The sequence below is a fragment of the Nicotiana tabacum genome, chromosome 10 (assembly GCF_000715075.1).
Source record: "Nicotiana tabacum cultivar K326 chromosome 10, ASM71507v2, whole genome shotgun sequence".
In the NCBI taxonomy this organism is placed as follows: domain Eukaryota; kingdom Viridiplantae; phylum Streptophyta; class Magnoliopsida; order Solanales; family Solanaceae; genus Nicotiana; species Nicotiana tabacum.
The window spans coordinates 137695654-137839832 of NC_134089.1; positions in this window are offsets into that span (position 1 = coordinate 137695654).

Consider the following 144179-nt stretch of genomic DNA (forward strand, 5'->3'; position numbering starts at 1 on the left):
CCAACAAAACACAAAGAACCTAGCACCTCCCCAAAACACACAAAACTAGTATCCACAAAATCCTCCCACACCGAATCAATACGCAACTCCACTCCAAAATCTCTATCCACCGCCAATACCAACTCCGCCACAACATCACCATCAACCAATTCAATATCCACCAACCACCACTTACCACACTCCCCAAAACACACCACAACCCATTCCCGATCCCCAAAACTCCATAAATGACCATCATTACACCCAAGTCCCTGGCACCCATCAAAACAACCCTAAATACATAGAAACCGTACCTCACTCCATCCAACCCATATCCTATACACTGGAATCCTTTGAAAAGGACCTGCTCATTAAAAACATGGCTAAAGAACTCAAGAAGTTGACAAGCCGAGTTCAAGGTGTCGAAGGCAGCAAAGGAATAGAAAGGTTGAACTATGAAGACCTATGCATACAACCAGACGTAGAACTGCCAAAGGGATACAAACCTCCCAAGTTTGATATGTTTGACGACCCATGTGATACCAGAGTCCATCTGAGGACCTATTGCGACAAACTCGTCGGGGTCGGGAAAGACGAAAAGATCCGAATGAAACTCTTTATGAGGAGTCTTACTGGGGATGCTTTGTCCTGGTACATCAGACAGGATCCCAAGAAATGGTCCAATTGGGTAAGTATAGCGTCGGATTTCATGGACCGATTCAGGTTCAATACAGAAAATACACCAGATGTTTTCTACATTCAGAATCTTAAGAAGAAATCTACTGAGACTTTTCGTGAGTATGCTACTCATTAGAGGTCGGAAACGGCCAATATCAGGACATCTTTGGACGAGGAACAAATGAACAAGTTCTTCGTTAGAGCACATGATCCGCAACATTATGAAAGGTTGATAGTTATCGGAAATCATAAATTCTCTGATATCATAAAACTTGGAGAAACAATCGAAGAAGGAATCAAGAGCGGGATGGTAACGAATTTTGAGGCACTATAGACCATACAAATAAGGCATTACAATCAGGTGGCATATTGAAGAAGAGAGATGTTGGGGTAATAATGGTGGCCCAGGGCTCAAAATCTCCATTTACCTATCAAATGCCTCCACCCACATATCAAACACCTCCACCCACATACCAAGCACCACCGCCCACATATCAGCCCTCATCTCCAAGATATTCCTAACCAGCCACTATCCATTACACCTATAATTCCTAACCATCACATTTCCAATCACCTCCAGCTCCCCAAAACTTTCCAAGACCAAGACCTAACTTCGACCGCAAGCCACCCAGACAATACACCGCCATTGCTGAGCCCATTGACCAATTGTATGAAAGGTTGAAAGCCATGGGTTACGTTACTCCTGTTCCCAATGTGGCATTAGAAAACCCATCCCAATGGGTCCATCCAAACAAAACTTGTGCATACCATTCCGGTATGAAGGGGCACACCACTACTGAGTGCCGAACATTGAAGGATAAGATCCAGACGCTAATTGACAACAAGGTCATACAAGCAAAGGAAGCCGCACCTAATGTCCATGACAACCCCCTCCCTGATCATAAAGGTAGTGGAGTACATGTGATAGAGATGAACGAAGAGTGGGACCCTAAGGGGTCGATTGGGATTATTCGAGAAGGTGATGACTTTAAAGTTGCAGTCACACTTACTCCTATTATGGTACAGACTCAGTCACCAATCGAGGTTGGGATAACTGCATCAGTTCCATTCGAGGTAGAGGTGGCTCCGCCTGTGGCCACCCCTGCTCTATTTGAAGTAGAAGTGGTCACACCTTTCACTGTGACTATATCAACCACACCTCCATTCAACTCAAAAGCAATACCTTGGGATTACGTTGCCGAGGCTCGGCGAAAAGGGAAGGCCAACGTAAAAGAATCTGATGCTGCATAAGGAATGACTAGGACTGAAAGAGTCTATACACCTGAACACTTGGGAGGATTAAGCAAGGATGCCACTACTAGGCAGCCCATCATTCAGACAGGGCCAGATGGCCTGTGGAGGAAAGTACAAGCAAAGGAGTATTCCGTCGTTGACCATATGAACAAAACCCCAGCTCAGATATCTATCCTATCATTGTCGCAAAATTTAGAGGCGCATAAGAACGTTTTAATGAAAGTGCTGAGCGAAGCATATGTACCCAATAACATCACTGGTGGAGAAATGGCCAATATGGTAGGGCATGTACTGCAAAGTCATAAGATTATCTTCCACGAAGATGAGCTACCGCCTGAGGGATTGAATCACAACTGAGCATTGTATATTACAGTGCAATTTGAAGACAAATTCATTGCCAGGGTCTTGGTTAACGGAGGTTCAAGCCTCAATATTTGTCTGCTGGACACTATAAAAAGGTTGGACAAAGGTTTTCATGAAATACGGGTAGGAAACATGAACGTGAAAGCTTTCGATGGGTCCCAAAGGGCCACAATTGGGGAAATCAACCTTTGCTTGCAGTTAGGGCCAACTTGGTTTGACGTCGAGTTTCAGGTGCTCGACATACCAGCCTCATATAATCTTTTATTGGGCCGACCATGGATCCATGCCATTGGAGTCGTGTCTTCCACACTATATCAAGCCGTGAAGTTTGATAGGAATCATCAGGAGGTGATCATTCACGGAGATAGGAGTAACCCCATTTATACCAGTCAAACCATCCCAACTATTAGACATAGAAGAAGGCTAGAAGGGGAAACCTATCATCACATTGAATGGGTCAATGCCGTCGAGAAGGATAAATGGTGGAGCAGTAAAATAGAAAGCATATTGGCCTGGTCTAGATATGAACCCAGCAAAGGGTTGGGAAAGAACCTCCAAGGTATCACTAAACCGATACAGCTGAAAAATCATGGTACCACATTTAGGCTCGGATACTAGTACACATGGTAAGAGTATATAAATTGGTTGCCTCCATAGCGTGGACCGTACTACCCTCTCGAGAAACCAGTGCCACTCTTGGAACATGCTTTTCACCAAGCTGATACGATATAGGGGACTGCAGAAGAGGAAGCACTAGTTGGGTTGAAGAATTTGTTCTTGGAGGATGAGGACATGGACTGCTGTGCCATAATTGAGGAGGATAAGAAAGAAGGCCTCACCATTCAGACTGTAAAGAGAGGAGCTGTTCTCAGGAATTAGACCGCTACACTATCAAAAGCCCGCCGAGTCCCTGGCGTTATTATTACTTTTCCTGATGAACCAGTGACTGTGACATGTAATGAGGCAACAGAACATGAGAATAGTGATTCAGATGAAGAAGAAGAGATTCCCGAGGAAATTATCAGGGAGGTTGAAAATTTTGAGAATAAGCCTAAGTCTAATCTGGATGAAACCGAAGCAATAAATTTGGGAAACGCTGAGACCGTCAAAGAGACTTGCATCAGTATTCGCTTGTCACTAATAGAGAAGGAAGAGTACATTCATTTCCTAAAAGAGTATGAGGACATTTTCGCATGGTCGTATGATGATATGACCGATTTGAGCACGTCCATAGTGGCTCACAAGTTGCCTACTAATCCCATGTGTCCCCCAGTAAAGCAGAAACTCAGAAGGTTCAAACCAAACATGAGTTTGAAAATCAAGGAAGAAGTTACCAAACAGATCAAAGCCAAATTTCTCAGGGTGGTTGAATACCCAACTTGGTTAGCTAACATTGTGCCAGTTCCGAAGAAGGATGGGAATGTCAGAGTATGTGTTGACTATCAGAATTTAAACAGAGCAAGTCCCAAGGATGACTTCCCACTGCCAAATATACATATCCTAATCGCTAATTGTGCCAAACATGAACTCCAATCATTTGTAGATTGCTTCGCGAGTTATCACTAGATCTAGATGGATGAAGAAAATGCAGAGAAAACAGCTTTTATCATACCTTGGGGGGTATATTACTACAAGATGATGCCATTTGGTCTGAAGAATGTTGGGGATACTTACATGAGAGCCATGACAACCATCTTCCATGATATGATACACAAGGAGATAGAGGTGTATGTGGACGATGTCATTATCAAATCCAAGAGGCTCGCAGATTACATAGCGGACTTGAGAAGTTTTTTGATGGGCTAAGGAGGTACAACTTGAAACTAAACCCCGCAAAATGTGCATTTGGGGTTTCTGCAAGAAAATTATTGGGATTCATCGTTAGTCGTCGAGGGATTAAGCTGGATCCATCTATAGTCAAAGCTATTCAGGAGTTACCAACTAAGAGCAAAAAGGACGTGATGAGCTTCCTAGGACGTCTCAATTATATCAGTCACTTCATAGCATAGTCCACAATCATATGTGAGCCCATCTTCAAGATGCTGCGGAAGGATACTGAAACAAGCTGGACCGAGGATTGTCATAAAGCTTTTGACAAGATCAAGGAATACCTGTCCACACCACCAGTTCTAATCCCACCAGAACCAGGACGACCTTTGTTACTCTATCTATCTGTATTGGACGGCGCCTTCGAATGTGTCTTGGGACATATGACGAGATAGGAAGGAAGGAGCAGGCCATATACTACCTGAGTAAGAAGTTCACACCTTACGAAGCACGGTACTCTCTACTAGAATGCACTTGCTATGCTTTGACCTGGACAACTTAGAAATTGAGGCATTACTTCTGTGCGTACACTACATACCTCATATCTAGGATGGACCCTCTGAAGTACATATTCCAGAAACCCATGCTGACTTGAAAGTTATCCAAATGGCAAATACTATTAAGTGAGTTCAATATTGTCTACGTAACCCAAAAGACGGTCAAAGTACAAGCATTGGTAGATCACTTTGCTGAAAATCCGGTGGGATGAGCATATGAAACTTTAAAAACATATTTTCCTGATGAAGAATTGTCGTTCGTAGGGGAAGACATTACCGAAGTATACGACGGTTGGAGGATGTTCTTTGATGGAGCTACAAATTTCAAATGAGTGGGCATCAGAGCAGTATTGGTATTAGAAACAGGTCAACATTATCCGGTATCTACTAAACTCAGATTTCCCTGCACTAACAACATGGCGGAATATGAAGCCTGCATACTAGGGCTCAACATGGCAATCGACATGAACATTCAGGAGTTGTTGGTAATCGGTGATTCAGATTTGCTTGTACACCAGGTACAAGGAGATTGGCCACCAAGAATTCCAAGATATTGCCATATCTGCACCATGTGTAGGAATTGAGAAAGAGGTTCGTAAAGATAGAATTCTGACATGTGCCCAGAATTAAGAATGAGTTTGCTGATGCATTAGCCACCTTGTCATCTATGATACAACATCCAGATAAGAATTATATTGATCCCATTCTGGTGGAAATCCATAATCAACCAGCATATTGTGCTCATGTTGAAGAAGAAACAGATGGAAAGCCTTGGTTCCATGACATCAAGGAGTATATCCTCAAGTGCTTTCAATGCCAGGTGCATGCCGATATGATAAAAGTGCCACCAAACAAGCACAATGCAACAAGCTCACCTTGGCCATTCACCGCCTGAGGAATGGATGTTATTGGTCCGATTGAGCCCACCACTTCAAATGGACACAAATTTATTCTGGTAGCCATTGATTACTTCATAAAATGGATAGAGGCTTCATCTTAAAAAGTTGTAACCAATAAAGTCGTCGCAGATTTTGTCATAGATCGTATTGTTTGCCGATTCGGAGTTCCCGAGTCCATTGTTACTAATAATGCCGCCAACCTCATTAGTGATCTAATGAAAGTCATGTGTGAAACTTTTAAAATCAAGCACAAGAATTTCACAGCCTACAGACGTCAGATGAATGGAGCCGTAGAAGTCGCCAATAAAAATATCAAGAAGATACTAAGTAAGATGGTAGAGAACCACAAACAATGGCATGAGAAACTACCTTTTGCTTTATGGGGATACCGCACTACAGTTCACACATCAACATGGGCAACTCCCTATATGTTGGTTTATGGTACCGAGGCTGTCATCCTAGCCGAGGTAGAGATTCCTTCTTTAAGAATCATACAGGAAGCTAAACTCAGCGATGTAGAGTGGATAATGAGTCGCTATGAACAATTGTCCCTTATCTATGGAAAGAACATGAACACAGTGTGTCACGACCAACTTTATCAGAATAGAATGTCCAGAGCTTTCAACAAAAGGGTCAAACCAAGGCAATTTGCACCAGGTCAGTTGGTGCTTAAGAAGATCTTCCCACATCAAGATGAAGCCAAAGGAAAATTCTCTCCCAACTAGCAAGGTCCTTACATGGTTCACAGGGTGCTGACAGGATGAGCACTCATACTCGTAGAAATAGATGGAGAAATCTGGCCAAAACCAATCAATTCAGACATAGTCAAGAGATACTGTGGCTAGATTATTTACATTTCCTCATCTGATGTAATTGAACTACGCTTGACCTGATTCCCATTTAAGAGGAGATACGTAGGCAGCCTTATGGGTTCGGTCATATCATAATAGAATTTCCATTTTTTCCAAGATCAGAAACTAGGGCAGAATTTTGAGGAGGGTCCTCAAATTCTGGAGCAAGTCTAGCCAACGCTAACATGTGTCAGACGATTAGTAATCAGTTAAGAAACTGGGACAGAATTTTAAGAAGGATTCTCAAAATTCCGAAGAAGGTTTAGCAAGACCCATTATCCGCAAACAGTCAAAAGTACATCTACCAAACTGGGGCAGAATTTTCGGGAGGACCCTCAAAATTCCAATATAAGAGAGCTGCAATGCCTTTGAGATATGTTACAGTCACTGGTTCATAAAAAATTACTTATATTAATAGATTTCTAAAACAACTCTATTTTTATCAATAACTGTATATTTTCGAAAACTCTATTTCCGTAAAAGTAAAGCATCACCCAGGGGAGCTCGAAAAGGCTTTCAGAATGGAGCAAAGCAAAGCCAGCTGATAGAGGCACGGACCAATCTCCCCCCACAAACTTACAATTTTTCTTTGAACGCAGGCATATTTCACATAGCAATAACATTCTTAGATATTTATACACAAAGCAGAATTCACTATCAATCCATACATCAAACACTGAATATATCTCCAGCTAAGACATACACTACTCCTATTTACTACTCTCTATTTGCATAAGGCTAATCCTTGCCTCCCCATTCGCACGAGGCTAATCCTTGCCTCCCCATTTGCATGAGGATAATCCTTGCCTACGTATTTGCATAAGTCTAAATCCTTGCCTCCATATTTGGATGAGGCTAATCCTTGCCTCCCCATCTGCATGGACTAAGCATTGTCCCCCTTCGCACAAATAGTGCTCTATTTCTAGTACTATCTACTTGCTTTTCAATCGGGCTATGCTCTGCCCTTCATTTCACAGGACTAAGCCTTGTCTTGTTAACATCATATTACTGCATATCATGGGCTGAAATATCGCCAATCTATCCAAAGGCTCCATAGTCTAAAAGGCATCATCCTCATAGCCGGAAGACACCATGCCATGGCCTGATGATACCTCAAATTTGTATATCATTATTCAAAGGCGTCATGGTTCGGAGGCACCATTGTCATGGCCCAAGAACATCATTTCATGGCCTGCGAATCCCTCACTAAACAATTAATGGCCCAAGACATCATTTCCCAAGGACGTCATCTTTAACCGTCCGAAGACAACCTTCATGGTCCAAAGGGAATTTGCATCATGTTTAAATTTTCGCAAATACATTTGTATCATCTTTTATCTGCAGGTAGCCATTAAGCAACCACTATCCTAGCAGGAGCGATCTCACTCTGGTTCCTTCAATTGTCACAAACCATAACCGCTCACCATAGCCGCTTCGGCTTCTCGTGTCCATTCTTGCAATGACTTCATCGGTATATTCCACCGATGAATCCGAAACTACACATGGCTGGATTCCTGTAAGACCAGGGATATGTAGGTAACTCGAAGACTAGAGTCCGGCCTCTTTCTTTCAAAAACATTCCATCCGATCAAAATTGGCCATCATTTCTTTACCCGAAAACTGTTTCATCCTTCCCGGGTAAAGAGGGGCAACTGTTGATACCCAATATTTTCCTATATATTTTTAATACATATATATAATTTCAAAATAGCAAATATACATATATAAGTATGCATAAGCATTTTTTAATTTTTCTATAATTTTAAAGGCTTCAAATTGATTTATTTCTTCTCTTTTTTACTCATAAAATTTCCAATAATTATCCTTCAAATTATTTTATGGTAATTTAGCCATCTAAATTCTATATTTATGCCAAAATATTGCTTAAATATTTTTAGTACAGTTTTTATAATTACATTTATATTTTTAAGCTAATTTGTATATATTTGCAATATTAGCCCTATTAATGCCTAATTACGTTGTTGATGCATAAAATGATCTTTTACATTTTTAAAATGTTAAATAAATATTTTAAACCATTTTAGTACACGGAATTATTTTTCAGAAATCATTTATTATTTGTTATAAATTATATAGTGTTAAAGTGGCTATTTAAAATATTGCCTAATTATATTTCAATTTTAGCCCCAATTCAACCTTAATCCTAACCCAAATAGCCAGCCCAGTACCTAATTAAACTACCCAGGCCCAATACCCATCCACCCGAACCCAATACCCGGCCAAATCCTGCCCGTTGATCGTTTTGATCAACGGTCCAGGTTTTCCCTTTCCTAATTAAACTAAACTATACCCCCCCAAACCTAATTCATTTCACGACCTACCCCGCCGCCCTAAAATCCTCTCTGCTCTCAAAACACTCTCACCCTAACCCTAATCCCCAATCTCAGTGACCCTCATCTACGACTATCTCTGGTGACCTTTCACTATCTCTCAGGCCTCCAATGGCCTCTCTCATGTCTTTGCCATCTCTAAGGCCCTCAAGGGACCAGGGCTATGTCAACTTGCATCTAGAGTTTATCTCTCGCCTGTTCCAGGCCACTCCAATGTGATTTCGAGTGAGATCGTCCTATATTAACCACGATCTATGGTTTTTTAAACAGGTTTCTTTATCTCTGTATGGTTCTCTTCGAAACCCTAATTTCGTTTCTAAACCTCCTAGATCTGTACAGATCTAAGACGATTTGAGTTTGTTTCTTCTATTGAACTAGCCGACTGTAAGCCAAGGCTTGTTATTGCACTACACTACTCCATACTTTGTGTCTGCTCTTCTTAGCTGGCGTGTTCTCATTTAATTACAAGTTCAAAGCTCTATGTGTCCTCTTACTGCATTAGTTTACTGATTCTTGTCTATCACTTGGCTTTTTGATATGTAACTAGCATGCTTAAATCCTGGTTTCACTTAGCATATATGAGTACTACCTATTCAACTTATGATTAACATGTCTGATGACTTGTCTATTGCTTTCTCTAGCATATCTCAATTTGACTCTACTCCATGTATGATTGTCTGTCTGTTTGTTTACCCAATTCCTGATAGTAATCTACTTTGCTAGGTTACTTACTACTCCCTAAGTACTTCTGACCCTATGTTCAATTCTGCCTAGTATAACTATGTTCTCACTGTTTGTTCTATGGCTGTGTGATTGACTCCTAAATCCTATAAAGAACTCTGAAAAGGAAACTTCTGTGCTCTTGCTGTTACATTAATATGTTCTATATGTCCCCAATTCCCATACTACCTGAGTGAAATTTGTGTCTGAATAGTATTGTTTAAACTGTTTACTAATTTCTCACAAGTTCATTGTTTCTTTCAAAACCGTTTTATTACTAATCAATTCCTATTTTTATAAAACTTCTTTACTTAATTGAACCCTTTCCAACACTATTTTTTCATATCAAAACCATTTCAAAACTAGGTCAAGCACTCTCACATTACTCCTAGAGTATTTGGTTCTACTCCTCTGGCATGTGTACCGCCTTAAGATCCTTGAGATCTCTCTGAACTCTGGCATGTCAGAGCTGGCCCTTCCACACTGCACTTAATTCAGTTATTGTTGAGAAAAGGTCTAGGTGTAAGCACTGCCCGGGATCCTTGAGGTCCTTAGGAAACTTTGACACACCTGGACATGATACTATCTATGGAACTTTGGCATTTGAGGCTATTAGAGGCTTGGAAAGTCATTTGGGCCTGCTTTAGGCTCCCTATAGTTAACTTCTTCTTTTTCTTTACTTGTTTATGTAATTTATTCAGCTGGTCTGTAATAATTATTTGTAAACAACATTGGGGTGATTAGTGAAAAAGGGGCGGGTAGTGATATCTGTTGGGTAATTCGGGTTGATACCATGCCTATGGGATTGTGTTAATGCACTTGCAATATTTTCACAATATTAGAAATCATATCTATAGGATTTAAATGGCTTCAATAATAGAATCATGTCTATAGGGTTAAAATCAACTTTATAATTAGAAATCATGCCTATAGGATCTAAATGGCTTTGTAATTAGATATCATGCCTATGAGGTGTAAAATGATTAAGTTAAGTTTCTGTTGCAATATGTATTTACATTTGTTTCATTAGAAACATGCCTATAAGTTCCAACATCAGCTCTTAACAATTAGATACCATGCCTATAGGAATTAAAATCAGAAATCCTGCCTATAGAACTTAAAATTAATTTAGTTAAACAAATCAGTTTAATCCATGTTAGTTCCTTTTGAACTGGTTTAATCAACTGTCCGCTTCTTTAATGATTTTCAAACACTGCCTTAATTTACTACCATTAGAAAACATGTCTATAGGACCTCAAGTATCCCTTTAAAACTGTTCTTGTTTTGTTGCATCAATGTAGATATCATGCTCTTAAGACATTATTGTTATGCGTTTAGACAAGCCTATAAGGCGATTTAAATTCAGCAACTCTAAAACTGTGCTTTGGTTATTTAAAACTATCCAGATTCAACAGGCTTAAATCAATAGGCAAGCTAAATAGGATCTTTTACACTTTGTCCTAAGTCAATACTGCATAATCCTTGCTCACCTAGATATCATGTTCTAGGATTTTCTCTTAAATACCTGACTGTTGTTTGAAGACGTGCATTTACTTGTTCTATTTATGGAGGTGATTGTGAGCCTATAATCTATTCTCTTTAAATGCAGTCCTACTTGTTCTTTATTGACGCCTAGACTATTATCCTTTAAAACTTTAGGAAGGTCTAGAACTATCCAAATGTAAAGGTCCTAAAATACCTCCAGGGCCACAAGGAAGGGACGGGTAGTGCACTTATAGGACATTTTCATGGTTGCTAGAACGCTTTAGGATATTACCAAAGAGAGGGAATTGGATAGAAAGGGATATGATGACTACGCGCTAATGTCACGTGTAGCCCCTCATTGAGGAGTGTTTACCAGGCATTGTGTGGGGTGATCCTATAAGGTAACCAACCTAGGACCCCTCTTCCTGATGTTTAAACCTTGCTCTTTATATGCAACTTGTTCAAATTCTTTGAGTCATACAATGTCCAACATGCTTTTATTTTCTATTATGTGTTTCAACCACTTATCTGTTAAAGGACTAATTCATAAGTATAAGTTCGGCCGGGACCCACCGTTGTGGACCGAGAGGGGTGCCTAACACCTTCCCCTCAAGGTTATTTTGAGCCCTTACCCTAAATCTCTGGTAATGCAAACTAGTCTAAGAGTTAATCACTCTAGGTGCCCTAACGCACCATAATCCGTTAGGTCGCGACTTTTCAAATACCTAAAACCCAAAAGGAAATGAGTTATTACCCCCATGAACGTCGGAACCCGGACTTTCTCTGCGGAGGAAAAAAGGGGGTGCGACATCGCATTCACCCTCGCAACAATCAAGCCCACTCTCTTAAGGGATCCAAATTCAAACTGCAATGCGCATATTTCACTGATAAAAGGGGTCTTCCAACAAGAAACTTAAGGACCATACGACCTGCCAAACACCCCGCAAAAGATAACCCACCTGCTTTGTCTCTAGTTAACATCTCTTTATACCCTTCCACAGTCATAAACATCACGCAATCACTTAATCTTCCTGAGTCTGAACTCACATCACAACATGAAATCTACTTCACTCTCCAACTAAACAACATGAAAAGATCCTTCAACACACGCACAATTCGGGCTATACACCAAATCACGATGGAAATCAAGCACTAGATAGTTCTTACTACCCCCAAGCAGACCCTTCTTGTCTCGTTCAAATTATATGAATACATCTCGCAGTCATATCATACTCATCACATAGTCATCCAGCCATCACCTTTACTAATAGGGACACTACCGAACATATAAGTTCAAAAAAAACATGTGCTCACACAATCAACACCTCGGTGCTTAAGCTATAGGAAAAACCCGTCCTCAAATCCTCCAGAATGGCCGAACATCAATGCACGGAAGTAACATCTCGCCCATCGATTAGGGAATCACAAGTCGTCAATGTACACCTGATAATGAGCCCTCATGCACGCATAAGAATGCGTGGAGGGAATTCAAAGAGTTACATTTCAAGCTGAATCAAGGACGCACGATAAGAATTCAAGAATGTGAATTTTTTCCTAAATTTTCTACAACCTCTCGAGGATAAGTACAGACGTCTCCATACCGATCCGCGAGACTCTACTAAAACTGCTCATGACTCGTGAGACCTATGTAACCTAGGCTCTGATACCAACTTGTCATGACCCTAAAACCAACCCGATCGTGATGGCGCCTATCGTGAAACTAGGACAGCTGACACAACTCCTGAATTAACCATTAATCAATAAAAGTCATTTTAAGTCTTTAATTAATCAAATATCTTATGATAAAAGTCTAAATGAACAGTGCAGAATAAATACACAAGCCCGACATTAGGGTGTCACAAGTCACAAGCATCTACTAAGGTCTGAATACAATGAAGAGTCTAAAAATATCCTAAATACAATATAAGGAATACAAGAGGGAGAAAAGCAGTGTTGCGAATGTCGGGCAGCTACCTTGCTAACTCCGATGATCTGCCATTGAGCAATCAACACCCGCTACTGGGTTCAGAATTTCCTGAATCTGCACACAACGTGCAAGGAGTAATGTGGTTATGCCAACTCAGCAAGAAATAAAAGTAAATGAAAGCTGAGGAGTAAGAAAACACGTAAAATATAGCATAACGCTACAACAAATGCAGTACATCTCCAAAACAGTATAGAAATCATTTTCTTCATAAATCAAGCTCAGTTTCAGTAAAACCCTTTTAAAAACAACTTTCAATAGCTTCAAACGAGTGATAAAAAAATAGTGAGTAAAATCGATAAAAATGTAAACAGCACCTCGGGCAAAATATGTTCCATAAACCGCCCCTCGGGCATAATATCAATAGAACCAGCCCCTCAGGCTACCTCACAATCACTCGTAATCAACCCCTCAGGCATAACATGAATCAAGAACTGCCCCACAGGCAAAGATGGATCAAGAATAGCCCCTCGTGCATCAATATGAAACAACAATAGCCCCTTGGGCTACAACATATCACTCACACTGGGTACCCGCTCTCACTGGGTGTGTACAAACTCCGGGAGGGTCCCCTTACGGCCCAAGCACAATAACAAGCCATCTCGTGGCATAATCAAACAGGCTCTCGGCCTCATATCAAGCCACCTCATGGCGTAACAAATTAGGCCCTCGGCCTTATAATCATAAATCAGTACCACACTGCTGCGCCACGCAGCCCAATCTCATAATATCCTCACAACACAGGCCCTCAGCCTCACTCAGTCAGAAATCTCTCATGCGACTCGGGCAACAGTAAAACATGATGTTCAGCTCAGAATATCATTTAAAATATCAAAACAAAGTAAATATGGCTGAGTTATGAAAACAGTAGAATACAGCATGACTGAGTACAAATATGAAGTCAAAACAGCGAGAAATAGTAGTAAAAATCCCCTAAGGGTCCAAAATAGTTGGCACGAAGCCCAAATATGGCATTCAGCCCAAAACATGGTAATAATTCCAAAAACACAATGATAGCAAATAGTTTTCAATCAAATACGCGACTTAATAGTCGTACGGGACGGACTAAGTCACAATCCCCAATGTTGCACGACCCCACGCTCGTCATCTAGCGTGTGCGTCACCTCAAAGTAGCACAACGATGTGAAATTCGGGGTTTCATACCCTCAGGACAAACATTTACAATCATTACTTACCCCATATCCGGTCCAAACTCTAGCCCACAATGTCTTTACCCCTCGAATCGGCCTCCGGATGCTCCAAATCTAACCAAAATCAGTATATAACCATCAAAATATGCTAATGGAACAAAACCCACTCGAAAATAACCAATTTACATCAAAATCCCGAAATTGGCAAAACCCGACCCCCGGGCCCACATCTCGGAATCTGATAAAAATTATATCAATAGAATCCTTATCCTCTCACGAGTTTATACATATCAAGAATACCAAAATCCGACCACAAATGACCCCTCAAATCCCTAATTTTATGTCTCCAATTTCAAGCCCCGGTTTTCTTCAAATTCAGCCACTAATTTCCATAAATTACAAGCCTAATCCGTGAAATAACACCATAGAAACGAGCTTTATGTTCAAAAATCTTACCTCAACGAAGCCTTCTTGAATTCCCTCTTCAAATTGGCTCTCCCAAGCTCTATCCCGTATGAAAAGTGATGAAAAATAGCTCAAAATTGCGAAGGCCTTAATTTATATGATCTGCCCCAGCAAAACAGCATTTGCGGTCAAAATTCTTGCACCTGCGGACCCGCACCTGCGGTCCCAGGTGCGCATCTACGGGATTCACTTAACTGCTCCAGACCGCACCTGTGATCAACACCTCGCACCTACGCTATCGCAGGTGCTCTCCAGCACGCGCATCTGCGATTCCAGCCCCTCATGCCCATTTCCGCATGTGCGTCCCCCTTGGCGCCTCTGCGAGCCCGCACATGCGGTCCCCAAGCCTCAGGTAAGGTTATGATAGGAGTTTCATCACTTCAGCTGCAAATTCCAGTGCCAAACCTCTCGTCAACCATCTGAAATCACCCCCGAGGCCCCCAGGACCTTAACCAAAAGTATGGACAAGTCATATACTACCATCCAAACTTATACGAATCTTCGAAACACCTAAAAAAACATCGGAACATCAAACTAACCACGAATTCAAGCCTAAGAACTCCAAAAACTTCTGAATTTTGCTTTTGATCAAAAAGTCTATCAAACCTTGTCCGAATGACCTGAAATTTTGCACACACATCATATACGCCACAACGGACCTACTGTAACTTTCAGAATTCCATTCTGACCCCGATATCAAAATCTCACCAAACAACCAGAAAATGCCAAAATTTTAATTTCGCCAATTCAAGCCTAAATCTACCCCGGACCTCCAAAACACATTCCGATCATGCTTCTAAGTCCCAAATCACCTAATAGATCTAACCAAATCATAAAAATTCTAATCTGAGATCATATACCAACAAGTCAAAACTTGGTCAAATCTTTCAAATTTTAAGCTTCAAACTGAGAACTGTTCTTCCAAATTCATTCCGATTATCCTGAAAACCAAAACCAATGATTTACATAAGTCATAATACATTACACGGGGCTAGTTATGCCCGATAACTAGAGAGCAAAGTGAAAAAGCTCAAAACAATCGGTTGGGTCGTTACATCTTCCCCACTTACACATACGTTCGTCCTCGAACGTGCCCAGAGTTGTTCCGAAAACCATCAAATTGTTGTGTAACCTTACCATGCACATACCCAGGGGTGATCCCATATCACTCTATCTCATATAGGTCCGATAACACAATATAACTAATATTTCACAATCTAACCTAGCCCATAAAACTTAGAACCACATTTGCATTTCTGAAATCATCCACAAGATTAGAATCTCACATCTATACCCTGGATAAGCTAGAACAAGTTGTAACAAACCATAAATGCAACCTCAGATGCAATTACATGATATACCACTTAGCTCAAACTCTCGTAGCGATAACTTCTTATCACAGCAGTTGCTCAGAACAACCGAATATCGACAATAAACCTCTTATCAAATAAAGCCTCATTCCAACACTTCCGTATACTGTCAATGATAAATGGAACACATAGAAAGTCATAACCATTCCTCAGATCAACCATTCATGAAGCCACTTCTCCTTTGGCAAGGACCATAGAAAATTTCTAAGCCGAACATCGATATTATCCTCCCAACACGCCAGAACCGAATCCGTTTGTATTCATTCTAGATCCCAACGATTTCATCTAATCCAACACAACTACTCTGGTGACATGACACATCAACACAATCTAAAGCCACAACTCGTGCTATCTGCGCACCAATAAGCAACAATCCGAACGTACTCAAATCATGAAAATGACTCAAATGAGAGAGCTATACCATAATCTCACCAGTACCACCACACATAATGCTGAGAACTCGCCACACATCGTAGGACCATAACATATGAATCTAACCCGAAGGATCATACCTCCACATAACTTCGCTCCAATGCATGACTTCATCCAAACACTGGTCCACATGAAACGCCTCAAGTCACTATGCTCAAAATTGATAACCACTAGAAATTTGATGCCTAGAACCAAAGCAAATCATCATAACCATGGCGAAAAAATTGACATAACATTATACAAACCCGAAAGGACATAACTGATACGCCATCCGCCGAGCAATACCCAATACATCTTTTCGCTCGAATTCTACTATGAAACCCTAATAGACCCGCACTATATGTGCCCATAACCAACAAATCATATGCCTCACAACATGGAAAAATAACTCCTAGATCACCTCAGAACACTAATAGCTCAATAACAACCAAATCAACACATCCCTCAATGATAGCAACTCGAAGTCAACCAAGCCGACTCAAGTTAGAACACCCATCCACATTGGCCTACCAATGAACCCCTTATCAAGGAGTCCCTGAAGTTGTTCCTTCAACTCCTTTAACTTCGTCGGTGCTATACGATACGGTGCTTGGCATCTAATCAATACCGAAATCAATAACCCTGTCTGGTGACATGTCCAGCAGTAGGAAACACATCCAAAAAAAATCCCTCCACCGGAACTGAATCTATGGTAGGAGTGTCTGCACTGACATCCATCACGAAGGCCAAATAAGAAAGACATCCCTTTCCAGCCATCCGCTATAATGAAGACACCCTACTGAGAACATAATCCGTCGAACCTCGCTACCCAATCTGTGGTATTCCCGACAATGGCCAACGTCGCCGCCCTAGCGTAACAACCCAGAATAACACAACACTGAGACATCAAGCCTATACCAATAACACATCTAATTTCTAACATACCAAGCAACAAAGGATCCACTCGTGTCTCCAAACCCCCAATAGTCACCACACCAGGCCGATACGCGCAACCCACTACCACAACATAACCTGTCTATGAGAACTCCCGGTCTCCAAGTTTATAAAGCATATGAATCGCCATATTCGATCCCAATTCCGCCGTCCGAATATACAACACAACTCCAATACCCAATCATCCCATGAGAGGTACTCCTATAATTCTTCTGTTCCACCAAGCAACCTCGAATATCAGCAGTCGATCCAACAAGAGAGTGCCGGAATACTAATGAAGTATCCTCAATTCGAACACATCACCCTCTCTAAAATGTATACCCTTATCAAGCCACACTAATCAGCAATATCGTTTGCCTAATCATCTGAAACAGCCCATGCTATCTAAGATTTTATGACCCTTCCTTTTAGAACTGAACCGTGACCTCATACATGTAAATTTCAACCCTACACAACATACCGCATATACCATGCCATCCTATGATAAATATAAAAATTTCATAACCCCTTCCGAGCCACAAGCAGCTACGTACTCAACTAGCTAAGGACTTTCCACTTAATCCCATCTAGAAGAAAATCACTATACATCACATGCTCCTCACGCCCATAGAAAATATACATCTCTAACCGTGGTAGAAACCATTAAGAACTCTCTGAATTCCATTTGCACAAAACCCAACCGTCTGGACTGAATCCTTCTACCTCAACCAAGCTATGCAGGTCACTAAAACCCAAGAGCATTGCCACAAAACACCTGTAGAAACCTTTTACCTCATAAGCACCCAAAGAAATCATCATATCCTTTCCTATGCCAATCCGACCTACTACCAAGCTATCCCATCTATACAAGTTCCTTTGAATTTACCTTCAACTTGATACTTCTTCACGCTATCACATCACAATCCTCGACCCAGACTCACCACACGAGACTTGAGCATAACACTACACTGTCCTACAACTCATAGGCCGCTGACTACTCTCTCAAATATCCCCAAAAGCACCACATTCGAAATGCTTACCCTAAAGAGACTTCTTGTGAATCTAAAGCCACTACCTTCACCTTCCTGATACTAATGTGTAGAATCCATAACGATATAGAAATTCCACAAGTCCTGACACCCTCCAATATAAACCTTAGTTTGAAATAAATTCCCTTGTTCTCCAGGTGGGCGCCTGCAACTTAAACTTGAAATGAATTCCCTTGTTCTCTAGGTGGGCGCCTGATGCTGACTTAAAATTTGAAATAAATTCCATTGTTCTCCAGGTGGATGCCTGCAACTTAAACTTGAAATGAATTTCCTTGTTCTCGAGGTGGGCACCTAATGCTGACTAAAAATTTGAAATAAATTCCCTTGTTCTCTAGGTGGACGCCTGCAACTTAAACTTGAAATGAATTTCCCTGTTCTCTAGGTGGGCGCCTGGTGTTGACTTAAAATTTGAAATAAGTTCCCTTGTTCTCCAGGTGGGCGCCTGCAACCTAAACTTGAAATGAATTCCTTGTTCTCCAGGTGGGCACCTGATGCTGACTTAAAATTTGAAATAAATTCCCTTGTTCTCCAGGTGGGCGCCTGCAACTTAAACTTAAAATGAATTCCCTTGTTCTCTAGGTGGGCACCTGATGCCAAAACTTGAAATGAATTCCCTTGTTCTCCAGGTGGGCGACTGATGCCAAAACTGAAATGAATTTCCTTATTTTTCAGGTGGGCGCCTGATGCTACAACTTGAAATGAATTCCCTTATTTTCCAGGTGGGCGCCTGATGCTGAAACTAAAAATGAATTCCCTTGTTATCCAGGTGGGTGCCTGATGCTGAAACTAAAAATGAATTTCCTTGTTATCCAAGTGGGCGCCTGATGCTGAAACTAAAAATGAATTCCCTTGTTCTCCAGGTGGGCACCTACTATTGTGACAAAACAAACAAAGAAAAGAACTTTTCTGCCCCAGTTTGGTACCGGGAGCATTTGTGAGTGTTAATCAAATCCTGTTATCCAAAAGAACTCTAAGAATTCAAAAGCTAAATCTCATTATCCAGGAGTGTCCTGGCAGCTTGGAACTAAATCCCATTATCTAGGAGGGTCCTGAAAACTTGCAACTAAATTCCATTATCCAAGAGGGTACTGAAAACTTAAAAACTAAATCTCATTATGCATGAGGGTCCTGACTACTTAAAACTACATCCCATTATCCAAGAGGGTTCTGAAAATTTGAAATTAAATCCCATTATCCATGTGGGTCCTGAAAACTTGAACTTAAATCCCATTATCTAGGAGGGCCCTGAACTTAAAGAAAGATAAAAACTCTTTTGAATAGGGAGAATGCCTAGGAGGTATGGTTCTTCTCGACTAGGGAAAATGTGCAGGAGGTAAAAACCTTCTTAACTAGGGGAGCACCTAGCAATTAAAATCTCCTCAAACAACCTTTGTGCTGACAAAATGTGGGCACGACACTTGAAAAATTCAAGCTTCCAAGCTTTGATTTGGACATAGTGTTCGTCCCTATTTCAAACAAAGAAAACTTGTGAGTTCAAATATGGTAGTTAGTTTGTGGCCTTGACTTTGAGGGAGATTGCTCCTTCACTTCCCATGATAACTTTGATTTCAACTCGAAAGACCTTGCTTGTTTATTGACTAACCACTTTCTCGTCACCCTTATCACTGAAAATACCTCTGATTCGTTCAAACCCAACACCCTTTATCTGTCGCATTGCTCATGAATTGACATATACCAAACCTTTGTTTTTCACATGAATACCAAAGCACGTTGATTGTTACCAACTCAGTGTGTATACTATTCTTTCCTGACGTATGCCACTTTGATGTGTTGGCCAGATTCCATTTTGTGCAATTGGAAAGCTGGTAGCAAATTTTGAAGTCATTTCTCACTTGTTATGAACAAACAGACTCAGGAAGAGGAAGTAAAAAAGACAAAAGGAACAGAGTAAAGGGCAATGGAAAGGGATGATTCCTAATAAGAAAACTACAAAGTATAAACTTATCAGATGTGGATACCAACTCTAATGACCATGACATGCACCTTTGGATTAAGTGGCCTAATTTGTCAAGCAAGTCTAATGTTCAAATCTTGTTATACCTCTGAGTCGTGAAAATGGGCTTCACTGCTCCGATTATCCTATCTGATTCACGGTCCTTATTCGACTTGTAGTGCCCAAAGGGTTTTCACCATCAAGCCTCTATCATTTTGTTCTTTCTCTCAACTTACCGTCGCCTTATGGTGCCTGTGAAGGTTTTCACCGATAATACTCTCTCATTTTTCTCTTTTCTTCTTTTTTCCTCCGATTCTACAAATGACAAGGCATTGACCATAGTAAAATATCATATGCTCCTGACACGTCTAGCTCGATACTCTCAAAGATTATCTGGGAGGTCTTTTTTGGACTGTAATATGGCTTTTGGACAGGGTTAGAAAGAAAGGATATCATAAAGGCTCAAAATAACTAAGACAATGCGGTTAATTTATTTACAACTTTTGAAATCCATTATAAAAACTTTGCCCCAATTTCTAAAATAAGGGAATTTGATTCCCTTTTTTTTATTTTTCCCTTTGAGATGGAATTTCTAAGAAAGACCGCTCCACTGTCAACTTCATGGGATTATAAAATATTTTATTTGGTATGACCGAACCGTAAGGCTGCCTACATATCTTGTGGTGACAAGAATCAGGTAGAACGTAGTTCAAAGAGATGCTTTCTTTTCGTTGCTATTCTTTTTTTTTCTTTTTTTCCTTTTCCTTTTTCTTCTTTTTCTTCTTCTTCTTCTTCTATTTTCTCTTTTGATTGTTTTTTCCTTTTTGATTTTTCTTTTAGAATGAACTTTCTAAAACAAACCTATGGGGACATGAATTTTTTTCTTTTCTTTTTATGACTCTGACTTGATTCCAAAAGAGGGGAGGTCAAGAAAATTATCACAGACTCAAAGGGGGTACCGAATGGTATAAAGTATTTGGGTAGCTGAAAGAGGGCCTCTGGATCTTTGAAAATGCCAAGTACAACACATGCAACTTGAGAATGAAAAAGGAAGATCATGCACAACATTTCTTTTGCAGCTTCGGCATTGATATCACTGATATGCCGTCCACTTTTTTTAGTGCCTTGTCAAGTACAGAACCCTCGTTGAGTGATTCCCTCTTCACAATGGATATCTTCCGTCAGTTTGGAGAAAACTTTCTTGACTTTATCTTGTAACTTGAGATGCACTTGAACTCAAAGTTGCTTGCTTCAAATTGTCCGCGATGCACTCTCCTTTAATGAATTCTTGTCATCCTATTAACTTCCCAAATTATCTTCCCCAGTTTCACACAGTTCGGACTTTAAATGATCTCAAAATGTCCAAATTTGTACTTATTTCCCTCAAATGTCCCTATCATCTTCAAAATTGTTTTATTGCTTCATGACTAAACTAACTTTTAAGATCAGGCCTAGAATTATGCATGCATGTTATGTCACTAGAGACAACATGAAAAGAAATATAAAAGGAGAAGAGAACTAAACAAAAAATGACTAGGAATAACAGAAAATAGAAAATTGCATTAGACAGATAGTGAAAGGGTTTAAACAATAAAACAAGCAAAATAAAATAGGGTTACAACCCCAGAACAAATCTAGACAACACTAAACGAGTTCCTACGACTAAACGAACTAGGAAAAATAAAAGGATAAAAGGGTTTGAGTCACAAGACAACATCCGGATTACAACCCTGAAATAACCCAAACAACAGAAATGACAACAAAATAAACCACCAGGACTCCCCTGGCTAGCTAAGAAAGGAGTGTCTTTCCAATTACCAAGATTGACATCTTAGCCACTGAGTTCCACATCAATATCACCAATACCATTACCAATTTCAATCACATTGACCTCAGCAAATAGCTTTTGGGTCCCTTTTGCCAACTCGTTCTTAAGATCAACCTTTTGAACTGGAACTGGTAGCACTGAAAACTTTGCGACAATTGGCCCTCCAAGAAGCTCAGAAGAGTTCTAATATTCATTTTTAACACAAATCATGCCCACCATATGCGTCTCATTATGAACAGGTAATGAACTTGCGCTAGTATCCGCTGCATCTGGATTTTGCACGTTAATGTCACCTACATCGATAATCTTTTGGACTGCTCTTTTCAGATGCCAACACTTTTCTATACTATGCCCCGGGGCATTAGAGCAATATGCGCACCTCTGAGAATAATCAAAATTCTCTAGAAGGGGGTTCGGCATTTTTATCTAAATTGGCTTCAACATGCCAAATTGCCTCAATCTTTGGAACAAACTGGCATATGATTCTCCAATAGGAGTGAAAGACTTTTCTCTTTGTTGCTGCCTTTTCATTTTGCACTCCGGCTTCGATTAGAACCTCTTGTGGGCAGGTGGTCGATATGCTTGTAGAGGTGGGTAAGACATTTGTGGAGACGGTGCAAGCCATTGTGGGTCTTGTGGATGTGGAGTATATGGCGGTGCATTGTGGATGGAGTACTGAGATGTTCTGAATGTCTTATGTAGTATCTTTCAATGTAGAATAACTCATGATTTTACCTAACTTGATTCCTTCTTCTACTATCTCACCCATCTTTACCACATCATTGAAAGGTTTTTACCCAGAGACGGGATCAAATGACTGAAGTAGATGGCCCCCTGGGCTTGTAGGAAAAGCTCAACCATTTCTTCTTCACCAATCGGGGAACTGACTCGAGAAACTTATTCCCTCCATCTGAGTCCAAACTCCCTAAAACTTTCCTCGGATTTCTTTTCTAACTTAGATAAGGAGGAGCGGTTTGGGATAATGTCTAGATTGTACTGAAAGCGTCGAACAAAACCTTGAGCCATGTCATCCCATGCATGCCACTTATTGATATCTTGATGAGTATACCATTCCAAGGCTGCCCCACTCAAACTCTCACTGAAATACGCCATGAACAAATCCTCTTTTCTACCAACACTTCTCATTTCACTACATTAACCCCTCAGATGGGCTACTGGATCTCCACGCCCATCATAAAAGTTAGACTTTGGCATTTTAAACCCCGTGGGCAGATGAACATCAGGGAACATACACAAGTCATTGTAAGACATGTTAATCTAATTTCCCATGCCTTACATGCTCCTTAAGTACTGTTCTATACCTTTCAGCTTCGTGAATATCTCATCTCGCCCTTTTTTTCCTGTGAACTTTTCATTTTCAACATGAGGCTCATTCCGAGGGCTATGATTGTATGAGTCTGGGACCTTGTGGGTAACCTCTGAGGGGATTTGGCATCATGAGTTTTGAGTGGGTGTTCATTATTGGATCTATGAAGGGAAGATTGTTGAGAAGTTGTGATCATGGGGATAGTGGATATGACATGAGGGCAATTTTTGGGAAAGGCAGTTGGAGGATAAGTGAGGGAGCTACTAGGGTGGTTCGGAAAGTTGTGATAAACGGGAGAATCTGGAGAGTATGGGGGATCATCTGGCACTATGACTGAAGTTTGGGTAAGGGTAGCATCTAGGAAGCTAGGTGGTGGCGGGGATGGTGCCTTCCCAGTCATCCGAGCATGATACATGTCCGTCATGTGTAACATACTTACCTCTTCAACCAGCCCATTGTCCTGTTTAATCAATTGATTTTGGGCACCATTATCAACTAACTCAATTTCTTTGTCATCTGCCATTGCCATTTGACATTAGGTTGTAGAGAAGAGTTACCACTTTAATAATCACAAACCAACCACCCTTCTGCTATAATGAAGATAACAGAGAGGAACAAAATAAAGTCATCATGTTAGCATTAGGGCATTTAACATAAGATATTCTCACTTCATGTGCAATGCACCTAGTAATAGTTATCGGTTCTAAAATGACTTCGAGGGTACAAAGGTCATATGGAATCATCCCAATTTCACTCTTCTTGCCCCATTTCCTTCTTCATTTTCCTTTCTAGCACTTCTTGGTTTTTTATTTTCTTTCTCCTCTTTTCTTTTGCTTATCACTCTTTTCTTTCCTCCCATTCCTCACGTCCCACAACTTCATTATCTTTTTTTTCTTTTTTTATTTATGCTTTTTTATTTAATAATGATTCGATCGAACCCTATGTAAGTTGCCTACGTATCATGTCCCTCATGAATCAGACCAAGCGTAGGTCTGGAAAAGTAATGAACATAATAAACTAAAAAACAAAATTCATTTTGGATTTTCATTTTCAACTTTTTTGATTTTTAACATGACTATAAAGTACACGACAACATAAAAATAAATAGACTCAAAACATAAAAAAAATCTCCTTAAGCAACTCCTGGGTGCAACGGTCCTGACCAGATGGTCCTGGGGTGTCTGTCATGCTCAAACTCCAGTAAGTAGATCCACACCTGTATGAGAAAACTAAAACCAAATAGAGTTAAAGATTTATAACACTATGTGATACAATAAAATTTCCTATTGAACACATGCCAGACATGATTGAAGCTATTTTTGCAAAATGGCCTATGTGGCCAAAAGGTTGCTAGAAATGCAAACTCAACAAAGGTGTGACGACCCGGCTAGTCGTCTCATGAGTTACCGCTCTGTTTCCCCATTTCTATTTCTTATTGCTTTATTTATTGGTTCTATGTGTGATCGGGTTGGTTGGCTCGGGTTCAGAAAGGATTTGGTAAGGTTTGAGACACTTAGTCTCTTTTGAGGAAGCTTAAGTTGGAAAAGTCAACCGAATATTGACTTATGAGTTAGAGGGATCGGATGTGAGTTTCGATAGTTTAGATAGCTTCAAGAGGTGATTTGAGACTTAGGAGCATGATCGGAATGTGTTTTGGAGGTCCGGAGTAGATTTAGGCTTGAATTGGTGAAATTGGATTTTTGGCGTTTTTTGGTTGGTAGGTGAGATTTTGATAAAAGTCATAATGGAATTCCGAGAGTTGCAGTAGTTTTGTTGTTTTATTTGGGATGTGTGCGCAAAATTTCAGGTCATTCGGACATGGTATGGTTGGGTTTTTGATCAAAAGCGGAATTTAGAAGATTTTGGAAACTTAGGCTTGAACCCGATGTGTTTTGGTTGATTCGATGTTGTTTGAGGTATTTTGGAGATTGGTACAAGTTTGAGTAGTTGTATATGATATGTTTGTTCTTTTAGTTGAGGTCCCGGGGGCCTCGGGGTGATTTCAGATGGTTGGCAGAAAGATTTGGAGTTGGTTGTGACAACTGAAGTTCCCATTGCTGTCATAACCGCACCTGCGGCTAGGGGACCGCAGGTGTCATGCCCCATAAGCTGAGGAGCACGACCGCACTCAACCGAGTAAACCCGACTGAGCAAGCCTATTAGGTTTCATTCTACCCAAACTAATTCATGAATAAATAGGAGATGAACTCCATTAATCATACTTTGTAAGTATTTCATTAACAACTTCTATTTTATTTCCATTAGAAGCTTAATTCATAATCATCAAAATATTACAAGTTTTATAAATCTTTGCCAAAAATCAAGATTTCTAACTCAATTCCCCATTATCAAACACCACCCACAACCTGTCTACAGAGCCTCTAAATACAACTGAAGAGTAATATGGAAATGCCGGCAACAAGGCTCCAGCTATACCTCAAAATACAAAGTACATGATAAACAATTTATACAGGACCCCGAAATGAAGTGGGGTCACCATGTCAGCTAAAAGGAAGATGCGTCACTAGTTGCGACCACCACTGCCTGCTATGGAACCACCTACATCCATTTAAAGACATAGCGCCCCCGGCAAAAGGGACGTTAGTGCCATCGAATAACACTAGTATGTATAACTAAACACCATCTCATTAGAAAGAACAACCATACAAGAACAAAGAAATCATAAGGATTCAACTAAAGCTTTAAACAATCACCACATCATCAAATAAAAGGAATCACATAGCTTTCACATAATTTCCATAGCATTAGTTGGGGCATTTAATACTGTTCATCATCATTCGCAATACCACCGCTTTCTTGAGCAAAGTCTGATCACAACCCGATCGGTTAGGTTGCCTCATTTGAGACATGTACCTCAATCACAATCTCATTCTCACTTTCCGGAATTCAATATCAGCGTAATACCACTATGTGTGAGGCATGGCGTCCGATCACGGCCCGATCGGCTAGGCCGCCTTACCAAGGCATTGTTCCTCTCTCATTAATCATCTCATTTCAATCTTTATTTCACATATATCAATTCATAGGTACTTAGGGTCACAATTATCACATCATACTTGGCATTAGGCCACATTTCATAACTCACATTCCACATCACATTCCACATCACATTCACTTTCAATATCAAACTTGCAATTTAAGATAATGGGCACATACAAGAGCAAATCAAGTTGTAAGCATAGAGAGGAATTCTCATGATTCGGTATAATAATCACAATTTAAACTTGACTTGAAATCTAGGCAATAGCATATAGTTCACATTCTTCACATATCCCTAATTTACCAAGAATAGCACATTGAACACATTGAGACACACCTTTCACATATATTCTTGCAACAACAAATCCTTTGAAATAACAAATACTACATAAATCAAATTTCGGACTTACACCATATGCGGGGACATCATGGGAGCTCAATTTCTTAGGGGGGGGGATTAGCCATACATACCTTGTTTAAGCTTTCCTTATGTTACTACAACGTTCCAGAAATTCTAGAAATCCCAATCTACTTTGAGACATAACAAAATTGAACACAAATTAGGAAGGTATTCATGGTTTCAGCTTATTTGAGCATTTTATCAAATACTAGTTGTGCATCTTGATTTCAAAGCTCTTTTACAAGATTTCCTTCATTCCTCAACCCAATCTTTACTTATTTATGTTCAACAATCTTCCCACAAACCTAATTTGTAAATGCATGTATACATAATACTATTACACCCAAGAATCATACCTCAATAATCCCATCTTATACCCAAAACTCGAAATTAAAATCTAGTGTATAGAACCTTGCCTCTTAGATGAAGAACATGTGATTGGGTATTCTTGAAGGCTTGAGCAAAAGATGGTTGATTATGAAGCTAGGCTCATTCTCTCTCTATATGCTCCCAACTCTCTCTAAAATCAGTAGAAAATGACCCCAAATGAAGCCCCAAAGACTATATATTAAAATGGGGCCGGGTCATGAAAATAGAAAGATTAACCCTCCGAAATCGGGTCTGCGATCGCAGAGTGGACCACAAAACAAGAATGTGGGCCGCAGAATGCATCGCAAAATAGGTGCCCAAAACTGGGCAACACTGTCCCAATCTGCGACAGATCTGCAATCGCAGAGTCAAAATGCGACATATTTGCGATCACAGATTCGACACAGGATCACATTTTTCCAGCATTTGGTAATTTGATCATAACTTTGTGTAGGAATGTCCAAATGAAGAATGGTTTGAAGCGTTGGAAACTAGACTCAAAGACCATTATACACTTATTTACCAAATCCAATTGATGCTCATAATGTTAATAGCACATAAAATATTATAATTAGACTACGTGGTACCACAAAATCCTAAATTACTTAGCGAATTTTCCGGGGCCTTACAGCAGGTGCGGTCTTGAAGGAGCGATATTGTGGCCACAGAGGGGGAGAGGAGGTCAGACAGCTAGAGGTCGTCCTAGAGGGGGAGGTCGATCCGGTGGCGGTCAGGCCCGTCTCTATGCACTTCCAGCTAGACCCGATGCTATTGCTTTTGATGCTGTTATTACATGTATTGTTTCAGTCTGCCACAGGGATGCCTCTGTACTCTATTTCCTTTTTTTTTATTATCATCATTAAAAAAGGAGAGATTGTTACACCTAAATTTCAATGATGACAATAGTACATATCTAATTTTATCCATTTAATTACAGGAAATTAGGAGGCAACACTACTTCAAAGGAAGTCCTTTTGGTAAGGACATCAGAAAGGAAATGAGATCAAAGGCAACAAGATTGATGCTAAATCAAAGGAAGTCAAATCCAACAAAAAGGAAACAAAATCAAGTCCAGGCGCTAAAGGAAGTCAAGGCTAAATCAAAGGACATCGAGGCTTTCAAGAAGGAAACATATAAAGTGCAGCTGGTAAAAAAATATTAGGTCATACTTCAAGGATTGATTTAGAATCTGGATATACTAAAGATTGATCAACCAAATCAAGCCACAAATCACTCCCTTGAATATGGATATGAAAGGGAAGGACATAAACCAATCCAACCTATCTCTCGTGCAGGATTCAGAAGTACCTCTTGGGTCAAATCTCTTAGAGGATCTGTGCCTCAATCACAGATCAATCTACAATGGCTACTCAAACTTTCCTATAAGAAGACTGACAAACTCAAGAAGAAAGCACGCAACTACATCATCTGTTTCTAAGCCTTTCTAGTTCTTAGTACAAACACTGTATTCTTGAGTCTACAAGTGTCACAAAAGATAGGAAGAGTTAGAACACAAATGAGAGTTGTGTCAACATCGCAAAAATCATTGTTGTTGTATATTGTTGGTGGTGAACGTACTAAAACCATCACTATTGTAAACATTTATCAAAGATCTAAGAGAACCCTTGTGACCCAAGGGAACTGGACATAGGTACCACACCGGTACTGAACAAGTATAAAACTGCTATGTTGTCTTTACCTTTCTGTTCATTTAGTTCATTCCTACTGAAATCATTCACTGTGCAAAGTCTAGTCGACTAAACTTACACTTAATCAACTAAGATTTTTAAATCAGTTACAATTCACCCCCTCTTGTACTTTCAATACCAAACCGATTATTAGGTTTATTTTAATATAATCGAAGTTTTTTTATATAAATCTATAACCGTATAAATTATTAGGGTATGTTTTTAATTTTGTAAAAATAAACAAAAAAAATACTGAACCGGACTGAATAATTCTATATAAGAAAAATATATTTCATATATTAAATTTAAAAATAAAAAAAAAACATTAATTCTTTCTTGGCCTTTGTGATTATGAAAACACCTATAGAAAAAATTAATTAAAATCCAAAGACTCAACTCAAACCTATTATGCTAGTCTTATTGAAACTAAATTAGTTCTAGCTGGCATCTTGAGTAGCATGCCACAGGTATTCTAGTGATCTTGAGTGGCAAACCAAAAGTATTGAATATCTTTGCTCTCGTATGATTTAGATTTTTGAATACTTAATTTTTTAATAGATACTATTCTTGAGTCCAATCTTGACTGATATATTCAAACTTGCAAATTGTGTGATACATAGTTTTTTTGTCTTTGTTTAAATTCTCTTATGTTGTAATAGAATAGTGGGCTCTATTCTGGTTGTCTTTTATATGCACTTGATTCATCATCTTTTAATTTGTAAAAATATCTAGAGCGTTTTGCCGAAGTCATAAGTAATTATATATCGTAATGTGTTCTAACTTTTATTAGCGACTCTTACATGATATTTTAAGAAAATTATCAAAAATTAATCTTACCATACCGATTACCGTAGCGATACCGAAGAGAAACTGAGATGATCGGGATGGTTTCAAAAAGTCTAATTTTGGTTATACATAATAGAGTAACCGAAAAATTGGTATGATATAAATTTTATAAAATAACTAGCCTAATCGAAACCTTGACATCCCTACGAACTGCCTTAAGCTTGTTCAGTTTTTAGAATAAACTTGACGCTTCTATGTTGAATTTTTGCAAATTAAAGTAATTTTTGACTTGATTTTTCTTATAATTGGTAAGGATTACTCCACATATAAAATTGTTATATTTCATAAAATATAATATTATTTTTTCTTGGTACAAGGCATACGGAGTGCATGACTAAAGGGAAGGAGAGAAAGCCCTTTATAAAATTTGAATAGTGGAGCATCATTTGGTAAAGGGTGAAATTTTCAGCCTGACTGAGTTATTTTCTCTTTTTATCTTTTTAGATGCACTTCCCTTTATAAAGGCCATATAAATAAAAGTTGAAGCTACAATTTACAAATTATCATTTCATCGAAGTTCTTGTTTACAACAACAATAAATTATTTCCAAATAAAGCTTGTAGCTAAATATTGTGTTACTCCATTTGTTTTCCTTCCACAAAAGACTTATTCCATTGTAGCACCTGAAATATTCTTAGGTAAATAAAAAATAACAAAAAACAAAAAGAAAAAAAATCCTTCTTTCAATATTCCATAACTTATACAACAATCAGTCAAGAAAGTTCACGATCAATCATAAATTGATATTCTAATTTCACGAAATAAACTTAGTATACTCAGTTCAGACTTTAATTAGTTTAAAAAAAAGGCAGCCCGAAAAACATCGACTCTATATAGTATGAGCCGGTGAAAGTGGTGGAGGCGAAAGCCAAGTCGAAGGGCCAGAAGGGGGCACTGAACCTTTAGGGAGCATTGGAAATTTTGGGAATTCATGATCTCCATTATTTCCACTTCCTTTTGGTGAGCTTATTAATTTAAATGTTAGTCTTTCACTAGTAACAGATAAGTAGTGAGTAAGCATCAACACCAAGCAAAACATGACATCCGACTTTTTCATAGTCCTTTCGTCTATGAAAGACATGTTGCTGACCAGTAGAAGATTTGTTGATAATTGTTTTACTTCTTTTTGGGTAATCTTTTGGTTGATTGAAGGTTCCCCCCCCCCCCCCTTTTAACAGCAGAATGCATTTGTTATTAAATCTTGCATTTAATAACAAATTACAAACATATATTTGCATGTAAAAATTGCACGGGGCGCTTATTTGGTCTCCCCCTTTAACCTATATCCGTTTTTTTAAAACTTTTAACTTGTACCCTATTTTTAAATAACTCCAGCCCCTTTCTCCTCCTCTTTCTCCTCCTTAGTTTTCTTCTTCTTCTTCTTCTTCTTCTTCTTCTTCTTCTTCTTCCTTCTGCTGTTGATGGTGCTGCTATGGAACTTCAGTTCATGGGATGTTTGCAAGAGAGTTATTTGAAGAGAGAAAAGGGAGAGAAGCATTGGAGCGAGTCTGCGAAGAACTTGTCAATCATATATCGTTGGATAGAGCAGAGATCAATCGATTGAGGAAAGAAATTGAAGAAGAGAGGAAAATACATAGAATGGTTGAGGTTACGAGTCCAAATGAAGCTTAATGATGCTAAATTTTTATTGGAACAAAAGTTATTAGAACTGGAAGAAACCAAGAAAATGTTTCCATCTAATGCCAAAACTGAAGCCAAAAATCAAGAAAACTTCAACCATAACATCTCATCAGTTGCATGTGATCAAGGAACAGAGAAAAGGTTTGAAATAGCTGAAGTTCGCCAGTTACAAGACAAAAACTTCAGCTCTAAAGTTAAAGTTTGCCAGTTACAAAACAAAAACTTCAGCTCTAGAGCTGAAGTTCGCCAGTTACAAACAAAAACTTTAGCTCTAGAGCTGAAGTTCGCCAGTTACAAACAAAAACTTCAGCTTGCCAGTTACAAAACAAAAACTTCAGCTCTAGAGCTGAACTTCAGGCTCGGCTACTAGAATGCTGAAGTTTTGCGTGATTGCCTTTGCTACTTCAGCCCCGTATGCTGAAGTTATGCGAAAAAGCGAGTACGGTTGCATTTATTTTTAAAAGTGGGCAAAAATTAAAACTTGACACAAAAAGCGGGTATAGATGCAAATACCCCTATTTGCATATGTTGCAATAATATGTATGTAGACATGTTATTTTTGACCCTCCCCAGGATTTTACATATTTTAGCATTTAAATATTTAGTTTAGGTTCAATAGTGCTACTTTAAATAGTTTTGACTCTTTTACTTTATTCTATCACAAAAACAAAAATTACAAAAAATATTTTTCATCTTTAGTTTAAAGTTAATTAGTATATTTATATTTATAGTATTATAATATTTGAAAATACAAAAATTAGTTTCACTTTTAGTATTTAGTTTTATTCTAGTAATTTATTTTAATTAGGAATGATTTCACAATTTTATAGTTATTATTTTAGGAATTAATATTTTTTAGTCTAGTAGAGTTAAAGGGATATTTTTAAAGGTAAATTTGGCCCCATTCGGATCTAGCCCATAATAACCCAAGCCCAATACCCCTAAAACCCTAGACTTAGACTTAAAAGCAACCTAAGAGACCTAAAAATGATCAACCGTTTGGACCTTGAGACCCCCCACCCCCATCAGCACTTTCTCTCTTTCATCTCCGTAAGGCCATTCCAACACCCCTGCGAAGGAAACCGGCGACCAGAACACACACAAAATCGCCGACTCCACCCACCGGAAATCGACCACCCACACCCCTAAAACTTGCTAGAATCCGCCACCCTTCAGCACACCACCAAGAAATCAGCCGAAAACCCCAACTCCCAAACAAAATCGGCACCCTCTCACCATCTCGTTCTCTCATACAAAGAGAAAAAGAGGGCAGCCTCACTGGAACGAACCAGATGGGAAGGAATTGAAATTTCGGAGAACTTTGTTTCTTGGACATTCTTTTGAGAGATAAAATTGGGATTTCATAAAGGTTCTGCTTATTTTTCAATCTAAAGACAGCCCTTTTCATTTTCAATTTCCAGATTTTTATTTTGGTAAAAATATTTTTTTAAAAAAGGGTTCAGCTCCTTCTTTCGGATTTTGGATTTCTATTTTTCAAAGGAGATGGGGTTTAGTTGATTTGAGTTGAATTTGCCGATCAAAGACCATTTGCGGTTCCGTCGTGTTAAGCGGATTCCAACCCGAGTTTTGTTCGCGGTTTGCGATTTTCCTCTCTGTTGTTTCCTTCGTTCGGATCTTTATTTAGGTGAAGCTCTTTCAGAAACTTTATTTTTCATATACTAAAAAAATCTGCCTTACAGGTTCTTTCCGTTACTCCTTTCCTATTTTTCCATGTAATTTGTGTGTTTGTTGATTTCTTATTGTTTTAGTTTTTTTTATTGTGGTTGTCCGTTTCTTCTTCAACTTCTGCTATTAGTTTGCTATGACCAATTTCAGCAAAGGGTGTCGTGGGGGTTGCTTGTGAATCTAGCATATAATTGTCATACAGGGACGACACCATTAAATAAGATTGATAAATAAACTTGCAATGTCAGTAAAAGAAGCAGAGATTCTCTAGTGTTGAAGATCCCTAGTTTGTTTCAAAGATAAATTATTGAGAATTGAAATTAGTCGGTTTCAAATTAAGTGGTATTTTAAAAGGATTCATATGTTAGATCCCGACTAGTTCAGGACTTAGGCATGGTAGTTGTTGTATTGATATGCTAATTAGCCTTTAATTTTATTGAGTGTTTGAATGAAATGAGGCTTAATGGAATTAAACCGTATAGAGTATTCCAATATTCCGGTCCTAACTGGCTTTGGATTGAGGTTTAATTGGTTGATTTCGTGTTTATGATTCTAGATAAATTTGGCAAAATCTGGATATTTTTGTTTATTCACTTTAGAATAAGTTGTGGAAACAGAATCCTCACCAATTTAGGAGGAACATCGGTGGCAACTTCACCAATTTTCTTAAGGCAACTGAAAGATGTTTTGAAATTTTTGCTAATTGAGAAGGCCATAATTTGCTCGGGTCACGATTTGTTTCTAAGAAAATTATTTTTTTGGGTTATTGGAGAAAGGAAAGATTTTGGGCCAAAAGATTTAGTCTCATCAAGCCCAAAGTATTGAATAACATGTTTGGTTCATCTTTTTCTAAAGTAGCCCACATTTCTATAAATAATGAATTCAACTCTTCCATAAATAAATTCCATAACTTTAGACCAGTCGAACATCGTAGCTTGCTTTAGGCGCGATGAATAAAATCGTCACGGCTATGGGTACGGTTCCCGTGGCATAGTCGTGATACATAATTCCCAAATTCGGGTATGCATTTCATGTATATATATATATATATATATATATATATATATATATATATATATATATATATATATATATCAAAATAAACATGTTGTAAATAGAGGGTGCATTTCATGTGACGCGGTTCGCAAGTGTATGACAATCGTGATTTGTTCCATAAACATTAAAAGCGGCAAAAAAGTAAAAAATGCACGTATGTTTAAAATGTGTAATTAATCAGATAATTAGGTTAATTATTTATAGTTAAGCGACCGTACTAAAATCACGGAACCCGGGAATCCCTAACACCTTCTCCCAGGTTAATAGAATTCCTTATCCAGATTTCTGTGTTCGCGGACCATAAAAATAAAGTCAACTTCCTCGATTCGGGATTTTAAACCGGTGACTTGGGACACCATAAATTATTCCAAGTGCCGACTCTGAACTTAAATAAATAATTCCATTTTGATTATTGTCACTTTAATTGGAAAAACTCCCCTATACCCCTTTCGTGTAGAAAAAAGGAGGTGTGACACCTCTGGCGACTCTGCTGGGGAAAAGAACCCAGAACTTTTTATTCAGGGTTCAAGAATTCGAGCTTAGAATAATTGTTATATTTGGCTTTTATTTATTATCTGATTTTTATTACATGCTTGGGCCTAATGTGCTAAATGCCTCTTTTTACCGCTTTGATATTATTTGAACTGTATAAAAACTGTTGCGAAACCCTTCTCTTCTAATCTTATGGGAAGTGCACGTTGACGTGACTTCTTTTCTGTTAGTGTCATACCATAATTTAGAACGAGGATTGGACCAGTTACAAAGACGGATGACCTTTTGGTTACGGTACGTTGCCCCCCCAGCTCGAGTTGTCCGCTCGGGTAAGCCATGTCTAGAACAATACACCCAAGTTTTAAACCTAGAATAACATAGCCTCATGCCGGATCCCTAGGAGGAACGTTTGTTTGTATCATGTGTATTTGACTTAGGGGACTCAATATAGGGGTTGGGTCCGTTTAGGACAGGTGTACCCAAAAATAAAAGACCATCCTGATGCATCATATGTGCTACATGTTGCAATCTTCAAGAGTAATAGGAGTCATTTGGAGGACCAATGAGGGTTGAGGGTAAATGAGAAAGAAAAGAGGGTGAAGTATAAAAATGAAGCAAGTAGGGCCTAGTTATATTTTTCTTTCCCATTTTTTTTCCAAGAAAAAGACAAAAAAATGAAAATGAAAAAAATTTAAAAAGATTTTGCATTTTCCCATCATTTCCCAAAAAAAAAGAAAATAAAAAAAAAAAAGAAAAAAGAAAATCCAAAAAGAGACTACATACTTCATCATTTTTCAAAAAAAAGGACAAAAAATATATTTTCTCTAAATTAGTTATTTTTTTAATTCTCGCCCGTATCCAATCTTCTCTCGAACTATGCATACCTGATTTTCGTCTTTTGGGGCGTGATACGTAGGCAACCCATATAGGTTCCGGTTTTTCTAGTGAGTCTTAGGTTCTTGGCTTCGAGGGTCGTAGCCAATTCTCGCATGTCTAGCCACTTTTGGCCATATCGGTCATTTGCAAAATGTGGCTATTTTCGCAAAAGTGGTTTGTTTAATTGTCTGGAGAGTCTTGAATCCACAATTAGGTATCTCTTTACTTTAAGGCCCATCCTTGTCGAATTTTCATGTCTAGCCGCTTTTGGCCACATCGGCCATTGTTGCAAATAGGGTCATTTTCGCAAAAGTGGTTCAGTGACCCATGTCATAGAGTTCTAAGTAGACAACAAAATGTTCTCTCTATTTAAGGTCCATTGTATTAAATATGCATGCTTAGCCATATTTTTGTCCACATAGGCCATTTCTATAAAGTAATTTTTTCATGTCTTAGAGGTCACCTTTTGTCACGATCCTAAGCCCAGACCTGGTCGTGATGGCGCCTCTCGTGAAGACAAGGCCAGCCGACACATTCCTATTTCAATTTTAAGCAATTAAAATAATAAGCATTAAGTCTTAAACATGATAAAAATCCCAAAATAAGCAGTGAACAATACGATTTGCAGAATTTAAAACCAACACAGCCTGATATCGAGGTGTCACTAGTCATGAGCATCTATCAATATACTACAAGTCTGTAGCGTCTACAAAGCTATTACAGAATCGCTAACAAGAGAAAGGAAATGAGATAAAGGGGGAGAAACACGGGGCTGCGGATGCCGAGCAGCTACCTTGTGGACTCCGAAATCAGCTGGGAGCTCTCAACCCTCGCAAGCAGGATCAAGAGCGCCTGAATCTGCACACGGGGTGCAGGGAGTAAAGTGAGTACTTCAACTCAATGAGCAAAAAATCATAAATAGAGACTGAGAAATATGAAATCACGTAAGGCACATTACAGTCTATAATGAAGCAGTAAAAGCCAGTAAAAAAATAGTGAATCAGTGAAGATATGTAAAGTCATTTTAGTTTAGTTTAAACTTCAAGAAATGCCTTTTTAACAATTAAGCAGGTAAATGACAGGCAACTAGGAAAGATAAATACATAAAGGATCGCCCCTCGGGCAATATCATAGAACAACACCAGCCCCTCGGGCTATATCTCACATCACAATGGGTACCCGCGCTCACTGGGGGTGTGCAGACTCCTGGAGGGGCCCCTTACAGCCCAAGTGCAATATGAATCCATCTCGTGGAATCATCACTAGGCTCTCGGCCTCATATCAACAAGCTACCTCGTGGCGTACAAATCTCAGGCCCTCGATTTTATAATCATAATCAGGTTTTTCCTCACAACATAAGCCCTCGGCCTTACTCAGTCAGAATCTCACAAGCCACTCAGGAAACAGTAAACACATGATGCTCAGCCCAAAAATATCATTTAAACATCAATTTAAGTGTTAAAGCAGAGTAAACATGGTTGAGTTATGAAAACAGTAGAATATAGTATGACTGAGTTCAAGTATAAAGTCAAAACAGTGAGGAACTATCAGTAAAAATCTCCTAAGGGTTCAAATAAATGGCACTAGGCACAAATATGGCATTCAGCCCAAAACATGGTGATAACAAATAGTGTTCAGTCAAATATGCGGTAAAATAGTCATTCGGGACGGACTAAGTCACAATCTCCAACAGTGCACGACCCCACGCTCGTCATCTAGCGTGTGCATCACCTCAATATAGCACATGTGAAATCTAGGGTTTCATACCCTCAGGACAACATTTACAATCATTACTCACCTCAATCCGATCCAAACTCTAGCCCACGACGCCTTTGCCCCTCGAGTCGGCCTCAACTCGCGCCAAATCTATCCAAAATCAGAATCACGACGTCAAAATACGTTAAGGGAACGAAGCCCATGCGAAAATAATCAATTTACAACACAAATCCCAAAATTACCAAAACCCGACCATCGGGCCGACGTCTCGATTTTTGATAAAATTCACATCAATAGATTCCTTATCTACCCACGAGTTCATACATATCAAAAGTACCAAAATCCGACCACAAATAGTCCCTTAAATCCTCAAGTCTAGGTCTCCAATGCCAAGCCCTAGTTTTCCCCAATTTTAACCCTTAAATTACATTAATTACAGCTCTAATCCGTGAAATAATACCATAGGAACGAGTTTTGGGTCCAAAATCCTTACCTCAATGAAACCCCCTTGAAATCCTTTTTCAAATCGCCCAAAAAGCTCCAAAAGCCGACTTGAAAATGGTGTAATAGCTTAAAAATCGCAAAGGAAATAATTTATACCTTCTGGCCCATGGATTTCGCATCTGCGGCCAAAATCCCGCTTCTACTGTACCGCTTTTGCGGTCCATGAACCGCACCTGCGGTCCTCTCTTAAGTCGCCCAGCTCCGCATCTACGATGCTAAATCTGCACTTGTGCCATCGCAGGTGCAGCTCTTTGACCACTTATGCGGTTCTAGCTCTCCTAGCCCCTTTCCACTTCTGCGACCACAATCTCACTTCTGCGAGACCGCACCTAGGGTCCCCTAGCCGCAGGTGCGGTTATGACAGCAATGGGAACTTCAGCTATCACAACCAACTCCAAATCTTTTCGCCAACCATCCGAAATCACTCCGAGGCCCCTGGGACCTCAACCAAAAGCACAAACATATCATATACCACTACTCAAGCTTGTACCAATATCCAAAACACCTCAAACAACATCGAATCAACCAAAACACATCGGATTCAAGCCTAAGTTTCCAAAATCTTCTAAATTCTGCTTTTGATCAAAACTCAACCATACCACGCCCGAAATTTTGCACACACATCCCAAATGACACAATGGAACTATTCCAACTCTCAGAATTCTATTCCGACCCATATATCAAAATCTCACCTACCAACCGAAAAACGACAAATATCCAATTTTGCCAATTCAAGCCTAAATCTACTCCGGACCTCCAAAACACATTCCGATCATGCTCCTAAGTCTCAAATCACCTCCCGAAACTATCCGAACCATTGGAACTCACATCCAAGCCCTATAACTCATAAGTCAACATTCGGTTGACTTTTCCAACTTATGCTTCCTCAAAAGAGACTAAGTGTCTCAAACCTTACCAAATCCTTTCCAAACCCGAGCCAACCAACCCGATCACACATAGAACCGATAAACAAAGCAATAAGAAGAAGAAATGGGAGAAACAGAGCGGTAACTCATGAGAAGACTGGCCGGGTCATCACATCCGCCCCCTCTTAAACAAACATTCATCCTCAAACGAGTCAAGAAACATACCTGAAGCCTCAAACAGGTGAGGATATCTGCTCTGCATCTCCAGCTCGGTCTCCTAGGTAGCCTCCTCTACGGGCCGACCTCTCCACTACACTTTCTCCGAAGCTATATCCTTTGATCTTAACTTTCGAACCTGACGCTCCAAAATAGTTGCTGGCTCCACATCATAAGTAAAATCACCATCCAACTGAACCGTGCTGAAATCTAGAACATGAGACGGATTCCCAATATACTTCCGGAGCATAGAAACATGAAATACCAGATGCACACTCGACAAGCTAAGTGGAAAAGCAATCTCATAAGCCACCTCCCCAATCCTCCGATGCACCTCGAAAGGTTCAATGAACTGAGGACTCAATTTACCCTTCTTCCCAAACCTCATAACACCCTTCATGGGTGAAACCTTCAACAGAAACTTCTCACCAACCATGTAAGACACATCCCAAACCTTCCTGTCAGCATAACTCCTTTGCCTCGACTGTTTTGTACGAAGCCTCTCCTGAATTACCTTCACCTTTTCTAAGAAATCTTGTACCAAGTCTATCCCCAATAGCCTAGCCTCACCCGGCTCAAACCAACAGACTGGAGATCTACACCGCCTCCCATACAAAGCCTCATACAAAGCCATCTGAATACTCGACTGGTAGCTGTTGTTATAAGCAAACTCTACAAGCGGTAGAAACTAACCCCATGACCCTCCGAAATCAATGACACAAGCACGCAACATCTCCTCAAATATCTAGATAGTGCGCTCGAATTTCCCATCCATCTGAGGGTGAAAAGCTGTGCTTAACTCAACCTGAGTACCCAACTCTTGCTGCACAGACCTCCAAAACTGTGAGGTAAACTGAGTGCCCCTGTCTGAAATGATGGAAACTGGGACATCATGCAAACGAACAATCTCCCGGATATTGATCTCTGCCAACCGCTCTGAAGAATAGGTAGTACACACAGGAATGAAGTGCGCGGACTTAGTTAGCCGATCCACAATCACCCAAATAGAATCGAACTTCTTCAAGGTCTGTGGGAGCCCAACTACAAAGTCTATGGTGATCCACTACCACTTCCACTCTAGAATATCCATCCGCTGAAGCAAGCCACCCGGTCTCTAATGCTCATATTTTACCTGCTGACAATTGAGATACCGAGCTACAAATCCCACAATGCCTTTCTTCATTCTTCTCCACCAATAATGCTGCCTCAAATCCTGATACATCTTCGCGGCACCTGGATGAATGAAATACCACGAGCTATGGGCCTCCTCTAGAATCAACTCCCGAAGCCCATCTACATGGGGCACACATATCCGACCCTGCATCCTCAACACCCTATCATCACCAATAATCATATCTGTGGCATTATCATGCGGAACTCTGCCCCTAAGGAAAAGCAAATGCGGATCATCATATTGGCGCTCTCTGATGTGATCATATAAGGAAGACCGAGAAACCACACAAGCCAATATCCGACAGGGATCCAAAATTTCCAACCTCACAAACCGATTGGCCAAGGCCTGAACATCAACTACAAGAGGTCTCTCCCCAACTGGAATGTATGCCACACTCTCCATACTAGTCGCCTTTCGTCTCAAAGCATCGGCCACCATATTGGCCTTCCCTAGATGGTACAGTATAGTGATATCATAATCCTTTAGTAACTCCAACCATCTCCGCTGCCTCAAATTAAGATCCTTCTATTTGAACAAGTGCTGGAGGCTACAATGATCAGTAAACACCTCACAAGACACACTATACAAATAATGCCTCCAAATCTTCAACGCGTGAACTATGGCAGCCAACTCCAAATAATGAATGGGGTAGTTCTTCTCACGGGGCTTCAATTGACGAGAAGCATAAGCAATAACTCTACCCTCCTGCATCAATACACAACCTATACCAACTCTCGAAGCATCATAATACACGGTATATGAACCTGAAGCTGATGGCAAAACTAACACTGGAGCTGTGGTCAAGGCTGTCTTGAGCTTCTGAAAGCTCTCCTCACACTCATCTGACCATACAAATGAAGCACCCTTCTGAGTCAACTTGGTCAAAGGCGATGCGATAGACAAGAATCCCTGAACAAACCGACGATAATAGCTTGCCAACCAAGAAAGTTGCGAATCTCTATGGCTGAGAATGGTTTGGGCCAACTCTGAACCGCCTTTATCTTCTTCGAATCAACCTAAATACCCTCAGCAGACACCACGTGCCCCAAGAAAGCCACTAAACTGAGACAAAACTCACATTTGGAGAATTTTGCATAAAGCTTCTCCTCCTTCAATATCTGCAATACAACTCTCAAATGCTCCATGTGTTCCTCCTGGCTACGCGAATACACCAAAATATCGTCAATGAAAACTATGACAAACGAGTCAAGATAAGGCCGGAACATGCTGTTCATCAAATGCATGAATGCGGCTTGGGTATTGGTCAGCCCAAAAGACATCACCAAGAACTCATAATGACCATATCGGGTCCTAAAAGCTGTCTTAAGAATATCCGAGTCCCTAATCTTCAACTGGTGATAACCTGAACAGAGATCAATCTTGGAGAACACTCTCACTCCCTGAAGCTGGTCAAATAAATCATCAATGCGAGGCAAAGGATACTTGTTCTTAACTATCACTTTGTTCAATTGCCTATAATAATTGCACATCCTCATAGTGCCATCCTTCTTCTTCATAAATAGAACCAGCGCGCCCTAAGGTGACACACTAGGCCAAATGAACCCCTTATCAAGGAGTTCCTAAAGCTGCTCCTTTAACTCCTTCAACTCCACTGGTGCCATACGATATAGCAGAATAGAAATGGGCTAAGTGCCCGGCACCAGGTCAATACCAAAATCAATATCCCTGTCCGGTGGCATGCTCGACACTTCTGTTGGAAACACATCGGGAAAATCCCTCACAACTGGAATAAAATCAATACTGGGAGTCTCTGCACCGAAATCCCTCACAAAGGCTAGATACGAAAGACAACCCTTCCCAACCATACGCTGGGCCTTCAAGAATGAGATTACCCTACTAGGAACATAATCAATCACACCTTGCCACTCAATCCGTTGCACACCCAGTATAGCCAATGTAACTGTCTTAGCATGACAATCCAGAATAGCACGACACGGAGAAAGCTAATCCATGCCCAAAATAACATCGAAATCCACCATACATAATAGTAAAAGATCAACTCAGGTCTCCAGACCCCCAATAGTCACCACACACGACCGGTACACACAGTCTACAACAACAGTATCGCCCACTAGGGTAGATACATGAACAGGTAAAAGCAAGAGACTCATAGGGCGTACCCAAATAACGAGCAAAGTATGATGACACATAAGAAAATGTGGAACCGAGAACTTCCCTTTCATAGCTTAAGATGCTTGCTCCCCCTGAGTTATTGCTATAGTTTACTCACTCACGTTTCTCCCCCATTAATATCAATCAAAAAGAAAAAATAACAAGTACAGACAGAACATACAAAATAATGTAGATAATAGACAAAGTGGTTAGTGTAGCAGAGGTTATGCCTTCAACAGAGGCACAGAGTAATGCTTCTTCAGACAAACACAAAAGTAGTTCACAAAATAAAAGTAAGCAATGAAAAAAAATATTTTTAACACACACACACTGCCTCAATTTCTCCCTAGAAAGTACTTCAGGGTATTGATCAATTTGGTGCACAAAAAGTCATAAAAGGTTTCAACTTCTTTGGTGATTTTGTCCATCTTTTCTATTATGAAGTTGAATGCCCTGATTCCTTTCCTCCTTGTGGCTCCCATGTCCATCCTGAGCTTAGCCACATCTGTGCTCTTTTCCTTGGTAACTTCCCTGATCTTGTCCACATGTTCTTTCATTGCAATCAATAGGATTTTTAACCCATCTAGACTTTGTTGAATCTGCTGTAGGTTGTTAGAGGAAGTCGACTGAGGCATTGTCAGTTCAGTAGGTGCTTCGACTTTCACTAGAGTACTTTCAACCTTGGCATGCCTGACCCATCCATCATCACTAAAGGTGTAACCCATCATAGCAAATGCTGTCTTTGTAACGACCCAACCGGTCATTTTATGAATTTCAGCCCCATTTCCCCTATTTCTGCTTCTTTATGTGTTGTTCAGTTGTATTATGTGGTATTAGGTTGGTTAGTTCGGGTTGGAGTGGTTTTGGAGAGGAATGAGACACTTAGTCTCTTTTCAGTAAGCTTAAGTTGGAAAAGTTAATCGGATGTTGACTTATGTGTAGAGGGTCTCGGATGTGAATTTTGATGGTTCGGATAGCTCCGTTAGGTGATTTAGGGCTTAGGAGCATGTTCGGAATGTAATTTGGAGGTCCGTGGTAGAATTAGGCTTGAATTAGCGAAATTGGAAATTTGGCATTTTCCGATCGGCAGTGGAAATCATGATATCGGGGCCGGAATAGAATTCAGAAATTGGAGTAGGTTCGTAGTGTCATTTGTGACGTGTGTGAAACATTTCAGGTCATTCGGAGGTGATTTGATAGGTTTCGACGTTGTTTGTGGAATTTGAAAATATCTAAGTTCTTTGGCTTGAATCTGAGGTTGATTTGGTATTTTGGTATTGTTTTGAGTGATTCGAAGGCTCGACTAAGTTTGAATGATGTTATGATATGTGTTGGCATGTTTGGTGGAGGTCCCGAGGGTCTCGGGTGAGTTTCTAGAGGTTAACGGACCAATTCTTGGTTTTGAGAGTTAGTAGATTTTGCTGGTTTTCTGTTGCAGAAGTTTTATTCATTGCGTTCGCGGACAATGTCTCGCGTTTGCGAAGAGTGTTTTCTGAGATGGTGAATTTTTTATGGGTTTACAATGTCTTAGCTTTATGTTTTGATGATCTAACAAACTTACTATCAAAGAACCAGATAAGGAACCTGACACACTTGGTACACATCGCAAATCAACGGACTCCAGCTAATGTGAACTACTACAACTTCAGAAGATAAAGAACCACCATAGGGACCTCATACCCTTGTGTTTCCCTGACAGCAGTACGAAGTTAACTGTGTACAGTTGGAAAGTGACTGCCTAAACTGTACACAGAAACAATGCAGTATAGTTCTGCAGTCACTTGTCCTTTGACCAACCAAGTAATTACATCATTCAAGTGATGTCATCCAAGTTATATTAACAAGAGTATTATAACAAAACATCACTTGATTACTTGAGAATTCACTTCAAGCATTCAAGCTATCTGATATTCAAGCATTCAATTCTCAAGTGCATCAAGAACAAGTTTAACACTACTACGGACCAGTTCTTAAATCTAGTATCTTGTTGTCCTTAGTTGAGTTTTAACTGTGTAATTGTTCTTCATTGTAATTCCTACCTTGCTTATCTAGAAGCGTTGCTTAGGAACACCTTATAAAACCATAAACCTTTAGTGTTTGTGTCGTGACTAGAGTTAATCATTAGTTGAAGTCTTTATAATAGGTGTATTGCAAAGTGACTTGTAATAGGTGTATTGCAAGTTAGTGAGGGATTAGGAGTTTAATTCCTAGATTGTATAGGTTGTAATCTAACGTTGCTTATAGTAAAGTTGAAATCTTACCAATGTAGGTCGTGATTTTTTATCCCTTTGAGCATGGATTTTTCCACGTAAAACTCCCTGTCTTACTTACTTACTTACTGTTTCATTAGCATTCTTAGAGGAAACTCATAAGAGGACCTGGTCTCTGTATAGTTTAGTGGACTCAAATAAACTATCAATTGGTATCAGAGCAGGTTCCTCCTATCAAGCTAACACCTAGGAAGGATCCTTATGGCTGCTCCACCAAATTTTGAAGAAGGTCGGTATACGTATAGACCACCCAGGTTCAATGGGCAATACTATGGGTGGTGGAAGACAAGAATGCATGATTTTATCATAGCTGAAGATTCTGAGTTGTGGGATGTTATATCCGATAGGCCTTTTGTCCCAACAATGAATGTCAGAGATCTTCCATTGACGATGCCAAAGACCAGGAAAGAATACACCGATGTAGATAGGAAAGTTGTGGAGAAAAATTTTCGTGGTAAGAAAATTTTGGTGCGTGGCATAGGACCTGATGAATACAGCAGGATCTCAGCTTGTCAATCCGCCAAGGAGATATGGGAAGCTTTGCAAACAACACATGAGGGAACCACTCAAGTAAGGAAATCTAAGGTTGATATGCTTACAACTGAGTATGAGCTCTTTAGGATGAAAGACGATGAATCTATTCAAGACATGCACACAAGATTCACTTACATCATAAATGAGTTACACTCACTTGGTGAAGTCATTCCCAGGAACAAGCTCGTGAGGAAAATTCTTAGTATCCTGCCTAGTTCATGGAAGAGTAAAGTAAATGCTATTACTAAAGCAAAGGACTTGCAGTAGCTGACCATAGATGAGCTAGTTGGAAATCTGAAAACCTACGAAATGAAGAGGAAGATAGACAGTGAAAAAAGAGAACAAAGAAGGAAAAGAACCTGGTACTCAAAGCTGAAGGCAATTACTCAAGTGAGGAAGACTGTGACATATCTTACCTAGCCAAAAGATTTCAGAAAATAGTCAGAAGGAATGGTGGGATACCAAAGACAGGAAGTTCCAGTAGACCAAAGAATTATTACCTCTGTCATATATGTGGAAAGCTAGGGCACTTTATCAAAGAGTGTCCTCTCCTAAAGCAAGAACACTTCAAATACAACCCTGATAAAGCAGCCAAGAGGAACCTGGTTCCTGACAAACGCTTCAAAAGAAAGAACGCCGCTGATAATGTTATGAAGCAAGCTCTTGCAGCATGGGGAGATTCCTCCAGTGAGTCTGAGAAAGAAACTAATGCAGGTAATAGCTCTACGATAGCAGTTGAAAGTGAAGAAAATGAATATGATTCAATGTTTGCTTTGATGGCACAATCAGACGATGATGAAGATGATCACAATGATGAGGTAAATTTTAGGGATGTTCAGAGAAATTTAAAATCCTACTCCTAAAAAACTCATGTCATTAGCAAATGTATTAATTAATGCCTATCATATTCTTGTAGATGATAAGGATGCCTTGACCATAGAATTAGGAGATGCTGAGCAAACCAGAGATGACTTGGTAGTTTGTGTGGTTGACTTAAAGGAAACTATAAATAATATCGAAAATGAAAAGAAGGCTTTAACTGAGAAATCACTAGTGTAGAACATGAAAGAGATGATCTGGTAGTAGTAGTATCTGACTTAAAAGAAACCATTGAGAAATTCAGTAAAGAAAAGGATGCCTTAGTAGAGAAAGTGACTATTATTGAGCAGGAAAAAAATGACCTCTTAATAGTGATTACAGACTTAAGGGAAACAATAGAGGAACTTGGAGTTGAGTGTAGGCCTAGAAAGTCAGAAAAAGGGAAAGAGGTAGCTAGTGAGGCACACATTAAGCTTGAAAATGAGTTAAAAGCTGTGAAAGCTAGTTTGTGTGCTGAACTTGAGAAAACTAGGCAGCTCCAAGCTGAACTGGAAAGAGTAAAAAATGATCTTGAGAAGTCCCTTAAGTGGACCTGGTCCTTGGAGGCTGTTACTGCCATGTATGTTAATAATGATAGTAACAGGAAAAGAATAGGGTTTCAAAGGGATAGAATTCCTTACAACCCTCATAGCAAATATGTTACTGTACCCGATAATTGGAACTGTGGGAATAATGGGAACTTCAAGGAAAATTTCCAAGCCAGGTTTCAGTCTCTGCAGAAAAATGAAGTTTTTGCTGAGAAAATAACTGCTAAATGGGGACCAGGTGCCACTCATAAAAAACGCATGTTACCTACATGGACTAAAAGAGAACTTATTCATCCTCTTCCTTACTACAAGGGACCAAAACTTTCTTGGGTTCCTAAATCTAATATGTGACCTCCATGTGCGGGGAACAGTGAAAGGAAGCAGTCAACAATGGTACATAGACAGTGGATGCTCAAAGCACATGGATGGAAACACCATGTACTTTCTTTCACTAAAAGCCCTGCAAGGAGGGAGTGTATCCTTTGAAAATGGGAAAAGGGGTACATTCTTGGAGTTGGAAAAGTCGGGAAGTCACTCACTCATTCTATTGGAATATGTACTATGTCAATGGCCTCAAGTACAGTCTCTTGAGTGTCTCCCAGATATGTGATAAAGGAAACAAAGTGGAATTCTTATCCAAGATATGCACAATTACAAGTATAGTAATGAAGTAGTACCGGTGGCCAAAAGATACAAGAATATCTATGTTGCTGATTTCATGTCTCTACAAGGTGGAGATCTCAGTTGATTGAAAGCTGTTGATGATGATGCTGAACTGTGGCACAGAAAACTGGGCATGCAAGCTTTTCTCTGTTGAATAAATTGATTTAGAAGGACCTGGTCCGTGGTCTGCCCATGTCAAAGTTCAAAGAACACAAGGTTTGTGATGCCTGCGCTATGCATGTGAAATCCTCATTCAAGCCAAAGAAGGATGTCAGTACCTCAAAACCACTGGATCTTCTGCATATGGATTTATGTGGCCCTATGAGAGTGCAAATCAGGGGAGGAAAAAGATACATATTTGTGATAGTGGATGACTACTCCAGATTCACATAGACTCTGTTTCTTAGAACTAAAGATGAAACCTTTGAGGTGTTCGTAGCCTTTGTGAAGAAGATCCAAGTGAAGATGGAATCAAGAGTAGCATGCACTATATCAGATCATGGAACAGAGTTTGACAATGCTAAGTTTGATGAATTCTGCAACGAGACTGACATCACTCACAACTTATCATCCCCAAGGACTTCCCAGCAAAATGGAGTTGTGGAAAGGAAAAACAGAACCCTTGAGGAAATGCTAAGAATAATGCTGATCGATAGTGGGATTGCTAAGAACTTCTGGGCTAAAGCTGTTAACACTGTCGCTACTTGGTAAACAGGTGCATGATCAGGTCTCTCTTGAACAAAACCCCCTATGAGTTGCTGAATGGAAGGAAGCCCAAGCTGACTCACCTAAGAACATTTGGGTGCAAATGTTTCTTAACAATGGAAAGGATCAGCTTGGAAAATTTGATGCTAAAAGTGATGAAGGAATATTTTTGGGTTACTCTTCTCAAAGAAAAGCCCACAAGATATACAACAAGCGGACTCAATGTGTTGAGGAAAATGTTCATGTAATTTTTGACGAGTCCTATGAGAAAAGCAACAAGGATGATCAAGATAGAGAGCCTCGGCTAGTTCCAGGTGAGGTCATTGACATGACAAACGGAAAGGCAAACATGATAAGTCAGGTGAAAGAGCCAAGTGAAGATAATGTAGTATCCTCCTCACTAGTTGGAGAGGAATAATGTACCATAATTACAACCACTGAAGCTAAAGAAAGAGTGGTTTATGCAGTTCAAAGTAATCCACAGGCAGCTGAGAGAAGAATGCAAGGGAACCAGTCAGACTTACCCAACTCCTCTACAAATAAAATTCAAGTGCCCAACTGGAAACACAAAAGCTCCCATCCTCTTGAAAATATAATTACCCCTCTAGATTTAAGTGTGCAAACCAGATCAAAAGCCAGAAATTCACTTGCCTTCTCAGCCTTTCTTTCCCAAATAGAACCCAAAAATATCAAGGAAGCCTTAAAAGATGTATAATGGATTACAACTATGCAAGATGAGTTGCATCATTTTGAAAGGAACAATGTATGGCACCTGGTACCTAGACCCTGAGATCGAACCATCATAGGAACTAGGTGGGTATTCAGGAATAAGCTTGATGAACATGGAAACACTACATGGAACAAGGCTAGGCTAGTAGTCCAAGGTTACAATCAGGAGGAAGGAATCGATTATGATGAGACGTTTGCTCTGGTGGCTCGCATGGAAGCTATCAGAATCCTAATTGCTTTTGCATTACATATGAAATTTACTCTGCATGGATGTCAAAAGTGCATTTCTAAATGGATTTCTTAAGGAAGAAGTCTATGTAAAGAAACTTCTAGGGTTTTAATGTCATGAACACCTTGAATATGTGTTCAAATTGGATAAGGAATTGTATGGGTTGAAGCAGGCTCCTCGAGCTTGGTATGAAAGGTTGTCAAAGGGCCTCTTAGAAAATGGTTTTACAAGAGAGAAAATTGACAACACCTTGTTCCTAAAGAAATGGGGGAGGAACCTGCTCATTGTTCAAGTATATGTTGATGATTTCATTTTTGGGGCAACAACTGATTCACTGTGTGAAGAATTTGCAAAACTCATGGGAAGTGAGTTTGAAATGAGTATGATGGTTGAGTCGAATTTTTTCTTGGGTCTTCAAGTGAAACAGTCCACAAAGGGTACATTTATCTGCCAACAAAAATATATCAAAGAGCTCCTGAAGAGGTTTGATATGGAAGCATCAAAAGTGATAGACACTCCCATTGCCACTATTACATGACTGGACATGGATGAGTCTGGATCTCCTGTAAATCAAACCATGTACAAAGGCATTATTTGGTCTCTTCTCTATCTCATTAGACCTGATATTGTCTTTAGTGTGGGGCTGTGTGCAAGGTTTCAGTCAAATCCCAAAGAATATCATCTGAAGGCTGCCAAAAGAATTTTGAGATATCTTAAGGGAACACGGGACCTGGTCCCTGTACTACCCCTCAGATGACAATTTTAATCTTATTGGGTATGCTGATGTTGACTATGCTAGTTACCTTGTGGACAGGAAAATCACTTCTAGAATGGCTCACTTTCTAGGATCATATCTCATCTCATGGGGCGCAAGGAAGCAAAACTCAGTGGCTCTTTCAACAGCTGAAACAGAATATGTAGCTGCAACTTCTTGCTGTGCTCAGCTCCTATGGATTAAACAACAATTGGAAGATTTTGGTGTGTATACCGACTATGTGAATTTTCTATGTGATAACACCAGTGCACTCAACATGGCCAAGAATCCAGTTCAACAAAAACGAACCAAGCACATTGATGTAAGACATCATTTTCTGAGGGACAATGTGGAGATATGGCTTATTTGTATGAAGTTCTATAGTACAGAAGACCAAATTGCAGATATCTTCACCAAAGCATTGAGCAGAAAATATTTTGAAAGAAATAGGCCAGAGCTAGGGCTAATAAAGACAAATTGAGAACCTGATTCCCATCAGTTGGCTATGAAAGTCACACTCAGGTAACATTAGCTAAAGTGTTTTCCGGCCAAGTCTAACTCACTTCTATATCGTTGCAGGTAGACACGCATGATGATTATAGAAGCTGTAGATGCACTACATGGTTGGTAAAAGAGGATTGAAATTTTTCAAAGACGGGTCAAGAACCTGGTTCTTGTATCTCAGGTTAGTAGTCCTGTGCATTTTTCATACATATCTTAAAAAGGTGCAAAAATCAAGTGCCATGTCGTCAACCTTTTCAGACTCTGCTGTCATATCTTTTCATTTAAAATCCTTTCCATCTCCCTCTGAAATGTTGCAACTCCCCACACACTACCGCTATTTCAGAACCAGTTTAAGCTCTCTCCCTCATAATTATCTTCTCCCTTTAAAACCCTCTCTTCTTCTTGAACGATCACATTTCCTTCTTCAGTTTTTCTCCAAAAATTCTCAACTATATCCCTATAATAATTGCAAATCACCCGATAATCTCTTCTTTAGTTGAGAACCCCCCCAGAGAAAACCCTTGATCCTTTCATCCCTGATGAACCCTCTTTCAGAATTCTAGTCTCAACTACTGAAAACACCCCCAAACTAGATTCCCATACACTCTCTAGTTCTCATGCGATTATCTAAGATCTCTCTCTCTCACTCCAAATGATGAGAACTCAGAAACTCCAAAATTCGATAATCCTTCATCTCTATCGACTGAGATTCACACCGACCAAAGCAATGGTAGAGAATAGGGTAAAGTTCCACAGATTATAGAGGTCTTAGATGTTAGTGTTGATTAATCTCCAGTAGTTCTTGCTCCTGAGTTTGTGGTAACTATGGATTCTCTAGAGAAAGAGGTCGTCGCAAACATACTGGTCGTATCTGTAGATGGAATAGTGCATGAGTTAATCTCTGGTGTGGTCGAGTCTTATAGAAATGAGACATAGGGGTTAATGGAAGAAGGAGCTGTGGTGCTCTTTGAAAACTCTACACCAACAGACACTACTGGGACTTCTCGTGAAGGACCTGACCCCTCTCTAGAGGAAACAGGTCAAGGATCCTCTTCCCAGGTTAGTTCTGCTCCTGCTTCCTCTCCAGACTTTACTGTTGAGCCGTTAAAATTCTGGTTCCTAAGATGATGTCTAGTGATCAAGAAGATCAAGATAACATTACTTTGGATGCTTTTATTGTCAAGAGAAGGGCAACAATCATTCTTGAGTCTTCTACTAGGCGACCTACTACTAGGTTGCAAGCAAAACGGGCTTATGAATCTGCCCTACAAAAGAGCAAAAGGAGTAGTAAGAAAAAGAAGAGGCTAGTGAAAAATAGAGAAGTGGTATGTAACAAGGCTATTCCTGTGGTGGAAGCTGATGTTAAAGCAATAGAGGAACCTAGTCCCTTAGTTAAAAGGTCCCAAAAGAAGAAGTAATCTGCTTCAGAGGAAGGTGTTACTACACCAAGTTCAAGATCAGTGAAAAGTGCTGGAAAGCTGAAAGAAGTAGTGAGTAATCAGTCATTATCTGATGAGGATATGTTGGACAAGTCAAGTGATAAAGGAAATCGAGTATGAAGTCTGGAAAGAGGAAAATGGAAACTGTGAGGGAATCTGATTCTGTAAAGAGAATAAAGCGTGGGAAGTTGTCCGCTGAAGAATGACTGAGGTACCAAAAGGTCATGTGGGGTCGCACTTTTGATCCAACAATTTCTGACATGGCTAGGATGAGACAAGTAATTGAGATGGTCGAGTTTCAGCACTGGGGATATCTATTCACAATGGATGCTCCCAAGGTCTATGAGGATGAGGTCCAAAGCTTCTATGCCGACCTCTTTCCTGTTGATACTGACCATATTTGTGCTTTAGTAAATGAGGTGGATATTGTGTTTGATATGCTCTACTTGGGGAAATTCTTAAAGTCCCTGCTGATGGTAAGTCCTCTGTGAAGGATGTGTGTGGGTCAAACTTCAGAAATGCTATTGTGAAGGAAGGTGCAAACCAGAAGGGGGAACAGGTTCACAAGAAAGCCTTGCTTCCAGTTTATTAGTTATTGTTTGAGCTGGTGAACAAGGTTCTTCTACCCCCTGCTGATAGGAGGTTCATTACTTCTAAGTCTAACTTGTATCTGATAGAGGCACTTGATGGATTTACAACTGTAAACCTGTCTTCCATCATGATTGAGCATATGCAGAAGGTGGCAAATTTCAAGGATGGAAACCATGGTCTTCTATATGGGTTTCTTCTTACGCACGTTGTAAGCACGTGATTTTTGCTTCACGGACAATCGCTCCAAAAGAAAACAAAAATAGTGACCAGTGACCTCGCTGTACAAATTTTCAATTTTTTCCTGGCATGTGCAGTTAGTCATTTGTGGTTCGGCCCAAGTTGCATTTGATATTATCAATCAAAATACAAAGTATGTCTGTCATGGTAATCAAACCATAATTCGGTCGTTGAAAGAAAATTCAAAAAATATATATGCATCGTTCGTTCTAGGTTGTGATTTAGCTTACTTAAACATTTTAATTTGGTGTGATAATTGTGTTGAAGTGTTACATTGTTGTTTGTTTTAATTTCATTTGTTTTATTATTTATTTTGTTATTTCATTTTTGTTTTAAAATAAGAGAACAAAGAAAAGAGTGATTTGGGTCCAAGAAATGAAACAAAAAATAGGCCCAAAACCGGCACACAAGGACCCAGTCCAAGTCAGGCCTGCCCAAATACTGATTCAAACGACGCCGTATCAGCGTCCTTATCAGAACCGTTGATCTGACTCAAACAAACGGTCCTGATCAGGTTGATCACTTCACCTCAACGACGTCGTTTCAGGCAAATTAATCTAAGCCGTACAACCCCTTGATCCAACGGACCCAGGCCTTTTCCCCTAAACCCGTCAAACTTTAAACCGATCCAGCCTTACCCGGTCTCACCCACTATTAAACCCAAAACGACACCGTCTTCCCTAAGTGAATAGATCCTGGCCATAGATCTCATTTGATCCAACGGCCAGGATCTAAACCCCTAGATCGTATATAAGCTTTCTATCGTACCCCACGCCCCCTATTCGAACCCCCCTCCACTCATCGTCTTCACCAAACACTGAAACCCCCCAAACCCTAGCAGCCGCCCTGATTTCCCTTTCACCAGAACCCGGCGGCATGAACGCCGATGACCACCTCCTGAACACCCTAGGACCACCTCACTCTCTTGAACATGGATCTGTTACCCCTAGCCTCGAATCACCTTCCTTCGTCTCGAATCTTCATTTGAAGATTCGAGTCGAACTCTGACCTATACCAAACCTCACCATCTTCATACCAGACACTCCCCTGACCTCCCTCGTGACCAAACCAGGCTTGGTTTGGTCCGAATCTACCCACAACTCTTAGAATCTCAAATCTGAGAATCCAAACCCTAGAACACAAGGACCTAAGGAATCCGGCCAGTCTTAACAGGGGTTCGAGGTCTAATAGACCTTAATCAAGGTGTTCTCGTTTGAGAACACCCTGATTAAAGTTTGTTCGGCCTCAAATGGTCAAAGTTGAGTCAGACTTGGGTCAATTTTGTTTGGACATCTTTCGGTAAGTTTTCTTTGCTTTTCTGTTTTATTCGAGTGATAATTAAGTTGTTAGCATGCTTTGTTGTGATTGTTTATTATTGTCTGTTATTTTTCTTAATTTCTTCCATCTCTTTTATTTGGTCGATTGTTTTCTGTTTGTGTTCTGAATATATTCTGTGATATACATGTTCGATTAGGATAGTCGTCGCATAAATAATTCATATAGGTTCCCAGTAATTGAACAAAAGTTGTCCGATGCCCTTTGGGCCCCTGTACGTATTGTTTATGTGAACGATTGATTATTACCTGTTGTATTTAGTATAGTCGACTCGATAAACATCGTCGATTAGTTTTCTATAACTAATTGATCAAATGAACTAATAATGTCACATGACTGATTGAACCATGTCACTAACTGAATGCCCGACACTGTTTGAAATGGGTTTGTTTGCATTACAAAACGACTGAAAAGATTCAGTCCATGGGCAGTTCTGAATTTGAACTTTCAGAAGTTCAAAATGCCCTGATGCTGCAATGGGTTTAGGGCAGTAATAATCAGGGTTTAACAGGGGTAGTCTGGGGTTTGAAAAGAACAGAAAAAGCTTAGTTTAAATAAGCTGACAAGTAGGGTACTAAATTAGGATTAAACTAATGCCAATGGGGAACAAGACACAAGAGTATGAGAATTAAAATGAATACTTAACTAAACCCATGACTCTTGATTAAAGCAATAAGGCCAAGCGTGGGGAACAAAATGGCTGGCATCAATAAGATGCTTAGGCATGGAGTTTAAAGGGTATGGGCAGTCTGCAACTGGCAGAATGCAGGCAGCTTGACTGCACTGGTTTGTTGGCTTATAAATAAGCTATTTTGAGAACTTAAAAGGGGCTGGAAATTTTAGTCTTGAGAGGGGTCTTGTGAGTTGAAGAAAACTGAAAAAAAAACAGAAAGAAATTTCCAGAAATACTGTAACTGAACACTGTCCAAAAACTGCACAAAGAAACCAAGTTGGTTATCCTAACTGGGGCTGTTATTGTTCCATTAAGAGGAGTCTGTGTATCTTCAGCTGCGATTGCTACTACATTGAGTTTCTGTGTGCTGTCCATTGAGTTTTAGTCTCCCTGATTGTTTGAAACTGTGCTGGTTGTTTGCTGAGCTTTGGTGGTCATTGAATTTCTGTGGCTATAGCACAAAATATTCTGGTTCTTTTCTCGATTGGTTTTGCTTCCCATCCTGTTTTCCTGGGATTATTTGTCTGTTACTCGACCAACGTGTGAACTTCATCTTTGTAGCTGTTTGGTTGTTGCTGTGTTGGGCTGTATTATCTGCTGTTGCTGTGCTTGTTGCGTACCACTCAGCTGATCATTTTCTTCCTCTTTTTGTTCTCTATACCAGGTACACAAATATACTACCAATGTAACTTGAAAAGTTTGAGCATGAATGTAAGGGAGAAGATCTGCAGATGTTTATATATACATAGACTATTATGTTAAACCTCATATAATGTATAATAGTTTACATTCTTGTTGGATACTGGAGATAGTCCTCATGCCTAATAAATGTCAATGTAGGGTAATTGAATGTTAGACTGTGTATATAGGTTGGTGATAGAAGGATTTACAGTGCAGTAGGTTGTATCTTATACTTTGGTTAATTGTGTTTAGCATATCCGGTAATGCACGCCCAGTATGGAGTTATCCCTGGATAGTTGAATTCATTTCCCTTTAACAAGCTTCGTCATTATAATTGGCAAATCATTGCCTTTAGAATAAATAATACAAGCCTGCATTTCTCAACCTCACGAAGGTTGGGCCCAAGTCGAACGAATCCAGCAGGCTTCCGTCGGAAAAGCAGTGGCCCAGGACCCTGCCGATACTGTGTGGGATGGATTTGGGACCATAATATTCGGGATGCGACCTGGGTATGTGGCCGTGATTCTGATCGTGTAAAAGCGTTTTGAAGCCTGCTATAAATAACCTGCAAGCATGTAATTAACTAGGACTATCTCTGTTTTCAACTAGTAGAGACAAACGCGACAAGAAATGTAGTTGCTATAGGATATCCTTTTAAAATAAGGACGAGATGAGCCTCGACAAATAAAATGTGCAAGCTGCGGGGCCCTCGTTAAATGTATACATTAAAGTACTTAGTTTCCAGGGCGGGCCGTTTAGCAAATCTCACGGCCTTCCCAGAATAATAACACGATAGTCTCTTTAGGTGCATGTTTGATAATTTATTTTCTTAAACATGGGTGTGCATTTCATGCGACCCAAATCCAAATCCCAAAACAACAAAATAAAATATGTCCCGGATTGCAGGTGCATTTCATGTGACGCAGTCCAAAGACATGTTTTAAGCGATGTTCACATTCCTTTAAAAAAAAATATTAATAAAGCGGTTAAAAGATAAAATTTGCACATAAGTTCATATTTGTATAAAATCAGACAATCAAGCCGAATATAACAGTTGAGCGACCGTGCTAGAACCACGGAACTCGGGAATGCCTAACACCTTCTCCCGGGTTAACAGAATTCCTTATCCGGATATCTGGTACGCAGACTATAATATGGAGTCATTCTTTTCCTCGATTTGGGATTAAAATTGGTGACTTGGGACACCCTAAATCTCTCAAGTGGCGACTCTGAAATAAATAAACGAATCCCGTTTCGATTGTCCTTTAATTGGAAAAAACTCCCGTGTACCCTCGCTGGTGCGGAAAAAGGAGATGTGACAGCTCTAGCGACTCTGCTGGGGACGCCTGTGTGGAAGCCCAGAACCACTGGTTCAGGGTTAGAAATTCGAGCTTAGATAAATTGTTATATTTGGTTTTATCTGATTTTTACATGTTTGTGCCTAATGTGCTAAATGCTGCTTTTACCGCTTTGATATTATGTGAACTGTATACAAACTGTGCCGAAACCCCTATACTTTCTGAGTCTTCTAAATCATGAAGAAGGGCGTACTTCGTACGACTTCTTTTCTGTATAGTGTCAAATCCCAATTTAGAACGAGGTTCGGATAAGTTGCTAAGCCGGTGAAGCTTCTGTATTCCCGGTACGCTGCCCCCCCTCGGCTCGAGCTGTCCGCTCGGGTAATCCAGGTCTAGAACAAACACCCAGGTTCTGAACCTAGAATAACTCAACTTCATGCCGGATCCCTAGTAGGAACGCTTATCTGCATCATGTGCATTTTTGACTTAGGGGACCAACACAGGGGTTGAGTCCGTCTAGGAATAGCAACCTGAAACAGAAAAGGCCATCCTGATGCATCCTGCTCACTGCTTGTGCATTTGTTTGTTTTAAACATGCATGATGACCGGTTGTGAATGTTGGAAATATTTTTTAAAAAAAAAGGAAATAAAGAAAAAAAAAAGAAAAAATGACAAAATTCAAATAGAGGAGAAATTGGGTATATTTTAACAGTTTGTTATACTAAAAAAAAACTATTTAGTTTCTTCATCACATTTGAGTTTTTCTTTAATTTGCTTTATTTTCAAGTTATAAACTATTTAGTTTATTACCTGAACTACGTCGGTTTGATTCTCACCGGATGTGGGATACGTAGGCAACCCTCATCGGGTCCAACTCCCTTTTCATTTAACCAATAATGATATACCATAAAGTATGTATGTATATATATATATATACACATGTATATAAATACATATATTGTTTTCTTGTTTGTCTTCAAAGATTTTTGTTTAGAGTCAAAATAAAGGTTTTTATTTTCGCCTAAAAAGTCACCTTAATAAATGTGTAGGATGAGCACAGAGCAAAATGAACCATTCTCGGCCCTCAGTGAGGTCCCTCTGCAACTCCACATGTGGTGGAATGACTTGGAAACCGATAGCAAAGGGATAGTAGGAAGAATATTGGGAGGTTTTGTCAATTTGTTGGGTGTTAGGCCAAGGACAGATATTCGTGAAGCTCTAATACCATTTTGGGACCCAACCCGCAATGTATTCCGTTTTGTTGACTTTGAACTTTTACCAACACTTGAGGAAGTCGCCGGGTATGCGGGATTGAATGAGAGGTTAAGAGGGCAATATTTACTTTCGCCAAGGCCATTGTCTCCGCATGCGTTTCTGGATCTACTAAGCATCAGTCGGAAGATACAACATGACGATTTATCGAGAGGATGTTGTGATCTACATTTCTTGTATCAGTGGTATGGAGCCCCGCAGGGTTTCGAGGAACCAAACCTTGGGCTAACTCACGGCGGGAATAGAAACAAATGGGAAGCAAGACGTACTTTGGCTTTCATCACAGCGTTCTTGGGAGTCATGGTCTGTCCAAGGAAGGATAAAAAGATAGAGATAGGTCTGGTAGGGATGGCCGACGTTGCAATCAAAAGAACTAATAGTACTGTGGTTCCTTTGATTTTGTCCGAAATCTACCGAGCTCTGACTATATGCCGAGAAGGAGGCAAGTTCTTCCAAGGTTGCAATCTGTTACTTCAGCTATGGATGCAGGAACACCTCCATCACCGAGTAGGATACATGAACCACGGGTTGACCGAGAGGAATTGTATCAGCAGATTCAAGAAGCGCATGACAGGCGCCAGATTTCCTGAAGGTGTCGAAGCATGGTTTACACGGTTAAGGTCAACAACAGCTGACCAAATTGAATGGGCATTCGGTTGGTTGACTGATACTGAGGTGATCTACATGTCGGCTGAAGAATGTCATGTTCTCTTAATGGGACTTCGCAGCATCCAGCCATATGCCCCTCATCGGGTATTACGACAGCTGGGCAGGTTTCAAGTAATCCCTACCGATGAAGATCTGAGCAAGCACGCCTTGGAGCTGAGCCCGGGAGTCATATTTCCCGAGGGGAAGATTAGAAAGCTGTGGCACGAATGTAGATTCTTGGAACCCAAGACCATGGTGCGAGAACTAGCTAAAGGTGAGGTCGACCCAAAGTACGATGCTTGGTTCGAAAGAAGGTTTCAGATTAGGCAAAGACCTGCTAAAAGAGCCCACGTCCAACACTTCACAGATGATTCACAGGAGCAATGGGGATGGTTAAAAAGGGAGGAAGGTTACCGGGTTGAAATCGGGAAACTAAAGCAACAAGTTGAAAGGCTTGTATTTGAGAACAATGTGCAAGTCGCCCAGGAGCAGGCTGAAAAAAACAAGCTAGCCCAAGAGAACTAGACCCTGAAGGCCCGCCTCCGCCTAACCAGTAAGAATAACATTGACCGACAGAAACGTCGCTCCGACGAGAGGTTGATAGCAAGTTTGAGAAATCAGGTCATCGAGAGCCAAGAAGAATTAGAACAATCAGAAGCTCGCATCGCAAGGATGAAGGTCAAATGGGCAAAAGGTACAACAGCCCGAAGACAGCGTCTGCAACAGGTCATAAGGAATTATGAAATGAGCATCGGGATATTAAGAGAGACGAACTCCACTCTACATGATCGGATCATCAAACAAGCACGAGATGCCCAGGCCGACAGAAGACACTGTTACGATGCAATGGCCTGCATGGAAAGACAAATGGAGTTGTTCCAGGATCGACTTGCCGACAATGCTCAGGCACTGGGGTTAAAGAACCGACAAATCAGGAAGTTGTTCAGTGAAAGGGATAACATTCGAGCAAGGATTGACGAAATCGGGCATTACATCTACATGAAATGCCTGGCATGTGAGCGAACACCTCGGAAGACCCTCCTTGTTTCCATCATGGGCTGCGTCCACCGGATTATGAACGAGTTGAAGTGCCTGCAAAGAGACCTCACACCTAGAGCCACGGAAAGGCCGAATAATGCCTCGCGGGCCCTTAAGTTGGAGAATTAGTTTTTGGTCAAGTCCTGTTTATTTGGCCTTTGTTGTTTTCCGATATGTTGTTTTCTTTTCTTCAAACCAAGTTTAAAACCATGGAGTCTGTACTGTTGCTATTTTTGTTTGAAGTAATGTGTAATAGCAAAATTTTGATAATGAAATTAAGTGACTCCAGAAGAATTTCTATGTGTCTTTACTTTGTGGCAGAACTACGCCTGGTCTGATTCGTGCGGGGACGTGATACGTAGACAATCCCCATAAGATTCGACCGCTTTTAATAAAGAAAGAAAAGAAAATACAAAAATAAATAAAAAAAGGACAAATGAGCAAGCCGGGATGACGCATGTTGTTTGAAGCAAAGCATGTAGAAACGATTAACTGCCTAGGAGCATTGCATCCTCTATGTGTTATGATCAAATCTGTTAAGCTCTAATTCTAACAAAGTTTGTTGTTGTCTGATACCAGACAGTTAGTTGTTAAAGAATTCTGGAAACACACTCTTACCAAACCAGATCCAAAGGAACGATAGCAACAAGCATGACTACTTCAGAGAATAGTAATGAGGAAGAGAGGCCGATGAGCCAATTGTTAAAAGAAGCGATGGAAAAGATTAAAGGATGGGACTAGAGATGAATGCAATGCAGCTAGCCCTAGCCAAAGCACAAAAGATCCCTGAGCCACTGGGGCGCATGCCGGAATACCCTCACTCCGGCCCTTCCACAAGCCTCCCAAATCCCCGTTATCATCAAGAAAGAAGCCCTCATGATTCCCAAGCTCTACCACCCCATCAACCTCTCCCAATACCCAATATTCCCACTTTTATGGGACCCACATCGGCCCCCTTGAAAAGAACGACCAGTGAGCCATTGTTTCAGGCTCACGATACACAATACTATCCCCCCGAGCCTACGTTTCATGCTCCCGAGCCACAGGCTTACAATCCACACTTGGAAGTGCCAGCACATATTGAGAAGCCGGTCAAGTCCCCTGAACAGGATGAGGTATTGAGAAAGTTCAAAATCCTGGAGCAGTCCTTCAGGAACCTGCACGGACTGGGCAACCAAGTCAGCGTAGCTTACAAAGATCTATGCCCTTTCCCGGACGTCCAACTCCCGACTGGGTTCAAGATGCCTAAGTTTGATTTATATGAAGGGCACGGTGATCCCATGGCACATTTGTGGGGATTCTGTAGCAAAATGAGAGGGGCAGGCGGCAAGGATGAGCTGCTGATAGCTTATTTCGGCCAAAGTCTGAGCGGATCTGCACTAGAATGGTATACCAGGCAGGATTCTAGCAGGTGGTATACTTGGGATGATCTGGCGCAGGCTTTTGCAGGTCATTTCCAGTACAATCTCAAGATAGTCCCTGACCGTCTCACATTATTAAGAACTGGGAAGAAACCCGGGGAAAGTTTTCGCGAGTTCGGGTTCCGCTGGAGAGAACAAGCAGCTAGAGTCGATCCTCCCATGAGAGAGGGAGAGATGGTGGACTATTTCTTGCAAACATTGGATCCAACCTACTTTGGTCACTTGGTGACAACAGTTGGAAAATCCTTTAACGAGGTGGTCAAGATAGGGGTCATGATAGAAGAGGGTCTAAGGTCTGACAAAATCTTGAACTATTCGGCACTCAAGGCCACGACTCAGGCTATTCAGAGCGGCACGGGAGGTGCGCTGCGAAGAAAGAAAGAAGAAATTGCCACGATCGAGGCAGGCAGTTGGTCCAGGGCTGGCAAGCCACACTAAAACCAACCCAGACCTCACAGGTCAAACTACCCATACAACCCACCCCAAAATTTCTATCCACCTCGAGAACCATATTGTTCCGTACACCAGGCCCAGGCATACACACAGCCTCCGATTCGCCCGCAATGGCGCGCGCTGGCTCCCCAGAACATATATACACCACCACAAAACACCTATCCTCCACCGAGGGTGTATAGAAACCCTCCAGGGGCAGGCTTTCGGGGAAATCCAGATGCTAGGAATGACAGGTTGCGGAAACAGAGAACTTTCACGGAGTTGGGAGAAACCTACACCGCTTTGTTCCACAAGCTGAGACAATTGGGTTTGGTTAGTCCTGTCCAGACTCGAGAACCAAATCCCCCACCTCAGAATTTGGATCGATCAATAAGTTGTGAATACTGCTCAGGGATGCTCGGGCATGATACCGAGAAGTGTTGGAAGTTGAGGCATGCCATACAGGATCTTATTGACACCAATAAGATCGAGGTCCAGACACCGGAGGCTCCTAACATCAACCAAAACCCACTGCCAGCGCACCACGAGACTCACATGATTGAGTTGGTGTATGAGGGAGGAGAGTTGAGAAAACCCTCACAAACAGTGATGATAATCCAGGCCGCCCCGAAAGAAGTCTCAACCAGTGGGGGAACGAGGGTACTGTCACAGGGAGAAAGCGTCAAGCCAGTAGTGATATTGGGAAAGAGCCCGTCCGCCATAACAAGCAAATCCGAGCCAAACAAGTTGGTAATATCAGGGATTCCGCCCGCACATGCAGTCGTATTGAAGGGGGAATATAGAGAACTGGTCACCATAAAGCCTGTAGTCCAGCTGCCGATAATTGATAGCAAGGCTGTGCCTTGGAAATATGAAAAGGCGGTGGTGATGTACAAAGGAAAACAGGTGGAAGAAGTTAGTTGTGAAGCGCAAGGGCTGACTCGATCAGGTCGATGTTTTGCTCCGGTGGAGCTGAGAAGAACCAACCCAGTTGCAACCAAGAAACCTGTGTCCGAAGAAGAGGCTGAGGAGTTCCTGAGGAAGATGAAAGTGCAGGACTACTCCGTGGTCGAACAGCTGAGAAAAACACCGGCCCAGATCTCACTGCTATCATTGCTGATCCATTCTGAGGAGCATCGGCGGGCCCTAATGAAGATATTAAACGAAGCTCATGTACCCAATGAGATTTCTGTAAACCACCTAGAAACCATTGCCAACAAGATTTTCGAGGTGAACAGGGTGACATTCTCAGATGATGATCTGCCGGTGGAGGGTACAGAGCATAATAAAGCTCTATACCTAGCTGTCAAATGTGAAGACTCGGTGGTAACTCGAGTATTGGTGGATAACGGCTCAAGTGACAATATTTGTCCACTATCTACCCTGAACTAGTTAAAGATCGACCACGGAAGGATCCACAAGAACAACATCTGTATCTGAGGGTTTGACGGAAACGGAACAGCCACTGTGGGGGATGTTGTACTTGAATTAACCATCGGGCCAGTCCTGTTTACCATGGAGTTCCAGGTGTTAGATGCCACAGTATCTTATAACCTTTTGTTGGGGCGACCGTGGATTCATGCAGCCAAAGCAGTTTCCTCCACCCTACATCAGAAGGTAAAGTTCGAGTGGGAAAGGCAAGAGGTCGTGCTACACGGCGAGGACCCAGCGTGCACCTTGGGTGGCGCCATTGTACCTTTCATAGAGACCGCTGACGACAAAGGTCCTTGGGTCTACAAGATTTTCGATACAGGGTCGGCCAACAAGATCTCTGAAGGAGAGATCATCCCACACCCTAGGGTAGCTGCCGCGACAGTCATAATGATTTCAGAAATGCTGGGGAATGGATTTGTGCCGGGAAAGGGTCTGGGAGTCGAGCTGCAGGGGATTGTCCAACCTGTCACCTTGCCTAAAAATCTGGAAACTTTCGGATTGGGGTTCAAACCAACCGCAGCAGATAGGAAGCAAGCGCGAAAGATGAAAAAGAGGGTTTGGTTTCTACCTAAACTAGTGCCACGTCTCTCAAGGACTTTTGTCAAAGCAAGTGCCAAGGGGTCACCGGTCCCAAAGATTCTAGGACCATTGATCAGTATAAATGAGGACCTGAATCAGAGTTTTGAGAGGCTATTCGTGGATGTCAGTGTGGCAGAAGCTGGAGAAGGTTCCAGCAGAACAGAGATACAGTTTGTGGGGCCTGAGGCCAAGACCAACAATTGGACAGTTACTCCTTTTTCCTGTCCGATGGGAGTCTTGGTATTAGGCTTTGATTTATGTTTTGTGTATTTTGTTTTGTTCGGATTATTCCAGGGTGTAATCCAAATTTTACTTTCATTTTTGTAAAAGTGTGAACCCTTTTATCCCGCAAGTTTAATAAAGTTCTCTTCTTTTATCCCATTTTAATTTTGTTTTGTTCTTTTTTTCTTTCTGAACAGTTCTCTTTTTACTGGTTCTAATGACATGGCATGCACAGCGGATTTTCGACCTAGTCTAATAAATCAATCTGAATCCGACTCAATGATGCAAGAGGTCGTTTGCGACGATGAATTTGAATATGACGAAGATAAGGCCTTCGAAGAGATAAACCGAGAACTATGACAATTTGAAGAAAAACCCAAGCCTAACCTAAATGACACTGAGGCTGTAAATCTAGGAGACGCTGATAACATCCAAGAAACCAAAATCAGCATCCACATTGAGCCGGATGTCAGGGAAGAATTGATCAAAACCCTCATGGAATTCAAAGATATTTTTGCATGGTCATATGACGATATGCCAGGATTAAGCACCAATTTAGTGGTTCACAAATTTCCCACTGACCCGGCATACCCTCCAGTCAAGCAAAAGCTAAGGAAGTTTAAAACAGAAATGAGTGTAAAAATCAAAGAAGAAGTGATTAAGCAGTTGCAGGCGAAGGTCATTCGGGTCACTCGATATCCCGAGTGGCTGGCTAATGTGGTACTAGTTCCAAAGAAGGATGGGAAAATCAGGGTGTGCGTCGACTACCGCAACCTCAACAAAGCAAGTCCCAAGGACAATTTTCCATTGCCCAACATCCATATCTTGATCGATAATTGCGCTGGGCGTGAGATCGGATCCTTTGTAGATTGCTATGCGGGTTATCATCAGATCCTAATGGACGAGGAGGATGCAGAAAAGACAGCATTTATTACGCCATGGGGAACTTACTGCTATCGGGTAATGCCGTTCGGATTAAAGAACACCGGGGCAACGTACATGCGAGCAATGACTGCTGTGTTTCATGACATGATACACAAAGAAATCGAGGTGTACGTCAATGATGTGATCATAAAATCTTGGCATCAGGAGGACCATGTAGCAGACCTAAGGAGATTTTTCCAAAGACTCCGAAGGTATGATATCAAGCTCAACCCGGCCAAATGCGCATTCGGGGTTCCATCAGGAAAGCTGCTAGGGTTCATCGTCAGTCGACGAGGGATTGAGTTAGACCCATCCAAAATTGAATCCATCCGAGATTTGCCACCGCCAAGGAACAAAACAGAGGTAATGAGTTTGCTGGGTAGACTCAATTACATCAGCAGGTTCATCGCTCAACTCACAGCAACTTGTGAGCCCATATTTCGGTCTGTTGAGAAAGGATGCTGCGGTAGGTTGGACGGCAGAGTGTCAGAAGGCCTTCGACCAAATCAAAGGGTATCTGTCTAATCCACCCGTATTGGTCCCACCTAAGCCTGGGAAGCCCTTAATTCTTTACCTGACGGTCTTGGAAAACTCGTTTGGTTGTGTACTGGGGCAACATGATGGCACAGGAAGGAAGGAGCAGGCCATCTACTATCTTAGCAAGAAATTCACAGTACATGAGGTCAAGAACACTCAACTAGAGAAAACATGTTGCGCCCTAACTTGGGTAGCTCAGAAGTTGAAGCACTACCTGTCTTCGTATACTACTTATCTCATATCCCGTTTGGACCCATTAAAGTATATCTTTCAGAAACCTATGCACACGGGAAGGTTGGCAAAATGGCAAATTCTGCTCACAGAGTTTGATATCGTCTACGTGACGAGGACAGCCATGAAAGCCCAGGCGCTGGCAGACCATTTGGCAGAGAATCCCGTTGATGAAAAATACGAGCCCTTAAGAACGTATTTTCCCGACGAAGAGGTAATGCATACAAATGAGTTGGAATTACCTGAGGAACCGGGTTGGAAGCTTTTCTTCGATGGAGCTGCAAACGCGAAAGGGGTTGGAATAGGAGCAGTACTCATTTCTGAAACATGACGCCATTATCCTGTTACGGCTCAACTACGCTTCTATTGCACCAATAATATGGCCGAGTATAAAGCTTGCATTCTGGGTCTGCGCTTGGCTGCTGACATGGATGTCCAAGACGTCTTGGTCTTGGGAGACTCGGACCTCTTGGCACATCAGATTCAGGGTGAATGGGAAACGCGAGATCTAAAGCACATACCATACCGACAATGCTTGCATGATCTAAGCAAGCAATTTCGATCGGTGAAGTTCAAACATATCCCGAGAGTTCACAATGAGGTCGCGGATGCCTTGGCCACCTTAGCATCAATGCTGCACCACCCTAACAAAATGTATGTTGATCCTCTGCACATCCAGGTCCGTGATCAGCACACTTATTGCAACGCCGTAGAAGAGGAACCAGATGGCGAACCCTGGTTTCATGATATCAAAGAATACCTCAGAATGGGGACATATCCAGAACAGGCCACTGGAGACCAAAAAAGAGCCCTTCGGCGTTTGTCGAATGGTTTCTTCCTCAGCGGAGGAGTGTTGTACAAAAGAACCCCGGATTTGGGATTGTTGAGATGCCGGATTTCGGTCAAGCCACAACGGTTATGGCAGAGGTACATGGTGGAGTTTGTGGGCCACACATGAGCGAATATGTATTGGCAAGGAAGATCCTTCGAACAGGGTGTTATTGGCCCACCATGGAACACGACTGTATCACTTTCGTGAGGAAATGCCATCAGTGCCAGATACATGGAGATCTGATTCATTCTCCACCAACAGAGTTACATACGATGTCAGCACCCTGGCCGTTTGTAGCATGGGGCATGGATGTCATTGGACCTATCGAACCGGCACCATCCAATGGTCATAGGTTCATTCTTGTGACCATTGATTACTTCACCAAATGGGTTGAGTCTAAAACCTTCAAGTCGGTAACCAAAAAGGCAGTGGTGGACTTTGTTCACTCCCATATCATCTGCAGATTTGGAATCCCAAAAGTGATCATCACGAATAACTGTGCGAATCTTAACAGCAGCCTGATGAGAGAGGTATGCCAACAATTCAAGATTACCCACCGCAATTCCACCCCATATCGTCCCAAGGCGAATGGAGCGGTCGAAGCAGCCAATAAAAACATCAAAAAGATACTGCGAAAGATGGTGGAAGAGTCCAGACAATGGCACGAGAGGTTACCCTTTGCTTTGTTGGGTTACCGCACTACCGTCCGGACTTCCATAGGGATAACTCCTTATTTGTTGGTGTACGGAACTGAGGCCGTAATACCAGCAGAGGTCGAAATTCTGTCCCTCCGGATTGTCGTTGAAGCCGGGATTGATGATGATGAATGGGTCAAAGCTCGATTGGAATAGTTGAGCTTGATAGACGAGAAAAGATTGGCGGCAGTGTGCCATGGTCAGCTGTACCAGAAGAGAATGGCAAGAACATATAATAAGAAGGTGCGCCCCAGGAAGTTTGAAGTAGGGCAACAGGTATTGAAGAAGATCCTCCCACATCAGGTCGAGGCAAAAGGCAAATTCGCCCCAAATTGGCAAGGGCCTTATATCGTGACCAGAGTATTGTCCAACGGTGCTTTGTGTTTGACAGATATCGAGGGGAGATGTGTCGACATGGCTATCAATTCTGATGCAGTCAAGAGATATTATGCGTAATTTCTTTAATTATGGCAATTTTTGGTTCGTTTGTTTGTATCTGGTATTTATTGGATAATGAGATGACGGAGGCAATTCTTTCTTCTATCCAAACACTTTAACCCTTGCTTCCCCCTTTGAGCCTTAAGTTATTTTTTCATACCCCTTTTTTGGAATCACTAATGGAAAAGACATGAAAAAAAAGAAAAAAAAAAGAAAAGAAAAAGAAAAAAATGAAAAGAAGGAGAAAGAAAAGAAAAAGAAGATAAAATCATAAGAAATACAAAACCGTGAGAACTACGTTTGACCTGATTCCTCGAAGAGGATACGTAGGTGCCTCACGGCTCGGTCGTAGTGTGCATAATAGGCACAGTGTGCGTAACGCACGTAGCTCAACATAAGTGTAAAAAAAAAAATTCCCCAAGCAAGAAAACTGGGGCAGAGGTTATGTTTTAAGTTCCGACAAAGGTTTGATTCCAAAAGTTGTAGCAGATCACCCGTCGAAATTATTTCATTTTTTAATAAGCCTTTCTTAAGCCCCACACCGAAACCAACATCGATGTCCAAAAGACCTCCCGATCAATATCCAAGAGATGCCAAGTCAGGCAAATAAAGCCGAGAATAACACCCCGATCCCCAGCAAAGAAGAGGATCATAAGACTGGGAAGGAATTGATGGTCAAAGGAATCTCCAGAAGAGAGGGTCGTATCGACAACACCCCGGTTCCTCGATGAAAATAAAATGAGAGAGTCTTATCGGTGAAAACCTTCACAGGCACCGAAAGGCGACGTAAGATGAGAGATATAAAATGAGAGAGTCTTATTGGTGAAAACCTTCCCAGGCACCATAAGGCGCCGGGAGATGAGAGAAAAGAGAGAGTCTCATTAGTGAAAACCCCTCGAAGGGCACTATGAGACGACAAGACAGATCAACAAAAAGCGACCACATTCGCAACAAAATGGACACTCATTTGTCATCCCCAGCAAGTCAGACCATCGGGCAAATCTATTGATACAAATAGACTGGGTCGGAAATCTATGGTGCACGTCATGATCACGGGGACCAGTCATGTCCTCCAGATAAGTTCTTCTGAATTTCTTCTCCCACCAAATATTGGTTCAAAAAGATTTTCTCCTTTTTCCATCTTTTATTGCTCTTCCTAAAAATTTGTCTAGAAAAGGATTTTTCAAAGCTTACTACCAGAGACCGAAAGGGGGATTCATCCAATGCAGGATAACCCCAACAGTCCTAAAGGTTGGCCCCAGGCAATGCAATGTTGTGCCCCGTGGTTTTGGAGGAAGTAAACTCCTAAAGGGAGTGGTTTCGGGAGTAAAAGCAGACTCCCACAGCATGTACTGTAAAGAGAGAAGCAGAAAAGGGGATAAATTGAAAACCAATCCCCAGCAGGCTGGAAACCCCCAGCAAGCAATTTTGTCCACCAATCAATTATGGGGGGCATAGAGCAAGAAAAGGGGAAGAGAGGAAAAATAATCCGCCGAAAAGGCACCTCCTCCCACCACGATTAAAACTAACTAAATCCTTTTGTCTGTTGCAGGAAAACAAAGGATTGATGATAGCAGTAAGATGCAACGCCAGGGAAATCACCAAAAACCGGGGCAGAAAATTTTCTGCCGATTGTCAAAAAAATTTCTCGGAAGAACGAGGAAACAATTTCAATACATTTAAGTTCTAGGTCGCCCACTAGTAAAATGCGGGAATACTTTTAAGTTCTAGGTCGCCCACCAGTAAAATGCGGGAATACATTTAAGTTCTAGGTCGCCCACCAGTAAAATGCGGGAATACATTTAAGTTCTAGGTCGCCCACCAGTAAAATGCGGGAATACATTTAAGTTCTAGGTCGCCCACCAGTAAAATGCGGGAATACATTTAAGTTCTAGGTCGCCCACCAGTAAAATGCGGGAATACATTTATGTTCTAGGTCGCCCACCAGTAAAATGCGGGAATACATTTAAGTTCTAGGTCGCCCACCAGTAAAATGGGGGAATACATTTAAGTTCTAGGTCGCCCACCAGTAAAATGCGGGAATACTTTTCAGCTCTAGGTCGCCCACCAGTAGAACGCGGGAATGCATCTCATAATTTTGCATTTAAGCAACTTTTGGTTTTATATTACAGATTTTTGGAATCAGTAACCCCACCTGGAAGCAGAAGGTTACAACAGAGATCCCCAGGCAGGAAACAATAAAATCCCCAGCACCAAGAAGCAGAAGGCTGCAAAGGCAAGCGCGCGACTCAAAAGGAAGAAGGAACGCGTCTTGAAAGAAGCAGCTTGGGAACGTTATAGCATGCCCAGCATAACAATTCTGATGAAGAAAGCCATAACCACTGAAGAAACCATTGAAAGGCTTAAAGAAGAGGGCCATGTTCCCAGCAGATCAAGCGAAGTGATGAAAACTGACATTCGGAGAAGGCGAAGGACCAGTATCATCCCCCAAGTTCACAAAATAAAGGCATCGGAGGAAAGCGCTAGCCGACAAGAAAGCAAGGAAACAAGAACAAGTTGAAGATAAATGAGATCTCATGATCCATAGTCTAGCTTAGCTTCTTGTTTTTCCTTTCAGAACAATGTAACAAGGAGATCGGTGAGCGGTAGCATCCTGCAGCAGCGTGCAACAGCGCATAACAACAGCGAGCACCACAGTCACACGGTAGTCCCAACTACCAAAATTTCCCGAACTACATTGATCTGATTCTTGTTCAGCCCAGGATATGTAGGAAACCTCTAAAGCAAAGGTTCGGTCAAATCTTTTTTTTCAAAAATGCTTCACACGGAGTACTCGGACGGGCAAAAATCGCTCGCTTTATCTTTGCGCGAAAACCCTTCGTGTCTTCGTGCAAAGAGGGGCAGCTGTAAGCACGTGATTTTTGCTTCACGGACAATCGCTCCAAAAGAAAACAAAAATAGTGACCAGTGACCTCGCTGTACAAATTTTCATTTTTTTCATGACATGTGCTGTTAGTCATTTGTGGTTCGGCCCAAGTTGCATTTGATATTATCAATCAAAATACAAAGTATGTCTGTCATGGTAATCAAACCGTAATTCGTTCGTTGAAAGAAAATTCAAAAAATATATATGCATCGTTCGTTCTAGGTTGTGATTTAACTTACTTAAACATTTTAATTTGGTGTGATAATTGTGTTGAAGTGTTACATTGTTGTTTGTTTTAATTTCATTTGTTTTATTATTTATTTTGTTATTTCATTTTTGTTTTAAAATAAGAGAACAAAGAAAAGAGTGATTTGGGCCCAAGAAATGAAACAAAAAAATAGGCCCAAAACTGACACACAAGGACCCAGTCCAAGTCAGGCCTGCCCAAACACTGATTCAAACGACGCCGTATCAGCAACCTTATCAGAACCGTTGATCTGACTCAAACAAACGGTCCTGATCAGGTTGATCACTTCACCTCAACGACGTCATTTCAGGAAAATTAATCTAAGCCGTCCAACCCCTTGATCCAACGGACCCAGGCCTTTTCCCCTAAACCCGTCAAACTTTGACCCGATCCAGCCTTACCCGGTCTCACCCACTATCAAACCTAAAACGACACCGTCTTCCCTAAGTGAATAGATCCTGGCCATAGATCTCATTTGATCTAACGGCCAGGATCTAAACCCCTAGATCGTATATAAGCTTTCTATCGTACCCCACGCCCCCTATTCGAACCCCCCTCCACTCATCGTCTTCACCAAACACTGAAACCCCCCAAACCCTAGCAGCCGCCCTGATTTCCCTTTCACCAGAACCCGGCGGCATGAACGCCGATGACCTCCTCCTGAACACCTTAGGACCACCTCACTCTCCTGAACATGGATCTGTTACCCCCTAGCCTCGAATCACCTTCCTTCGTCTCGAATCTTCATTTGAAGATTCGAGTCGAACTCTGACCTATACCAAACCTCACCATCTTCATACCAGACACTCCTCTGACCCCCCTCGTGACCAAACCAGGCTTGGTTTGGTCCAAATCTACCCACAACTCTTAGAATCTCAAATCTGAGAATCCAAACCCTAGAACACAAGGACCTAAGGAATCCGACCAGTCTTAACAGGGGTTCGAGGTCTAATAGACCTTAGTCAAGGTGTTCTCGTTTGAGAACACCCTGATTAAAGTTTGTTCGGCCTCGAATGGTCAAAGTTGAGTCAGACTTGGGTCAATTTTGTTTGGACATCTTTCGGTAAGTTTTTCTTTGCTTTTCTGTTTTATTTGAGTGATTATTAAGTTGTTAGCATGCTTTGTTGTGATTGTTTATTATTGTCTGTTATTTTTCTTAATTTCTTCCATCTCTTTTATTTGGTCGATTGTTTTCTGTTTGTGTTCTGAATATATTCTGTGATATACATGTTCGATTAGGATAGTCGTCGCATAAATAATTCATATAGGTTCCCAGTAATTGAACAAAAGTTGTCCGATGCCCTTTGGGCCCCTGTACGTATTGTTTATGTGAACGATTGATTATTACCTGTTGTATTTAGTATAGTCGACTCGATAAACATCGTCGATTAGTTTTCTATAACTAATTGATCAAATGAACTAATATTGTCACATGACTGATTGAACCATGTCACTAACTGAATGCCCGACACTGTTTGAAATGGGTTTGTTTGCATTACAAAACGACTGAAAAGATTCAGTCCATGGGCAGTTCTAAATTTGAACTTTCAGAAGTTCAAAATGCCCTGATACTGCAATGGGTTTAGGGCAGTAATAATCAGGGTTTAACAGGGTAGTCTGGGGTTTGAAAAGAACAGAAAAAGCTTAGTTTAAATGAGCTGACAAGTAGGGTACTAAATTAGGATTAAACTAATGCCAATGGGGAACAAGACACAAGAGTATGGGAATTAAAATGAATACTTAACTAAACCCACGACTCTTGATTAAAGCAATAAGGCCAAGCGTGGGGAACAAAATGGCTGGCATCAATAAGATGCTTAGGCATGTGGTTTAAAGGGTATGGGCAGTCTGCAACTGGCAGAATGCAGGCAGCTTGACTGCACTGGTTTGTTGGCTTATAAATAAGCTATTTTGAGAACTTAAAAGGGGCTGGAAATTTTAGTCTTGAGAGGGGTCTTGTGAGTTGAAGAAAACTGAAAAAAAAAACAGAAAGAAATTTCCAGAAATACTGTAACTGAACACTGTCCAAAAACTGCACAAAGAAACCAAGTTGGTTATCCTAACTGGGGCTGTTATTGTTCCATCAAGAGGAGTCTGTGTATCTTCAGCTGCGATTGCTACTACATTGAGTTTCTGTGTGCTGTCCATTGAGTTTTAGTCTCCCTGATTGTTTGAAACTGTGCTGGTTGTTTGCTGAGCTTTGGTGGTCATTGAATTTCTGTGGCTATAGCACAAAATATTCTGGTTCTTTTCTCGATTGGTTTTGCTTCCCATCCTGTTTTCCTGGGATTATTTGTCTGTTACTCGACCAACGTGTGAACTTCATCTTTGTGGCTATTTGGTTGTTGCTGTGTTGGGCTGTATTATCTGCTGTTGTTGTGCTTGTTGCGTACCACTCAGCTGATCATTTTCTTCCTCCTTTTGTTCTCTATACCAGGTACACAAATATACTACCAATGTAACTTGAAAAGTTTGAGCATGAATGTAAGGGAGAAGATCTGCAGATGTTTATATATACATAGACTATTATGTTAAACCTCATATAATGTATAATAGTTTACATTCTTGTTTGGATACTGGAGATAGTCCTCATGCCTAATAAATGTCAATGTAGGGTAATTGAATGTTAGACTGTGCATATAGGTTGGTGATAGAAGGATTTACAGTGCAGTAGGTTGTATCTTATACTTTGGTTAATTGTGTTTAGCATATCCGGTAATGCACGCCCAGTATGGAGTTATCCCTGGATAGTTGAATTCATTTCCCTTCAACAAGATTCCTCATTATAATTGGCAAATCATTGCCTTTAGAATAAATAATACAAGCCTGCATTTCTCAACCTCACGAAGGTTGGGCCCAAGTCGAACGAATCCAGCAGGCTTCCGTCGGAAAAGCAGTGGCCCAGGACCCTGCCGATACTGTGTGGGCTAGATTTGGGCCCATAATATTCGGGATGTGACCTGGGTATGTGGCCGTGATTCTGATCGTGTAAAAGCGTTTTGAAGCCTGCTATAAATAACCTGCAAGCATGTAATTAACTAGGACTATCTCTGTTTTCAACTAGTAGAGACAAACGCGACAAGAAATGTAGTTGCTATAGGATATCCTTTTAAAATAAGGACGAGATGAGCCTCGACAAATAAAATGCGCAAGCTGCGGGGCCCTCGTTTAATGTATACATTAAAGTACTTAGTTTCCAGGGCGGACCGTTTAGCAAATCTCACGGCCTTCCCAGAATAATAACACGATTGTCTCTTTAGGCGCGTGTTTGATAATTTATTTTCTTAAACATGGGTGTGCATTTCATGCGACCCAAATCCAAATCCCAAAACAACAAAATAAAATATGTCCCGGATTGCGGGTGCATTTCATGTGATGCAGTCCAAAGACATGTTTTAAGCGATGTTCACATTCCTTTTAAAAAAAAATAATATTAATAAAGCGGTTAAAAGATAAAATTTGCACATAAGTTCATATTTGTATAAAATCAGACAATCAAGCCGAATATAATAGTTGAGCGACCGTGCTAGAACCACGAAACTCGGGAATGCCTAACACCTTCTCCCGGGTTAACAGAATTCCTTATCCGGATATCTGGTACGCAGACTATAATATGGAGTCAATCTTTTCCTCGATTCGGGATTAAAATTGGTGACTTGGGACACCCTAAATCTCTCAAGTGGCGACTCTGAAATAAATAAACGAATCCCGTTTCGATTGTCCTTTAATTGGAAAACACTCTCTTGTACCCTTGCTGGTGCGGAAAAAGGAGGTGTGACACACGTTTTTAAGTTCTTCAAAGTGCCATTGGGACAATGCAATGTAGGGACCAAGAAGCAGACCTTCTCTCAAGAAACTTTGGAGGAATGTGAGTGTATCGAAAAGAATGGAGGGGTAGGCAGCACTTCGACAATCTCTCAGCTCATCAATGCTCAAAACCTTGCAACTGAGGAGATTCAAAAGTTGAAGGCAAGGAATGCCATACTGGAAGGTCAGCAGGTTCAAGGGGGTCCAGTGTCAAATGATGAGATAGCTCGTCATACCAAAGAAAATGCTGACCTCAGGGCACAAATGGAGAACCTAAAGGAGAAACTACTCACCGAGCAAATGTCGGCAAATGCCCGAATAGATCTTGTAATCAACACCCTTGCTACAGCCTCCAAGCCCTCTCCTCCCAGTGTCCCTTAGCCAACCCTTCAGTGACCAGTTTTTGGATTATTCTGTTCTTATTTTGATGACTTGGCAGTTGTTGTTTTTTTCCTTCTTTTGATATGGATGGGATGTACTTGTACTACTCCCGCTGAAATAGTCCAATATTTGCCTTTGCTGTATAGCAAAGGCATATGTTTTTTTTTAAAAAAACTATCCTCTTTTGTTGATTAATGCTTATGTTTCTCTTTTCTATCATGTTGTGTGAAAATATGTGGCATGAATTAGCTTGGCTAGACTTCTTTATGCTGATTGTTTGCTTGTATATTTTTAATGATGCCAAAAGGGGGGATATAATTAAAATAAGATCTGATTAAGGGGGAAGCATAAAGTCAGGGGGAACATGTGAAAGTTCCTGTTGCTTCATCTGGTTAATTTTTCTCTAAATGTGGGTTATCAATTTCTAAGTTTGTCATAATCAAAAAGCAGGAAATTGATGGGTTTACAATGTTTTAGCTTTATGTTTTGATGAGCTAACAAACTTACTATCAAAGAACCAGATAAGGAACCCGACACACTTGGTACACATCGCAAATCAACGGACTCCAGCTAATGTGAACTGCTACAACTTCAAAAGATAGAGAACCACTATAGGGACCTGATACCCTTTTGTTTCCCTAACAGCAGTATGAAGTCAACTATGTATAGCTGGAAAGTGACTGCCTGCACTGTACACAGAAACAGTGCAGCACAGTTCTGCAGTCACTTGTCCTTTGACCAACCAAGTGATTACATCATTCAAGTGATGTCATCAAAGTTGTATTAACAAGAGTATTACAACAAAACATCACTTGAATACTTGAGAATTCACTTCAAGCATTCAAGCTATCTAATATTCAAGCATTCAATTCTCAAGTGCATCAAGAACAAAGTTTAACACTATTACGAACCAGTTCCTAAATCTAGTATCTTGTTGTCCTTAGTTGAGTTGTAACTTTGTAATTGTTCTTCATTGTAATTCTTACCTTGCTTATCTAGAAGCGTTGCTTACGAACACCTTGTAAAACCATAAACCCTTAGTGTTTGTGGCGTGACTAGATTTAGTCATGAGTTGAAGTCTTTGTAATAGGTGTATTGCAAAGTGGCTTGTAATAGGTGTATTGCAAGTTAGTGAGGGATTAAGAGTTTAATTCCTAGATTGCATAAGTTGTAATCTAAAGTTTCTTATAGTGAATTTGAAATCCTACCAGTGTAGGTCATGGTTTTTTATCCCCTTGAGCAGGGATTTTTCCACATAAAACTCCCTGTCTTACTTACTATTTCATTAGCATTCTCAAAGGAAACTCATAAGAGGATCTGGTCTCTCTATAGTTTGGTGGACTCATATAAACTATCAATTTTGTTCTTCGCATTTGCGAAGGAGAGGACGCAAACACAAAGGGTTGAGCAGTATGTGCATCGCAAACGCGTGAGTGGGGTTGCATTCGCGAAGACGAGTCAGGTAGTTGGGGACCCCGATTCCTTGGTCTACGCGTTCGCGAGGTGAGGGTCGCGTTCACGAAGCATTTGTTGTGTTCGCAAAGAAGGAAGCATCTGGGCAGAATGTTTAAGTTCAAAAATGAGGGTTTTAGTCCATAATTTCAAAATTTATTAGAGAGCTCGGGAGAAGGAAATTTTGGCGGGGATTTTCAGAGGATTGATTGGGGTAAGTGTTCTTTACTCATATTTGGTTAAATTCCATGATTGTGTCTTGATTTTTATCATTTAATTTGGGAATTTGGGGTGAAAATTGGGGAAAATGGAAGAAAATTTGGAGAGTTGATTTTGGGGATTTGGATGGCCATTCGATGTCGAATTTTGGTGAATTTGATATGAGTAGACTAGTGAGTGAATGGGCTTTCTAGTTTTGTAATTTTTATTGGATTCCGAGACGTGGGCCGGGTTTGAGCCAAATTTGGGATTTTTGGTCTAATTTGATAATTTTCGTATGGGTTTCACTCCTTAAGCGTATATTGATGATAATATACTGATTTTGGTTAGATTCGAAGCATTTGGAGGACGAATCGAGAGGCAAGGGCATCGCAGGCTAGAGTTTTGGCTTGGCTTGAGTTAAGTAACGCTTCCAAACTTGGTTATGAGGGTTCGAAACCCGAACTATATGTTCTATGATTACTATTGAGGTGACGCAAATGCCAAGTGACGGTCATGTGGGCGTGCACCGTGAGAATTGCGGCCTGGATTATTCCATGGTACCGCTTAGTGACTCTTTCTTGTTGATATCTGTGTTGTGATTATGTGATTAAGTTAATGCGCTGTAAATCATGCTAATTATCATGTTAAGGCTTTACGCCGATACTTTTGAGACCGGAGAGGTCGTTTCTTGCTGTCATATCATTAGCTTCATTGATATTCTGTACTCAGTCCTGTTCATGCATATTATATCATGTCTTAGTCTTGATTATTGTTATTTGGCACATCGTATCATTGTTTCAGGCTAGTATCATGGCATTTTGATCCCGTGTGTGTGAGACTGGAGAGTGAGGACTAAGTGAGGCTGAGAGCCTGATATTGAGTGACAGTATGAGATCGGGTTGCACGCCGCAACGGGATATTGAATATGCCTTTGTTGGCTTTTTATAGCGCTTGGGCTGAAAGGAGCCCCTCCGGAGTCTATACACCCCCAGTGAGCGCAGTTGATATTATTGAGGGATGGATCTTCCCTGGACATGGATCTTGTCCGAAGTATTTATACATAGAGATGGATCTTCTCTATAGGGCTGGAATAGCCTTCCTCGGTACTGGATAACTGCGGTCAGTGATGTATATATATATTCTGGGATGGGTCTTCCCTGGGCCAGATGGCCATATACAGTACTGAGTGGTTGAGGACTTGAGAATGGAGGTACATGGTACATTTTTCATGACTTCTGTGCATTGGTACATAGAGTTTTGCTGAGCTTTATACTTCATACTATTCAAATTGTATTTATTTACTGTTGAGTTGAATACTTGAACTGCAAGCATGCCTACTTTACTGTACAGTTTAATTGTATTAGCTGTTGAGGTTTTGGTTCGTCACTACCTGTCAGTCCATAGTTTAGATTTGTTACTTACTAAGTTGGTGTAATCATGTTACCCCCTGCACCTTGTGTGCAGATCCAGGCATCTCAGGACACGATAGCGGATGTTGACTATTCCAGCCGTGGACTTCACAGAGATAGCGAGGTAGCTACCTGGCGATCGCAGTTCTGCTATTCTCCTTCTCTATCTTTCTATTAGTACATTGTCGTTATTTCTAGAATATTTTGGTCTTGTCTTGTTTCGGAACTATTGTAGCATTGCTCATGACTTAGTGACACCCGAGGTCGGGCTTGTATTTTCTGCTTTGTTTGATTTTGACTTTATATCTTTTATCGGATTTCAGTTGAAAAATGGTTTTACTTAAGTTTTAAATGAAATGTGAATTATTTTTGGAAATGTGTCGGTTGGCCTAGTTTTATGATAGGCGCCATCACGATCGGGTCAATTTGGGGTCATGACAAGTTGATATCAGAGCCTAGGTTACATAGGTATCATGGTTCATGAGCAGGTTTAGTAGAGTCTCGCGGATCAGTACGGAGACGTCTGCACTTATCTTCGAGAGGATGCAAAACCTTTAGGAAAAACTTCACATTCTTGAATTCTTATCGTGCGAATCTATTGATTCTGGTTCTAAACTTCGGTTATTCTATTCTCTCACAGATTATGAGGACACGTGCTATCGGTCAGGATGGATGACTACCAGTACCACCAGTTGGGGCTACTAGAGGCCGAGGTCGCAGTCGAGGCCATGGTAGGGGTAGGGTTGTAGCCCCTACAACTGCTAAGGCTGCACCTGCAGATCCACTAGCCGCCCTAGTTCATGATCAGGCTCTAGCGGGGGATGCTCCAGCAGTACCAGCTCAGGCACCGACTATGCCTATTGTTATTTCGTGTCTTCAGGAGACCTTGGCTTAGATCTTGATTGTGTGCACGATTTTTGCTCAACCAGTCGCAGTTTCTACTACAACAGCTACTTCTCAGCCCGAGGGAGGCACTTAGACTCCTGCCACTTATACACCCGAGCAGGTGGTGCAGGTACTTCAGACACCGGAGGCACCACTAGCCCAATCGGTTGCACCTGGTCAGGATTATGTGGTTCTAGTTATTCCTGATGACGAGCAACGTCAATTGGAGATATTTGGTAGACTTCAGCCTCCGACTTTTAGTGGTACAAAGGGCGAGGATGCCCAGGGTTTCTTGGACAAGTGTCAGAGGATTCTACGTACAATGGGTATTCTAGAGACTAGTGGGGTCTCATTTACTACTTTTCAGTTTTTTGGAGCTGCCTTCAGTTGGTGGGAGGCTTATGAGAGGCGTATCCCTGTTGGTGCAACACCCCTTACCTAGCATCAGTTCTCCATTCTCTTCCTAGAGAAGTATGCACCACATTCCCATAGAGAGGAGCTGCGTAGGCAATTCGAGCAGCTGTGTTAGGGGGATATAACCATAATGCAGTATGAGATGAGATTCTCTGAGTTGGCCTGTCATGCTATCTATCTAGTTCCCACGGATAGGGAGAGGATCAGGAGATTTGTTGATGGCCTCACTTATCAGTTACAGATTTTTTTGACTAGAGAAAGAGTATCAGGCGTTTCTTTTGAGGAGGTGGTTGACATTGCTAGAGAAATAGAGTTAGTCCGCCTCCAGGATCGAGATGAGAGGGAGGCTAAGAGGCCTCTAGAATCTGGTAATTTTGGTGGTATTCCTTCGGGGGTCAGTTTCAGCATGGCAAAGGTCGTCCATTCAGACATGCTCAGCCAGCCCGTTCGGGTCACTGTGGTGGATCATCTAGCCATGGTTCTCACAGTTCACATCAGGGTCACTTATCTCTCAGTGCTCTTCCAGCTTAGAGTTCGACTCATACACCATCGGTTTAGGGATCATTTATGCTTGGTTCTTCTAGTCGGTATCCCGGTGCTCGGGGATCCTTTTAGTCCCCACCACCATTTGCTGGGAGAGGTTGCTTTAAGTGTGGAGATTTGGGTCATATCAAGAGGTTCTCTCCCCACCTTATGGGAAGTTCATCCTAGCAGAGGAGTCAGCCTTCGGCCTCAGCATCAGTTACTTCCCTACCCGTCCAGTCAGCTCGGGGTGGTGGTCAGTCAGCTAGGGGTCGCCCTAGAGGGGAAGGTCGATCAAGTGGTGGTCAGGCCCGTTTCTATGAACTCCCAGCCATACCAGATGCTATCGCTTAAGATGCTGTGATTACATGTGTTGTCTCCGTATGCCACAGAGATGCCTCTGTATTATTTGACCCGGATTCCATTTTTTCATATGTGTCATCATATTTTTCTCGTTATTTGGATACGCCCCGTGAGTCTCTTGCTTTATTTGTTCGTGTATCTACTCTGGTGGGCGATACTATTATAGTGGACCATGTATACCGATCGTGTGTGGTGACTATTGGGGGTTTGGATACCCGAGTGGATCTCTTGTTGCTTAGTATGGTTGATTTTGATGTGATATTGGGCATGGATTGGTTATCTCCGTGTCGTGCTATTTTGGACTTTCATGCTAAGACAGTGACATTGGCTATATCGGGGGTGCCACGGATTGAGTGGTGAGGTTCGACGGATTATGTTCCTAGTAGAATGATTTCATTTTTGAAGGCCTAACAGATGGTTGGGAAGGTTGTCTTTCTTATTTGGCCTTCATGAGGGATGTTGGTGCAAAGACTCCTACCATTGATTCAGTCCCGGTAGTGAGGGACTTTCTAGATGTGTTTCCTGCAGACCTACCGGGCATGCCATCGGACAGAGATATTGACTTATGTATTGATTTGGTGTTGGGCACTCAGCCCATTTCTATTCCGTCGTATCGTATGGCACCGACAGAGTTGAAGGAATTGAAGGAGCATCTTCAGGAACTCCTCGATAAGTTGTTTATTCGGCCTAGTGTGTTGCTTTGGGGTGCGCCCGTTCTATTTGTGAAGAAGAAGGATGGCACGATGAGGATACGCATTGATTACATGCAGTTGAACAAGGTCACAATCAAGAACAAGTATCCTTTGCCTCATATTGATGATTTATTTAACCAGCTTCAAGGAGCACAATTGTTCTCCAAGATTGTTCTCCGTTCAGGGTATCACCAGTTGAAGATCAGGGAGTCAAACATTCTTAAGATAGCTTTCACGACCCGATACAGTCATTATTAGTTCCTTGTGATGTCATTTGGGCTAACCAATTCCCCAACAACATTCATGCATTTGATGAACATCGTGTTTCGGCCTTATCTTGACTCGTTTGTGATTGTTTTCATTGATGATATTCTGGTGTACTCGCGTAGTCAGGAGGAGTATGCCCAGTATTTGAGAGTTGTGTTGCAGCGGTTGAGGGAGGAGAAGCTTTATGCAAAGTTCTCCAAATGTGAGTTTGGCTCAGTTTAATGGCTTTCTTAGGGAACGTGGTATCTAGTGTGGGTATTCAGGTTGATTCGGAGAAGATAGAGGCAGTTCAGAGTTGACCTAGACCGTCCTCAGCCATAGAGATTCATAGTTTCTTTGTTTGGTAGGTTATTACCGTTGTTTCGTTCCGGGATTTTTATCTAGCATAACCCTTGAACAAATTGACCCAAAAGGGTGCTCCTTTCAGGTGGTCGGATGAGTGTGAGGCGAGATTTCAGAAACTTAAGACCGCCTTGACCACAACCCCAATGTTAGTTTTGCCATCAACTTCAGGTTCATATATTGTATGTTGTGATGCTTCTAGGGTTGGTATCAGATGTGTGTTGATGTAGAAGAGTAGAGTGATTGCATATGCTTCTCGTCAGTTGAAGCCCCATGAAAAGAACTACCCTATTCATGATTTGGAGTTGGTTGCCATTGTTCATGCATTGAAGATTTGGAGGCATTATCTCTATGGTGTGTTCTTTGAGGTTTTTACTGATCATCGTAGCCTCCAGCACTAGTTCAAATAGAAAGATCTCAATTTGAGGCAGCGGAGAGGATTGGAGCTGCTAAAGGACTATGATATTACTATGTTGTACTATCCGGGTAAGGCCAATGTAGTGGCCGATGCTTTGAGTAGGAAGATGGTGAGTATGGGCAGTATGGCATATATTCCTGTTGGGGAGAGGCCTCTTGCAGTTGATGTTCAGGCTTTGGCCAATCGGTTTGTGAGGTTAGATATTTCAGAGCCCAATCGGATCTTAGCTTGTGTGGTTTCTCGGTCTTCTTTATTTGATCATATCAGAGAGCGCCAGTATGATGATCCTCATTTGCTTGTCATCAAGGACAGAGTTTAGCACGGCGATGCCAGAGATGTGACTATTGGTGATGACGTAGTATTGAGGATGCATGTCCAGATATGTGTGCCTAATGTGGATGGACTTCAGGAGTTGATTTTGGAGGAGGCCTATAGCTCGCAGTATTCCATCCATCTGGGTGCCGCAGAGATGTATCATGATTTGAGACAGCACTACTGGTGGAGAAGGATAAAGAAAGATATAGTGGGATTCATAGTTGGGTGCCTCAATTGTCAGCAGGTGAAATATGAGCATTGGAGACCGGGTGGCTTACCTCAGCAAGATGGATATTCCAGTGTGAAAGTGGGAGCGGATCACCATGGATTTCGTAGTTGCTATTTCGGTGATTGTGGATCGACTGACCAAGTCCACGCACTTCATTCCTATGTGTACTACCTATTCTTCAGAGCGATTAGCTGATATTTATATTCGAGATATTGTTCGCCTGGATGGTGTCCCAATTTCTATCATTTCAGATAGAGGTACTCAATTCACATCGTAGTTTTGGAGAGCCGTGCAGCGAGAGTTGGGTACTCAGGTTAAGTTGAGCACAACTTTTCACCCTCAGATAGATGGGTAGTCCAAGCGCACTATTCAGATATTGGAGGACATGTTGCACACTTGTGTCAGTGATTTTGGGGGTTCATGGGACCAGTTTCTACCACTTGCGGAGTTTGCTTACAACAACAATTATCAATCGAGTATTCATATGGCTCCATATGATGCTTTATATGGGAGATGGTGTAGATCTCCAGTGGTTGGTTTGAGCCGGGCGAGGCTAGGCCTTTTGGGTACAGACTTGGTACAAGATGCCTTGCATTTAGGTAAAAGTGATTTAGGAGCAGCTTCGTACGTCACAGTCAAGACAAAAGAGTTATGCTAACAAGAAGGTTCGAGATGTGTCTTATATGGTTGGGGAGAAGGTTCTAATGAAGGTTTCACCCATGAAGGGTGTTATGAGATTTGGGAAGAAGGATAAATTGAGTCCTCGATTCATTTGGCCTTTTGAGGTGCTTCGGAGGATTGGGGAGGTGACTTATGAGCTTGCTTTGCCACCTAGCTTGTCGAGTGTGCATCCGGTATTTCATGTTTCTATGCTTCAGAAGTATATTGGCCACCCGTCTCTTGTTTTGTATTTCAGCACAGTTCAGTTAGATGGTGATTTGACTTATGATGTGGAGCAGTGGCTATTTTAGAGTGGCAGGTCCGAAAGTTGAGATCAAAACATATAGTGGCAGTGAAGGTGCAGTGGAGAGGTCGGCCCGTGGAAGAGGCTACTTGGGAGACCGAGCACGAGATGCGGAGCAAATATCCATACCTATTTGAGGCTTTAGATATGTTTCTTGACTCGTTCGAGGACAAACATTCGTTTCAGAAGGGGAGGATGTAACGACCCGACCAATCATTTTATGAAATTCAGCCCTGCTTCCCCAATTTCTTCTTCTTTATGTGTTGTTCAGCTGTATTATATGGTATTGGTTTGGTTGGTTCGGGTTCGGAGGGTTTTAGAGAGGAATGAGACACTTAGTCTCTTTTGAGTAAGATTAAGTTGGAAAAGTCAACCGGATGTTGACTTATGTGTAGAAGGTCTCATATGTGAATTTTGATCGTTTGAATAGCTCCGTTAGGTTATTTTGGGCTTAGGAGCATGCTCGGAATGTAATTTGGAAGTCCGTAGTAGAATTAGGCTTGAATTGGCGAAATTGAAAATTTGGCATTTTTCGGTTGGCAGCGGAAATCTTGATATCGGGGTAGGAATGGAATTTCGGAAATTGGAGTAGGTCCGTAGTGTCATTTGTGACATGCATACAAAATTTCAGGTCATTCAGAGGTGATTTGATAGGTTTCGGTGTTGTTTGTGGAATTTGAAAGTTTCTAAGTTCTTAGGTTTGAATCTGAGGTTGATTTGGTGTTTTGGTGTTGTTTTAAGTTATTCGAAGGCTCGACTAAGTTTGAATGATGTTATGGTATGTGTTGGTATGTTTGGTTGAAGTACCGAGGGGCTCGAGTGAGTTTCGGGAAGTTAACGGACCAATTCTTGGTTTTGAGAGTTAGCAGATTTTGCTGGTTTTCTGTTGCAAAAGTTTTGTTCATCGCGTTCGCGGACGGTGTCTCGCGTTCGCGAAGAGTGTTTTATGAGATGGTAAATTTTATTCTTTGCATTCATGAAGGAGAGGACGCGAACGTGAAGGGTAGGGTAGTGTGGGCATCGCAAATGCGTGAGTGGAGTCGCGTTCGAGAAACATGATTGAGGCAGTTGGGGACCCCCAAGTACTTGGTCTACGCGTTCGCGAGGTGAGGGTAACATTCATGAAGGCTTGAGCTGGTAAAGCATCGCATTCACGAAGCAGTTGTCGTGTTCGCAAAGAGTAAAGCGGAGAGGCAGTCTGAGTTGGTCTACGCGAACGTGAGAGAACGGTCATATTCCCAAAGAAGGAAACGTCTGGGCAGAATATTTAAGTTCAAAAAGGAGGGTTTTAGTCCATAATTTTAAAATTCATTAGAGAGCTCAGGAAAAGGCAATTTTGGAGGGGATTTTCAAAGGATTGATTGGGGTAAGTGTTCTTCACTCAAATTTGGTTAAATTCCATGATTGTGTCTTGATTTTTATCATTTAATTTGGGAATTAGGTGTGAAAATTGGGGGAAATGGAAGAAAATTTGGAGAGTTGATTTTGGAGATTTGGATGGCCTTTTGATGTCGGATTTTGGTGAATTTGATATGGGTAGACTCGTGAGTGAATGAGCTTTGTAGTTTTGTGATTTTTATCGGATTCTGTAACATGGGCCCGGGGGCCGTGTTTGAGCTAAATTCAGGATTTTTGGTCTAATTTGATAATTTTCGTATGGGTTTCACTCCTTAAGAGTATATTGATGATAATATACTGGTTTTGGTTAGATTCGGAGCATTTGGAGGCCAAATCGAGAAGCCCATGGCGGGCTAGAGTTTTGGCTTGGCTTAAGGTAAGTAACGCTTCTAAACTTGGTTCTGAGGGTTCGAAACCCCGAACTATGTGTTCTATGATTACTATTGAGGTGACGCAAATGCCAAGTGACGGGCGTGTGGGCATGCACCATGAGAATTGCGGCCTGGATCATTCCATGGCACCGCTTAATGACTCTTTCTTGCTGATATCTGTGTTGTGATTATGTGATTAAGTTAATGAGCTATAAATCATGCTAATTATCATGTTACGGCTTCACGCTGATACTGTGGAGACTCGAGAGGTCATTTCTTGCTATCATATCATTAGCTTCATTGATATTCTGTACTGACTCATATTCATGCATATTATATCATGTCTCTGTCTCGATTATTGTTATTTGGCACATCATATCATTATTTCGGGCTAGTACTATGGCATTTTGAGCCCGTGTGTGTGAGACTGGAGAGTGAGGACTGAGTGAGGTCGAGAGCCTGATATTGAGTGACAGTATAGGATTGGGCTGCATGCCGCAGCAGGATATTGATTATGCCTTTGTTGGCTTGTTATAGTGCTTTGGCTGAAAGGAGCCCCTCCGAAGTCTATACACCCCCAGTGAGCGCAATTGATATTATTGAGCGATGGATCTTGTCTGAAGTATTTATACCTGGAGATGGATCTTCTCCATAGGGATGGAATGGCCTTCCTCGATACTAGATGACTGCAGTCAGTGATGTATATATGTATTTTGGGATGGATCTTCCCTGGGCCGGATGGCCATATACACTACCGAGTGGTTGAGGACTTGAGAGTAGAGGTACATGGTACATTTTTCATGCTTTGTGTGCATTGGTACATAGAGTTTTGCTGAGGTTTATACTTCACACTATTCAAATTATATTTATTTACTGTTGAGTTGAATACTTGAAGTGCAATCATGCCTACTTTACTGTATAGTTTAATTGTTTTACCTGTTGAGGTTTTGGTTCGTCACTACCTGTCAGTCCATAATTTGGACTTGTTACTTACTGAGTTGGTGTACTCACGCCCCCTTCACCTTGTGTGCAGATCCAGGTATCTCAGGACATGATAACGGATGTTGACTATTCCAGTCGCGGACTTCACGGAGATAGCGAGGTGGCTTCTTGGCGATTGCAGTTCCACTTTTCTCCTTCTCTATTTTCCTATTAGTACATTGTCGTTATTTCTAGACTATTTTGGTCTTGTCTTGTTTCGGAACTATTGTAGCATTGCTCATGACTTAGTGACACCCGAGGTCGGGCTTGTATTTTTCACTTTGTTTGATTTTGACTTTATATCTTTTATCGGATTTCAGTTGAAAAACGGTTTTACTTAAGTTTTAAATGAAATGTGGATTATTTTTGGAAATGTGTCGTCTGGCCTAGTTTCATGATAGGCTCCATCACGAACTCGTCAGTTTGGGGTCGTGACAATCTTATCATAGATAGTAGTAATGTGCTTGGGCAAAAAAGGTGCCAAGTCAACCTTCATGACTTCAAGAATATGTGAGATGACCAAAACATAGGGTAAACAAGCAGCAGAAGAGGATATATCCCTGATACTTTCAAGCATATATTCACAAATCCACACAAACCAATCAAGCTTTTTATTTTTCACAAGATAGTAAAGAACAAAAATATCTCTAGTAGTCAAAGTGTTGAGGAACCTAGTTCTAGGAAGTAAGGTGGTAGCTATCATGTGGGATAAAACGCGGTGTTCAGACTTGAGATTTTAGGACCAATGTCCGGAGGGTTTTCAGACAGAAAAGCTTTTGCCTCTTCTAAGGAAACTTCAAATTCTTTATGCCAGGAATTTCACACAAAAATATCATAACCATGAAACTTAGCAGAAAATATCTTCTCAAATTGATAGGAATCAAGAACAATCCGAGTGCCTAAAACCATTGACTCCAAGTCATCTTTGTCATTAATAAAAAGATTTGCATAAAACATCCTAACAAGCTCTTCATATACAGAATTTCCAATAGTATCAAACAAAGGAGAAAGATATTGAAAGCTAAAAATAACAATCACATCGCATGCACATTTTTCATAAGAGAGAGACTTACAAAGCGTCCATAAGCTAGGTATTTAGACTTATAGGACTCAAACCTTGATTTCTCACTTGGTCCATAAAAGTTCAGTTTGTCCTTTGGCCCAACACTGTGCTTTCCACTTTCCCTTTCTTACATGCAGGCTTTTAGGGGATTTGCTCCATAGGTCTTTTTCCTGCCTTTTTCTGGCTATTAGGAAGATCCTCCAATGATTCAATGCTTTTATTATCGGTTTTGAGGAAGTCTAAATTGAGAGATGATTCAAGGTCGACGGTTTCTTCAAGGTTGTGGTTTTTTTGGAATCATCTGCTTTGTCTTGTAGTAGTGGAAGATGAGAGGTTTCTCTTTTCCATGGTAGATGATTTTTTTTTGTGAGAATAGATGAATAATGATAGAGGAAGGAGGTACTTATCTAGGCTTTTGGAAGGTTGAAAGGTTACATCGGTTAAGGGAAAGGTCAGGTTCAGAAGGAAGTGACACTTCTGAGGAGTTGCTTCGGCGTCACCAATGGAAGTGTAATAATTACAATCACATCAAAATTAATACACTCATAAATTAAGAAAACTAAGAAAGGAAGTAAAATATTTTATAAAGATACGAAAGATTTTTTACATTATAGACGTAATACCAATATTTTTACGCAGTAGGCAAAATCTTTCTTCCAAAAGAGGTTTTGTAAAAATATCAGCAAGTTGAGACTCTGTACTAATGAATTCTAATACGATATCACCTTTTGCAACATGATCACGAATAAAATGATGTTTAATTTCTATATGGTTTGCCCTAGAGTGATGCACAGAACTTTTTGACAAACATATATCACTTATATTATCATATAATATCTGAGTAGAGGTAAGGGATACATCATAATCAAGAAGTTGATGCATGATCGAAAGAACTTGAGTACAACAATTTCCAACAGCTTAAAATTCTGTTTCAGTAGTTGACAAGGCAACACAATTTTGTTTCTTGCTATGCAAGGAAATTAGTGCATTTCCCAACAATTGGCATGTGCCACTAGTACTTTTCTTGTCAATCCTATCACTTGCAAAATCTTCATCTAAAAAACCTTTTAAAAAAAATTGTTAGAGTGAGCATACCATAATCCTAATTCAGTGGTCCCAATAAGATATCTAATAATGCGTTTAACTACCGTAAGATGGGATTCTTTTGGAGCCGACTGAAACCTTGTACATTTACATACACTGAACATTATATTTTGTTGACTTGCAATGAGATATAATAAAGATCCAATATTCCTCTATATTTTATTTTATCCACACTTTTTCATTCTTGTCTTCTTCAAGCATAGTTGTTGGACTCATTGGAGTTCCAATGGACTTTGTATTCTTCATACCAAACTTCTTTATAAGTTCCTTGGTGTACTTGATTTGGCTGATAAAAATCCCTTTGGGAGATTGTTTGATTTGCAGTAAAAGAAAGAAAGTTAGCTCTCCCATCATGCTCATTTCGAATTCTCCTTTCATAATGTGAGCGAATTCTTCACATAATACAAAGTTAGGGCTTCCAAAAATAATATCGTCAATATAAATTTAAGTAATAAGATTACCTGAATTTGAGTGCTTAATGAACATGGTTGTGTCGATATTACCTCGTTTGAAACCTTGAGTTATAAGGAAAGAACTAAATCTTTCATACCAGACTCGGGGAGTTTGCTTGAGTCCGTATAGTGCTTTAGACAACTTGAATACATGGTTTGGGAAGCTGTCACTTACAAAGCCAGGAGGTTGTTTCATTTATACTTCTTCAGAGATGTATCCATTTAAGAAGGCACTTTTTACATCCATTTGAAATAGTTTGAATCCTTTATGAGCAGCAAAAGCAAGTAGTATTCGCAGGTGCAAATGTTTCATCGTAGTCGATTCCCTCTTGCTGAGGGTAACCTTGAACAACTAGCCCTGCTTTGTTACGAACGACTTGACCAGACTCATTGAAGTTATTTTTAAAGACCCATTTAGTTCCTACAATGGAAGCATTTGATGGTTTTGGAAACAAATCCCACACTTTATTTCTTTCAAATTGATCAAGTTCATCTTTCATAGCTTTGATCCAGTCGTCATATTTAAGGGCTTCATCAACCTTTTTCAGCTCAAGTTGTGATATTAAGGCCATGTGAGAGTTGAGCTTCTGAGATCTTCTGGTAATGATACCCTCCTATGGATTTTCAATGATGAACTTGTGGGGATATCTAGGTTCACTTTTCCATTCATTTGGAACATTTGTGAGTGGCTTATTTTCCATAGTGGTTGACTGTTCAGTAGAAGAAGATTCTTGGATTTCAATATGCTCCTCAGTTGACCGATTCTGCTAATTGGTCGACTGATCGTGACTGCCTTTTCCTGCAACAACAGGCTTGGGAAAATAGAGCTTTCCTCATCGTCAGGATGTTTTTCGTTCCTTGAACGAGGGCTAGTATCCACAAAAACAACATGAAATTATTCTTCAATGCATAAAGTTCTTTTGTTGTAAACTCTATATGCTCTACTTGAGGGAGAATATCCAAGAAATATACCTTCATCATTTTTTGGATCAAACTTACCCAAGTTGTCTTTTCTATTATTGTGAATGAAGCATTTGCATCCAAATGGATGGAAGTAACTGATGTTGGGTTTCTTACCATTGCATAGCTCATGCGGAGTCTTTTTAAGAATGGGTCGAATCAGACATCTGTTGATAATATGACAAGTTGTGCTTACAGCTTCTGCCCAAAAGTGGTGAGGTAGAGAGTTTTCCACAATCATGGTTCTTGCCATGTCCTGCAAAGTTCTATTTTTATGTTCTACCGCTCCATTTTGTTGAGATGATCTTGGCGAAGAGAAGTTGTGAGAGATTCCTTGATCGTTGTAGAAGTTTTCAAATGATCTGCTCTCGAACTCTCCTCTATGGTCACTTCTAATAGTGGAGATGTAGTATCCCTTTTCACGTTGAACCTTCTTACAGAAGACTTTAAAATTCCTTAGAGCTTCATCTTTATGACCCCCAAGTGAAACAAGAAAAATCATCTATGATAACAAAATCGTATTTTCTAATACCAATACTAGTTGTTCTAGTTGGACCGAACAAATCCATATGCAAGAGTTAAAGAGGTTTAATAGTAGAAACAATGTTTTTGATTGTGAAAGATGAATGAGTTTATTTTCCTAATTGACATACATCACAAATATGATATTTTAAAAAATCTAGTTTTAGAAGACCAATGACAAGATCACGTTTAGAATGTTTTTGAATAGTATGCATGCTAGCATGGCCAAGCTTTCTATGCCATACCCAGGGATCATCAATCATAGACGCTAGACAAATTTGATTACCAAGACTATGTATATTACTAATAGTATAGACATTCTTATCTCTATTACTAGAAAGAATAACTTTACCCGATCCGTCTTGAATAAACCAACCATGCTTTTTAAAACGAACCTCATAGTCCACATATAGTTGACTGATACTGAGAAGATTGTAACCAAGTTCATCAACCAGGTATACTTCATCTACATCATATGTTGAGCTAAGAGGAACCCTTCCAACTCCAATTACATTTCCTTTTGATTTGTCTCCAAACGTGACAGTTCCTCCATCTAATTTGGTGACCATCTTGAACAATTATTTGTCACCAGTCATATGTCTGGAACATGCTCTATCAAGATACTATTTCCCTTTTCTATTCTTCTTGCGATGTTCCTGCAGAAAAAGAAAATTACTTGTTTTTAGGTACCTAAGCTTGCTTGGGTCCTGAATGGTTAATATTCTGAGTATTAGCTTGACTGGAGGGCTTGGGTCGCCAGACTCATCTCCTGTTGTGTGACGACCTAACTGGTCATTTTGAGTATCTGCACTTTACTTGGTATTTAAAGGGCTCGAGTATCTCCGCATGATGTATTATGACTTGCATAAATCGCCGATATTGGTTTTCAGGTTATCCGGAAGCAATTTGGAAGAATGAACTTCGAGAGTTGAGTACTAACTTAGAAGAGTTGACCAAGTTTGACCTTTTAACATTTGATCTCGAAATGGAGTTTTGTTAGTTACGTTAGCTTTGTTGGATGATATTGGACTGAGGAGTGTGTCAGGATTGTGATTTGGAGGTCCGTAGTTGAATTTGGCGCTAAATGGCAAAAGTTGGATTTTTAGAAAGTTTAATCGGGAGTGGCTTTTTGATATTGGGATTGGATTCCGATTCCGGAAGTTGGAATAGGTCCATAATGTCAAATTTGACTTGTGTGTGAATTTTGATGTCAATCGAAGGTGATTTGATAGGTTCCGGCATCAGTTGTGGAAGTTGAAGTTTCAAAGTTCATTGATTTTGGCTTGAGGTATGATTTATCGTTTCGAGGTTGCCATGTGTGATTTGGGGCTTCGACTAAGTTCATTTTTTCATATGGAACTTGTCTGCAAAGTTTGGCGCCATTCAGAGTTGATTCGATATAGTTCGGATGCTCGGTTGTGATTCTAGAAGTTCTTGAAGTTTAAGTTTGCTTTTCATGTGTTTTGGTGTCCGATTCGTGGGTTTTATAGTTATTTTGATGATTTGAGCATGCGAGCGAGTTCGTGTTGTATTTTTAGACTTGTGTGTATATTTGTTTTAGAGCCCCGAGGGCTCGGGTGAGTTTTGGATTGGTTTCAGGACGATTTTTCATAGTTTTTGATAGCTGGTACTGGTATCATCGCATTTGCGATGTATTGATGCGACAGCCGAAATTACGAAGTAGCCATCACATTTGCGAAGGACTCTGCCGCATTTGCGAAACTCCTTCCTTTGCATTTGCGAAGATTTTTGTCGCAAATGCAACCTTAGCAGGAATCTGTCATGTTTGCAATTGCGATAGTTTTCCTGCATTTGTGAGGGTCGCATTTGCGAATCCCCGTCGCAAATGCGACATCTACAGCCTGTTAAGTGCTGAGAATTCCAGGTTTTTGCTTCATTTTTCATATTTTTGAACCCTAGCTTCGAGGTGAGATGATTTTGATAGGGGGTTTTCAAAACAAATCACTGGGTAAGTATCTTTAATCAATCCAACTATATTTCATGATTTTATACAAGTTTAACATCAAATTCATGGGAAAACTATGGGGAAATTTGGAGATTTTGTCAAAGTTTTAAATAATGAAAATTTGAGATTTAAGAGTCGAATAAGACTCGGATTTGAAAACAAAACACATATTTGGACTCGTGGGGCTATGGGTAGTGAAGACCTACCTTTGGACCCAGCTTTTGACGGACAGGCCTAAGATTTGACTTTTGTTGACTTTTAAGAAAGTGAATAAAAATCATAGATTTATTAATTGAAATTGTCTCTTTTTGCATTGTGTGATGTATTCAAGTCGTCTTGGGCTAGATTAAGATGAGCGGAGATGAATTTGTAGAGGAAAAAGGCTAAACTGAGTGTTGGGATAGTGGAATTGAGGTAAGTGTTTTGCCTAACTTTGTTGAGGGAATTTTTCCTCCTATTTGTCATTGTTTTCTACATAGGGGGTGATATATATATGAGGTGACAAGCGTATATGTATGTGCTAGAGTTAATCATGCTCGGGGGGTGGATTATGTTATATTCGTGTTTGTAGAATCTTGTGACATTCTGTTAAATGCCTTACTTGACTCTTAGATATTAAGGACATAATATTAAGTGGTAGATATCAAGACTTAGTTTGTTATAACTTGATGGAAATTGTAAGAATACATTAATGTGTCTAATTCGGCCATCTTTATGCGAAATCATTACTACATTACTATAAACGATATTCTTGAGATGCTAGACTTTATACTTGTGTTGTGGATCATTTATGAGATTTGTGGAAGTATTGTAATAAGACGGTTCTTGAGGATTGTGGAACTATTATAGACATGGAAAGTTGTGATTAGGAATTGTTTGGAATATCTGTTAAAAACACTCTCCTTGATGTCATTTATGCTTCCTGCCTTGTTTGTCCTTGTTTTATATATGCTTGGTAAGGAAGAGTGTAAAGCACGAAGGGTGATGCCGTGCCATTGTTTATACATAATCATGTGAGGGAGAGTGTAAAGCATGAAGTGTGATGTCGTGCCATATTATTGAGAGTAAAAGCACGAAGGGTGGTGCCGTGCCATATTATTGAGAGTAAAAGCACGAAGGGTGATGTCGTGCCATATCATTTGAGAGTAAAAATGTCACGACCCCGGTTCGCCCTCCATGAACTATCCTGACGGCACCTAGTCCTCTACAACTAGGTAAGCCTAAATTGCGAAAGATAACCAAAGTGCGGAATAAAAACAAATTAAAACAGAATGAAGAGTGATAAAACAGTGTTTAAAAGTGCCGCTCGGCATACACAATATTTAACTCCCAGAAAACAATACATATCTCCAAGACCCGGAAACCCATGAATCACAAGCTAAGAATCACTACACAGTACTCTAACTCTAGAATATCTAACAAGGAAAAGAAATACAGAAGGGCAAATGTTTAAAAGCTAGAATAGAAAGGGACTCCTCGGTCTGCGGACGTAGAAGATATACCTCGATGTCGCTGGAGCAGTCACCTCGCCTTAAGGGTGATAGGACTGAGTTGCAGTACCTGGATCTGCATATGAAAAACATGCGCAAAAGGGGCATGAGTATACGACAACGGTACTCAGTAAGTGCCAAGCCTAACCTCAGTCGGGTAGTGACATGGAAGGTCAGGGCCCTTCTGAGATAAATAAAGAATATAAGACATGACAATATAAAATAAGCAGTACAGTTGAAAACTATAGATAAGAATCTAATACAGGAAAACAAGGAATTCAATAACTGAAACAGAGGCATAATCAATCACAAGGAAATAACCGGGGGATCTCTCAGTATCCCGAGGATCTCTTAGTACCCTCAATATATGCCAGGAATATCTTGGTATCCCGAGGATCTCTCGGTATCCTCAATATGTGCTAGGGATCTTTTACTATCCTCAATATGTGCTAGGGATCGCTTGGTAACCCGAGGATCTCTTGGTATCCTCAATATGCGTGCCAGAGATCTCTCAGTATTCCGCACCTCAGTTCAAATCATAAATACGTACATGGGATCTCCTGGGATGCCGTTCCGTAGTCCCAAAGTAAAACATACAACAACAATACAAGTATACTTAATTAAGCTCAATTTCGTATCAAGTAAACAGGTAATTCTAACCTAACATATTTCACATAATTCAATTAAGGCAATTTAACCATATAAATAGTTAAGTCAATTAGACATGTTTTTCCTAAGCTAACATCAGGTTTAAATTGCAAGTAAAATGAAACAGGAAAAGGGACACAATTGAAATTACTTAAAGAAAACTGGATTTTCAACAATTAGCTCAAGTACGCACTTGGCACCTCACGTACAAAGCATTTCAAATATCAAATATACCGAATCCTAAGGAGAAGGTCCCCCCACAAGGTTAGACAAGCCACTTAGCTCGAACCAGCTCAAAATCAACCCGAACTACGCTCTTACCATGAGTACTCGACGCCAAATGGCCCAAATCTATTCAATTCAATTGCATAATGTAAATAATACTTCAAGTAACTGATTCTACAAAGAAATTCTAAGCTAATACGCGAAATTAGGTAAAATAACCAAAATGCCCCTCGGACCCACATCTCATAATCAAGTAAAATTTATATTTTCAGAATTCTCACACTCTCCCGAGTTCATGCATACCAAAATTATCCAAATCTAAGGTCAAATTCCCAATCAAAAGTCAAATTCTAGGTCTAAGAACTTTCTTCCAACTTTTTCCCAATTTTCATCTCCAATCCGAAATTAAATGATGAATTCATGTTTGGACTAATGGGTTACAAGAAAAAAGGAGTTAAGAATCATTACCCAATCAATATCTCTGAAAATCCCTCAAAACCTCGCTTAAATCCGAGGTCCCAAGCTTTTGTTTTCACAAAAATGGCTAACCCTCGACTTTGAAATTTTATATTCTGCCCAGACGTGTTCTTCTTCGTGAACGCGAGACTACTATCGCGAACGCGATGCACAAAGAAATCTACTGGCCAACTTCCTCTTTTGCAAATGCGAGGTTCACTCGCGAATGCATAGCTCACACTGACAGACCCTACGTGAATGCGAGGACCATGTCGTGATCGTGAAGACCAACGGGTCCATACCTTTGCGAAGGCGGGACCTCATCGCGAATGTGAAGCATGATTCAGCTGCTTCACCTAGATTCTCTACGCTAACGCGAGACCCTCTCGCGAATGTGATGAATATTTTCTCTGCAACACAATAGCAGAAAATTTGCAATCTTTCCAAGTCCAAAAATGGTCCGTTGAGCATCCAAAACACACCTGAGGCCCCCGGGACCTCAACCAACCCTGCCAACCAATCCTAAAACATTATTCAAACTTTTTCCAACCTTCGGAACGCTCAAAAAACATCAAAACACCTATTGTTTTCATCGGATTCAAGCTTAAGAATTCCAAAAACTCTAAAAATACACTTTCGATCAAAAAGTCTATCAAACCTCGTCCGAATGACCTGAAATTTTGCACACACGTCACATAAAACACTATGGAGCTACTTCAACTTTCGAAATTCCATTACGACCCTCAGATCAAAATCTCACTGTCGAACCGGAAACTTCAAAAAATTCAACTTTCAGCATTTCAAGCCTAAATTAGCTACGGACCTCCAAAACACAATCCAAACACGCTCCTAAGCCTGAAATTACCCAACGGAGCTAACGGAATCATCAAATTTCCATTCTAAGGCTGTCTTCACACTGTTTTGACTACGGTCAACTTTCCAACACTTAAGCTCTCATTTTGGGGCTAAGTGTCCCAAAACTCTCCGAAACTCAAAACGGAATATCCCGGCAAATCAAAATTGCAGAAATAAACTTGGGGAAAGCAGTTAATAGGGGATCGGGGCATTAATTCTTAAAATGACTTGCCAAGTCATCACAAAAAACACGAAGGATGATGTCGTGCCATTTCATTTGTATTGTTATGCTTGTATGTTATGGTGAGGCCATGGCACGAAGGGTGTTTCCGTGCAAGTGAGGATGAGGGACATGCATTATGATGTGATATCTGCTTCCCGTGTATACATTTGTGCAGGACCTTGAGCTGTTATTGTTGTATTTACGTATTTTGTGTGATTTGTTGTTATTGTCTTGTACTTGACCTTTATCTCAATTGTTGTTGCATTGTCCATGTATTTTGCTCGCTTAACTTGCGAATACCGTGCCTATTTTCCTGCTTTTATAATTATACTCATGTTGTATCTATTCTGTTGCACTTTAGTTTAAGCCTTCCTCCATACTAGTCATTCACGCCCTTACATGTTAGCTTGCAAAGATCACGTGCTCCCGTCTTAATTGTTATATTTGTACTTAGGACTCCAATATACTAGTTAATTGAATATGACATTCCTTGCTTTCCAGTTGTTGTTATTACTCATGTGCTTTCCGATTAGTTCTTTATTGTTGCCCATGTGTATATCCTTGTTCACTGTTGTTACTTGCGTATTCCCTATTTTGTAATTTATGTTATTTTGTTTATCTCATATGGTTGGTTCTATTATACATTTATTTGGAAGGATGAGTTGAACGCACGAAAAGTGTTGCCGTGCTAGTTGAATTGTTACATAAAACTTATTTATACATGGTGAGGATGAGATAGAAGCACGAAGGGTGTTACCGTGCCATGTGACTTGATATTTAGGATATACTTCTCGTACCAGGAAAGATCGTAAAACTTCTACAATGGTTTCTTTTAGTAATTGTGGACTGTTTTGCCGAGTTGTATGTGATATTCTTACCTATTATGCTTTGAGCTGATTTTACTGCTAAACTAATGTACATGTTATAATAATAAGCATCTTTTAACACAAAACCTCGTCACTACTTCAATGAGTTTAGATAAAATACTTACCAGTACATGGGGTCGGTTGTACTGATACTACACTTTTGCATGTCCTGTGTAGATTTTCAAGCAGAGCTGCTGGTGATGTTGGATGCTGATTCAGAAAACGTTTGTGCATTTGGATATAGTTGCCACTTGTCCTTGATAGTTTAGATTATTGTTAATCTTTTTATGTAACCTTTAAACAGAATGTGTATTTATCTGTATTAGTTTTGAGCTTCCAAATCTTAGAAGCTCATGATTTGTACTAGCAGGTCTTGGTTAAACTTGTAAAGGTTCAGTTAGCTATTCTCTATTTTCTTATTATTTCATTCGTATTGTAGTTTTCATGTTAGTTGGCTTACCTAGCGGGTCGAGTTAGGTGCCATCACAACTTGTGATTTTTGGGTCGTGACAAGTTGGTATCAGAGCACTAGGTTCGTAGGTTCTATGAGTCATGAGTAGGTGTCTAGTAGAGTTCTGCGGATCGGTATGATGGAGTCCATACCTATCCTCGGGAGGCTACAAGGCATTTAGGAAAAAAATTCTCTTTCTCCTTTTCTTATCATGCGAGTTTTCTTCAGCTTGAAATCTACGACTTTGACTCTTCCTGATCGCTTATATGTGCTGTTGTGCACTGAGTATTTGCTATTTGCCGATGATCAGTGATGTTGTAGAAGGATTACAATGTGCTATAGATGCTTGATTATCATCACAATGTATTATCCAGCCTCAGAAGCAGATGCAATGTTAAATCTTCTAGTCGTTCGTTTGTAGTAGAAGGCTGGTTCATATGTCTGGTTGGTGAGCACAAATTTAGGTAGATTGGTTGGTGGACAGACTATTATAATGATGGGTAAGCACTTGTTAGAGTCTTCGGGTTGGTCTATGATCACCATTGCGTGAGTTTTGGAAGTATTCAGCTAAATAGGCGTGTAGTATCAAGGCATGCTGTGAAGATATGTTACTTTGGGTTGCTGCTGAGGTGTTCTATGGCTTCGAGCTACGTAGTGGTGGCTTCTAATGACGATCAGATTGTAGGATCATGGGCCGTATAAATTTCCGGACCGAGAGCTTTCATGGCTATTTCTTTGAATGGGCACATGCTAGTGAAGCACGGGTTGCTCAATACGTATTAGTTGCATATTGAAGAACAGAATTAGATGAGTGGATTTAAGGACTTTTGAATTTGTCTACGGAGCAGTGAATGGTAATCAGATTCTCGGTATTTCCTTGTCAAGAAAGGTCTACAAGTCAATATTGGGGTGATGCAAGAAATGGCTTCGGATTCCCAGGAGGTTCACTCAGAGCGAGCATATTGGATTGAATTACTTTCGAGTTAGTAGTTTGTGTAGCTCAGTTGAGTTAGAGGCGATTGGTTATTATTCCTCGATTATGTGTTAATGAGTTCCGAAGAATTTATCATGGTTATGACCACGGTCGGAGTTGATGTTTTCTACAGGTATAGAGGCTATATGGCGTGTGGTGGTGTTTTCCTGGATTGGGTTAAATGAAAGAGTCTCGGTTGATGAGATGTTCAATTTGCTTATGGTTCAGAGTTATCTATGAGATTTTCATAGTGTTGCGAGTTAGCATGTTAGAGGTGGTATGCCATGTGGGGTTGATCAGTTGCATGTGCATGGTTGCGATTCAGTTTTGAAGGGAAGGGTATGAGTTCTTGATGTCTCGAACAATTTCGGGTGTGTGAGATATTGTTGGCACTATGGGTTCCAAATGAAGTAGATTCGCCTATTGGCAGGTACATTGTGTTTTGACTTATGGGTGTATCTCCGTGAGGTGATGGAGTATGAATTATGTGTCAGCTATTTGAGAAGCTGAGTTGATATTGGGTATGAAAATTATGATATTCGTGAGGCTCAGAGATTGAATGTTCTTGTTGGCAGACTATTCCTTGATTGCGAGTTGTGAAGGAATGTAGAAGATTGGATTAATAATAGTAGGTTTCATGGAAAGGTTGCTATAGAATTTTGGAAGGCTTATTACATGTTTGAGGATGATCGGAATTTGGTCGGGGGATTATTTTGAGCCCGGTGAGGGTGTGTATTCTGTATTAGGCTGGATTTGCTTGCTCTTGCACCGTTGGTTCCCTATGTATATCGTCGGGCGGAGTGGATGATATTCGTGCCTTGGTTTATGTCATGTCTCTCTCTCTCATTCTGTGACGTGTTATGAGGTTTACATAATTGTAATGACCCGACTGGTGGTTTTGAGCTCTAGCGCGTCATTCAACAGTTTGAGGCCATGAGCAGCTTCACTTCAAGTATTATGACTTGTACACATCGCCGGAATTGAATTTTGGGAAGTTCGGAGTTGATTTGGAAAGAGAATTCTCATTTCGGAAGCTTTAAGTTGAAATAATGGACTAAGATTGGATTTTTGAGTAAACAACCTTAGAATTGGGATTCGAAGGTTCCAGCAAGTTCGTATGATGATTTTAGACTTGGGCGTATGTCCAGACCGGGTTTTGGAAGACCTAGGAACGTTTCGACACCTATTGTGAAAGTTGGCATTTTTGAAAGAATTTCATAAGTTTGGGTTGAAGTGCATTTCATTGTTATCGATGTCCGTTTGGGATTCCGAGTCTGGGAATAGCTCTATATGGTAATTCTGGTATTGGGAGCGCAATCGGAAGTGAATTCGGAGATCCGTAGGTCGTTTTGAAGTCATTTGGCTAAAGATAGAAATTTGAAGGTTCTTGGGAAGTTTGACCGAGAGTTGACTTTTTGATATCGGGGTCGGATTTTGATTTAGGAAGTTGTAGTAGGTCCGTAATGTCAAATATGACTCATGTGCAAAATTTGAGGTCAATCGGACGTGATTTGATAGGTTTCGTCATCGAATATAGAAGTTTGAAATTCTAAAGTTCATTAAGCTTGGATTGAGGGTCGATTCATGATTTTAAAGTTGTTTGATATGATTTGAGGCCTCGAGCAAGCCCGTAATGTGTTTTGGGACTAGTTGGTATGATTGGTTGGGGTCCCGGGGGCCTCGGGTGAATTTCGGGTGGTTAACGGATTGAATTGGAGTTTGAAAGAATAGCTGAAGCAGTTGATATCTGGTATAACTGCACCTGCGAAGTTTTGGCCGCAGGTGTAGAGCAGCAGAAGCGGCCAAAGGGGCGCAAAGCGGTGGTGAAGGGTGAAGGCTGGGATCCCAGATGCGATCAGGTCACCGCAGAAGTGGGACTGGCACATGCGAAAGAAGGAGAGCAGAAGCGGAAATGGGCTGGGAGCCCCAGACCACAAAAGCGACAATTGGTCTGCACCTGCGGGACCGATGAAGCGGTCAAGAGACCGCAAGTGCTAAAGGACTGGAGGCAGTGAGCTCTCTTTAAAAATCGAGTTTTGGTTCATTTCCACCCATTTTCACTTCGGGTTGGACGATTTTGGAGCTTTCGGAAGAGAGATTTTCTTCATCTATGTCAAGGTAAGTTGTTCCGGCTCATTAGACGTTAAATACATGGTTTTGTTACGGATTTGAGCATCAAAATTTGTCGAAACTTGAGGTTTGAGGGAAAACCTAGAAAATTGATATTCTTGGATTTCACCACGATTTTGGGTATGAAATTAAGAGAAAATCATATATTTGAGTTCGTGAGTTCATGGGGAAACCTTATCTTCAAAAAAATTTGGAATCTAGGCACGTGGGCCCAAGGGCAATTTTGTTAACTTTTTGATCGGGGTTAGGAATTGATATAAATTGGATTGTAATGAGTAATTGAACATATATTAATGGATTTGCATAATTATTGGCTAGTTTTGGAGCATTGTGCATCGATTCGAGTGCTCGGAAGGGCGTGGAATACCGGTTATTGATCTTCGGAGCGAGGTGAGTCTCCTTTCTACCTTGTAAAAGGGAATTGTCCCCATAGGTGATATAATTAGTTATGTGCTCCTATTTGGGGGTCTACGTACGCACGAGGTGACGAGAGTCCGTGCGTAGCTACTATTATGTTTGAGTTTGGGTAGTCTAGGACCCAAAAGCATGCTATAATTAGAATATTTGTAATCTTATTGACAGTTTGAATTGATTAAATCACGTTGAATTAGTAAATGAATTTCTTAAAAGATTAAACTTCATTTTCTTAAATTGTTAAAAGAGAATTGGCTTACTTTGGATAATTGTTCCATGTTGACTCCTTGGTTGACTGTCTGTGTGTGTTTAATTTTGGAACGGGCCGAACGCCTTGGTAGATTAAATAGATACATCTATGGTTTGCTCCATTCGACCCTCGGTAGTGCACATTTTACATTTATGTTGGATCAGGCCATACGACCTCGGCATGATATGTGCATGCTTGTATTGTTTGCCTGAGATTTATAAATGTTGATAATTGCCTTTCCTGGCCAGAGATGAATTGATAAAAGATGATGAAAAGTAAATCTTTGGAATCCATTATTATTTGAAAAGTTGTTTACCTATTATCTGGCTTTATGAGTTTATAATTGCTTTATAAAAATTCATGATCTCCTCCCATATTTTTACAACTATTATTATTGGACCACTAGTAAGTGTCGAAGTCGACCTCTCGTCTCTACTTCTTTGAGATTAGACGGGATACTCATTGGGTACACATTTTTTTCGTACTCATACTACACTGTTGTGCATTTTTGTTGCACAGGCACATGCATATCTAGTGGCTTAGTGGGCGTAGCAACATAGTTGATACGGAGACTTAGGTGAGATACACTTCTCGAGACGACCCGCAGCTAGCAGAGTCTCTTTCAAATTACCGTATTTACTTTCTGTCCAATATTGTATTTCGGACGGTTGTTGTATTACATTATTTCCTAGAAATTGCTCATGTACTTGTGACACCGGGTTCTGGGATTATGATGGGATATCTTGTATTAACTTCTTAACATTCATATTCGATTTGAAATGATTATCTTTTACTAGTGAAATTGAAGGAAAATCATAGTTTTCAAAATTATTAAAACGAGAATTAAATTAAGTATTTTGGTTGGCTTGCTTGACAGCGGTGTCCGGCGCCATCACGGCTCTTTGTGGATTTTGGGTCGTGACAATATGGTATGAGAGCACTAGGTTCCCTTAGGTCTCATGAGTCAGGAGCGAGTTTAGTAGAGCCTTATAGATCGGTACAGAGACGTCTGTACTTATCTTCGAGAGGCTACGGGGCTGTTAGGAGCACTTCCCTTCTTGATTCCTCATCGTGTGATTTGATTCCTTGAGGCTTATGCCCTTGTTTTCTTCCTACTCAATCTTATGCGACGCGAATCGCTTGTTATAAATCAAGAATTGAGGAATTATATTGGTACTACAAATGTGGTGCGGGATGTTCCTCCTGATATAGTTGATTGGGCTACTGTCATCGCTTTGCGGAAGGATTTTTCTATTGTTTCGGCTCGGTAGTTGTGCTTCTAAGAGCTTGGAGGCTATACACAGGTTGCTATGATGCTCATCATTGGTTATCGCACAGTATTGACTTGATGGTAGGATACTTGCCTATGTGTTGAGGCGGTGAATGAATTGAAAGGAAGTCTACTCAATGCACGATTTAGAGATCTGATATTTCATTTCCGGCGGAGGAAAAGCAATTGGCCTATGAATGTCCAGATTTAGGGTGATTGAGTAACGAGACTTGGTATCTTTGAGCGTGGTGGAATTTTCATCTGTGATGTAGTGTCATCGTCCTCGATTGTATGTGTTAAGTTCGCCAGTGTTATGGTCTTCTGCAATTCGCCTTTGGGGTAAGATATTGTGAAATAATATTGGAGAAACGACTATTAGATATAGCAGGGTGTGGTGGTTTGGTATTGAATCGGTATTTCTAATGTTGACGGCTCGAGAAAGATGATCTTCTAAAAGGCTTAAAGTTAGTAGCGATTTGTGGGTTGAAGTGCTACGAAGATAGATTTTATTTAAGGCAACAACTTAGCAGCAAAGGATGAGGAAGGACATGTCGGGAGTGTCAGACGGTGGTTAAAATTTCTAGAAGGCCAAGTATAAGAAGCAAAGGTCGAGTAGTCGATTAAAGGGGTTAGTTTCACCAAAGTGGGAGAGTGGCGGAGTTGCATATGGGATTTGCGGTAGGATGACTACGCACCTTAAGGAGAGTTTGGAATGATTTGGGAATTTTAGTGATTGGTGATCGGGGTCTACGGATTTAAATTGAAGTATGGGCTATTATGAAGTATGAGATTTGATATAACGGAAAGGAGCTGCTTGAAATGAAGAAGGATACAACATAACTTTGAATTAGAAGGATGTTGCCGCACATTTAATTGATGTCTACGAGGGGTGAATGGACTTGTGAAGCTAGGGAGTGAGCTCGGACTCAGGATGGGTTATTGATGTCGTAGTGATTGTACCCTGTGCAGCAGCGTTGGAGGATGTCGGGAAGTGATTTCCACATGTGGGTTATCTCTAGTGAGCAGATCGGCGGTCACATGGTTGGCGAAGCTTCTGCGAAGAATTCTATTAGTTATACAACAAAGAGATCGGTCGTGCGAATGTGGTTGATGATTTAGAGTATAAAAAGGGGTTTTACATAAAGATTCCAAGAATTTTGGCGGTTGATTGCATAAGGTTATGTCAATAAGAGATAAAGAATTCTGGTGAATTCCAGAGTTGTGTAATAGTGGCTTCAAGCTAAGTGGGAGAGTCCCACCGCCTATGATTGGGTTTCATGGTTAACTACTTGCGAGGTTTCTGGTTATTAGCATATTGATGGACTATTTCAGCTACGGGAAAAGAACATAAGTGGTAATTGAGCAAAAGAATTGTTAAAGGTGTGCTATGGTTGGCCTTATTGGCTCATGTTCTGACTTGGGGAAGGATTCAGGATTTATGCCTTGTATAGATGCGGGTTTCAAAGGAAGTGATTCTGTCGGGTGCTTCGTCAAGAAGGTATTTATGTGCTAGAAAATTTATGGAGTTGATTATATTCGGGGCCAAGTCAGAGCGGGTGGCTGTCAACAACAGTCCTAGTGGATTCAAAGGGTAAAGCATGGTGCCGAATGATTTCGATCCTATAGGTATGGTTAAGAATCAAGCTTGTGTAGCAGCTTAAGAGAAGAGGCCCAGAATGTTCTATGATGTTTTGACTTGCAGTGTAGCATTTGGGAGGTATGAAATGGTTCGTGGGATTTGAGACAGTATGGTCTCGTGATTAAAGGTCACTCGAGATGAGTGCAGATGGAGTGTGTTATGTGTTGAATGGAGTCATCATTATTTCTAAGACAATCAAGTATAAATTGGAAGAAGATAGATTGGTTAGCCATAATTGAATTGGCATATTGGCAGTGGTGATTAGTTCCTTCAATGTGATCAAGCTATGCAAGCGATTTGTGACAGTACGTGTAGGGCTTGTCGGCCGCCGTAATTGATGTTATTCAGAAGTATTCTACTGTTATGTCCTGTTATGTGTAGGCGGATCTCGGAAGGGCTATGGTGGCTTAGTCAACTACTTAAGAATTTGCATATTCTACGGTTATGAGAATTCATCTGTGTGTTGCTATGGTTCTCTTAGAGTGAGTTAAGTGAAAAGTTTTTATATGATGATGTGTTGATTTGTTAGCGGTTTCAGAGTGATGATGAAAATCGTGTCCTATCGTATATTAGCATGATGGGTGCACTGAGTGGTATAGAATTGGAAGTGAGGATCAAGGTTGCAGTTCGGTATTGGCAAGAATGTCACGAGCTCAGATGAGCAGGAAAGGAGTTTCGATGTATAAAGTAAGTTGGTATTGTCTTCAACGTTACCTGAGATCGGTGATTTTGTGAAAAAGGATTTGCATCCTAGTTAAGGATTCTTGATCGCTTATCAGTATTAGTGCGGTCGGTGGTTTGGATGTACAAACGTGTCATCTGTTACGGAAGGTTGTGGGAGCGTGCCCCACGGGAGGGTTGTATAAGTGTGGCATGTAGTCGCTAGATTTATTGAAGAGTTAAACCAAGTATGAAGATTGTGGTGATGTCGTTAAATTGAGAATTGATGCCTGGAGGGCACTCGGTTTATTGGGTGTGGACTGTGGAGAATTACTCCGGTTATGATGGTTGTTTTTGTGTGTTATGAGAAAAGGGGAGTTATTATGGACAAAGGTTATTAGCCTAGTTTAGTGTGATCAGAATCAGCTTGAGGTCTGTGGATGAATCTAAATATGAATATGGGTTCTATATCAGGTCAGATGTGTTCATTTCAGCAATGCGCTCATTTGCACAAGTAGTCGGGGTACTATTTCGTCGTCAGCTATTTCATGTAATGATATATTGCGCTGTATGAGTTGTGAGATGGCTTGGTGAATTTCTTATGTATTGAGGTTCCATGTAGAGATGATGTTATATGAGCAGGATGTCTCTCGAGATTCAGATCATATATCACACCTCAGTTGTGCTTGAGTTTTGTAGCCTATAGCACTATATGTCTCCCCAGGAATGGTATTATGCACTAAGTTAATGTGACCAATATTCGGTATTTTGTTGTAATGATCAATTTAGCTCGATGTATATCTCCTTATATGAATTCTATGCGTGGATCGGGTGGCACGCCGCCATGGGTATGTTATTTGGATCGGTTGCACGCCGCAAAGAGTGTGATGTTGAGTGCAGTTTTCTCTACGCATTTTTGGTATGCCTTGTTTCCTATTTTCTAAGGAAAGTCCATATTTGTGCGTGAGTTGAGTAGTTCCTTCCAGAGTTCGTTTTCCTTTTGTCACGTTCGAGTTCATAGCCATTGGCACATTGTGGCTCTTATGAAACTTTTGATCATGTCCGGGGTGGCTTATTGCCTGAGCGGTTCGTATTGGGTGAGACAAGATCATTGGATTTAGGATCAGTGCAATCTGATTATATGAAGTATATTAAGGAGCTAAGACCATTATTTGGTTCAGAATAAGGTGATGGCTCTTGTCAGGAGTATAGACCCAATGATTTGTTGATTCGGCAGTTGGGTATGAATTTCTACACACCTCTTCCATCTTGGCGGTATTGTAAGAGTTAGAGATAGACCTATGTAGGTCATGAGGTGTAATGGGAGCATCAGATTCGTGGAATTTTGACTAATTTTATCAGAGAATGTTATTGTGGTCATGTGAGTAAAGTGGTGCAAAGTGTGAATACAGCTAAGGTGCAGTCATGTTTTGGTGATACGGGTAGTTATTGATATAGTGAGCGTATGTTGAATAGGCCTGGAAAAGAATTCCGGATGTAGGAATTGGGCTCTAAGGCTTATTTGCTTAAGTGAAAAAAGATATCTCCAGATTGATCGAGCTAGGGTGCCCAGCTAAGTTGTGGTAGCACGGGTAGGTGCTTGAGGTGTTAAACAGTGATTTTGTACAACCCCAACACAGTTCTTAGCACGTTCGAGTACAAACGTATGTTTAAGTGGGAGAGAATGTAACGACCCGATCGGTCATTTTGAGCTCTAGCGCGTCGTTCAGCAGTTTGAGGCCATGAGCAACTTCACTTCAGGTATTATGACTTGTACGCATTGTCAGAATTGAATTTTGGGATGTTCGGAGTTGATTAAGGAAATTCTTTTTTCAGAAGCTTTAAGTTGAAAGAATGGAATAAGATTGGACTTTTGAGCAAATAACCTTGGAATTGGGATTGGAAGGTTCCAGTAGGTTCGTATGATAATTTCGAACTTAGGCGTATGTCCGGACCGTGTTTTGGAAGACCCGGGAACGTTTCGACACCTATTGTGAAAGTTGAAATTTTTGAAAGAATTTCATAAGTTTGGGTTGAAGTGTATTTCAATGTTATCGATGTCCGTTTGGGATTCCGAGTCTAGGAATAGCTATGTATGGAGATTCTGGTATTGGGAGCGCGATCAGAAGTGAATTCGGAGGTCCGTAGGTCGTTTTGAAGTTATTTGGCAAAAGATAGAAATTTGAAGGTTTTTGGGAAGTTTGACCGAGAGTTGACTTTTTGACATCAAGGTCGGATTTCGATTTCGGAAGTTACAATAGGTCAGTAATGTCAAATATGACTCATGTGCAAAATTTGAGGTTAATCGGACATGATTTGATAGGTTTTGTCATCGCATGTAGAAGTTTGAAATTCTAAAGTTCCTTAAGCTTGGATTGGGGGTCGATTCATGATTTTAGCATTGTCTGATATGATTTGAGGCCTCGAGCAAGTCCGTAATGTGTTTTGGGACTGGTTGGTATGATTGGTTGGGGTCCCGGGGGCCTCGGGTGAATTTCGGGTGGTTAACAGATTGAATTGGGGTTGGAAAGAATAGCTGAAGCAGCTGATATCTTGTATAACCACACCTGTGAAATTTTGGCCGCAGGTACAAAGCCGCAGAATGGCCAAAGGGGCGCAGGTGCGGTGGTGAAGGGTGAAGGCTGGGACCGCAGATGCGATCAGGTCACCGCAGAAGTGGGACCGCACCTGCGGAAGAAGGAGCGCAGAAGTAAAAATGGGCTGGGAGCTCCGGACCGTAGAAGCGGCAAATGGTCGGCACCTGCGGGACCGCAGAAGCGGTCAAGAGACCGTAGGTGCTAAAGGACTGGAGGCAGTGAGCTCTCTTTAAAAATCGAGTTTTCGTTCATTTCCACCCATTTTCACTTCGGGTTGGACGATTTTGGAGCTTTCGGAAGAGAGATTTTCTTCATCTATGTCAAGATAAGTTGTTCCCGCTCATTAGACGTTAAATATATGGTTTTGTTACGGATTTGAGCATGAAAATTTGTCGAAACTTGGGGTTTGAGGGAAAACCTAGAAAATTGATATTCTTGGATTTGACCACGATATTGGGTATGAAATTAATAGAAAATCATATATTTGAGTTCGTGAGTTCATGGGTAAACTTTATCTTCGAAAAATTTCGGAATCCGGGCACGTGGGCCCGAGGGCAATTTTGTCAACTTATTGATCTGGGTTAGGAATTGCTATAAATTGGATTGCAATGAGTAATTGAACATATATTAATGGATTTGCATAATTATTGGCTAGTTTTGGAGCATTGTGCATCGATTTGAGTTCTCGGAAGGGCGTGGAATGTCGGTTATGGATCTTCGGAGCGAGGTGAGTCTCCTTTCTAACCTTGTAAGAGGAAATTGTCCCAATATGTGATATAATTGGTTATGTGCTCCTATTTGTGGGGGCTACGTACGCATGAGGTGACGAGAGTCCATGCGTAGCTACTATTATGTTTGAGTTCGGGTAGTCTAGGACCCAAAAGCATGCTATAATTGAAATATTTGTAATCTTATTGACAGTTTGAATTGCTTAAATCACGTCGAATTAGTAAATACATTTCTAATAAGATTAAACTTCATTTTCTTAAATTGTTAAAAGAGAATTGGCTTTCTTTGGATAATTGTTCCATGTTGAATCCTTGTTTGACTGTCTGTCTGTGTTTAATTTTGGAACGGGACGAATGCCTCAGTAGATTAAGTAGATGCATCTATGGTTCGTGTCGTTCGACCCTCGGCAGTGCACATTTTACATTTATGTTGGATCGGGTCGTACGACCTCGGCATGATATGCACATGCTTGTATTGTTTGTCTGAGATTTATAAATGTTGATAATTGCCTTTCTTGGCCGGAGATGAATTGATAAAAGATGATGAAAAGTAAATCTTTGGAATCCATTATTATTTGAGAAGTTGTTTACCTATTATCAGGCTTATGAGTTTATAATTGCTTTATAAAAATTCATGATCTCATCCCATATTTTTACAACTATTATTATTGGACCACTAGTAAGTGTCGAAGTCGACCTCTCGTCTCTACTTCTTCGAGATTAGACGGGATACTCATTGGGTACACGTTGTTTTCGTACTCATACTACACTTGCTGTGCATTTTTGTTGCACAGGTTCATATGTGGCTAGTGACTTAGTGGCATATCGGCATGGTTGATATGGAGACTTAGGTGAGCTGCAATTATTGAGATGACTACAGCTAGCAGAGTCTCTTTTAGATTACTGTATTTACTTTCTGTCCAATATTGTATTCCGGACGGTTGTTGTTTTACATTATTTCCTAGAAATTGCTCATGTACTTGTGACACCGGGTTCTGGGATGATTATGGGGTATCTTGTATTAACTTCTTAACATTCATATTCGATTTGAAATGATTATCTTTTACTAGTGAAATTGAAGGAAAATCATATTTTTCAAAATTATTAAAACGAGAATTAAATTAAGTATTTTGGTTGGCTTGACTGACAGCGGTGTCCGGCACCATCATGACTCTTAGTGGATTTTGGGTCGTGACAATGATTCTTCGTATGCATATTGTGATTCAGTTTAGGCCTCATGGTATTTTAGGCAAGATGGCCTTTGTGAGGTTGATTTTCTTATTGCACCATAGTTGTGCTTGTCTTCTCAGTATTTTATCCCTAATAATTTTCCCCACGGTGATATTTTGTGCACTCTATTGTGCTTGATGTTGATGCACATGTGATCAATGAGCCCGAGTATTATGGCTCGAAGGGTACCCTATGTGGATTGATATGATGGGATTGGGTTGCACGCTGCAATGTTATAGTGATGAAAAGTGACTCCTTATTTCTATTTGGTGTATTTTGCTTTCACCTTGTTGAGGATAGTTCATAGTAAAATGTTAAAATTTCCCTGCTTGCTTAACTTGTTTAGTAGTTTTCTTATTTAGTTCTCTTACTGTTATCTGTTTTTTCTAAATTATTACTTGTTAGTGTATGGATCCTGGTTGCGTGGCTTCACATGATTATTGTCGATGTTTATCGGTGTGTCTGCTTGAATTGGCTGAGATGAGGTTTCTAGACCTGAGGTTTGCGCTATTTTATTGGTATAAGGAAGGTTTGGAAGAATAACATTATGATTTGTTGAGGATTTGGACAATGGCCCTGGTCGAGCAAGTGAGTTTCTTGGCTTATTGATCACGTTAAGTAGTTATACGTGTTTCTTTCATCATCGGTAGGGTATGGAGGTTTTGAACGAGGTTCTAATCAGTATGGAGGTTTTGAACGAGGTTCTAATAAGTATGAGGTTTACTACCAGCACCGGATTTGTGTTTGGGCAGTATTGGTGGTCATAGTTCCTACTGTGAGTGTCTAAGTGATAGGGTATATCATATGATTACATCTTGTGTTATGACTGTGACTTGATACAGCTTGTTCAAATCTATACAGTGTGTGGCTGTGGGATTCGGGTCTTGTAATGAATTCTGGGTGGTAGAGATGGAGTTCTAAGGTTTAAGGACCAATGTCGAGGCAAGAATCTCTAATGGTGTTGTGATGGCGGGCTTATGTGGAGCAGGGTAATATGGGATCACCCCCGGGTTTATGCTTAGTAAGGTAACACCGTGATTGAATGGCTTTGGATCGGATCGTGGCACATTCGAGGACGAACATGTGTTTAAGTGGTGGAGGATGTGACGACCCGATTGTCATTTTGAGTATCTGCACTTCTCTTGGTATTTAAAGGGCTCGAGTATCTCCGCATGATGTGTTATGACTTGCATAAATTGTCGGTATTGGTTTTCAGGTTATCCGTAAGCAATTAGGAAGAATGAACTTCGAGAGTTGAGTACTAAGTTGGAAGAGTTGACCAAGTTTGACCTTTTAGCATTTGACCTCTGAATGGAGTTTTGTCAGGTCCGTTAGCTTCGTTTGGTGATTTTGGACTTAGGAGCGCATCCGGATTGTGATTTGGAGGGCCGTAGTTGAATTTGGCGTGAAATGGAAAAAGTTGGATTTTTGGGAAGTTTGACCGGAAGTGGACTTTTTGATATCGGGGTTAGATTCTGATTCTGGAAGGTGGAATAAGTCCGTAATGTCAAATGTGACTTGTGTGAGAATTTTTAGGCCAATCGGAGGTGATTTGATAGGTTTTGGCATCGGTTGTGGAAGTTGAAGTTTCAAAGTTCATTGATTTCGGCTTTAGGTGTGATTCATTGTTTCGAGGTTGCCATGTGTGATTTGAGGCTTCGAGTAGGTTCGTCTTGTCATATGAAACTTGTCTGCAACGTTTGTCGCCATTCAGAGTTGATTTGATAGGGTTTAGATGCTTGGTTGTGATTATAGAAGTTCTTGAAGTTTAAGTTTGATTTTCATGCGTTTTGTCGTCTGATTCGTGGTTTTAGAAGTTATTTTGATGATTTGAGTGTGCGAGCGAGTTTGTGTTGTGTTTTTAGACATGTGAGTATATTTGGTTTGGATCCTCGAGGGCTCGAGTGAGTTTCGGAATGATTTTTCATAGTTTTTGATAGCTGGTATGTCACGACCCACACCGATAGGCCGCGACGGGCACCCGGTACCTTACTCAATCGAGTACCAACATAACGTATTGTTCTTATTACATTATCATATACACGTGACATACGAGCCTAATAGGCCAACATGATCATTTATAAATTCAAAACATAGGCCGACAAGGGCGTACAATCTTTCACGTACATGACATATGTCTACAAGCCGCTAAGAGTACATAATTGTCATAAAGGTCGGGACAGAGTCACGCCATACCAAACAATACACGTCTAAATCATACTAACCAAATGAGCAACTCCGAAGCAAATGGAGCGCACCAACGTCTTCTGCTGAGCTGATAGCCTACTTAGAGGGCTCTCGAACTGTCTATCGGGACCTGTGGGCATGAAACGTAGCGTCCCCAGGCAAAAGGGACGTCAATATGAATAATTTACTGAGTTTGTAAGGTACATAAATAAATACATAAGAGACATGGAAGATATATAGAGTACATGACTCAACCTGTAAGTCTGAATAACTTTGCAAATCATAAATTACTTTTAACGTCATGCATATGCATATGAATGTCATATCGTGCATAGGTACATGTTTCATAGCATCACCAGCCTCTGAGGGCATCCCGTCATATCATATCGGCCACTGTGGGCAAAATCATCATCATATACCAGCTAATCAGGTGGTGGTGCGTATATAACACCATAACCTTTCCCATATCCCATATACATATATACGCGTATATAACGCCGTTTGAATCATATTTACATATATACGCGTATATAACGCCGTTTTAATTATATTTTATATGGGCAACATCATCATCATATACCAGCTGATCAGGTGGTGGTATGTATATAGCACCGTAACCTTTTCCCATATTCCATATACATATATTTACATTTATACGCGTATATAACACCATCAGGTCATGGGTCAATGCACATGAAAGCAATGCATGAAAAGTATGTCAATAAAATCATTCGGAATATCATAAGACCATTTTGCCTCTGAGTAATATCATAAAGTAAACTCTTTTCAAATTTCGTATTTTTCTGAGACCCATGAACAGATGATAAAATATTATGACACACATAAATTCAAGAACATAGATATCTCTAATACTTCTATGAATAGAGTCATTCATGGAATTTGTGCATTTGCACGTTCCATTGGTATCGTATGGATCATGCCAAAAGAAAGGGATAGCCTTAACATACCTGGAGTAAGGAAAACTCCGTATAATATTCTTTGTAGGAGAACTTGGATGCAAGAAATCTCGTTGTTTGAACTGTTACTGTTTGTAGCGTTCTGATTGATTTTGTTTTCAAAATAGGAAAAGAAAGCTTTGTTAAAGCTTTGAAATGGCTACGTTTAGGACTGCAGAATCGTTAAAGCTTTGAATGGCCACAAATTCATGTCACTTTTAACAGAAGGGTCAGTAAACCTACAACCAATTAAACGTTTAGCATCAACAATTGTGTCGTGTGGATTCAAAGTTACTTGATTCTTGGTTGTATCTCTAATTAAACGCTCAGTATTAGTAAAAGCAACATTAGATAGGTGTTGTTCTGTTGCCTTGGTCGTTTGGTATGATTTTTAAACTCTTATCATTTAACCACCCAACAGAACTATATGTTGTGCCTAGGTATATCACTATTCATTTTCCTTCTTATACAACTCCTTTACCAATTGAATCTTTATATTAATTGAAGATAAGTGGAAGATAAGTGTAGGGACGACAAATATAACATCCCTTTCTACGTGTTGTAAGGAATGGCTTAGGACATTATCCATGTGTCCTTTTAATTGTGTAAAGTTAAGAGTCACTTATCAAATCTTCCTCCACTTGCTGCCACGTGTGGGGCTTTGTCCCTACCTACAATTATCCATAAATCCTTAATTACATGGTTAATCTCCCATTAAACTAATAATTAATCAATTACCCACATAATTAAGAATTATCTCAAATTACTTTAAATACTACTCACTTTTAATAAACTTTATACACCTTACTATCATGTCCATGGGATACCTTGTATGGTACTAGCCCATAAATACTGGATATTTTAGCTCGGGTCGTATTTTATCCCAAAATATTAAACTTGGACAAAATTCACTTTTTTTTTACTTGCTCCCCCTTTCACCTTCATGAATTTACTAATCGCTTGTGAAATAGCATAATCCTTATAATCTCCAAATAATCTTTTACTTGGACTGATGTCAATTACCTTACGACAAATTTAACGTACAATATTTTAGGGTGCAACATCGTCATAACTTAATACTGCAAAGCGTGACATCACTGTAATGTAATACTGTTGGGTGCAACATTGTCGTAACTTAATACTGCGAAGCGTAACATCATCGTAATGTATTACTAGAGAGGGTAACATCATCGTAATATATTACTGCAGAGCATAATGTCGACGTAATACTGCGGGGTGTAACATTATTCCCCCATTTGGAACATTCGTCCTTGAATGTTGACTGATGCACTTATAATTTTCATAACTTATATCTTCTGAATACTTTAGAACTTCCCTTTCCACCTAGGCGAATTTTCTGTGAATGAGTCTAAAGTCCAGGGCATTCCCTCTTTAGGCCTCCTTCTCACACCACAACTTGTAGTCGGAATCCTTTCAATCTCGTAATTGTTCCTACCTTTCATCATGCAGCCTGTACAATTTTGACCTTGTAAATGCCCAATCTCTAGGATTCATATGTAGAGCTTGATAAGATGTCCCTTTGGGCATATATGAGTATACTGAAGTTCTTTGCTCGGTACTTTGTTGAATTCATGAATATTGCTATATCTCATCGCATAGGTCCGTTTAGCCATTCGTATGAATTTACTGCCATATTTCTTACTTTAATTTATCGTTGCTGAGGTCTGCTACCAAATCCCAGCTTACTCTTATTTCTTATTACATATGTATAGATTTAAGTCCTTTAATACTTCCTCATTACTGCTCATCTTTAGAATGACGGCCCAATCTTATCTCATACTTCGTGACTTTTGTCCATCTATTGTTGATTTACCTTAAGGTTGATCCATCATCTATCACCGATAACTTGATATCTTACATAACACTGCCGCTAGGGCTCGCGTCTCATCGGGGACATTCGGAGTAACTAGATTGATCCACCTAGGGGTGATATGATAGTTTCATAATCGTACTTTATTGCAGCCTAATGTGACTCACCTTATATGGGTATTTTAGCCCCTTACAATTCATGCAATCCTCTTCAAGTCATTACTCAATCGAAGGACCAAACGTCATCCTTTATCTATCACAATTATGCCCTTATTCCACTACAAGGGCAGCATTCCATTTCTTCTAAATTCTACTTATGAAGAGTAACTCCTTTGAGTCCATTCAGGATATACTAAGCTTACTACAACACAGAGAAGCCATTAGCTCCCTTGTTTTCATGGGCCAAACCCTAAGGACTAATCCATTCTCGTCACCTTCTCACTCGCCGTTTCTTATCCTTACTCCTGTCTTCCTAAAACCTTGTCGCTCTACCATACTTTAGCTTGCGACCTACACATATATATTCATACTTGTTTGCACCCTTCCTTCAATTTGCTTGCACCATAGATTTCCTTATGTTATTTTGGAACATCACGCGAGACACCGCATTGTCTCTAACTCTTCTTTATTCCCTTAAATAGACCTCTAAATACTTAGAAACCATGGCCTGGAAGGTATGTCACTAATGACACTTCTATTATTCCTGGATACTAGATCCCGATGCTTCTAGTCCTCTATCTGAAATACGAATTATTCACAACCTTCTGCTTTTGAGTATCTCGTACGTTGTCCACCTTTACCTTACTTACTTTAAAGCCTCACATCATATATTCTATCTCTTTCATGACCTTCCCTCCACATAGGTATAATTCACATCCACGTCTTGAACTTCTATTATAATACATCCACCTCTTTACACAATCTCGGGAGAGCTTCATACTAACTTCTTATGAGGTTGGGACACTTCTAACTGGCTTTATCGTACAGCCGTTATAGAATATGACTATAGTACTATCTCTCTTGTATTTCTGATATTAAGAGTGATTCTGCTAAGTTCTCAATCATGATTCTTATAACTTCTCGGTCCAATAACCGAATTCCTGATTTACTTCGTTGTTAGTTTCCTCCTTCTTTTGATCGGCCTTTATGTCAGCTTAAGTTATCTCCTGATCTGTGGTTCATTGTATTAGTTATTCTATTTAGCCTTTCATAGGCGCTGAGGAATATGCATGATAAAATCTTTTAACAATTTAATCTTCCGCCTATGTCATGGGCTCAATTCTTTCTTCTAACATATACCAGAATCTTCTACGGCTGTATATGTTGCCGATAAAACTCTGAACCCTTAAGTGCATTCATAACATAACCAACTCTGCATCATTGATCGGATAATTTCTTTAGTTCCATCTTAGCTTTCTTTCAATGTATGCTATTACTTTTCCTGGTCTTTCTACCCTTTGTTGTTTCCATATACAGCTTATATTAGTGCCCACACATACCAGAGTTTTCGTGCAACTCATATGATCTTGAATATTACTTTTAATTTTAGTTCCCGTTCATTAGCTACGGTAGGTGCTTCTTTCCTTCGGAGTGCTTACAATTTTGTTGTGAGACTGTTGTTACACGACCATTTCCTCTTTAGGTCTTTGTTCTTAGGTTGAAGCCTTCTTCCTTATTTCCTCAGCTAGTCTTTTGTTGTAGTACTTAGGGAGAACCCATGACTTTCGTAAAGCTGCAAGTTTACTACATTGTGTACCCAATAAAATTTTTGATATCCTTCCTCGCCTACAATTATCCGTAGTTACTTATCTCATGCCCTTGTGCTTGTACAGTTGCTTCTGAACTTATATTTTGACTGTCTTCCCAGTGGCACTCTCTTTTATTTCCATAACGTTCATATCATACCTTTAACTACTCCAACTCCTATTTGAATATTTCTCAAGAGTCCCGATGTCATAATTGCGAGACTGAATTTTCCATGTTGGGGTTCATTATGTTTTGTCTTGCATGATTTGCTGATTTGTCTATAACCTCTTGTCTAGCCACGACTAGGCTCTTCCTGAATCAACTACTAACTACTCGTTGGCCCATTCTCATATCCATATTCTGCGTAATCTCTCTTGGGTTATTTCCTTTGTCTAACTTACCTCTTGTGTTGTCTCCTTATTTATCAATACCTTCTAGGCAGGAACCCTTAATTCCTTTTTCTGACATCGTGCTTACATAACATTCTGTAATCATAGCATATCAATAGGATTCGGATAAGTACAATCTCATTCATTTCTCATTTTTATCGAACTCTTCTCTTTTACCATTCCATAGTTACTAGAACGAATTAATTCTATCTTAATGCCACATCACTCCATATTTCCCCCTTTAAGGGAGTACTAAGATTTAGTGCTATGATGATCTACGTATAGATATTTTACCTTTTCATCTCTGGCATCTTTTCACATCGTCGATGACCCTTACTCGACTTGCGATAATCCTTCTGTACCAAAAATAACAAAATTTTTACTGGCGAGGGTGACACTTAATGTAACTGGAACATATAGTCTCTTAAGCTTAACTTTGCTCACATTGCTTGCTCTAGGGAAGCATCTCCCTGAATGACCATTCTCTGAATTCATCATGAATCTCTTTTTGTGGTCCATTCTATTACCGCCAGAACGAAATCTAAAATTACCATGATGCCAAGTACTTTCCAATCATTTGGTCCCTAATTCATATTTTAGTTTATCTTGTTTACCAGCCCATACTGATTTCTATTACTTTGGGGATTAACTCTCCTCTCTGGTAGTCGCGTTGGAGTCACTAACTTATTTCTCGAAATGAGGATATAACCTTATGACCTATACTCTTTTGGTTTCTTAAGGCCCATCATCGTCTCTTCCTTCATTTGACTATAAGTTCTGTAACACTCTACCGTTTTCATCTATGTATCGCACCTTATTCATAATGCTTCCTTATCTCTCTTCTCATTATTCTGCTAATATTTTTGCATATCCTTTTTCTTGTGAAAACTTCAATACGACATTCTTTCGCTTTTAGTTTTCCTTTGCTCCATCCAGTGGCTCTTCAAGTTGCTTAACGTTCTCGCTTTACTAGGGATACGAGCCACACTAAGGTAATATTTATCCCTTTAAGGTTTATAGTGCATGTCTTTGTAGTACTCATATCTGGTTGCACTATTTTAGAGTGTACCATCTGGGTGTCTCACAAGGAGATCTACTAGCACACTTGCAATATCCTTCAGAAATATCAACTTACACAAACAATCCATTCACTATTTTGGTTTACTCTAACCCCAGCCAGGTCCTGATGTTCCGTCCTTTTTATTAAACTACACATGTTAGCCCCATATGGGATAACTGAGATGGGTACATCCAATTGTACATACCTCTGTTACTGTTGAGGGTAACTCTTAATGCTTATATCTTTCTGCTGGAACTGTAATACTGATAATCTTAATTAACTGGGTACCTCGTACCCTTCTTCTCCTTGCTTCTTTTACTTTTTAAAAGCATTGTCTTTCACCATAAAGGTGGATAGATATTCTTGCCTTAAGGTTCCTTATCAAGAGGCTTACACCTTTCAGTACGCACATAATCTGCTGAAGACCTCATAGTTACTCATCATAAGCATGATGCAAAGTCGAGTTCCTCTGAGTCAACTCTTCCATAGCCATGTCTTTTACCAACTGTCTTTGTAGATGCAGGTATCGTCTCATTACGAGTAAAATAGAAGTTAGGAATTTGAATTCTTACAACTGATCTCTACCACACGATCTAGAGTAAGAAGAAAGAGTGATAATTCTAAATGCCCTATAGCCTCCTACTTATAAGTGTGGTGCACGACACACCCATAAACAAGACTCTACTAGACACGGCTTGTAGACTCCCTAGGACAGAACTACTCTAATACCACTTTTTTCACGACCCACACTAATGGGCCGTGACGGGCACCCGGTACCTTACTCAACCGAGTACCAACGTAACATATTCTTCTTACTACATTATCATATACACGTGACATACTGGCCTAATAGACCAACATGATCATTTATAAATTCAAAACATAGGCTGACAAGGCCGTACAATCTTTTACGTACATGACATATGTCTACAAGCCTCTAAGAGTACATAATTGTCATAAAGGTCGGGACAGAGTCACGCCATACCAAACAATATACGTATAAATCATACTAACCAAACGAGCAACTACGAAGCAAATGGAGCGCACCAACGTCTTCTGCTGAGCTGATAGCCTACTTGGAGGGCTCTTAACCTGCCTATTTGGACCTGCGGGCATGAAACGTAGCATCCCCAGGCGAAAGGGACGTCAGTACGAATAATGTACTGAGTATGTAAGGCACATAAATAAATACATAAGAGACATGGAAGACATATAGAGTACATGACTCAACCTATAAGCCTGAATAATTTTGCAAATCATAAATTACTTTTAATTTCATGCATATGCGTATGAATGTCATGTCGTGCATAGGTACATGTTTCATAATATCATCAGCCTCTGAGGTCATCCCATCATATCATATCGGCAACAGTGGGCAAAATCATCATCGTATACTAGCTGATAGGTGGTGGTGCGTATATAACGCCATAACCTTTCCTATACCCTATATACATATATATACATACATATATACATATATATAACATCGTTTGAATCATATTTACATATATACACGTATATAATGTCGTTTGAATCGTATTCCAGCCACTGTGGGCTACATCATCATCATATACCAGCTGATCAGGTGGTGGTGTGTATATAATGCCGTAACCTTGTCCCATATCCCATATACATATATTTTACATATATATGCATATATAACACCATATGGTCATGGGTCAATGCACATGAATACAATGCATGAAAAGTACGTCAACAAAATCATTCGAAATGTCATAAGACCATTTTACCTCCGAGTAATATCACAAAGTAAACTCTTTTCAACTTTCGTATTTTTTTAAGACCCGTGAACAGATGATAAAATATTATGACACACGAAAATTCAAGAACATAGATATCTCTAATACTTCTATGAATAAAGTCATTCATGGAATTTGTGCATTTGCACGTTCCGTTCGTATCGTATGGATCATATCAAAAGAAAGAAGGGATAGCCTTAACATACTTGGAGTAAGGAAAACTCCGTATAATATTCTTTGTAGGAGAATTTGGATGCAAGAAATCTCGTTGTTTAAACTATTACTGTTTGTAGCGTTCTGATTGATTTTGTTTTCAAACTAGGAAAAGAAAGCTTTGTTAAAGCTTTGAAATGACTACATTTTGGATTGCAGAATCGTTAAAGCTTTCAATGGCCACAAATTCATGTTACTTTGAACAGAAGGGTCAGTAAATCTACGACCAATTAAATGTTTAGCATCAACAACTATGTCGTGTGGATTCAAAGCTACTTGATTCTTGGCTGCATCACTAATTAAATGCTCAGTATCCGTAAAATCAACATTAGATAGGTGTTGTTCTGTTGCCTTGGTCGTTTGGTATGATTTTTAAACTCTTATCATTTAACCACCCAATAGAACTATATGTTGTGCCTAGGTCTATCCGTATTCATTTTCCTTCTTATACAACTCCTTTACCAAATGAATCTTTGTATTAATTGAAGATAAGTGGAAGATAATTGTAGGGATGACAAATATAACATCCCTTTCTACGTGTTGCAAGGAATGGCTTAGGATATTATCCATGTGTCCTTTTAATTGTGTAAAGTTAAGAGTCACTTATCAAATCTTCCTCTACTTGCTGCCACGTGTGGGCTTTGTCCCTACCTACAATTATCCATAAATCCTTAATTACATGGTTAATCTCCCATTAAACTAATAATTAATCAATTACCAACATAATTAAGAATTATCTCAAATTACTAAAAATACTACTCACTTTTAATACACTTTATACACCTTACTATCATGGCCATGGGATACCTTGTATGGTACTAGCCCATAAATACCGGATATTTTAGCTCGGGCCGTATTTTATTCCAAAATGTCAAACTTGGACAAAATTCACTTTCTTTGCCTTGCTCCCCCCTTTCACCTTCATGAATTTACTAATCGCTTGTGAAATAGCATAATCCTTATAATCTCCAAATAATCTTTTACTTGGATTGATGTCTATTACCTTACGACAAATTTAACGTACAATACTTCAGGGTGCAACATCGTCGTAACTTAATACTGCAAAGTGTGACATCATAGTAATGTAATACTGCTAGGTGCAACACTGTCGTAACTTAATACTACAAAGCATAACATCATCGTAATGTATTAATGGAGAGGGTAACATCATCGTAATATATTACTGTAGAGCTTAATGTCGACGTAATACTGCAGGGTGTAACATGGTAGTGGTATCATCGCATTTGCGATGTACTGGTCGCAAATGCGACAGTCGCAATTTCGAAGCAGCCGTCACATTTGCGAAATCTGGGCTGCTGGGCAGAGTTCGCATTTGTGAAGGACTCTGCCACATTTGCGAAACTCCTTCCTTCGCATTTGTGAAGAATTTTGTCGCAAATGAGACCTTAGCAGTAATCTGTCATGTTCGCAATTGCGATAGTTTTCCCGCATTTGCGAGGGCCGCATTTGCGAACCCCCTGTTGCAAATGCGACATCTGCAGTCTGTTAAGTTTGAGAATTCCGATTTTTGCTTTATTTTTCATATTTTTGAACCCTAGCTTCGAGGTGAGACGATTTTGAGAGGGGATTTTTATGTCAAATCATTGTGTAAGTATCTTTAATCAATTTCCAACTATATTCATGATTTTATACAAGATTTAACATCAAATTCATGGGAAAACTATGGAAAAATTTGGGGATTTTGTCAAAGTTTTGAAAAATGAAAATTTGAGATTTAAGAGTCGAATAAGACTCGGATTTGAAAACAAAACACATATTTGGACTCGTAGGGCTATGGGTAGTCAAGACCTACCTTTGGACCCGGGATTTGACCAGGCAAGCCCGGGCTTTGCTTTTGTTGACTTTTTAGAAATTGAATAAAAATCATAGCTTTATTAATTGAAATTGTTTCTTTTTGCGTTGTGTGATCTATTCAGGTCATCTTGGGCTAGATTGAGATGAGCGAAGATGAATTTGTAGAGGAAAAAGGCTAAATTGAGTGTTCGAATAGCCGAATTGAGGTAAGTGTTTTGCCTAGATTTATTGAGGGAATTTTTCTTCCTATTAGTCATTATTTGCTACATGCGGGGATGATACATATATGAGGTGACGAGCGTATATGTCGCGCCCCCTTTTTCTTGCGAAATCGGGTTTATGACATTTGGGAGGACAACTTATTCCTCTTTTTGGGAATTTGGGTTTGAATTGAAGAGCCGCCACTTAATGATTAAGGTGCATTAGGACACCAAGAAGTTTTGATTTGAGTAACCAGAGATTGGGGTAAGGGCTTGAAATTATCCCAAGGGGAAGGTGTTAGGCACCCTTCAGGATCCACTAGTGTGGTTCCCGGCCAGACTATTATTGTGAATTCAGGTGCAAATAACATGTAGGCAAATAAAACTTCAAATAAAAGGGGATTTTCACATAATGGTTACAAACAAAATTGGAAAAGAATTAAAAGGAAGTTGATTTTCTTAAAAGAAATAGTTTGAAATCTTTAGAAGAAACAAAAGGAAAAGGGGGGGGGGGGGTCCTAGGTTTATTAATAATATGGATCACCCCACGCAACATCTGGTAATCACTCCTTAGTGAAGGGCTACACGAGACGTTTTCGTGTGGTCATCATATCCATATCTACCCTTTCCCACCCCATTAAGGTATTAAAGCGCGGAATGGTCTCGTTTACTTATTGCATGCTATTACCCGTCCCAATCCTGTCAGTCCTAGAGTCATTTAGGACTACTAATCCTAAGGGGAAGGGATATTAGGCTCATTTGTAGTTTCAAAGGCAAAATTCTAAGACGACATACAAAAACATGTATAGCCAGTTAAGGGAAAGCATATAACAAGTAAAAGGCTCAGATATACCTCCTTGAACAAAGAAAGCACATAATTACCATGACTTTCACATATTGTTTGTGATCTGATTAAGAACTTAAAGGTTGAGGCAGACTGATTTATTACATAATTCAAATAAGAAGCCCGAATCAAGCCTACCTGCTGGTTGTACAGATTTAGTTTATAACTTCGCCATAAGGCTTGCATAAGCATTGGACAAGGATCCTATAGGCATGGTATCTACTGAATTCAGAAAGAAATAATAAACTGAATATGTACTAGTTAAAAGGTTTGTCAGATTATTAAAGAAAGCAAGTTTTTACAAAGGTTATAAATTCTGCCACTGATGATACTCGTTGTTATTGGTTTTAGCTCTAGACGTGAATGAAGCGATTCAAATTCGATTAATAGTTCCTACAGACGTGCTTTCTATGCGTTGTTGATTTTAAACCTTTTATAGACATGGTAAAATGCAGAAACATTATAGGCATGATATCTAGGTGCTGAATTTTGTTTAAGACCTATGAATATGATATCTAATTGCAGTTGATTGTTTAAGACCTATGAACATGATTGCTAAATGAAAAAATGGATATACAAGATTCAGAAGGACCTATAGGCATAATTTCTATATGCATATGCAGAATTAAGATTTCCAGATACTTATGGACGTGATTTCTATATGAGAGAATGCAAAATTCAGAAATACCTATAGACATGTCATCTATGTGAGAAATCCAGAATTTGGAAATACCTATAGGCATGATATCTATGTGAGAATGCAGAATTTAGAAATACCTATAGGCATGATATGTATGTAAGAAATGCGGAATTCAGAAATAACTATAGGCATGATATCTATGTGAGAATGCAGAATTCAAAAATGCCTATAGGAATGATATCTATCCTTTGCATACATAGTTATCCTCCCTTTTCGCTGTCTATCCCCAAGAGTTTATTACAAATAATTACATCCCGGAATAAAGTAAAAATACATCAGAAATATAAATAAAGGCACAATCAAAGGAGAGCCTGATTCAGACTTCATGTCTGAAATATGAGGAAAACCAACTCCAAGGGATCATGATCCAAAGCCTTTCTCCCATTTGAGTGTGTCAAAGTTCCCTAAAAGCCTCAAAGGGACTCCGGGCAATGCTCACACCCAAATGTATAATTAGATTAGGACAAGTGTAGTGTGGAAGGGCCAACCCTCAAGTGTCTAAGTTCAAAGAGAGCTCAAAGGGTCCCAAGGCAAGGCTCACAAGAGGGGCCAGAACTTAAAGACTAAGAAAGTGTGCTAGTGCAGAATAGACTACTAAAGGGGAAAAGGAGAGGGAAAAAACTACTAATAAACACACATAGGGGGGCAGGGGTTTGGGATTCATAATAGAACAGGTAAAAAGAGGTCAGTAGCGTTGAAACACACAGAAGCAGTAAGCAGATAGGGATACAAAGGCAGTAAACAAACACATTGTTGTGATGCTAAAAAGCTTAAATCAGGACATACCAGTTTTTCAAAGAAGGAAATAAAGAAAGGCAGGCAGTAGGTCTTGTAAACAGGCCACAGTACAAGCAACAAGAGAGAATACTTTTGAGTGTAAGTGTAAGTTCAGAAAGACTATGAGTGATCGATATGTTTGTGTCAATGAAGAGAAGGTATTTATAGTGTGAAGAACAAGCAAAAACAAGGTAAGAAAACAATTAAGGAACTGAATATCAATTAAAATCAATAAATACAAGACTTCCATTAATCAAGGAATTCAGACTTAAACGGTAAAAGCTATTTAGGGAAAGGAATCAAATAAACATCTTGTGCAAAGTAGGCAATTAGAGGTAAATACATAGGGGTTTCAATTAAGGTAAGGATTTTGAAATACACGGTTAAAACAAATAAGGTAAGGATCCCCCAGTATGCAGTAAATCAAGGGGTCAGAGATTATATAAGTATTGGTCCATAAATGAACCAGGTCAGAAAAGCTAAGGAAATTTTTTAACTTAAATCGAGTCATAGGGAAATCAACAAACAAGGAAAGAAATCAATCAAACCTGTATAGAAGGAAGTCTGAAACTAATCAAAATTTGAAAACCCTTTAGAAGGGAAGTTCAGCACATATAAAGAGTACACCAGTATCAGACATGCAAGGCTGAATTTTGGACAAAGTGAAAGTGTCATGCAATTGCAAAAATAAGTAGATAGTAGACTACAGGATCATGGTAGTCACATAGGTTAGCAGTGTAGAAGATAGATAGTATCAAATAGCATACAAAAGATCTAGTGTAAAAGACCTTAGAAGAGTTTAGCAAAAGTCAGAATCATATGAAAGACAAAGATTTCAAAACTCAGTTCAGAGACTCGACATAGGTCTAATGGAGTTAGGGTTCTTGAAATAAAACTAGTTTCAAGCAAGTCACATATTCAATGGTTTTCAAACTCGGAAGAAACCCCAAATTCTAGGGTTTTTACCATCAATCGAGTGTAGAGATGAGAGGACATGTAATCAAGTTGAAACAGGTTCAGAGGTTTCATAAAGGAACTAAGCCCTTTAACATGTTCCTTCAGTAATAGAAACTCATGAGAAACATAGTAGAAGAGTAACATGCAAAACACAGTAGAAGAGCTCAAAGAAAATATAGTAGAAGAAACTAATAACAAATATAGTAGAAGAAAACTAATCAGAACACCGTAAAGAAACTAAAAAAAACATGGTAGTGGAAACTAATAAGAACATGGTAGCAGAATCTTAACAAGAATACAATAGAAGAAACATAGTAGAAGAAATACACAAGAGAAAAAGAAAATCAGATAGACATCTAAAAACCATAGATCGGAAATAACAGTTTTGAAAGCATATCTTTTAAAAAAAATATCAGAAAATCATTTAAAGCTTAGGGAAAGCATAGATCTAGAACAGATCTAAAGATATCAGGAAAACCTCAAAAGCTAGGGTTTTCAGAGGAACCCAAACGGTGAGAAAGGCTTGGATCTAAGCAGGAGGAGTCGAGGCCAGGCTCAAAACAGACATGGCTTGCCGGAGCAGGCCGGAGATGACCGTAAAGCTTGAATCAACAGAGGTATGGACCCAGCTCTTTGTGGTCAAGTCATGAAACTTCAGTAACCAAACGTGAGGAGCCATAGGAGGCCGGTGGGTGGTGAAACCACCATAGATTCAGGTCAGAAGGTGGCCAGAGAAGATGAAGGGAACTCATCGTAGAAGAGGTGAAGGGGGAAGGTTCTAGAGAGAACCAAAGATAGAGAGATAGAGACGAGTGAGAAAATGAGAGGGGTATTGGGGGGTCGTTTGGAATTAAAATGGTAAGAACGGATGAGGGCCGTTGATCTTTTAGATCAACGGCCAGGATTTAATATGGTTTTGGGTAGGGTAGGGGTCATTGGGGCCTGGGTCGGGTAATCTGATTAGGCATTAGGCTGGGTATTGTTTTTAATTAGGCCAAATTAAAAAGCCAACTGTGGATATAAGTAAAATAGCCCTTTTTCCCCTTTAATTTATAAAAAAAATAATAAATAAATTTCTGAAAACAAATTAAAAGCACTAAAATGATTTATAATATATAATTATCAATTTAAAAATGTAAAATCCCATTTTATAAATACGAGACGGATTTAAACCTAAAAATGGCTAATATTGCAATTATACAATTTTATCCCTAAAAAAAATACCAAATAAATTTGTAAAAATGTGTGAAAATATCTTGGCTATATTTTAATATAATCATGAGAATTCAATAAAAAATTGCCAAAAAAATAATTTCGGGGACAATTATTGGGTTTTTCTTGATAAGAAACAGAGCAGTAAATTGACTTAAAAATATTTGAAAATGAAGGAAAAATAATAGGACCTTGGGACATACTTATATACGCACATTTAGGCTATTTTGAAGGTATTTTGCGTAATTAAAAAATACAAGGAAAAATTGGGTATCAACAACTGCCCCTCTTTACCCGGGGAGGATGAAAGAGTTGTCGGGTAAAGATATGATGGCCAATTTTGACCGAACAAAATGGTTTGAAGAGGTTGGCCGTGCTCTGGCTCCTGAGCTGCCTACATATCTCTGGTCTTATAGGAATCAGGTCATATGTAGTTCAGGTTCCGTCGGCAGAGTATACCGATGGAGACCTTTTCAAGAACGGGCGCAATATTCAGGTCGGATGAATGGTTAAGGTCTAATAGGGCTGCGGAAACTGAAGCGAGATTTCTCCTGCTGAGATAGTTGTTGCTCGCCGGTTTACCTACAAATAAGCAATACAAGCATATATTGTGCATAAATTTATACGTGATGCAAGTCCCCGTTGGACCATGAATGTTGTCTTTGGACGGTTAGGATGACGTCCTCAGACCATCACGTCCTAGGCCATGAAGCGTATGATAAAGGATTCGCATGCCATGAAATGATGCTCTCGGGCTATGAGAATGATGCCTCCAAACTATGATGCCTTTGAATAATGATATGCAAAAAATAAAAGGGATCTTCAGGCCATGACATGGTGTTCTCGGGGTATGTAAATGGTGCCTCTGAACAATGACGCCCTTAGATAATTTGGCGATCTTTCAGCCCATAAAATGCTTTGTTTGGCGATATTTCAGCCATGAGATGCAATAAGCGGCGATTTTTCATCCATGCAAGTGTAAAATAACGCGGCGATCTTTCACCGTGCAAGTGTAAAATAAAGCGGCGATCTTTCAGCCATGCAAGTGTAAAATACAGCGGCGACATTTCAGCCAAGCAAGTGTAAAATACAGCGGTGATCTTTCAGCCATGCAAGTGTAAAATACAGCGGCAATATTTCAGCCATACAAGTGTAAAATAAAGCAACGATATTTCAGTCATGCAAGTGCAAAATAAAGCGGTGATATTTCAGCCATGCAGGTGTAAAGGTGGCGATCTTTAAGCCATGCAAGTGTAAATAAAGAGGCAAAATTTCAGCCACGCAAATGTAAAATAAAGCGGCGATATTTCAGCCATGCATGTGTAAAGGTGGCGATCTTTCAGCCATGCAAATGGAGGTAGAGCTTAACCTCGGAAGGTAGAATGGTAGCCTTATGCAATGCAGAGAATGTAGATGGAGGTAGAGCTTAACCTCAGAAGGAAAAATGGTAGCCTTATACAATGCAGAGAATGCATATGGAGACAGTGCTTAGTCTCGGATGGCAGAATGGTTGACTTATGCAATGCAGAGAATGCAGATGGAAACAGTGTTTAGTCTCAGAAGGCAGAATGGTAGCCTTATGCAATGCAGAAACAAAATAAAATGGCAAATGGTAATAGAGTTTCTTAGCTAATAGCAGGTTGCGACATTGTGACTGCTGGGGACGTTGCGATATAGGAATATCGTCGGCGTGCGTGGATAGCAAATGCTGGTAAATGCGAACAATTCCGAGAGTTATATTCCTGAACAACGTTTATCTCGTGAATGTATAGCATGTTAGATGCTTTCGCAATCCAAATGTCTGCATCCAAAGAAAAATTATGAGTTTTGTAGAAGGGAGATTAGTTCGTATCCCTACTGGCCTTGTCCGACCTGTTCGGCTTTGATCTGGTGATACGGTATGTATCATTGGGGTAGCGTTCCTGAATAAAGAGATTTTGATAATAAACATGCATGAGTTTGTAAACATATGACATAAGTACATATTTTCTTTAAAAAAAATAGTTTTTTAGATGAACAGACGATTGTGACGTGGTTCAGGACATTGCAACCGCTGGAATTTTGAGGGCCCACCTCAAAATTCTTCCCCGGTTAATGGGTTGATGCTTCTGACCGTTGCTTGCGATGATTGGCTGAAATCACTTTGGAATTTTGAGGGTCCTCCTCAAAATTCTACCCCAGTTTCCGATTGCGGGGGGAAATGAAAATTTCATTGAATTGTGACCGAACCCATAGGGTTGCCTACATATCCCCTCTTAAACAGGAATCAATTGAGGCATAGTTCAATTTACATAATATAGGAAAACATAAATATTACACATAGTAACACTTGACTGTATCTGAGTTGATGGGCTTTGGCCAGACTTCTCCGTCCATTTCTGCAAGTATGAGGGCTCCTCCTGTCAAAACCCGGTGAACCATGTATGGACCTTGCCAGTTGGGAGAGAATTTCCCTTTGGCTTCATCTTGACGTGGAAAATTTTTCTTTAACACCAGCGGCCCCGGTGTGAACTGTCTTGGCTTGCCTCTTTTGTTGAAGGGTCAGACATTCTGTTATGATAAAGCTGACCATGACAAACTGCATTCATTCTTTTCCCATCGATAAAAGATAGCTGCTCATAACGACACTTTTACCCCTTCTGCATCGTCGAGTTCTGCTTCTTGTATGATCCTTAAGGAGGGAACTTCTACCTCGGCTAGAATGACTGCTTTTATACCATATACCAGCATGTAGGGGGTTGCCCCAATTGATGTTCGGACTGTGGTATGGTACCCTAATAAAGCGAATGATAGCTTCCCGTGCCACTACTTATGCTTTTCTATCATTTTTCTCAATATCTTCTTGATATTATTATTGGCGGCTTCTACTGCTCCGTTCATCTGAGGTCTGTAGGCTGTGGGATTCTTGTGTCTAATCTTGAAGGTTTCATACATGGCTTTCATCAAGTCACTGTTGAGGTTGGAGCCATTATCAGTGATGATTGAATCCGAAATCCCGAACCGACAAACGATACGGTCGCGGCCGAAGTCTGCTACGACTTTCTTAATCACTACTCTATAAGATGCTACCTCGACCCATTTGGTGAAATAGTCGATTACTACTAGGATAAAACTATGCTTGTTGGAGGCGGCAGGCTCAATTGGTCCAATAACGTCCATTCCCGAGGCAGCGAATGTGCACGGTGAGCTTGTTATAATAAGCTCATTTGGGGGTACCTTGATTTTGTCTGCATGTATCTGGCAGCGATGGCATTTCCGGACATACTGGATGCAGTCCGTCTCCATAGTCATCCAAAAGTAACCAGCACTTAGTATTTTCTTTGCTAAGACAAAACTATTCATATTTGGACCGCAGGTCCTAGCATGAATTTCCTCGAGTAGTCTGGATGCTTCTTTTGCGTTGACACACCTTATCAATCCCAAATCAGGAGTCCTCCTATACAGGATTCCTCCGTTGTGAAAGAAATTGTTGGATAACCTCCTAAGTGTGCACTTTTGAGTGGTGTTCGCAAGTTCTGGGTATTCTTCTTTTGCCAAATATTCCTTGATATCATGAAACCAAGGCTTTCCATCTGCTTCTTCTTCGACATGAGCACAGTAAGCTGGCTGATCATAGATCTTTACCGAAATGGGATCAATGAAGTTCTTGTCTGGATGATGTATCATGGATGATAGGGTAGCCAATGCATCGGCAAACTCATTCTGGACTCTAGGAACATGCTGGAACTCTGTCTTTGTGAACCTCTTTCTCAACTCCTGTACATGATGCAGATAAGGGAGTATCTTGGAGTTCTTGGTCGCCCATTCTTCTTGGACCTGATGTATAAGCAAGTCTGAATCCCCAATTACTAGCAATTCTTGAATGTTCATGTCAATGGCCATCTTGAGCCCTAAGATGCAGGCTTCATATTCGGCCACGTTATTGGTGCAAGGAAACCTAAGTTTGGCAGACACCGGATAATGTTGGCCGGTTTCTGATACTAAGACTACTCCTATGCCAACTCCTTTGAAATTTGTTTCTTCATCGAAAAATATTCTTCAACCGTCATAGGATTCTACAATATCTTCTCCTATGAATGATACCTCTTCGACGGGAAAATACTTTTTCAGGGGTTTGTATTCTCTGTCTACAGGATTCTCGACAAGGTGACCTGCTAGTGCCTATCCCTTGATTGCCTTCTGAGTTACGTAGACAATGTCGAATTCACTTAACAAGATTTGCCACTTAGCTAGCTTGTCGGTAGGCATGAGCTTCTGAAAGATATACTTCAAAGGATCCATCCTTGATAAGAGATATGTAGTGTAGGCACAGAAGTAGTGCCTCAACTTCTGAGCTACCCAAGTTAGAGCACAACAGGTGCGCTCTTACAGAGAATACTGGGCCTCGTACGGGGTGAACTTCTTACTGAGGTAATAGATGGCATGCTCCTTCCTCCCCATTTCATCATGTTGCCCCAGAACACAACCGAACGCTCTATCCAATACTGCGAGGTAGAGTAATAGAGGTCTACCTGGCTCGGGGGGGACCAAAATTGGTGGTGTTGACAGGTACTCCTTGATTCTGTCGAAGGCCTTTTGGCAGTCATCAGTCCATTTCGTAGCGGCATCCTTCTTCAACATCTTAAAGATTGGCTCACAAATAACTATAGATTGTGCTATGAACCGGCTGATATAGTTAAGTCTCCCCAAGAAACTCATTACTTCCTTTTTGTTCTTTGGCGGTTGCAACTCTTGAATAGCTTTGACCTTTGATGGATCCAGTTCTATTCCTCGGTGACTTACAATGAACCCAAGTAGTTTTCCGGTAGGAACCCCAAATGCGCACTTTGGGGATTCAGTTTTAAGTTGTACCTTCTCAGTCTATTGAAGAACTTCCTCAAATCTTCCATGTGATCAGTGGCTTTCTTGGACTTGATGATAACATCGTCTACATATACTTCGATCTTCTTGTGTATCATATCGTGGAAAATGGTGGTCATGTCCCTCATGTAGGTCGCCCCAACATTCTATAATCTGAACGGCATCATCTTGTAACAGTACATCCCCCACGGCGTAATGAAAGCCGTTTTCTCAGCATCTTCTTCATCCACCTTGATCTGATGATAACCAGCAAAACAATCTACAGATGACTGCAACTCATGTTTGGCGCAATTGTCGATCAGGATGTGTATGTTCAGCAAGGGGAAGTCATCTTTCGGATTGACCCGGTTGAGATTCCGGTAGTCGACACAGACTCTGCCCTTCCTATCCTTCTTTGACACTAGCACAATGTTGGCTAACCACGTTGGATATCCTACTACCCTGAGAACCTTGGCTTTGACCTGCTTAGTGACTTCTTCTTTGATTTTCAAACTTATATCAGGCTTGAACTTTCTGAGTTTTTGCTTTACCGGCGGACATGTCGGATCAGTTGGCAGTTTGTGTGCCATAATAGATGTACTCAGACCAGTCATGTCATCATACGACCAGGTGAATATGTCCTCATACTCCCTTAGAAATTCTGTGTACTCTTCCTTTTCTGATGGTGACAAACGAACGTTGATTCGTGTTTCTTTGACATTCTCTGCATCTCCCAGGTTAATAATCTCAGTCTCGTTCAGGTTGGACTTAGTTCTATTCTCAAAATTCTCAACTTCTTTAACAATCTCTTCCGGTATGTCATCTTCCTCTGAATCTATGTCTGTTTGTTACATTGTCTCATTGCATGTCACAGTCACTAGTTCATCAAGATAAGTAATAGTAATGCTGTATAAGTAAAGTAATGAGAGAAAATAATAAAAGTAAGATTTATAGGGAAAATCGAAATGCTTTGATAAATTCCATAACTGTTTTGAACATTGAAGATCTTATTGCGAAATTTTAAAATGCAAAAGGAAAGTCAACTAGTAAAAATAAAAGATAGTGCATGATGCTTTTTCAGCCTTGCTACCCCGAGGCTTTCCGGGCTCTGGTGGTTCTGATGGTCCAGTTATTGAGGCATGCTCCTCTGCTTACTGCCTGTATGGAAGGGCCTTTGGATCTTGTGAAATAAGATGATGATGTCAGAGTGCATGAACTAATCTTTGGGGAGGGGAATAATAAAAGAAAACAAAATAAAAACAAAAGGTAATCAAGTCAATGAGGATTATAAGAAAATGTTGCGATATTTAAATACATAGTCCAAGAATGTAAATCGTGTCTTATTTGGGAACCTCTTTGTGCCCGAGGTAGGCCTAGCAACAAGTTGATTTGGAGAACTTAGAATGCTAAATGCCTAATTTTATTGATAAAAAGTAGACGAATCCCAAATCAACACTAAATAACAGGAAATAAAGTCACTAACGGCCATTGACCTTATTACATTCATAAAAAAAAAGTAAATTCCTATCTACTTGATCCCAGAAGGACCTTCCTCAGGTTGAATTTTCTCGTTGAATAGATCCTCCAGTTCGCGTAGGTTCTCCAGTAAAAATGTTTTTGCCAGGTGTTCTCCTTCGTTTCTCTCAGCATTCTGGCAGTCGGTGACTTTTTTCCTCACTTTTCCTTCCAATTCTAGCAGACTGTATTCCAGATATTCCAACTTTTCGCTAGCTTTGGCGGATCTCTCTTTCCACTCATTGATTTGGTCATTTGATGGAAGACTCCTCCACCAGTTTAGCAAGAGTGAGGGTATGCTAACCATACCAAAGTTGGGGACCTCGTTCTTCATTTTCTGCAAAACAAAAGGGTTAAGACCCTACCCCCACCAGACTCAACTATTTAACATCAACAATTAGCATGAAACATTTAGTTCTCCAAATAAATGCACAGAACGTGGTAGTGTCCGTTTGGGTTTTGGTGAAACCCAGTGGACTTTGGACAAGGCTATCTTAAAGAGTCATTATGTGGACAACATAACCGACTCGTCTAGGTTTGACCATGATGCATGCACAGTTTAAATAGAGTAAGGTTTCTATAGGGTTTTAGACTGGTACCCTTGAGCGGACAACTCAAGAGGGAAAGGCGCGGAACCGTCGACTACACCATTGATCGACTGGTTTTACCGCAAATATACCTTTGCTGGATTTAGGGGTGATAATATCGGAAGAGCGCAACCACTCATTATAAGCGTTGCTATGGTATTTTGTTTGGCACGAGTGGAATATGATGTTGAAAACATGTTTATGCAATAACTACAGCAGGTTGTCACGTATTTGCACGTTGAGAAAGCAGTAAATACAATAGTTCTTCATGTGTGAGAAATGCAGAATTCGGAGATACCTATAGGCATGATATTTATGTGAGAATGCAGAATTTAGAAATACCTATAGGCATGATATCTATGTGAGAAATGCAGAATTCAAAAATACCTATAGGCATGATATCTATGTGAGAATGCAAAATTCAGAAATACCTATAGGCATGATATCTACCCTTTGCATACATAGTTATCCCTCTTTTTTCACTATCTATCCCCAAGAGTTTATTACAAATTATTATAGCTCGGAATAAAGTAAAAAATACATCAGAAATATAAATAAAGGTACAACCAAAGGAGAGCCTGATTCAGACTTCATGTCTGAAATATGAGGTAAACCAACTCCAACGGATCATGATCCAAAGCCTTTCTCCCATATGAGCGTGTCAAAGTTCCCTAAGAGCCTCAAAGGGACTCGGGGAAATGCTCACACCCAAATGTATAATCAGATTAGGACAAGTGCAGTGTAGAAGGTCCAGCCCTCAAGTGTCCAAGTTCAGAGAGAGCTCAAAGGGTCGTAAGGCAAGGCTCACAAGAGGGAGGCAGAACTTAAAGACTAAGAAAGTGTGCCACTGCAGAATAGACTACTAAAGGGGAAAAGGAGAGGGAAACAACTACTAATAAACACACATAGGGAGTTCAGGGGGGTAGGGAAATTTTGAAAAGCCTATTGCTTAGGCCAGGACAGGCTTCAAGCATGCTCAGCAAAGGAGGATGCTAGCATACTCTCAAACCAGCCAGAACACACTATTTAGAGGGTAGGATCCCAAGGGATCGAGTTTGATTCATGGACAATAACTTGTAGTGTTTCCATGCCTCAAACCATAGCTTAACCACATAGGGGGCAAGGGTTTGGGATTCATAATAGAACAGGCAGAAAGAGATCAGTAGTGTTGAAACACACAGAAGTAGTAAGCAGACAAGGATACAAAACTAGTAAATAAACACATTATTGTGATGCTATAAAGCTTAAAGCAGGACATACCAGTTTTCAAAGAAGCAAATAAAGAAAGGCAGGCAGTAGGTCTTGTAAACATGCCACAGTACAAGCAACAAGAGAGAATACTTTTGAGTGTAAGTGTAAGTTCAGAAAGACTACGAGTGATCGATGTGTTTGTATCAATGAAGAGCAGGTATTTATAGTGTGAAGAACAGGCAGAAACAAGGTAAGAAAACAATTAAGGAATTGAATATCAATTAAAATCAATCAATACAGGACTTCCTTTAATCAAGGAATTCAGAATTAAACGGTAAAAGCTATTTAGGGAAAGGAATCAAATAAACATCTTGTGCAAAGTAGGAAATTAGGGGTAAATACATAGGGGTTTTAATTAAGGGGAGGATTTTGAAATACACGGTTTAAACAAATAAGGTAAGGATCCCCCAGTATGCAGTAAATCAAGGGGTCAAATATTATGTAAGTATTGGTCCATAAATGAACCAGATCAGAAAAGCTAAGGAAAACTTTTAACTTAAATCGAGTCACAGGGAAATCAGCAAACAAGGAAAGAAATCAATCAAACCTATACAGAAGGAAGTCTGAAACTAATCAAAATTTGAAAGCCCTTTAGAAGGGAAGTTCAACACATATAAAGAGTACACCAGTATCAGACATGCGAGGCTGAATTTAGGACAAAGTGAAAGTGTCAAGCAATTGCAAAAATAAGTAGATAGTAGACTACAGGATCATGGTAGTCACATAGGTTAGTAGAAGATAGATAGTATCGAATAGCATACAGAAGGTCCAGTGTAAAAGACCTTAGAAAAGTTTAGCAAAAGTTAGAATCATATGAAAGACAAAGATTTCAAAACTCAGTTCAGAGACTCGACATAGGTCTACAAAAGTTAGGGTTCTTGAAATAAAACCAGTTTCAAGCAAATCACATTGTCAATGGTTTCCAAACCCGGAAGAAACCCCAAATTCTAGGGTTTCTACCATCAATCGAGTGTAGAGATGAGAGGACAAGTAATCAAGTCGAAACAGGTTCAGAGGTTTCAGAAAGGAACTAAGCCTTTTAACATGTTCCTTCAGTAAAAGAAACTCATGAGAAACATAGTAGAAGAGTAACATGCGAAACACAGTAGAAGAGCTCAAAGAAATCATAGTAGAAGAAACTAATAACAAACATAGCAGAAGAAAACTAATCAAAACACCGTAAACAAACTAAAAAAACATGGTAGAGGAAACTGATAAGAACATGGTAGCAGAAGCTTAACAAGAACACAATAGAAGAAACATAGTAGAAGAAACACACAAGAGAAAAAAGAAAAACAGATAGACATCTAAAAACCCTAGATCGGAAAATAACGATTTTGAAAGCATAACTTTTAAAAAATATATCAGAAAATCGTTTAAAGCTTAAGGAAAGCATAGATCTGGAACAGATCTAAAGAGATCAGAAAAACCTCAAAAGCTAGGGTTTTCATAGGAACCCAAACGATGAGAAAGGCTTGGATCTAAGCGGGAAGAGTCGAGGCCAGGCTCAAAACAGACATGGCTTGCCGGAGCAGGCAGGAGATGACCGTAAAGCTTGAATCAATAGAGGTCTAGACCCAGCTCTTCGTGGTTAAGTCATGAAACTTAAGTAACCAAACGTGAGGAGCCATAGGAGGCCGGTGGGTGGGGAAACCAGCATGGATTCAAGTTAGAAGGTGGCCAGAGAAGATGAAGGGAACTCATCGGAGAGGAGGGGAAGGGGGAAGGTTCTAGAGAGAACTATATAGAGAGAGATAGAGATGAGTGAGGAAATGAGAGGGGTATTGGGGGGTCGTTTGGAATTAAAATGGTAAGAACGGATGAGGGCCATTGATCTTTTAGATCAACGACCAGGATTTAATATGATTTGGGTCGGGTAGGGGTAATTGAGGCCTGGGTCAGGTAATCTGATTAGGCATTGGGCTGGGCATTGGATTTAATTAGGCCAAATTAAAAGGCCAAATGTGGCTATAAGTTAAATAGCCCTTTTTCCCCTTTAATATATAAAATAATAATAAACATATTTCTGAAAACAAATTAAAAGCACTAAAATGATTTTTAATAAATAATTATCAATTTAAAAATGTACAATCCCATTTTATAAATACGAGACGGATTTAAACCTAAAAATGGCTAATATTGCAATTATACAATTTTATCCCTAACAAATACCAAATAAATTTGTAAAAATGTGTGAAATATATCTTAGCTATTTTTTAATATAATCATGAGAATCCAATAAATAAATTTCCAAAAAAATAATTTTGGGGACAATTATTGAGTTTTTCTTGATAAGAAACAGAGTAGTAAATTTGACTTAAAAATCTTTGAAAAATTAAGGAAAAATAATAGGACCTTGGGACATACTTATATACGCATATATAGGCTATTTTGAATGTATTTTTTATATTTAAAAAATACAGGGAAAAATTGGGTATCAACAGTATATGTATATGCCAGGGTTAATCATGCTCGGGGGGTGGATTATGTTATATTCGTGTTTGTAGAATCTTGTGACATTTTGTTAAATGCCTTACTTGACTCTTAGATATTAAGGACATAATATTAAGTGGTAGATATCAAGACTTAGTTTGTTATAACTTGATCAAACTTGATGGAAATTGTAAGAATACATTAATGTATCTAATTCGGTCATCTCTATGCGAAATCATTACTACATTACTATAAAAGATATTCTTGAGATGCTAGACTATATACTTGTGTTGTGGATCATTTATGAGATTTGTGGAAGTATTCGAATAATACGGTTCTTGAGGATTGTGGAACCATTGTTGACTTGGAAAGTTGTGATTAGGAATTATCTGGAACATCCGTTAAAGACACTCTCCTTGATGTCATTTATGCTTCTTGCCTTGTTTGTCCTTGTTTTATATATGCTTGGTAAAGAAGAGCATAAATCACGAAGGGTGATTCCGTGCCATATTATTGAGAGTAAAAGCACGATAGGTGATGTTGTGCCACATTATTGAGAGTAAAAGCATGAAGGGTGATGTCGTGCCATATTATTGAGAGTAAAAGCATGAAGGGTGATACCGTGTCACATTATTGAGAGTAAAAGCACGAAGGGTGATATCCTACCATAACATTTGAGAGTAAAAGTACGAAGGCTGATGCAATGCCATTTCATTTGTATTGTTGTGCTTGTATGTTATGGTGAGGTCATGGCACAAAGGGTGTTTCCGTGCAAGGGAGAATGAGGGACATGCCTTATGATGTGATATATCTGATTCCCGTGTATACGTTTGTTATTGTCCTGTACTTGACCTTTATCTCAATTGTTGTTGCACTGTCCATGTCTTTTACTTGCTTAACTTGTGAATACCGTGCCTATTTTCCTGCTCTTATAATTATACTCATGTTGTATCTATTCTGTTGCACTTTAGTTTAAGCCTTCCTCCATGCTAGTCATTCACGCCCTTACTTGTTAACATGCAAAGATCATGTGTTCCCGTCTTAATTGTTATATTTTTACTTAGGCCTCCAATATGCTAGTTAATTGAATATGACATTCCTTGTTTTCCAGTTGTTGTTATTACTCATGTGCTTTCCGATTAGTTCTTTATTGTTGCCCATGTGTATATCCTTGTCCACTGTTGTTACTTGCGTATTCTCTCCTTTGTAATTCCTATTATTGTGTTTTTGTCATATGGTTGGTTCTGCTATATGTTTATTTGGAAGGATGAGTTGAACGCATGAAGGGTATTGTCGTGCTAGTTGAATTGTTACATAAAACTTATTTATACATGGTGAGGATGACATAGGAGTACAAAGGGTGTTACCATGCCATGTGACTTGATATTTTGGATATACTTCTTGTACCAGTAAAGATCGTAAATCTTCTACTATGGTTTCTTTTAGTAATTGTGGACTGTTTCGCCGAGTTATATGTGATATTCTTACCTGTTATACTTTGAACTGCTTTTACTGTTAAACTAATGTACATGTTATAATAATAAGAATCTTTTAACTCAAAACTTCATCACTACTTCGACGAGGTTAGATAAAATACTTACCAGTACATGGGGTTGGTTGTACTGATACTGCACTTCTACATATCCCGTACAGATTTTGGAGCAGAGCTGCTGGTGATGTCGAATGCTGATTCAGAAGTCGTTCGTGCATTTGGATATAGCTGCCACTTATCCTTGGCAGTTTAGATTATTGTTAATCTGTTTATGTAACCTTCAAACAAAACGTGTATTTATCTGTATCAGTTTTGAACTTCCAAATCTTAGAAGCTTGTGATTCGTACTACCAGGTCTTGGTTAAACTTGTAAAGGTTCAATTAGCTATTCTCTATTTTCTTATTATTTCATTCGTATTGTGCTTTTCATGTTAGTTGTATTACCTAGCAGGTCGAGTTAGGTGCCATCACGACTTGTGGTTTTTGGGTCGTGACATGTTGTTCTTGAACCTGTAATAGTTAGAAGTATGACCAAGTTTTCCATAATTGAAAGATGAGGGATTAATAGAGTTTTCAGAGGCATTTTCTAACCTACAAAGGTCAGAGATGTGCCCATTTTTACCACAATGAGTACATGAAGAAGGAGTTTTAGTTCTAAGTTGAGGATTATAAGGAACAAATTGGTTTAATCAAACTGAGCTATGACTGGTGGATATTCGTAATCCATTCAATTGAAGTTGAAGTTCATTAACTTCGTTTTGAAGCATGTCTCTTTCAATTTCATATACTTCTACTTCAAAGCCCAATCTTTCTTTTCTCTTTGGATTTTTCAAAGTTCATTCAGAACTTACTCAAGATCTACGACAGCAATGTCAATAAATTCTTGAATTTCATGACAGTTAGGACATGTAGGAAGACGTACCTCACTTGTACCTTCTTCTTCCATGAGACCAAGTTCACCTGAGTTTTTATTGCTATCTCCGTCTATGGCCATAAAGCACATATTAGCAATTTTTTCGTGATCAGATTTTTCTTCATTACTCCAAGTTCCAAAGGATTTCTTCTTTTGAAAGTATCTGCTTAGTTTCTTATTCAGTTCAGGGCATTCAGCTTGAATGTGTCCATGTTTTCCATATTCATAGCATCTTCCATCATTTTGTGACGACCGACCAGTCCTCTTAAGAATTAATGCCTCAATCCCTTATTAACTGCTTTCCCCAAGTTTAATTCTGCTAATTTGATTCGCCGCGATGTTCGGTTGTGAGTTTCGAGAGTTTTGGGACACTTAGTCCCTAAATGAGAGCTTAAGTGTTGGAAAGTTGACCGTAGTCGGAACAGTATGAAGATGGCCTCAGAATGAAAATCCGATGGTTCCGTTAGCTCCGTTGAGTGATTTTGGGGTTAGGAGCGTGTTCGGAATGTGTTTTGGAGGTCCGTAGCTAATTTAGGCTTGAAATGCCTAAAATTAAAATTTTGGAAGTTTCCGTTCAATAGTGAGATTTAGATCCAAGGGTCGGAATGGAATTCCGAGAGTTGCAATAGTTCTGTTATGTCATTTTGGGGTGCGTGCAAAGTTTTAGGTTATTCGGACGAGGTTTTGGTAGACTTTTTGATCGAAAATGTGTTTTTAGAGTTTTGGAATTTTTAAGCTTGAATTCGATGAAAAATAGGTGTTTTGATGTTGTTTATGGTGTTCCGAAGGTTGGAACAAGTTTGAATGATGTTATGGGATATGTTCGTAGGTTTGGTTGAGGTCCTGGGGGGCTCGGGTGTGTTGCGGACGCTCAACTGGTCATTTTGAGTTGTTAAAAAGTTGCAGAAATTCAGGTTCAGGTGTTGCAGACTTTTCTTCATCGCGATCGCAACCATCCATTCGCGATCGCATAGTGTAATTCCGGAGGGGGCCCAATTCCTTCTTCGCAATCGCATCACTTGACTCGCGATCACATAGCACTGCCTCATTCCTCTTTCGCATTCGCAGCTGCCCCCTTCGCGTTCGCGTAGTAGAAACTTAGCCGGTGGCTCAGTAGCCCAACTTCTTCTTCGCGTTCGCGTGTCTTCAACCGCGATCATGTAAGGCCATCTCTTCATCTTTCGCGATCACGTGCCTCCTGTCACGTTCACATAGGCCATTTCCTAGAGCCTTCATTTTTACTCTTCGCGATCGCAGGCCTTCTTTCGCGATCGCGATGTACAATACACCTGGGCAGATATAAAATTTCAAAATCGAGGGTTTAGCCATTTTTATCAAAACTTAAGCTTGGGAGCTCGAAGTTGAGCAAGATTTTGAGGAATTTTCAGAGATATCGATTGGGTAACGATTCTAAACTCTTTTTTGCTTGTAACCCACTAATCTAAGCATGAATTCCTCCTTTAATTTCGGATTTTGAATGAAAATTTGATAAAACTTCTTAGGCCGAATTATTGGGTTTTGATGGGGCATTTGACATCGGATTTGGATAATTTTAGTATGGTTGGACTCGTGAGAGTACGCGGTTTCTGAAAATATAAATTTTACCCGATTCCGAGATGTGGGCCCGAGGGGCGTTTTGGTCAGTTTACATAATTTCGCGTATTAGCTTAAAATTTTATTGTAGAATCAGCTTCTTGAAGTATTATTTACATTATGAAATGGAATTGAATAGGTTTGGGCCATTTGGAGTCGGATACTCGTGGCAAAAGCGTGGTTTTTAGTTGATTTTGAGCCGGTTCAAGGTAAGTGGCTTGTCTAACCTTGTGTGGGGGACCTTCCCTTTAGGATTGATATATTTGGTAATTGAAATGCCTTGTACGTGAGGTGACGAGTGCGTACTTGTGCAAATTGTTGGAAATTTGGTTTTCTTTAAGTACTTATTAGTATGTTCCTTCTCATGCTTTTATTACTTGTACTATTAAGCCCGTTGTTAGCTTAGGAAAACATGTCTAAGTGATTTAATTGTTTTAATTGTTCAATCTGGTTACCTGAACTTTGTGCAGCATGCTAGGCTAGAATTATTTGTTGCCTTAACATGAAATTTCTCTTCTCTGAATATTTTCTTGTTGCTTCTGTGTATTTACATCGGGACTACGGATGTGGGATTCCGGTAGCTCCCCCTTGTCTGTTTACTTTGGGACTGCGGGTTAGATTCTCGATAGATCCCCCTATACATTTACTGTGGGACTGCGGGTTAGAATCCTGATAGATCCCTCTGCATAGTTATATGGAATTACGGGAATGCACCCGGTAGATTCCCCCAGTACTGGGTATTTACATTTGGGACTATGGATCGGGATTTCGGTAGATCCCCGCACATTGATAGTTAGACTACGGGACGGGATCCCGGGAGATCCTTCGGACATATATATAATGGATTACGGGACGGTATCCCGGGAGATCCACTGGATAGTTGTAAATGGGACTACAGGATGGTATCCTAGAAGGTGCCCTGGTTGTTATATCTGTGTTGAGCTATATTTCTTTTCGTGGTTTGCTTGTCTCTGTTCTAGTTGTGGTTGTTCTTTCAATTCTATGTTATTTCTTACTGTTGCACTTATTTATAATATTTTATTTCAACTGTTAACCTTTATATTGTGTGTAATCTCAGTAGGGCCCTAACCTTCCTCGTCACTACCTAACCGAGGTTAGGCTTGGCACATACTGAGTACCGCTGTGGTGTACTCATGCCTCTTCTGCGCATGTTTTTCATGTGCAGATCTAAGTACTTCTACTCAGGCTTACCATCCTTAAGAGGGGAGACTACTTAGAGACTTCGAGGTACATCTGCCGCGTCTGCAGACCGAGGAGTCCCTTTTTATTCCTATCTTTTAGTATTTAGCCCTTCTGTACTTTCTGTTTCTAGTAGACAAATTCCGGAGTTAGAACTATGTAGTATTTCCTTTTCTTAGCTTGTGATTCGTGGGTTTCCGGGTCTTGGATTTATATTTGGTGTTGAGAGTTAAACATGGTGTATGCCGAGCGGCACATTTACACACCGTTATTGCTTTATTTCTGTTTTTTTTTTAAAATTATTTTACTTCCGCAAGTTTGGTTATCTTCCGCAAGGTTAGGCTTACCTAGTCGTAGAGACTAGGTACCGTCACGATGGTTCACGGAGGACGAACCAGGGTTGTGACATATTTTTATCATTATCATTATTCATCCTTCCTTTTCTGAAGTTTTATTTACCTCTCGTGCTATTTCTGTTTTTCCTCATCATGTTTGTTACAACTAGAGAGCATAGTTATGTTTTTATCTTGTTCCCTCATTCTTCTTCCTCTTCATTTTCTGTTAAGCCACAGTTGCTTTGAATGCAACTGTCTTCTTCTTTTCTTGTTGAGTCTACCTGTCTAAGTGTGTTTTCTCAAATGTAATTAGATCATCTCTAAGTTCATCATATGATATTTTGTCAAGATCCTAACATTCTAGAGCAATGACTTAGGGTTGCCAAATCGTGGGAAGACTTCTTAGAATTTTTCTCACCTGTTCTCCGCTTTTTATTGGTCTACCAAATGACTTTAAATCTCCAAGGATTTTGCTAAACCTGGAGAACATTTCCTCTATTGATTCTCCATCCTTCATTTGAAATAATTCATAGTCTCGAACTAGGAGATTGATCTTTGTTTCTTTTACTTTGTTGGTTTCTTCATATGTGACCTCTAATTTATCCCACATTTTTTTGTAGTTTCTCAGCTTGATATCTTTTCATATTCTCTCCGGTAATAGCATTATACAGTAGATTTTTTGCTTTAGCATTCACTGATATGGCAACTTATTGTTCTTCAGTATAATCATCTAAATCAAGTGGATCACTTGATACTATGACTTGACCATTTTCATCTTTCTTTGGCAGAATTGAAAGATTTTTCTTTTTGATCACGCGCCAAATTTTAATGTCATATGACATAGTGTAGGTCTCCTGAGAAGTTCCTTCTTGAAATTGCGCTCCGGCGACTATATTTGATCCCATTATCTTTTTCTCACTTGCTGTTAAGCAAAGTTTGTGAGCCTTGCTCTGATACCAATTGAAAGCACGTGGGGGGGGGGTGAATTGTAATCGATTTAAAAATCTTAGTTGACTAAGTGTAATTTAGTTGACTAGACTTTGCACAGTGAATGATTTCAGTAGGAATGAACTAAATGAACAGAAAGGTAAATAAGACACATAAGTTTTTATACTGGTTCAGTACCGGTGTGGTACCTACATCCAGTTCCCTTGGGTCACAAGAGTTCTCTAAGGAATGATAAATGTTTACAGTAGTGATAGTTTTAGTACATTCACCATCAATGATATACAACAACAGTGATCTTTGCAATGTTGACACAACTCTCGTTTTGTGTTCTAACTCTTCCTATCTTTTGTGACACTTGTAGACTCAAGAATACATTATTTGTACTAAGAACTAGTAAGGCTTAGAAACAGATGATGTGGATGCGTAATTGTCTTCTTGAGCTTGCCAGTCTTTTTATAGGAGAGTTTTGAGTAGCCGTTGCAGATTGATCTTTGATTGAGGCATAGAATCCTTTAAGAGATTTGACCCAAGGGATGCCTCTAAATCCTGCACGAGAGATGCGTTGGATTCATTTACGTCCTTCCCTTTCATATCCATATTCAAGGGAGTGATTTGTGGCTTGATTTGGTTGATCAATCTTAAGTATCTCCAGATTCTAAATCAATCCTTGAAGTACTGCCTAATATTTTTTACCAGTTGCACTTGATATGTTTCCTTCTTGAAAGCCTCGATGTCCTTTGATTTAGCCTTAACTTCCTTTAGCGCTTGGACTAGATTTTGTTTCCTTTTTGACGGCTTTGACTTTCTTTGATTTAGCACCGTTCTTGTTGCCTTTGATCTCGTTTTCTTTCTGATGTCCTTACCAAAAAGACTTCCTTTGAAGTAGTGTCGCCTCCTAATTTTCTGCAATTAAATGGATACAATTAGATTTGCACTATTGTCATCATTAAAACTTAGATGTAACAAATATGACTCGGTTTGGTCGATTTAGTCATTTTTAAAAAGATCTATTGAAACCCTTAGCCGCTAGTGGTAGAGCCACATGTAAATGAGATTCAATCGAATTCTTTTTATTAAAAAAATTATATTTTATAAATACGCAACGAAAATTATATTTTGTAAATAAGAAAAAATAATTTTTTTATATATATAAATATTTTTTATCACCCTTGACATAAAAGAAGCTTTTAAGGGAAAAAAGGTGATTTAAAATTGCTTTAGTTAATTAGTTGATCTTAAGTGTGACATTTTACAAATTCTTTAAAATATACTATTTCCTTATTACACTTTCTTGTTTATGACTTCATGAGTCATCACGCAACAGTCGTCGAGGCACAACCATTGACCAACGACGAGCTTGTCACAATCTGGATCGGATTTTTATCGAATTGAAGTGAAGTATCTAGCTGTCCATTAGTGATCAGATTATTATCGTAATAAATGTTAAGATCTGTTTGGAAGAACTCAAATTTAAGTTTGCTACTACTTCTCTCTCACGCTCTTCACTTTTAGTCTATTAAAGAAATGACATCTTTCTTTTTGAAAACTGTTTAGTATTACTAACCCTATTTTACCATTAATAACATGGCGCTGTAGAATTTACTTAATACAAAAGTTCATTAATATTATAAAAGAAAGAAACTGAAAAAATTACTTAAAACTCTCGTTGCCACTTATTTAAAAGGGTATTTACAGTTTTTTTTTTTAAATTTTTGTTCAGTCAAACACGTTCAAATAAAATGGAAAAGATGCAGTATTAAATTCAAAGATTGTGGTAATCTATTCAGATTTGCAGTTACTATTGTTGATATATACTACAAAGAACACCAAAAAGAAGTAAGACAATCCACAAAATCTTGACAATCTGTCACTGAGAAAAATGTCTGTCCTAGAAGAGATGAGCAAGAAAAAGTCCGGTCA